The following is a 144,179-nucleotide window of genomic DNA, read 5'->3' on the forward strand; positions in this document are numbered from 1 at the left end:
AGGGCGGAGCTGGAATATAAAAGTAGATGGTCACGTGACCGCAAAACACAAGATGGAAAAACAAACAGGAGGGTTCTAACAGTTGGCACTGCAGAATACAGCCAGGTCCTTTTCATATTACAGTGCTAAAAATCCAGCTATTTAAAACTGTGGTTTGTCCGTCACACAGATCACATATACGTTTTCAGAAAATACTGTCATTTCTCGCCTCAATTAAAAATTTGTGTCATTGTGTCAGTGAAGCAATTGACACCGGTTTGCTGTTCAAAATAGTTACCTACAGGCCAGCTATTTAAAACTGTGGTTTGTCCGTCACACGGATCACATATACGTTTTTTAGAAAATATTGCCATTTCTGGCCTCCATGAAATTTTTTTTTCAGTGTGTCAGCGAAGTTTATTGACATCGGTTTGCTGTTCAAAATAGTTACCTACAGGCCAGGTATTTAAAACTGTGGTTTCTCTGTCACACGGATTACATATAACTTCGCTCCAAATTCAGCCATTTGTAGTGAGCGTGGAAGATATTGTCCTCCATTTAAAATGGGCAAGGCGCGCGGCAAGGGACGGGAAGTGGACGTGATAGTGATGGTGCATGCAAAGGCCGAGGACAAGGCTGTGGGTAAGCTGAAATTGTGCCACAACAAACACCCACATCTTCTCGCCCGACCTTCCTGTCCCAACTCCTAGGGGACCGCAGCACACGACTATTGAACCCAGAGCAGTGTCAAAAGGTTGTTGGTTGGATAGCGGATAATGCTTCCAGTCACTTTATCACCACCCTGTCTTCTACTTGGTCAAGTCTCAGTAGCCATGAGTCTGGACTGCATATTCATCACCCTGATCCTCCTTCCTCCCACCATGCCGAGTGCCCGGAGACAACTGATCCCACACTTGGACACTCCGAAGAGCTGTTCACTTTTCCATTTATAGATTCGGGCCTCTTGCCCGGTCCACTTGAAGCGGGGCAAGAGGAGATCGCATGTAGCACAAGAGGTGGACGATGATGAGACACAATTGCCAGAAAGTCAGGAGGAGGACCAGGGTGCGGAAGTGGAAGACGAGGTGGTGGATGATATAGCAACTGACCCAACCTGGCAGGAGGACATGTGTGGCACCCCTGCGGGTCCAGTCGCCATGGAGGTACTGCATCTCAGCAATAGGTGTGGTACCCCACTCTTGGGTAAGGAGGGAGCACTGCCCGGGACCCACACACTCACAATCCAACACCACATCACTCCAGTAGGGAAGGACAAGATTGCTCCTGAGGGAGAGCACAGTCCCTGTCTCTGTCTGGAGGATGGAACTAAGTAGAGAAGGTGGGTGGAGGAAGTAGTTTAGGGGAGCACTGAAGGAAGGACTGAAGGTAGAGGAGATCACGTAGAGTGACAGGTAGTGACGTAGGTCACATGACAGCTAGTATAAAAAGATGGGTAGAAAGATCTAGAAGGGTCCTAGTAGCAAGAGCGCAGTGAGAGAGGACTGTTGTGGAGTTAGTTAGTCAGTCAGAGCAGTTGGTGACAGGAGTCTGTCACAGGGAGTAAAGAGAGAAGACCGGAGCAGTGTGAGAGGCTCCAGAGACAGAGAAGGGATCTTAGGGGCACGGGAAGTGCGGAGTCCACCCGTGCGCCCGAGTTCAGGCCGACCGTGAAGAGATCAGGTCGCAGTAGGGGACCCTCCTGGACATAGTGACCAGTGCCCCAGATTAGTGGAGGACTACTGCAAGAGGTTGCGGTATCTCTAAGTGCCGTAGCAAAAAAACCACACACATTCGCTGAAAAGGTGGCCATATAAGACCAAGGGGACAGAGAGGACGTCACCCGACAAGGCCCGGGGCCACTGGCTCGGGACACTGTGTGTGAGGCGTAGGGCAGGAGGGCGAGAGCCAGCGCAGAGAGACGACCCGGGAAGGTACACCAGAAGGGGGTCCCAATCAAGTGCACCCAAGTTATCTGAGAGTTGGCTGGATCACTTCCCCGGAGTACACAGGACTCGGTGGGCTGTTATAATCTGGCTAGCCGTTGTAACCTGGAACACCGTAAAAATTGTGAGTAAACACTTGAAGACTGTACCCAGCTGTGTCCTTGACTTATTTGCTGCGTCACCTGCCTTGCACTACACCAACAACATCCAAAAATTACCTATTTAACTGCCCTGGGGCCTAGCTCTACCCGTGGAGATCTGAACCATGTCTGCTGCGTCACCAACGGCTCCAGTGGATCTGAACAGCAGCGGCGGCCACCTATAGCCGCATACCACAGGTGGCGACAAAACTTTTTCCTCAAAACTTTATTTCCCTCTTTTTTTTATCTATTGACCGCCCTGGGCCACGGACCGGGTCACTGCCACCGTGACTACCCAAAATAGAACCGACCCGCCCGGCTTCCGAGTACCCCACGACCCCAGGGGGCGCGTCAACTTGGCGTCATGAACAGGATGTACCGACCCGTTACACCGGGTCTGGTGCGCCCAGAGACTGTGTTTGAGACTGAGTAGTGGCGCCCGCCCAGAAGGAGCAGGCGCCATGTGTCCAAGGAAGTTAAGCAGCCTCCCATCGTGGGCTGGGCTACAGAATGGCGCGAAGAGCCATGTCTGCCCTGTGCAACAACGGCCATATCAATAGACTTGTCTATCAGCCAGGGGGACCCGCCTCCTGGTGTGGTCGACAGCGAAACGAAACTGATCCGCCCACGAAAGGGGAGAGGGAGGAAGAAGCCCTGGGAGAAGGGCAGATACACTGGCGGCTGTGGAGAAGTCACAATAAACCCGGTATGTGTGATGGCGAAAGAAAGTGGAAAGGCTCCGGTGCGAGGAGTGGACATGGAGAACTTCCCCAGCCGCCCGGAGGGAGCTTTGGAGCAGATGCCCCAAGGAGTCCCGAAGTTTCTGCAGGCTGAAATACAAGAATTGGGTCAGCAGATGATGCAGGCCCAGATGGACGCGGTAGAAAGATGGAAGGACACGCTGCTGGAGAAGATCTCCCGGCAGTGGACGGAGTTACAGCCTGCTTTTTCAACTCCAGCCCCAGAGGGAGACTAGAAGGGGACGAGCAGCACCGGAGAGGCAGCTGCAGCAGGTAACACCCCTGCCCCGGTGGCTGAAGATACGCTTATTGGGCCCCTGGATCCCCCAACAGTCCCTACACCCGGCTGTGTGAAATGCAACTTTGAATGGGACTGGTCGGCGCAAGAAGAGGGTAGGCTGGTGATTCCATTGATACCTGCGCCAACGCCCAAGGCCGTCTGCACAGGCAGAGTAGAGTGCAGATGGGAGAACCCGGGAGGGGACCTGATGGGATTCCCTGGGGAGGCCCAAGTAGGAGAGACCCGGGAGGAAACTCTGAAAAGGGAGGAGTTCTGCCGGCAGCAAATTCAGAAGTGGGAGGCGGAGGAAAGGGAGCGGCAGACCCGATGGCAGGCCATGGAGGAGCAGAACATGAGAGCCAAGGCCCAGGCCCGCTATGCCAAACCTGCAGACCGGGGTCGGAGAGTGCTGGGCATGGTTGTAAAGTTCAACCTGGACAAGGGCTGGGGTTTCATCCGGGAGCCCAATAGAGCCCAGGACGTATTTGTGACCAGGAGGGATGTAGAGTCGCACCTCCAGCAAGGTAATCCCGACCGCGACCTATATCCCGGTGACCTAGTCACTTATGACACGCCCCCTGGGCCATGGGGTACTCGGTGCCGGGCCGGTCGTTGCTAGGGGAGATGTCACAGTGGCGGTGACCCGGTCTGTGACCCAGGGTGGTCAATCAAAAAGGGGGGGGCTATTTACAGGGGAATTAAAGTTCTTATATACAGTTCGTGACGCCACCTGTGGTATGTGGCTAAAGGGAGCCGCCGCTGCGGAGCAAATCCTCTGGAGCGGTTGTTAATGCAGCAGAGTTGGTTTAGCTCTCCACAAGTAGAGCTTAGCTCCAGGGCTGTGCCGAGATGTTATAGATGTTGCTATTGCAGTTGTGGTGCAGTGTAGTGCAGGGGGTGATGGCGCAGCAATAATTTCGCAGAGACAGTGGAGGTGCAGTCTTCAGGGTTTACTTACAGTTGTTAAGTTCCTCAGGTTGCACTTTCCGGATTACGACCTCCGACATCACGATGCGTTCACCATGCTGCGGTTCGGCAAACTCCCAGGTGTTTGAAGAGTGCCTGACAGGACCCCGTTCTATATGCCCTTCTCAGCCGTCTTCCTGCGCTGGCCCTCACCCTTCTTGCCCTGCGCCTCGCCAAACGATGTCCCAAGCCGGTATCCTCAGATCTTTTTGGGCAACCTGGAGTTCCCTGGATCCTATGTGGTTACCTTTTTGGCGACTTGAGTGCGGATGTGGCAACTGCACCCTGAAAGTACAGAAGCCTCCGGTTTCTAGTTGAATTTTGTAATTCTCACTAATTAGGGGCCGGTCCCCTCTGCGGCTCAATCCCTCCACCGCCTGGCAGATTCGGGCGTACAGGTGGCCTCCATCACTGCCCGTACCCCTGGGATTCCTTCCATGTTCCTGGAGCCTTTCTCCTGCTCCTCTCTCTCTTCAGTCTTGGGCCTCTCTGGCTAGGCCCTCCTCCTGAGCAGAGCTCATACAGAGCTCCTGCTCCTCTCACTGTCCTCCTCTGACTGAACTCTCAAGAAAGCTTACCTCTTTATACTATTCCTAACAAGTGCTCCCCTGATTTACTTCCTCCACCCATACCCACTACATGGTTCTCCCTACTTTGGTTCCCCCTACTCCAGCCAGGGACAGGGCTCAGCAGGGAAGCGACGCATCTTGCCCCTCCTTCTGGAGTAGTGTAGTGTTGGATGCAGGTGTTAGGGTCACGGGCAGTACTCCTCTGACTGAACTCTCAAGAAAGCTTACCTCTTTATACTATTCCTAACAAGTGCTCCCCTGATTTACTTCCTCCACCCACACCCACTACATGGTTCCCCCTACTTTGGTTCCCCCTACTCCAGCCAGGGACAGGGCTCAGCAGGGAAGCGACGCATCTTGCCCCTCCTGCTGGAGTAGTGTAGTGTTGGATGCAGGTGTTAGGGTCACGGGCAGTACTCCTTCCTTACCTGAGAGTGAGATACCACACCTCTGGGTGAGATGCAGTACCTCTGTGGGGACTGAACCCGCAGGGGCGCCAAACTTACACCCGGCATCGAGGAGAGAGGGGGTGGTACGCGCTTGATGTGCGGAAGGCGAGTGCGGAGGACATGCCCCTGACTTCTGGTGTCACTGACCCTGGCGGTCCACAAGCAGCTTCTGCTCCGGCTGCAGCTAAGTACCCGGTTCTGCTGTCTAGTGGTAGACGAACAGATGAACTCCCCAGACAGGGAGAAAGAGCTCACCCTCAGATTTTTCCGGGGAAGCAGCCACAAGCTCCACCCCGGAAGCGGCAGGAGCCATAAGCTGATGAGTCACAGAGCGAACTAATATAAAATAGTTGGAAAATCATCCAGATAGGTGTTTTAAGAGAAATAAATTAGTACCCGGTTAAGTAAGAAAGACGCTATGCTTGTGGACGTTGAACAGCCAGAACTTCTATTGTACAAAGTTGGCACTTCTTAATGTGCTTCTTGTTGGTTTTATAGGCCATTGAACAAAAACCCGTTTGGCGTAGCTGAACACGTGGTCCAACGAGTGGATAAGCTATGCAGCCACGCCCAGGGCCTACGTTGGGGGTTTTAGGACGGGTCCCCCATATTGCACTTGAAACAGTGAGATGGACACCCTGAGAGGGATCTCACTGGAGCCTACTGAACTTGCTTGGAAAAGTCTTGCTTGAAAAAGTGTTATTTAAAGTGATATAGTGTTTTATATTTGAAAGAATGTTATTTAAAGTGATGTTATATTTTATATACCCGGTAGTTATATGTAACGTTTAAGAAAAACTGCCTCCCATAAAGGGAAGAAAAGTTATTTATTTACTGTTTTTGATGCGCCCCCTGGGGCCGTGGAGTACTCAGTAGCCGGGCCGGTCCATTTTGAGGTAGTCACGGTGGCAGTGACCCGGTCCGTGGCCCAGGGCGGTCAATAATGAAGAGTCAATTGGGAAATAAAGTTTTTGGGGATAAAGTTTGTGACGCCAACCAGTGGTATGTGGCTATATGTGGCCGCCGCTGCTATTCAGATCCACTGGGGCTGATGGTGACGCAGCAGAGATAGTGCAGCTCTCCAAGGGCAGAGCTAAGCCCCAGGGCAGTATATAGGACTTGATGAGGTAGATGTTGTCAGCAGGGACAGTGTAGTGCAGGGCCGGTGACGCAGCAATAAATCAAGGACACAGTGGGTTGCAGTCTTCAGGATTTACTCACAGTTCTTAGGCAGTTCCAGGTACCGCTGCAGCAGGTTATAACCGCCCACGTCGTCCTGTGTCCTCCGGGGAAGTGATCCAGCCAACTCTCAGATAACTTAGGTGCACTTGAACGGGACCCCTTTCTTGTGTACCTTTCAAGGTCGTTGTAACGGGTCCGGGAGGCGGACTGTAACGGGTCCGGGAGGCGGAACCTCTGAGCTACTATACAAGGGGGCGGCCCTTGTAAGGGAGCGGGTGGCAGTCTCTGGGTGAACGGTCAGGGAGTTACGGCAAGTGATCAGGGCAGTCTCTGGGTAAGGGGTAGGTACGACCTGTGATGGCAGAGCCTCCGGGTAGGCTAGCAGGCAGGTGGTAGATGTGTGCTCCCAGGTGAGCAAGCGAGAGTCTCTGGAATAGCAGGTGGTCACGGCACGTGACGGCGGAACCTCCGGGCTGGCAGGCAGGTAGGTAACGGAGAAGCGCTCCCAGGTGAGCGGGCAAGAGTCTCTGGAATAGCTGATGGTCACCGCACGTGACAACGGGACCTCCGGGCTGGCAAGCAGGCAGGTAACGAAGATGCGCTCCCAGGTGAGCGGGCAAGAGTCTGGAGTAGCTGGTGGTCACAGCACGTGACAACGGAGCCTCCGAGCTGGCAAGCAGGCAGATAACGGAGAAGCGCTCCCAGGTGAGCGGGCAAGCTGGTCCATAGACAGACTGACCGGAGTAGTAAGGCAGACCGTCGGACCTCAGGCAAGCAGGCAGGTAGCTGATATGCGCTCCCAGGTGAGCGGGCAGGCTGGTCCTTTAGACAGACTGACAGGAGTAGTAAGGCAGACCGTCGGACCTCAGACTGGCAGACAGGTAACAAGTATTCAGGCAGGAATCAGGCAGGTAACTGGCTAGTACTGGCAGGTAACTAGCAGGAAACTGGCAGGAAACTGGCAGGTAACTGGCAGGTAACTGGCAGGTAACTGGCAACGGGACCTGAGGGCTGAAGCACAGGTGAGACACAGGTGCAAACAACATTGCTCGGGCACCTCCATTTTGGAGGAGGTGCCTTATATATGATGAAGTCCTCCGGCCATTGGCCGGGGACTCTTTAGGGCGGCGCGCGCGGCCCCTTTAAGAGGAGGGGAGCGCGCGCGCGCGCGCCCTAAGCACAGGGGCCGGGAAGGAGCGCGCGCTGAGAGCAGAGCAGGAGGAGGACGCCGGGACGGAGCGCGCGCTGACAGCAGAGCGGGGGGAGGAAGCCGGGCACGGAGCAGAGCGGTGAGAGGAGCAGCGTCCCTGCCTAGCAGAGGGCAGGGACGCCGGCACTACAGTACCCCCCCCTTTAGGCCCCCCCTTTTTTAGGCCAGACAGAAATTTAGCTAGGATGAGAGGGGCATGGATGTTCTCCCGGGGCTCCCACGTTCTCTCCTCAGGACCAAACCCCTTCCAATCTACCAGGAAAAAGGTCTTTCCTCTTACCCTTTTGGTGGCAAGAATGTTCTCTACCTCAAACTCGTCCTCAGCAGAAACCGGAGCAGGAGGCGTACCTGTAGACTTGGAAAAAGAGTTAAGTACCACAGGTTTGAGGAGAGACACATGGAAGGAGTTAGGGATCCGTAAGTTGGCCGGGAGTTTCAATTTAAAGGCCACCGGGTTGATCTGACTGATGACCTCCAGTGGGCCGATGAACCGAGGCCCTAACTTATAGGAAGGGATCTTGAGCCGGACATATTTGGACGAGAGCCAGACTTTATCCCCAGGGCGGAATTGAGGAGGGTCCAGACGTTTTTTGTCAGCGTGTCTTTTCATACGCTCGGATGACAGAAGGAGTGCGGACCGGGTACTCTCCCATATGGAGGAAAATTTGTTAACAAGAGATTCCGCAGCCGGATTGTCCGCCGAGGTGGAGACGGGAAACGGGATCCGAGGATGCTGACCGTAGACTACAAAAAACGGGGATTTGGAGGCAGACTCGCTCTCGTGATTGTTGTACGAGAATTCGGCCCATGGCAGGAGATCCACCCAGTCAGAATGGTGGGCATTAACGAAGTGCCGAAGGTAACTGGTCAGGTTCTGATTGATCCGCTCCACTTGACCATTAGACTGTGGGTGGTAAGCGGAGGAGAAGTCCAGGGTGACGTCCAGCAATTTACAAGTGGCTCTCCAGAAACGGGAAGTGAACTGTACCCCACGATCCGACACGATGTGACGGGGCAGGCCATGAAGACGGAAGATGTGGCGGATAAAGTCTTTAGCCAGCTCGGGTGCAGACGGAAGACCTGGCAGTGGAATGAAGTGAGCCATCTTGGAGAAGCGGTCAGCGACCACCCAAATGACCGTACAACCGGCAGAGACGGGCAGATCAGTAATGAAGTCCATCGCTATATGCTGCCAGGGGGCAGCAGGTACTGGCAGAGGTAGGAGGCGGCCGGCCGGCAGGTGTCTCGGAACTTTGTTGCGGGCGCAGGACACACAGGCAGAAACAAAGTCTATTACATCCTTGTGCAGGTTAGGCCACCAGTAGTGCCGGGTAATAAGCTGGAGGGTCTTTTTCTGACCGGCGTGGCCAGCTAGTTTAGACGAATGACCCCAGTGTAGAATCTTCTCCCGATCAGGTACTGGTACGAACGTCTTACCAGGAGGAAGACGATTTAGACTCACGGGAGCCACCTGCATTACTCTGGCGGGATCGATGATATGTTTCGGATCCTCCTCGAGATCAGACACCAGAAAGGATCGAGACAAGGCATCCGCCTTGACGTTTTTGTCAGCCGGGCGAAAATGAAGGACAAAATCAAAACGAGCAAAAAACAAGGACCACCGGGCTTGGCGCGGGTTAAGTCTCTGGGCATGCTGGAGGTAAGCCAAGTTCTTGTGGTCAGTGTAAATTATTACCGGGTGAAGAGCCCCCTCGAGCAGGTAACGCCACTCCTCCAATGCCAGTTTGATGGCCAATAACTCTCGGTCTCCTATGGAATAGTTGCGCTCAGAGGAGGAGAAGAGTTTAGAGAAGAAGCCACAAGTTACCATCCTCCCGGAAGATGATTTTTGAGTAAGTACCGCTCCGGCTCCAGAGGAGGAGGCGTCAACTTCCAGGAAGAACTGCTTGTTGCCATCTGGGCGATGCAGCACCGGGGCGGAAGAGAAGGCCTGTTTAAGGGAAAGAAAGGCCTCCTCTGCTTCGGGTGGCCACTCTTTGGGATTAGTACCTTTACGGGTGAGCGCAGAAATTGGGGCCGTCCGGGAAGAGAAGTGTGGTATGAAGAGGCGGTAGTAGTTGGCGAAGCCCAGGAAACGCTGAATGGCCTTCAACCCCTCCGGTCGGGGCCATTTCTCGATGGCAGACAGTTTCTCAGGATCCATTTGAAGGCCGGTCTGAGAGATAATGTAGCCCAGAAACGGAAGCGAGGTCTGCTCAAAGAGGCACTTCTCAAATTTAGCGTAGAGATGGTTCTGCCTTAGCCTGAGCAGGACCTGACGAACGTCCCTCCGGTGAGTCTGGAGATCCGGAGAGAAGACCAAGATGTCGTCCAGGTACACCACTACGCAGGAGTAGAGAAGGTCCCGGAAGATGTCATTGACCAACTCTTGAAAGACGGCAGGAGCGTTACAGAGACCAAAGGGCATTACCAGGTATTCATAGTGGCCGTCCCGGGTGTTGAATGCCGTCTTCCATTCATCCCCCTGACGAATACGAACCAGGTTGTACGCCCCACGAAGGTCCAGTTTGGTGAAGATCCTAGCCCCCCTCAGACGATCAAATAATTCTGGTATGAGCGAAAGGGGGTACTTATTCTTCACCGTGATCAGGTTTAGGCCTCTATAGTCTATACAGGGACGGAGAGAGCCGTCCTTCTTTTTGACGAAAAAGAAGCCTGCTCCCGCCGGGGAGGTAGATTTCCGGATGAATCCTCTGGCCAGATTCTCCTCAATATATTCGGACATTGACCGGGTCTCAGCAGCGGATAAAGGATAGATACGCCCACGGGGAGGAGTAGTACCGGGTAGCAGATCGATGGGACAGTCGTATGGTCTATGTGGTGGTAATGTCTCTGCCTCCTTCTTATTAAAGACATCTGCATAAGACCAATAAGGAATCGGAAGTCCAGGTAGATTAGCTGGGGTAGGAGAGGGACGGACGGGATGGACGGGAACCAGGCAGGTTTTATGACAGTCTTGTCCCCAGCGAAGGACCTCTCCGGTTTGCCAGTCTAGCACGGGTGCATGTCTCTGGAGCCAGGGCAGACCTAGCAAGAGGGCGTGAGAGAGTCCAGGCAGAACATGAAAGGAGATACTTTCAGAATGCAGCATTCCCACCTGCAGGGTAATGGATTCGGTGATGAGTTGAATGGGGCGAGGTAAGAGGCCCCCATCCACGGCAGCGACAGACAAGGGTACAGCCAGAGGTTTGGTGGGGATGCGGTATCTCTCAACCAGGGACTGTGAAATAAGGTTCCCGGCTGCTCCAGAGTCAAGTTGGGCTAGTTCGAAATAACGGTTCTCCCCGTAGATGATCGAAACTGACAACAGCAGGGATGGAGAGGATTTATTCTTGTCTAGGTGGACCTCTCTGAGCGAACCTAGACACAGGCGTTTCCCGACCTCTCCGGGCAGGCACGGATCCGGTGCTCCTTACTGCCACAGTAGAAGCAGCTCCCCTCGGCACGGCGTGAGTCCTGACGGGTTTTGACCATCTTGGTCTGGTCGACCTGCATAGGCTCAGGAGAGTGTACCTGGGGAGAGATGGAGGGAATGACGGGTTTCTGGAAAGTAGGAGCTAAACGTGGAATCCTTCTCTCACGGGTGACCTCTTTGGCACGCTCCTGAAACCGTAGGTCAATTCGGGTGGCAAGAGTTATTAAGTCATCGAGAGTGGTAGGAATGTCCCGACCGGCAAGTTCATCTTTAATACGGCCGGACAGACCCTCCCAGAAGACGGAAACCAGAGCGTCGTTATCCCAGGCCAGCTCCGAGGCAAGGGTACGGAACCGTATGGCATATTGGCCCACGGTGAGACTCCCCTGACGGAGGCGTAGCAACGATGATGCAGATGAGGTCTTCCGTCCGGGTTCGTCGAAGACTTTCCGGAAAGCCGTGAGAAAAGCAGGCAAGTTGGACACCAGGGGGTCTCCTCTCTCCCATAGAGGATTCAGCCAGGCCAGGGCCTCCCCGGTGAGATGGGACATGATGAAGGCAATTTTGGCCCGGTCGGAGTTAAACTGGTAAGACAAAAGTTCAAAATGCAGGGTGCACTGATTCAAGAAGCCCCGAGCCTGGACGGGGTCGCCTCCGAAGCGAGGAGGTGCAGAAAGCCGGGGTCCGGGGTAGGATACCATAGTATTAGTGAGCAGCGGAGCCGCCGGATTGCAAGATATGGCACTGGCGGAGGTTGTTGGTGGATCAGACAGAGTGTTCAGGCGAGTATTAACATTCCGCAGGTGACCCAGGATGGCCTCCTGTTGGGACCTCTGACGGGACAGTTCAAGACCGAGGTCCGAGAGCGAGGGAGCTTGGGTGCCACCGGGTTCCATGGCCCGAGCAAACTGTAACGGGTCCGGGAGGCGGACTGTAACGGGTCCGGGAGGCGGAACCTCTGAGCTACTATACAAGGGGGCGGCCCTTGTAAGGGAGCGGGTGGCAGTCTCTGGGTGAACGGTCAGGGAGTTACGGCAAGTGATCAGGGCAGTCTCTGGGTAAGGGGTAGGTACGACCTGTGATGGCAGAGCCTCCGGGTAGGCTAGCAGGCAGGTGGTAGATGTGTGCTCCCAGGTGAGCAAGCGAGAGTCTCTGGAATAGCAGGTGGTCACGGCACGTGACGGCGGAACCTCCGGGCTGGCAGGCAGGTAGGTAACGGAGAAGCGCTCCCAGGTGAGCGGGCAAGAGTCTCTGGAATAGCTGATGGTCACCGCACGTGACAACGGGACCTCCGGGCTGGCAAGCAGGCAGGTAACGAAGATGCGCTCCCAGGTGAGCGGGCAAGAGTCTGGAGTAGCTGGTGGTCACAGCACGTGACAACGGAGCCTCCGAGCTGGCAAGCAGGCAGATAACGGAGAAGCGCTCCCAGGTGAGCGGGCAAGCTGGTCCATAGACAGACTGACCGGAGTAGTAAGGCAGACCGTCGGACCTCAGGCAAGCAGGCAGGTAGCTGATATGCGCTCCCAGGTGAGCGGGCAGGCTGGTCCTTTAGACAGACTGACAGGAGTAGTAAGGCAGACCGTCGGACCTCAGACTGGCAGACAGGTAACAAGTATTCAGGCAGGAATCAGGCAGGTAACTGGCTAGTACTGGCAGGTAACTAGCAGGAAACTGGCAGGAAACTGGCAGGTAACTGGCAGGTAACTGGCAGGTAACTGGCAACGGGACCTGAGGGCTGAAGCACAGGTGAGACACAGGTGCAAACAACATTGCTCGGGCACCTCCATTTTGGAGGAGGTGCCTTATATATGATGAAGTCCTCCGGCCATTGGCCGGGGACTCTTTAGGGCGGCGCGCGCGGCCCCTTTAAGAGGAGGGGAGCGCGCGCGCGCGCGCCCTAAGCACAGGGGCCGGGAAGGAGCGCGCGCTGAGAGCAGAGCAGGAGGAGGACGCCGGGACGGAGCGCGCGCTGACAGCAGAGCGGGGGGAGGAAGCCGGGCACGGAGCAGAGCGGTGAGAGGAGCAGCGTCCCTGCCTAGCAGAGGGCAGGGACGCCGGCACTACAGTCGTCTCTCTCTGTGCTGGCTCTCGCCCTCCTGCCCTGCGCCTCACACACCGTGTCCTGAGCCAGTGGCCGCGGGCCTTGTTGGGCGATGTCCTGTCTGTCCCCTTTGCTCTATATGGCCACCTTTTCAGCGAATGTGTGTGGATTGTGGCTACAGCACATGAAGATACTGCAACCTCCGGTTTGCTAGCTGAGCCTTGAAGTACTAGTCTGGGGCCGGTCCCCTACTGCGGCCTGATCCCTCCAGCGATCAGCATGAACTCGGGCGCACAGGTGGCATCCCGCACTTGCCGTGCCCCTAGGATCCCTTCTATCTCTGGTGCCCCTCTTGCTTCGGTGTTCTCTTCTCACTCTCCTCCGGGGCCCCTTTTACTGGGCCCTATCGCCATCTGAACCTTACTCCTCACGGTCCTCCCTTCTTCCACTAACTCCTCAGAACCCGACTGTTTCTAGATGTTTCTACCCTGCTTTTATACTCTTCCTTCAGTGCTCCCCTAAACTACTTCCTCCACCCACCTCCTCTACTTAGTTCCACCCTCCTGACAGGGACCAGGCCTGTGCTCTCCCTTAGGAGCTATCTGGACCTTCCCTTATGGAGTGGTGTAGTGTTGGATGTGAGTGGTTGGGTCCCGGGTAGTGCTCCCTCCTTACCTGAGAGTGGGGTACCACACCTCTGGCTGAGATGCAGTACCTCTGTGGCAACTGGATCCGCAGGGGCGCCACATCCCCCTCCCCGTTAAACACAGCACATCCACGGGCTGGAACAGAGGAATTTAAGACACGCAAATTTTTAAATGCTTTTCCGAATAAAACAGTAAATAGATAACATTTTCTTCCCTATAAGGGAGGAACTTTTTTTTAACATTACATATAACTTCCAGGTATTTAAAACAATATAAGATCACTTTAAATAACATTCTTTCAGATATAAAACATTTTATCACTTTTTCTAGTAAGTTCAGCAGACTGTAGTGAGATCCTTATCAAGGTGTCCATCTCACTGGTGTAAGTGCAATGTGGGGGACCCGTCCACAACAAACCCCCAATGTAGGCCCTGGGCGTGGCTGCAGGGCATAGCTGATTCACTCGTTGGACCACGTGTTCGGCCACACCAAACGGGTTTTTGTTCAATGGCCTATAAAACCAACAAGAAGCACATTAAGAATTGCTAACTTTTTACAATAGAAGTTTTTGTGTTAATCACCATCCTTAACCGCAGTGTCTCTTTTCTTAACCGGGTACTAAAAAAACCCTTTTATTTAGACATTTTCGCACAGGACTTACACTAATGCCCTTCCGGGTAACTATGTACATTTTTATAGTTTTTTTTCTGACTATTAGTTCAGTAGTGGAGCCCCCTCCGGGGTAGCATGTTGTCACCACTAGATGGCCCTGCCGGGTCATCAGCCTCTGATGTAAGGGGTACGTCCTCCTCCTCCTCCACTCTGCACACATTCAGGGCGTACCACCCACGTTCTCCACGGTGACGGGTGTAGGTCACTGTTTCTCCGGGGTACAGATCCCGTCCCGGGTGTCCCTGTTGCAGGTGGGACTCCACGTCACGCCGGTTAACAAATAGGTCCGTGGCTACCTGAGGCTCCCGGATAAAGCCCCAACCTCCTTCTAAATCAAAATTTACCACGGTACCTTCCGCGCGGATATCCTGCTTGGCGGACTTGGCTTTGCGGGCCGGGTCTTGGCCTGCAGATTTCAGGACTCCATTGCTTCCCACTGCACCCGTCGTTCCCGCCGCTCCGCCACCAGCTTCCGGAGATGTCGCCGGCAGTACTCCTCTCTCCCCAGGGCCTTCACCTGGATCTCCCTGGGGAACCCCATGAGGTCGCCTTCCGGGTTGTCCCACCTGTAATCCTCTCCTCCTTCGCTGGCAACCTGGGGCGCTGGCGTGGGCACTAAGGGGGCTCTTTGTTGGTCTTCGACCCATGCGAACCAGTCCCACTTTGCGCTCCCGTACACCCAGCCAGGTGCAGGGGCAGATGGTTCCTCTAGGGGGCCTAGGGGGGTGTCGTCGGCGCCTGGGGCAGGGGCGCTGCTGTTACCTGGCTTGCCGTTGCTCCGATGCCGCGAGTCTCCTGTGGGCTCAGGACAGGCCCCGCCGGGGCTGGGGTGCTGGTGGCAGGACTGGGCATTGACCGCTGCCGGGATAGCTTTTCCAGCAGCTCGTCCTTCCTGTTAGAACCCTCCTGTTAGTTTTTTCTATCTTGTGTTTTGGGGTCACGTGACCATCTGCCTATATCTTCCAGCTCCACCCTTCTGGCTGTGCTGGACTTCAGTGTTGTTTGACTGTCTTGCTAGCCTGGTGCTTCGGTGCCTATCTCTGGCAGTTCGCTTGGTCCTCTGGGACCTCTAGTACTTTTTGTCAGTTTGTCTTTTGTGTTCTACAAGAACTTCTGTTTAGGAGGTGTCCCATTTTTGTTCCAGTCCTTAGTTCTTTTAGGGACCCCTCCCTTAACTCTATAGGTCTTCGTTCAGACTAGCCGAGGACGAAGGCGGGTCTGTTCACTAGGAACAGGCAGCCCGCTACATCGTAGGGATTCAGCTTAGTCTTACTGTAGGGACAGCTTTCCCCTATCTTTCCTTAGTTCTTGTTGCAGATCATAACAGTAAGCCCAGCCCAAAAAAAAAAAAAACTTAAAGGAAAGAAATTCGGGGATCAGTATGGTTTCCGTCCAGGAGTTGGCTCAACGCTTGCAGGGATTGTCTCTGGAGGTGGCCGAGCTCCAGCAACACGTGAGTAGCTGTTCTGGAGCACATTTTGTCGAACCCAAGGTAGGACTGCCTGATGTTTTTTGTGGTAAACAGCAAGATTTTTTTTCCTTTAAAAATGCTTGTTTGTTATATTTTAGTTTGAGACCAAGATCCTCTGGGAATGAATCACAGCGCATTGGTTTTATTATGTCACTTTTGCGCAAGGAACCACAGGGGTGGGCTTTTTCTCTCCAACCTAATGATCCGTGTTTGGGGTCTGTTGAGGAATTTTTTTTCTGCTATGGGGCTATTATATGACGATCCTGATCGAATCTCATCTGCTGAAGCAGAACTTAGACGTTTGATTCAGGGGTCAGATGATGTTGAAAATTATTGCACACACTTCAGGAGATGGGCCTCAGAAGTTAAATGGAATGATTCTGCGCTGAGATGTTTATTTCTTGCTGGTCTGAGTGAAAGGGTTAAGGATTTACTGCACCTGAGACACTGCAGGAGGCTATGCAGTTAGCTGTTCGTGTGGACAGAAGACTGAGGTCCAGGGTGAATGATGTAAAAACTGTAGCGCCGGCGTCCCTGCCCTCTGCTAGGCAGGGACGCTGTTCCCCTCACCCCTCTGCTCCGAGCCCGGCGTCCTCCTCCCGCTCTGCTGGCAGCGCGCGCTCCTACCCGGCCACTGTGCTTAGGGCGCGCGCGCGCGCGCTCCCTCCCTCTTAAAGGGGCCGCGCTCGCCGTCCTAAGGAGTCCCCGGCCAATGGTCAGAGGACTTCACCATATATAAGGCACCTCCTCCAAAATGGAGGTGCCCGAGCAATGTTGTTGCACTGTTCACTACTCTGCTTCAGCCCTCAGGTCCCGTTGCCAGTTACCTGCCAGAAACCTGCCAGTTTGCTGTCTGTTTCCTGCCTGACATTCCTCCTACCTGTTTGCTAGCCTGAGGTCCGACGGTCTGCCTTCCTACTCCTGTCAGTCTGTCTATGGACCAGCCTGCCCGCACACCTGGGAGCGCACATCTGCTACCTGCCTGCTAGCCTACCTGGAGGCTCCGCCGTCACGTGCTGTGACCACCTGCCATTCCAGAGACTCCTGCCCGCTCACCTGGGAGCGCACATCTGCTACCTGCCTGCTAGCCTACCTGGAGGCTCCGCCGTCACGTGCTGTGACCACCTGCCATTCCAGAGACTCCTGCCCGCTCACCTGGGAGTGCTCATCTGCTGCCTGTCTGTTGGCCTACCTGGAGGCTCCGCCGTCACGTGCTGTGACCACCTGCCATTCCAGAGACTCCTGCCCGCTCACCTGGGAGCGCCCATCTGCTGCCTGTCTGTTGGCCTACCTGGAGGCTCCGCCGTCACATGCTGTGACCACCCGTTTATCCAGAGACTCTCGCTTGCTCACCTGGGAGCACACATCTACCATCTGCCTGCTAGCCTACCTGGAGGCTCAGCCATCACAGGTCGTACCTACCCTTTACCCAGAGACTGCCCCGGTCACTTGCCGTGACCTCCTGCCCGTTCATCCAGAGACTGCCCCGGTCACTTGCCGTGACCTCCTGCCTGTTCATCCAGAGACTGCCCCGGTCACTTGCCGTGACCTCCTGCCCGTTCATCCAGAGACTACACTGGTCACTTGCCGTGACCTCCAGCCCGTTCACCCAGAGACTGTCCCGGTCACCTGCTGTGACTGCCTGCCCGTCTTCCCTGGTCGCCACCCGCTCCCTTACAAGGACCGCCCCCTTGTATAGTAGCTCAGAGGTTCCGCCTCCCAGACCCGTTACAGTTTGCTCGGGCCATGGAACCCGGTGGCACCCAAGCTCCCTCACTCTCGGACCTGTGTCATGAACTGTCCCGTCAGAGGTCCCAACAGGAGTCCATCCTGGGTCACCTGCGGAATGTCAATTCTCGCCTGGACACTCTGACTGCTCCACCAGCAACCACCGCCAGTGCCATGACTCGCAATCCGGCAGCTCCGCTGCCCACCAATACTATGGTATCCTACCCCGGACCCCGGCTTTCTGCACCTCCTCGCTTCGGAGGCGACTCCGCTCAGGCTCGGGGCTTTATAAATCAGTGCACCCTGCACTTTGAACTCCTGTCCCACCAGTTTAACTCCGACCGGGCCAAAATTGCCTTCATCATGTCCCATCTCACCGGGGAGGCCCTGGCCTGGCTAAATCCTCTATGGGAGAGAGGAGACCCCCTGGTGTCCGACTTGCCTGCCTTTCTCACGGCTTTCCGGAAAGTCTTCGACGAACCCGGACGGAAGACCTCATCCGCATCATCTCTGCTACGCCTCCGTCAGGGAAGTCTCACCGTGGGCCAATATGCCATACGGTTCCGTACCCTTGCCTCGGAGCTGGCCTGGGATAACGACGCTCTGGTATCTGTCTTCTGGGAGGGTCTGTCCGGCCGTATTAAAGATGAACTCGCCGGTCGAGACATTCCTACCACTCTCGATGACTTAATAACTGTAACATACCTGGCGGCGTCCTTGCATAGTGGTCCATCTCCCACTGTGCAAGAGCGCGTACTTGATCTCCAGTCCAGGGTGTCTCTCTGGCTTCCCTCCATGCTGTCTGTTTGCTTCTGTGTCTGCTGCTTAAGGGCGGCGCCCGATCACTTCCTGCTTTTTGTACCTGCTGCAGGCACACCCCTTGTGCATCCTCAGCCTATTGCTGTCTATCACCTGGTATTTAAATCAGCTGCCCCAATTAACTGAGGCCTGAGCATCTTGCCCTGTCAGTTGGCTTTTGCCTCTGACATGCCAGGTCCTGTCTATGTTACCTGCCTTGCGGTATCAGTTCCCGTGTCTGAACTGAGTCCTGTCTATGTCTCCTGCCTTGCGGTATCAGTTCCCGTGTCTGAACTGAGTCCTGTCTATGTCTCCTGCCTTGCGGTATCAGTTCCCGTGTCTGAACTGAGTCCTGTCTTTGTCTCCTGCCTTGCGGTATCAGTTCCCGTGTCTGAACTGAGTCCTGTCTATGTCTCCTGCCTTGCGGTATCAGTTCCCGTGTCTGAACTGAGTCCTGTCTGTGTTCTCTTGTCTGTCTATCCTGGAGGCTGTATTTCCAGGCCTGTCTGAACACGCTCCTAGCCTGTTCCTCCAGCCTTCTAGGGGCCGATTACCTAGATCCGTTCCTGTATCTTGTCTGTCCTGTCTGAACACGCTCCTAGCCTGTTCCTCCCGCCTTCTGGGGGCTGTATTCCCAGACCCGCTCCTGTATTCCGCTGCAGTGTCGGTCTCCTCCGTACACTCAGTTCCAGTCTGAACTCTCTCCTATCCTTTACCTGTTTTGCCTCTATGTCCGTTCCCTTCCTTTTTCTGCAGAGTCTGAACTCGTACCTAACTCCTGCTCGATGTCACTGTACTTCCGTTTGTGAGTTTGTGGTCCACTCGCTACTTCTCTGCAAGTACCCTGTGGGTATCTGGTTCTGCCTTTCCCTTCTAGTCTGTTCCGTGTGAACAGAGCCCTGTTCCCACCGCGTCTGCGGTTTTCGCTTTGCTCAGCTCTGTCCGCCGCGTCTGCGGTTTTCGCTTTGCTCAGCTCTGTCCGCCGCGTCTGCGGTTTTCGCTTTGCTCAGCTCTGTCCGCCGCGTCTGCGGTTTTCGCTTTGCTCAGCTCTGTCCGCCGCGTCTGCGGTTTTCGCTTTGCTCAGCTCTGTCCGCCGCGTCTGCGGTTTTCGCTTTCCTCAGCTCTGTCCGCCGCGTCTGCGGTTTTCGCTTTGTTCAGCTCTGTCCGTCGCGTCTGCGGTTTTCGCTTTGCTCAGCTCTGTCCGCCGCGTCTGCGGTTTTCGCTTTGCTCAGCTCTGTCCGCCGCGTCTGCGGTTTTCGCTTTGCTCAGCTCTGTCCGCCGCGTCTGCGGTTTTCGCTTTGCTCAGCTCTGTCCGCCGCGTCTGCGGTTTTCGCTTTGCTCAGCTCTGTCCGCCGCGTCTGCGGTTTTCGCTTTGCTCAGCTCTGTCCGCCGCATCTGCGGTTTTCGCTTTGCTCAGCTCTGTCCGCCGCGTCTGCGGTTTTCGCTTTGCTCAGCTCTGTCCGCCGCGTCTGCGGTTTTCGCTTTGCTCGACCCTGTCCACCGCGTCTGCGGTTTCGAATTTGTCTCCCAGTCTGTACTGGACCCTACCCAGCCTGCGCTCTAGTCTGCCTGTTCCAGTATTCCCCGGTGTGGGTCAACAGCCGTGTCCGGAGTCTGACCTGGAGTAGACCCTGGTTCCTCTGCTCGGTTCCTCCCTGGTGCACTGGCGTCGTATGCCGTCGTGCGACCTTGTCGGATCGGGCAGATACTTAGTTACGCCCCTCCAGGCACTCTCCGGTTCATGGCACAGTGGAATCACTACATAAACACGCACACGCCAGTCAGTCCGGGCGTGTGCATTACAGCATGCTCAGGCCATGGTTCCCGTTGAGCCCCACAGCCTTCGCTCTCTGAGAAATTTTCCAGCGAATACATGCATTAAAATAAATAAATAATTATTTTTTTTTTTTTTCCTTTAGCTGAGTTCCAGGCGAATTACGCACCCGTCCAGATGGATCTATCTGCTCTCGTTCCTGCGGATCCGCTACGTTATTATGGGGATCCAAGACAAAGTCGTGCATTTGTGGAGCAATGCATGCTACACTTCAACTTCTACCCTCTATGTTTTCCCACCGATCGGGTTAAGGTGGCATTCATTATGTCTTACCTGGCGGGTGATGCCTTGGAATGGATCAACCCCCTATATGAAACACAGGATCCGATCCTCCTGGACCTAATGGCCTTCCTGGTGGCCTTTCTAATGGTCTTCGATGATCCTAACCCGGAGGCTCCTGCTGAAGCTTCACTTCCCAATATCCCGGAGCAGCCCCAATGGGTAATGTGTGTGGGTAGCGCAATAGTCCTCCAGCCCAATGAGACTACTGCCCACCCAGAATCCTCACAGGGTGACTATGCTTTCCGGAATACTTCTCCCAACCTCAAGAGGCAGTCCAGACGTGCTAGACGTAGAGGCAAGCCATCACGCCAGGGTCTGTCCTCCCTGAGACCTCCTGACCCCAACCTTGAAGTCCCTACTGAAGCTTCATCTCCCTGTATCCCGGAGAGGCCCCAACGGGTAATGTGCGTGGGTAGTGCACCAGTTCTCCTGCCCGAAGAGACTTCTGCCCATCCAGACTCCACACAGGAGAACTTCCTGCACCCGGCATCAGATGCTTCACCCACTTTAACCGGTGTGCATGTCCAAGGATGCTCCAAAGCTGTGGTTACCTCAGAGTCTGTGCACCTCTACTACCTGGCGGAGGACCCCCAGTTGCCTCCTGAATCCTCCGGGATACCACTCGATGACAAATGGAGAGAGACTTCTCTACACCCGGTACTCGATACTTTGTCCGCTTCGTCCTGTGAGCCTGACAATGGGTACCCCAAAGTGGTAGTTACCCCCGAGTCGCTACACCCCTCCGACCAGGCGGAGGACCTCCAGTTGTCTCCTGAACCCTTCGGGGTGCTACCTGGTAGCGAAAGGACAGAGACTCTCCTATACTCTGTACCTTATACCTCGCTCGCTTCGTCCACTGAGTCCAACCTAGTGTACTCCGAAGCAGTGGTTACTCCTGAGTCTCTACACCCCTCTGACCAGGCGGAGGACCTCCAGTTGTCTCCAGAACCCTTCGGGGTGCCACCTGGTGGTGAATGGACAGAGACTTTCCTATATCCTGGATCTGATACCTCGCTTGCTTCGTCCAGTGAGTCCGACCTAGTGTACTCTGAAGCAGAGGTTACCCGTGAGTCTCTACGCCCCTCTGACCAGGCGGAGGACCGCCAGTTGTCTCCAGAACCCTTCGGGGTGCTACCTGATAGCGAATGGACAGAGACTCTCTTATACTAGGTACCTGATACCTCGCCCGCTTCTTCCAGTGAGTCCGACCTAGTGTACTCCAAAGCAGAGGTTAACCCCGAGTCTCTACACCCCTCCGACCAGGCGGAGGACCTCCAGTTGTTTGCTGAACCCTTCGGGGTGCTACCTGATAACGAATGGACAGGTACTCTCATATACTCAGTACCTGATACCTCGCCCGCTTCATCCAGCGAGTCCGACCTAGTGTACTCTGAAGCAGAGGTTACCCCCGAGTCTCTACACCCCTCCGACCAGGCGGAGGACCTCCAGTTGTCTCTTCAACCCTTCGGGGTGCTACCTGATAACGAATGGACAGGTACTCTTCTATATTCAGTACCTGATACCTCGCCCGCTTCATCCAGCGAGTCTGACCTAGTGTACTCCGAAGCAGAGGTTACCCCCGAGTCTCTGCACTATTCCGACCCGGCGGAGGACCCCCAGTTGTTTTCTGAATCCTCCTGGGTACCACCAGATAACAAGGTAACAGGGACTTTTCTACACCTTGTACCTGATACCTCGCCCATTTCATCCTGTGAGTTTGACAAGATGTACCCCGAAGCAGAGGTTACCCCCGAGTCTCTGCACTCCTCCAACCCGGCGGAGGACTTCCAGTTGTCTCCTGAACCCTCTGGGGTGCTACCTGATAATAAGTGGAGAGAGACTTCCTTGTGTGCTGTTCCTGGTACTCCACCCGTTTCGTCTGTTGCTGAGGATGGCTGGATAGGAGGTAGCATCCTAGCTAACCAGATGAGACCAGTTTCTCCAGTGGACAGTGGAAGTGATCTCCTTGAAGTAAAGGATTGGCCCTCGAATTCCCTGCGGAACATTCTGGCAGGCCTGAAGAAGAGGGGGCATAAGGGGGGGGGGTACTGTAACATACCTGGCGGCGTCCTTGCATAGTGGTCCATCTCCCACTGTGCAAGAGCGCGTACTTGATCTCCAGTCCAGGGTGTCTCTCTGGCTTCCCTCCATGCTGTCTGTTTGCTTCTGTGTCTGCTGCTTAAGGGCGGCGCCCGATCACTTCCTGCTTTTTGTACCTGCTGCAGGCACACCCCTTGTGCGTCCTCAGCCTATTGCTGTCTATCACCTGGTATTTAAATCAGCTGCCCCAATTAACTGAGGCCTGAGCATCTTGCCCTGTCAGTTGGCTTTTGTCTCTGACATGCCAGGTCCTGTCTATGTTACCTGCCTTGCGGTATCAGTTCCCGTGTCTGAACTGAGTCCTGTCTATGTCTCCTGCCTTGCGGTATCAGTTCCCGTGTCTGAACTGAGTCCTGTCTATGTCTCCTGCCTTGCGGTATCAGTTCCCGTGTCTGAACTGAGTCCTGTCTTTGTCTCCTGCCTTGCGGTATCAGTTCCCGTGTCTGAACTGAGTCCTGTCTATGTCTCCTGCCTTGCGGTATCAGTTCCCGTGTCTGAACTGAGTCCTGTCTGTGTTCTCTTGTCTGTCTATCCTGGAGGCTGTATTTCCAGGCCTGTCTGAACACGCTCCTAGCCTGTTCCTCCCGCCTTCTAGGGGCCGATTACCTAGATCCGTTCCTGTATCTTGTCTGTCCTGTCTGAACACGCTCCTAGCCTGTTCCTCCCGCCTTCTGGGGGCCGTATTCCCAGACCCGCTCCTGTATTCCGCTGCAGTGTCGGTCTCCTCCGTACACTCAGTTCCAGTCTGAACTCTCTCCTATCCTTTACCTGTTTTGCCTCTATGTCCGTTCCCTTCCTTTTTCTGCAGAGTCTGAACTCGTACCTAACTCCTGCTCGTTGTCACTGTACTTCCGTTTGTGAGTTTGTGGTCCACTCGCTACTTCTCTGCAAGTACCCTGTGGGTATCTGGTTCTGCCTTTCCCTTCTAGTCTGTTCCGTGTGAACAGAGCCCTGTTCCCACCGCGTCTGCGGTTTTCGCTTTGCTCAGCTCTGTCTGCCGCGTCTGCGGTTTTCGCTTTGCTCAGCTCTGTCCGCCGCGTCTGCGGTTTTCGCTTTGCTCAGCTCTGTCCGCCGCGTCTGCGGTTTTCGCTTTGCTCAGCTCTGTCCGCCGCGTCTGCGGTTTTCGCTTTGCTCAGCTCTGTCCGCCGCGTCTGCGGTTTTCGCTTTGCTCAGCTCTGTCCGCCGCGTCTGTGGTTTTCGCTTTGCTCGGCCCTGTCCACCGCGTCTGCGGTTTCGAATTTGTCTCCCAGTCTGTACTGGACCCTACCCAGCCTGCGCTCTAGTCTGCCTGTTCCAGTATTCCCCGGTGTGGGTCAACAGCCGTGTCCGGAGTCTGACCTGGAGTAGACCCTGGTTCCTCTGCTCGGTTCCTCCCTGGTGCACTGGCGTCGTATGCCGTCATGCGACCTTGGTCGGATCGGACAGATACTTAGTTACGCCCCTCCAGGCACTCTCCGGTTCATGGCACAGTGGAATCACTACATAAACACGCACACGCCAGTCAGTCCGGGCGTGTGCATTACAATAACTCTTGCCACCCGGATTGACCTACGGTTCCAGGAGCGTGCCAAAGAAGTCACCCGTGAGAGGAGGTTTCCACGTCTAGCTCCTACTTTTCAGAAACCCGTCACTCCCTCCGTTTCTCCCCAGGTACACTCTCCTGAGCCTATGCAGGTCGACCAGACCAAGATGGTCAAAACCCGTCAGGACTTACGCCGTGCCGAGGGGAGCTGCTTCTACTGTGGCAGTAAGGAGCACCGGATCCGTACCTGCCCGGAGAGGTCGGGAAACGCCTGTGTCTAGGTTCGCTCAGAGAGGTCGACCTAGACAAGAATAAATCCTCTCCATCTCTGCTGCTGTCAGTCTCAATTATCTGCGGGGAGAATCGTTATTTCGAACTAGCCCAACTTGACTCTGGAGCGGCCGGGAATCTTATTTCACAGGCCCTGGTAGAAAAATACCGCATTCCCACCAAACCTCTGGCTATACCATTATCTGTCGCTGCTGTGGATGGGGGCCTCTTACCACGTCCCATCCAACTCATCACCGAATCCATAACTCTGCAGGTGGGAATGCTGCATTCTGAGAGCATCTCTTTTCATGTTCTGCCTGGACACATGGTCAAAAAAAAAAAGCTGTCAAACTTCTAATAGTGTGAACACGTACCTGCTGCAATGCTCCAGAGACATGCACCCGTGCTTGACTGGCAGACCGGAGAAGTCCTTCGCTGGGGACAGGACTGTCATAAGACTTGTTTGCTTCCTGTTCATCCCGCCCGTCCTTCTCCTACCCCAACTAATCTACCTGGACTTCCGATTCCCTATTGGTCATTTGCTGATGTCTTTAATAAAAAGGAGGCAGAGACATTACCCCCTCATAGACCATACGACTGTCCTATCGACATGTTACCCGGTACTACGCCTCCCCGTGGGCGTATTTACCCATTGTCCGCTGCTGAGACCCGGTCGATGTCCGAATATATTGAGGAGAATTTGGCCAGGGGATTCATCCGGAAATCTACCTCCCCGGCGGAAGCAGGCTTCTTTTTCGTAAAAAAGAAGGACGGCTCTCTCCGTCCCTGTATAGACTATAGAGGCCTTAACCAGATCACGGTGAAGAATAAGTACCCCCTTCCGCTCATTCCAGAATTATTTGATCGTCTGAGGGGGGCTAGAATCTTCACCAAACTGGACCTCCGTGGGGCGTACAACCTGGTCCGTATCCGTCAAGGGGATGAATGGAAGACTGCATTCAACACCCGGGACGGCCACTATGAATATCTGGTAATGCCCTTTGGTCTCTGTAACGCTCCTGCCGTCTTTCAAGAGTTGGTCAATGACATCTTCCGGGACCTTCTCTACTCCTGCGTAGTGGTGTACCTGGACGACATCTTGGTCTTCTCTCCGGATCTCCAGACTCACCGGAGAGACGTTCGTCAGGTCCTGCTCAGGCTCAGGCAGAATCACCTCTTCGCTAAATATGAGAAGTGCCTCTTTGAGCAGACCTCGCTTCCGTTTTTGGGCTACATTATTTCTCAGACCGGCCTACGAATGGATCCAGAGAAACTGTCTGCCATCGAGAAATGGCCCCGACCGGAGGGGTTGAAGGCCATTCAGCGGTTCCTGGGCTTCGCCAACTACTACCGCCTCTTCATACCGCACTTCTCTTCCCGGACTGCCCCAATTTCCGCGCTCACCTGTAAGGGCACTAATCCCAGAGAGTGGCCGCCCGAAGCAGAGGAGGCCTTTCTTTCCTTAAAACAGGCCTTCTCTTCCGCCCCGGTGCTGCATCGCCCAGATGGCAACAAGCAGTTCTTCCTGGAGGTTGACGCCTCCTCCTCTGGAGCCGGAGCGGTACTTACTCAAAAATCATCTTCCGGGAGAATGGTAACTTGTGGCTTCTTCTCCAAACTCTTCTCCTCTTCTGAGCGCAACTATTCCATAGGAGATCGAGAGTTATTGGCCATCAAGCTGGCATTGAAGGAGTGGCGTTACCTGCTCGAAGGGGCTCTTCACCCGGTAATAATTTACACTGACCACAAGAACTTGGCTTACCTCCAGCATGCCCAGAGACTTAACCCGCGCCAAGCTCGGTGGTCCTTGTTTTTTGCTCGCTTTGATTTTATTCTTCATTTTCGCCCGGCTGACAAAAACATCAAGGCGGACGCCTTGTCCCGATCCTTTCTGGTGTCTGATCTCGAGGAAGAACCGAAACACATCATCGATCCTGCCAGAGTAATGCAGGTGGCTCCCGTGAGTCTAAATCGTCTCCCTCCCGGTAAGACGTTCGTATCAGTACCTGATCGGGAGAAGATCCTACACTGGGGTCACTCGTCTAAACTAGCTGGCCACGCCGGTCAGAAAAAGACCCTCCAGCTTATTACCCGGCACTACTGGTGGCCTACCCTGCACAAGGACGTAATAGACTTTGTTTCTGCCTGTGTGTCCTGCGCCCGCAACAAGGTTCCGAGACATCTGCCAGCCGGTCGCCTCCTTCCGCTCCCAGTACCTGCTGCCCCCTGGCAGCATATAGCAATGGACTTTATAACTGATCTCCCCGTCTCTGCCGGTTGTACGGTCATTTGGGTGGTCGCTGACCGCTTTTCCAAGATGGCTTATTTCGTTCCCCTGCCAGGCCTCCCGTCTGCACCCGAGCTGGCTAAAGACTTTATCCGCCACATCTTCCGTCTTCATGGACTGCCCCTCCACATAGTGTCGGATCGTGGGGTACAGTTCACCTCACGCTTCTGGAGAGCCACTTGTAAACTGCTAGACGTCACCCTGGACTTCTCCTCCGCTTACCACCCACAGTCTAATGGTCAAGTGGAGCGGATCAATCAGAACCTGACCAGTTACCTCCGGCACTTCGTTAATGCCCACCATTCAGACTGGGTGGATCTCCTACCATGGGCCGAATTTTCTTACAACAATCACGAGAGCGAATCTTCCTCCAAATCCCCGTTTTTTGTTGTCTTCGGTCAGCATCCTCGGATCCCATTTCCCGTCTCGGTGGACAATCCGGCTGCGGAATCTCTTGTTAACAAATTTTCCTCCATATGGGAGAGTACCCGGTCCGCACTCCTTCTGTCTTCCGAACGTATGAAAAGACATGCTGGCAAAAAACGTCTGGATCCTCCTCAATTCCGTCCAGGGATAAAGGTCTGGCTCTCGTCCAAGTATGTCCGGCTCAAGATTCCTTCCTATAAGTTAGTGCCTCGGTTCATCGGTCCTCTGGAGGTCATCAGTCAGATCAACCCGGTGGCCTATAAATTGAAACTCCCGGCCAACTTGCGGATCCCTAACTCCTTCCATGTATCTCTCCTCAAACCTGTGGTACTTAACTCTTTTTCCAAGTCTACAGGTACGCCTCCTGCTCCGGTTTCCGCTGAAAACGAATTTGAGGTAGAGAACATTCTGGCCACCAAAAGGGTAAGAGGGAAGACCTTTTTTCTAATAGATTGTAAGGGGTTTGGTCCTGAAGAGAGAACGTGGGAGCCCCGGGAGAACATCCATGCCCCTCTCATCCTAGCTAAATTTCTCTCTGGCCTAAAAAAGGGGGGGCCTAAAGGGGGGGTACTGTAGCGCCGGCGTCCCTGCCCTCTGCTAGGCAGGGACGCTGTTCCCCTCACCCCTCTGCTCCGAGCCCGGCGTCCTCCTCCCGCTCTGCTGGCAGCGCGCGCTCCTTCCCGGCCACTGTGCTTAGGGCGCGCGCGCGCGCTCCCTCCCTCTTAAAGGGGCCGCGCGCGCCATCCTAAGGAGTCCCCGGCCAATGGCCGGAGGACTTCACCATATATAAGGCACCTCCTCCAAAATGGAGGTGCCCGAGCAATGTTGTTGCACTGTTCACTACTCTGCTTCAGCCCTCAGGTCCCGTGGCCAGTTACCTGCCAGAAACCTGCCAGTTTGCTGTCTGTTTCCTGCCTGACTTTCCTCCTACCTGCTTGCTAGCCTGAGGTCCGACGGTCTGCCTTCCTACTCCTGTCAGTCTGTCTATGGACCAGCCTGCCCGCTCACCTGGGAGCGCACATCTGCTACCTGCCTGCTAGCCTACCTGGAGGCTCCGCCGTCACGTGCTGTGACCACCTGCCATTCCAGAGACTCCTGCCCGCTCACCTGGGAGCGCACATCTGCTACCTGCCTGCTAGCCTACCTGGAGGCTCCGCCGTCACGTGCTGTGACCACCTTCCATTCCAGAGACTCCTGCCCGCTCACCTGGGAGCGCTCATCTGCTGCCTGTCTGTTGGCCTACCTGGAGGCTCCGCCGTCACGTGCTGTGACCACCTGCCATTCCAGAGACTCCTGCCCGCTCACCTGGGAGTGCTCATCTGCTGCCTGTCTGTTGGCCTACCTGGAGGCTCCGCCGTCACATGCTGTGACCACCCGTTTATCCAGAGACTCTCGCTTGCTCACCTGGGAGCACACATCTACCATCTGCCTGCTAGCCTACCTGGAGGCTCAGCCATCACAGGTCGTACCTACCCTTTACCCAGAGACTGCCCCGGTCACTTGCCGCGACCTCCTGCCCGTTCATCCAGAGACTGCCCCGGTCACTTGCCGTGACCTCCTGCCCGTTCATCCAGAGACTGCCCCGGTCACTTGCCGTGACCTCCTGCCCGTTCATCCAGAGACTACCCCGGTAACTTGCCGTTACCTCCAGCCCGTTCACCCAGAGACTGTCCCGGTCACCTGCTGTGACTGCCTGCCCGTCTTCCCTGGTCGCCACCCGCTCCCTTACAAGGACCGCCCCCTTGTATAGTAGCTCAGAGGTTAAGCCTCCCAGACCCGTTACAAAAACTCCTGTAACGTCAGATCCTAGTTCCCAGAAAATCTGCTCTGACAGCGGAGAACCAATGGAGGTGGGGGCAATGTCACTCCGCTCTCAGGAAAGAGACCGGAGATTCGCCGAAGGTTTGTGTCTTTTTTGTGGTAAAGCTGACCATTTGATTAAGTATTGTGAGCGTCGTTTAAGTAAAGGAAAAAAAAAGGTCAGTTACACCCGTATAGCTGGTTTACTCTCTGCAGGAGTATTTCTTTCTGGGAGTACCACTCTGCAGGGAGAATTGATTGAATTTCAGGTATTTGTGGATTGTGGTTCAACACTTAATGTGATTGAGTAGTGTTGAGCCACCCCCGTAGTGTTCGAGTTCGGTTCGTCGAACACTCGTTTGTTCGCCGAACTGTTCGTCGAACTGTTCGTCGAACACCTTCGAACACCGTTAAAACCAATGGCAGGCAAACAAAAACACATAGAAACACATAGAAAACACATAGAAAACACTTCAAAGGTGTCCAAAAGCTGACAAACTTCTCAGAAGACACAACTAACACATGGAAAAGTGACAAGTACATATAGTCATGCGAAAAGAAAAGAGGTGGAGGAGTAAAAGGAGGGGGAGACACAGATATAGGCATGTCATGCCCTTCTAAAATCAAGAAAGGCTGGAGTAAAAATCTAAAATCAGCCTACCAACACGCAGATGTCGTGACAAGAAAATTAAAAAAAGAAATATCTTTAGGTAGAATGGTGGTTCCATTCAGAACACTTTCCTTACAAAACGTAGTGGTATCCCCGTTGTGAGTTGTGCCAAAAACGGAACCCAATACATTCGGACTAATCCACCATTTGTCATATCCAAGGGGCAGGTCAGTAAACGACAACATAACTGGCTTAGTGATCGGACTCAAAGGGTGGTTGTAAATGGCTTCACATCCAGCTGGATGAATGTCTCAAGTGGGGTACCACAGGGCTCCGTCCTGGGACCTGTATTGTTCAACATCTTTATCAATGATTTAGATGAAGGAATTGAGGGTAAACTGATTAAATTTGCTGATGACACAAAGCTAGGAGGGATAGCTAATACTAGAGAAGAGAGAGAGAGGATTCAAAAAGACCTAAATAAACTGGAGCAGTGGGCAGCAACCAACAGAATGGTTTTTAACAGGGAAAAATGCAAAGTACTACATCTGGGCAATAAAAATGAAAAAAGCATATACAGAATGGGAGGAATAGAGCTAAGCAACAGTACATGTGAAAAAGACTTAGGTATACTAATAGATCATAGACTGAACATGAGTCAACAGTGTGATGCAGCAGCAAAAAAGGCAAATACAATTCTGGGATGTATTAACAGAAGCATACAGTCTAGATCACGTGAAGTCATTATTGGTCTTTACTCCTCTTTGGTCAGACCTCATCTGGAATACTGTGTACAGTTTTGGGCACCACATTTTAAAAAAGACATAGACAAACTGGAGCAAGTTCAGAGAAGAGCGACCAGAATGGTGACTGGTCTGCAAACCATGTCCTATGAGGAACGGTTGCAGGATTTGGGAATGTTTAGCTTGCAAAAAAGAAGACTGAGAGGAGACTTAATAGCTGTCTACAAATATGTCAAGGGCTGTCACATTGTAGAAGGATCATCTTTATTCTCATTTGCACAAGGAAAGACTAGAAGCAATGGGATGAAACTAAATGGGAGGAGACACAGATTAGATATTAGAAAAAACTTTTTGACAGTTAGGGTGATTAATGAGTGGAACAGGCTGCTACGAGAGGTGGTGAGTTCCCCTTCAATGGACGTCTTCAAACAGAGGCTGGACAGACATCTGTCTGAGATGATCTAGTGAATCCTGCTTTGAGCAGGGGGTTGGACCAGATGACCCAGGAGGTCCCTTCCAACTCTACCATTCTATGATTCTATGATTCTATGAACATCGACGCGGAACCAAGTACAGTAGTATATACTGTACATCCTTTGACAAGGCAATCAGGCGGATCAAGAAGTTGGGAAGGGTCACCCTAATGGCCAAAACAGACATTGATGCGGCGTTCCGGTTACTTACTACCTATGCCTCCGAATAGTGTCCACCTATTGGGCTGCTTCTGGGAAGCAGCATACTATATAGATCGCTGTTTGCCCATGGGGTGGTCCAGATCCTGCTCACTATTTGAGGTGTTTAGTTGCTTCCTCAAATGGGTTGTAATGGACGTTTCTAAGGGGGCACATATTATCCATTACCTCGACAACTTCTTATGCCTGGGCCCAAAAGATTCGCCACAGTGTGAATACACGCGGTAGTCCACCTGTGAGAAGGAGAGAGCTGGAGGGAGAGCGGACACCACAGAGCCGAGGGGTTAGATGGAGAACGGAAGAAGGAAAGAGGGCGAGGGAGGTAAGGGAGTACAGTGGAAGGCCGACCTGAGCTCCCCCACATTCCTGCTGGGCGGGGAACAGCCCTGGGAAGAAAAGCCGCTTGCGCATCCCTTTGATGTTACGGGCGCGAGCGGGCAGAGGGACTACGCTGGAGTGCGAAGCCGACACGGCCAGTCCGTTCCTGCCCTTGCGACCTCCGTGTCGCCGGGTTTGTGCCAGAGCCGCGGTGGACCCTGACGACCAGCCCCCCTCTCCCAATACTGGTGCCTGTCCGCTGGTGGGTCGAGCCCCCCCGTGGTGGGGGGGGGGTAACATCTGCAGAAGAAAGACCATCTTACAGCCAAACTAAGATGTCTACTTCTTTTCGTGGACAATGTGATACGATCCCTTTCTTACGGACACGCCCATCGCTACAAATTCCAGATGAGGCACAAAAACAGCAGGTGGTTCAACGGATATCAAGTGCTCCTTCAAGTGGGCTCTCCTCCACCTCAACTTCAACGTTACAAATACTCCAGTCCTCAGAGGTGTCACCCCAATCGCACTTGCTTCCTCACAGCTCCCAAGTCTCCAGCTGCCTGTCTGAGTATGGGGTAACACAGATGGTTGAGTCTGCACAGCTGTTTAGTCATACTATAGCCTGGGAAACGGAGGTCTGCTCCAGAGCTTCTGTTAATCCAGACGAGGAAATTATCTGCACTGATGTCCAGAATCTTTATGAGTCGGATCCAGGACCAGATGAAGAAGGTTCTGAGCATAATGTAGACCCTCGTTCCCAAACTGTAACTACTGTTGGTGGAGACAATGATGAAGACGATGATGAGACTCAAATACCTGATTGGAGCGACAACTTGACTTTTCGGTCAGGGCAGGAAGAGGTTGGCTCTGAGGACGACGGGTGTGAGAACACACAGGGTGATGATGACGAGGTTGGAGAACCCACTTACTGTCAACCCATAGTCAGCCAGTCGATGAGGTCAGCAGAGGAGGTGGAGGAGGATGTGACTAGCCCAGGGGATGGGGATGACTCGGTACCCAGGCCTTTGCCTGGCCTTGGGGATGTCGCGGTGGTCGGCTCCCGGGCCCGTACCCTGGGGTCACTCTTTAAAAGGGTGGATAATTGCTAGTTTGTGACGCCACCTGTGGTATCTGGTGAGAAGCACCAGCTCTGCAGCAGTCCACTGAGGCCGGTGATAAGACAGATCGATGCTATAGCTCCCCACTGGTGGAGCTAGGCCTCAGGGCAGCGTATGCAGGGGGAATGCAGGACAGGCGAGAACCAGCTGGGTCAGAGCAAGAACGGGAACAGACACGGTAGTCACTTCAGTACCTTTTACTGGTGGAAATTCAGGCACATCCCGGAGCACTGTAGGGTGAAGGGTGCATATCAGGATCCTCCCCAATGAGCAGGTGTAGGGCCTCCTGTTTCTTGCCTCTGCGTAGTAAGTTTCTGACCTGCCTGGAGCTAGGCCTAACTTTGTCTCTGTCCTGCGCTGCCTGACCTTGTGGTAGGGCCTTGTCTTGGAGTTCACGCTCCCAGTATGCGAGGCCTAAGCGTCTCCTGGCTCTGTTACGTATCAGCACCTTAGCGATCCTGGGACTTGTAGTTCTCCAGGGATTCCGGTTATGCCTTACTGGGTCATAGAGATCCCGGTAACCTCGGCTCCAGTGTCCGGTAAATGCTTCGGGGTGAGCTGGTTAAGCTCCTCTGCCCCCTATGTACTAACTCTCCACTCGCTTTCGGCCTACTCGGGCCCTCACTAGGCTATACACACTAACGGCAGCTTGCCGCGCTTCACCGATCTTATGGCGCCGGCACACCTTAAGCTCTAACTGGGCTCACTGAATCTAGCTAGCAGGAGCTTCGTGCTCCACTGCTGAACTATTAACTGAGTTCTCTAGACTAGACTGAGCTCCACTGCAGACTGACCTCTCTTAGGCTTCTCTACTGCAGGAACTCTTCAGAGGAACTGAACTGCCTAGCTCCACCTTCCCTATTTATATCCCTAACAGGCTCCCTCTTCTGGTCTGAGGTGGAAGGTGGAGATGTGTGAATGTTTATGGGGGCCTCTTGTGGAGGATTCCATCAATGCACTCTCCTAGGATCTGTGATACCAAGCGCAGCTGGGCGTCACAGATGCTATTGACGACGAGGTTAGGTTGCGCCTTCCTGGACAGAGATGGAGTACTGGAAACACGTCAACAACTGCATCCTCAACCACAACTCTGCCTCTGACCACAAGTCGTGGTGGCTCTTCAGGTCGCATGGGCTCTAAGCCTTGCCTGGGCATTTTTTCAGATCGATAAGGATGACCCAACTCGTGTTATCTGTAATATTTGTCACCAAAAGCTAAGTAGAGGCCAAAAAATCCATAGTTTGAGTACCGTCACATGGATATGAAGCATAAGTTGCAGTGGGAAGCTCACTGTGCTACAATGCGGCCTAGCGGGCCGGGCCAACCACCGTCTGCCCCATCTTGTGCATCCGCGGCCTCTTCATCCTCTGTGACTGGGGGGACAGCAGTCACACATGTTTTTGGACACAGACCTGCCACCTCTTTACCCGCAACAGCCAGTGTGATTGTCAGGTCATCATTTCATTTGGAAGTGGAAACACCAGCTGGTGTTGAGCGCTCTCCGACATCGAGAGCACCACCTTTGGATCAAGGCAACCTAACTTTTCCGCCTGCATCTTCCTCACAGACCGGCAGTTTGCCGGGGACACCCTACTTAACCCCGTCTAAGCACAACAGCCAGCCCTCGGTCCCTCAGATGTGGACAAGTAAAAGACCATTTCCTCCTAGCCATGAGAAAGCTAAGAGGTTGAATTTCACCATCTGCAAGCTGTTGGCTACAGAAATGCTGCCTTTCTGCCTGGTGGACACAGAGGATTTTCGAGACCTTATGTCCGTCGCAGTGCCCCAGTACCAGATGCCCAGTCGGCACTACTTCTCAAAGAAAGGTGTGCCTGCGCTACACCAGCATGTCGCACACAACATCACTGCTTCTTTGAGAAACTCTGTGTGTGACAGGGTGCATTTCACCACAGACACTTGGACGAGTAGGCATGGACAGGGGCGTTACATGTCGCTAACTGGGCACTGGGTAACTATGGTGACAGCAGGACAAGGGGCTGCTGTCCAAGTCTTGCCGTCCCCACGAGTTGTGCGTCAATCCTCTTTATCTAGAAGTTCCTCCACTGCTTCTGCCTCCTCAACCTCCTCTCGGTCCTCCACCTGCACCCAAAGCCTGTCTGGTAATGCCACCCGCGTTCTAACTGCGCAGAAGGAATCCTGCACACCTCCTTACTATGCTGGCAGCAGGGCTCAATGGCATCAGGCGGTGTTTACTTTGAAATGTCTGGGAAATGTGAGTCACACAGCTGAGGAGTTGTGGTCAGCTCTGGAGACCCAGTTTCATGAATGGTTGTCTCCACTGGACCTGCAACCAGGGAACACCGTGTTCGACAATGCTGCAAACCTGGGCGCGGCCCTTCGCCGGGGCAATGTCACACACGTGCCTTGTATGGCTCACGTGTTGAACCTGGTTGTCCAGCAATTTTTAGCCCACTATACCGGACTAGATGGCCTTCTGCAGAGGGCACGGTCGCTGTGTGCTCACTTCCTCCATTCGCATCCTGCAGCTCAACGACTTACATCTCTACAGAAGTCGTTGGGCCTGCCAGTTCACCGGCTGAAATGCGATGTGCCGACACGGTGGAATTCAACTCTGCACATGTTGCAGCGACTGTGGCAGCACCGACAAGCCCTGGTGCAATACGTTCTGACTTATAGCCTGGGCCAACGAGATCCAGAGGTGGGGCAAATCACGCTGCAGGAGTGGTCTCAGATCAGGGACCTATGAAGTTGACGCGCCCCCTGGGCCGTGGGGTACCCGGAGCCGGGCCGGTAGACGCTGGGGGTTGTAGTCACTGTGGCGGCGACCCGGTCCGTGACCCAGGGCGGTCAATCCAAGGGTAATTTGTATATATGGGTTTTATAATGTCCGACTACGCCACCTGTGGAGTGCGGCCAAAGGGGCCGCCGCTGCGGAACAGTGTTCTGAAGCTGGTGGTTTTGCAGCAATGGTATTATTATTCTCCACAGGAAGAGTGTAGCTTCAGGGCAGTGTGGGTGGATGATTACATAGTTACATAGTTTATAAGGCCGAAAAAAGACAAGCGTCCATCCAGTTCAGCCTATTTCTTGTGCACTGCAGCTATTCCGCAGCGTTGATCCACGGGAAGGCAAAAAAAAAACCATGCGGTATAGGCCAATTTACATCATTGAGGAAAAATTCACTTCCCGACTGCAATCTGGCAGTCAGATTAAATCCCTGGATTAATTAACTAAGCATAAGATGTAATTTTATTGTTCTCAAGAAAGGCGTCCAGGCCTCTCTTGAACTCATTAAGTGAGTTGGACATCACCACTTCCTCTCCCAGAGAGTTCCAGAGTCTCACAGCTCTGACCGTAAAGAATCCCCTTCTATGCTGGTGCAGGAACCTCCTTTCCTCCAGACGTATAGTGTGCCCCCTCGTCTTTGTCACCATCCTTGGTATAAACAGGTCATGGGAGAGATCTCTGTACTGCCCCATGATGTATTTATACATGTTTATGAGGTCTCCCCTAAGCCTTCTCTTTTCCAACGTAAATAGGCCTAATTTTGACAACCTCTCTGGGTATTCTAGTCCCTCCATTCCCTTTATTACCTTAGTCGCCCTCCTTTGTACCCTCTCTAGCTCCAATATGTCTTTTCTGAGCACCGGAGCCCAGAACTGTGCACAATATTCTAAGTGCGGCCTTACCAGCGCTTTATCAGGAGGATGATGGTGGTTGTAGTGCAGGGAGTCAGTAATGAACACAGAGTCCGTGTGATGCAGTCTCAAGATCTTTACTCACAGTTGTTGCAGTCCAGATTACAGGTACCAGAGCAATGTCCCCCGTCGTGCTGTGCGTACTCAGTGAGGGGCTCAGTCCACCCCCAGATAGCTCCGGAGTACGTAGCAGGACCCCCTTCTGTGTGTCCTTTCTCTGGCCTTCTCCCTGCACCTCACACCCAGTGACACTTCTAACCGGTATCCTCGGGCCTTGGCGGGCGACGTGTGTTCCGTCCCCTGGGTCCTATGTGGCTACCTTCTTAGTGAGACTGGTGTGGACTTTGGCCTGCAGTACATGAAATGCTGCAGCCTCCGGTTTCTAGTTGAGTCTTGCTGTTTCTCCGCTAGTTGAGGGACCGGTTCCCCTTATCTGGCCTGACCCATCTACCTCCTGGTAGCAGCGGGTGTACGGGTGGCCTTCTGCACGGCCCGTACCCCTAGGGTCCCTTCAGTTCCTGGAGCCTTCCTGCTCCCACTCCTCTCTTCTCTCCTTCAGTCCTGGGCCTCCCAGGCTAGGCCCGCCTCCGGAGCAGAGCTCATGCAGAGCCTCTGCTTCTGTCACTTCTCCTCCTCTGACTGGCTTGCTCTTTCTAAGATGGCTTCCTATTTATACTTTCCCTGTTATGTACTCCCCTAACCTGCTTTCTCCATCCACACCCACTACATAGGACCCTCCCGCCAGCTAGGGACCTGGGACTGTGCTCTCCCTTAGGAGCAATCTCGCCCTACCCCCACTGCGGGTATGTGTTGGATGCAGGTGTTAGGGTCCTGAGCCATACTCCTTCCTTACCTGAGGGTGAGATACCACACCTCTGGGTGAGATGCAGTACCTCTGTGGTGACTGAACACTCAGGGGCGCCACACACCCTTCTGCACAGTTTTGAAATGGCGACGAAGATGTTTAGTGCTGACGATGCCATTATCAGCATGACTATTCTGGTGATTTACATGCTGGAGCACACGCTAAACAGAATTCAGAGTCAGGTGGTGGGACAAGAGGAGGTGGAGGAAGTAGAGGAGGAGTCGTATGTGGAAGGGATAACATCTCCAAGGTCCAGACGGTCGGCAGCACCAAGGCGGCAGGCATGGGAGGGAGGGGGAGAGGGATTAACCAGGGTGCATGGTAGCAGCCAAACTGTTGAGGAAGGTGCAGGATCCGAGGAAGAAGTGGAGCACGAACTGGCGATGGGCATGAAAGACTCATCAGATGAGGGAGACCTTGATCACATTTCTGTTGTGCGAGGTTGGGGGGAGAGGGCAGAGGAAGGAAGCATGATTCTTTCCTCGCTACCAACACAACAAGGACTTGGTCCTCCTGGATGCGCAAGACACATGAGTGCCTTCTTGCTGCACTACCTGCAACATGACCCTCGGATTGTTAGAATTCGAAGTAATCCCGAATACTGGGTTGCCACACTCTTAGATCCCCGGTACAAAAGTAAATTTGCCAAAATACTTCCTGCCATAGAAAGGGATTCACGCATGCAGGAGTATCAGGAGAGACTGTTGCAGAATCTTACATGTGCTTTCCACAAAACACCAGTGGTGCACGTAGTGAATCTCACAGTTCTAACCAACCGTGGGACTGTCGAGTCTTCATCACTCAAACCGTAACAGTAACACAGCATCTGCTGATAACAGCAATTTTGTGGAATCGTTTCACCACTTTTTTAGACCATCCTTTGCAAGGCCACAGGAGACAAGAAGTCTGACACATAGTCAACGCCTAGAGAGTCACTGGACCCTTGCTCATTTTGGGATTCAATCTGGAAAAATGTCCGGAGCTCGCCACTCACGCCTTGGAGATCTTGTCATGCCCTGCAGCCAGCGTTCTCTCTGAACGTGTGTTCAGCGCTGCTGGTGGTGTGCTGACAGATAAGCGCACGCGGCTGTCCACTGAGAATGTAGACAGACTCACGTTCATAAAGATGAACAAATCATGAATCTGCAAGGACTTTTCTACCCGTGTCATCCTGGGGAGACTAAAAGCTTCAGGATTTGGTAAAATCACCTCACCAACCGTTTTAAGCAACTCTGGGGCAATTGATGCCACTTAAGTGGTGTCTGTGCCACAATTTTTGGAAAAAATGGAGACTCTTTTTGGAGTCCCCTTGCTGTGTTTTACGTGACGTTGGCATCGTCAATTCCAGGTGGGTTGGGTCGCCCCCCCCTTTTAACCGTAAGAAACTACATACAATATGGCTTGGGGTAACACAGATGGTTGAGTCTGAAGAGCTGTTTACTCAGAGGTCTGCTCCAAAGGTTCAGTGTCTGCTAGTCAGCGTAGAATTTTTAACTGCATCTAGCCTAGGCAATACTTTGGGCGTAGTAGCCCAGCTGTGAAGCAAGCTGCACCGCCTGTGTATCTAATAAGAATTTTTAACTGCATTTAGCCCAGGCAATACTTTGGGCGTAGTAGCCCAGCTGCGAAGCAACCTGCACTGCCTGTGTATCTAATAAGAATTTTTAACTGCATCTAGCCTAGGCAGACTGTGGGGACCCCCAACCAAACCCAGACGCTCAGCCCCCCTACCGCCCCCCTTTCCTTGACAATATAATAATGTAACTCTTACAACTGGATGGGTGAGGATCGGTCACAGCTTTATTAACGCTTTATACTCATTCCATTAGAAAGGCATTTTATTTCTAAAATAATTCAGCTTGTTGCAGCATGCCCTGGGTCTCCACACCGGCAAGTTGGTCAACAAGTGTAACTCTCCAACATGTCCTTTCTATTTCCAGGCCACAGAGGATCCTGCGTACTCGTATGCAGGACTCTGACACCCATCCATCACTCTTAACGCTTGTTCCACTCCGTCCTGGAGTCCTGACAGGAATACTGTATGTCCAGTCCAATATCCATTAAGTGAACACCATCGGGCCGTATGAGGCCTGCTTTATCTCCTTCCAGTTGTCGGTGTTGTATCACTACACCGCCTCTGTCTCTTCTAAATTTTGCCATCCGCTCACCTTGCCATACCGCTATCGGCACAATCTCTGACCATACTATAGTTAGTTTTGTGAAAAATTCTCTGAAGCGCTCAGTGTCTAGTTTCATTATTGCCATTAGTTATGCGCTCTTGTGATGACCTAGGTTGTTTCCCCCGGCCTGTATAACTAAGATGACCGGACCTCTTGCCTCTCTCCCTACCTTGATTACCTCCATTAGTACCTGTGGCCATAGCAGGCCTCTAATACCTCTCCAGTTCAAATATGTGTTATGAAACTCTAATTTCCTCCCGCCCGGGCGGACTTTCGCCCCTTTTTCTGCCCAATATATATACGAGTGGCCTATCACCCACACTGTTGGCTTAGAGTCACCTGTAAAAGAAACAAACCACGTTAGGATAACAAGTCCGGTGTTATGTATCTCGCCAAACACGTGGATCGCCATCTCCCTATCCTCTGAACTTCCGTTTCTGACAGTCCTGCTCTTGCTGCTTCCGTGGCCGTGCCTATGCGGAATGAGTGTGTCCCATAATCTTTGGGGTGGTTCCCTGCCGATGTTATGCATTTATTAAATATAGCTTGGAACTGGTATCTTGATAATGGCGTTCCATCAATGTGTGATAGGAAGAAATTACTTTGTGATCTGATGGTTATATATGTTTTTACTATTGTTACCCGACTCAGTGTACCGTTTGTGGGTTGTAGAAGTACCCAAGTGCCCCTGCCCGCTGGAACCGTTTTCGATTGGCGTATGCATAGACGTATTGCATTATTGGCTATGACTACGTCCTGGTGTAATAAGCCTCCACTGGTGGTAATTTTGGATTGAGGGACTAATTCGCTTATGCATAGCGCCACGAAGAAGGCGATCGCAAATGCAGTAGACAGTAGTGTTGCTTCGAATTGTGAGTGTCATGTTACTGGTGTTAGGAATATGATGTGAGAAATCAGTTTTAGTGACACGGGACGGGACGTCTACACTCCTGACTTGGCTGACCCCTTTTCCACCCTTTTATGGATTTTCTGATGATGAATTCAGTAGTTGGAAGTGAAATGCTACTCCGGTCAGCCACTGCTGCGCTGACGAACCTGATATGTCCCTCATCATTAGCTGGTGGAGAAATTCTATGGTGACTTGTAATCTGGCTTGTTCACATTGGTGAACCCGTCTGCCTGCCACTAGTCGTGTCCACTGTTCCCATGCCTTACCATATGCTTGCCACGTTGACGGGGCAACTGACGCTCTGATTAATGGCATCAACTATTCTCCACTAGATCCCATTGGGAGGGTGGGCAACTGTTGCCCGATGGGTGGGCGTTGGGGAGGAGCTCTGTGAAAATCTGCCAATTGAATTGTGATAAAGCGTTAGCAGCAGCGTTAGACCCCTCAGCATCGTGGCTAGCGCGGACCCATACATTGTGTTTTAGGCACAGGAATGCTAGCCGGCGTAGTAGGCCTAGCACTGGGAGAGACGATGATGCCATCTTATTAATGCAGTGCGCTAGGCTGGTGTTTTTTGTTATGAAGCGTATATTTTTGTTAGCCAGGCACGTGCCCCATATTTCTATTGCTACCACTATTGGGAAGAAAAATTATTTTCCGGGCTAGATGCAGCTAAAAATTATTATTAATTTCAAAGCTTGTGGAGCTTAGTATAGATGGCCTAATAGAGAGAGTACCACACACTGCTAATATGCCCAAAATTATTTTACAGGCAAGATGCAGCTAAAAATTATTAGTAATTTCAAAGCTGGTGGAGCTTATTATAGATGGCCTAATAGAGTGAGTACCACACACTGCTAATATGCCCAAAAGGTTTTACTTGGCTAGGTGCAGTAAAAAATTTGTATTACATACACAGGTGGTGTAGCTTGCAACACAGATAGGCTACTCCACTGACTAACACACACTGCAAGAGGCCCAAAAGGATTTGCTTAGCTAGATTTAGCCAAATGCTGTGAAAAACACTTGCACAGCACTAAAACAGACCTGCCTGGCAAAAAGTGATAGGAACTGTTGTAACCTAGCCCTCAAAAGGACTGCAATTACAACTAGTCACTACTCCCAACCTATCTGTCGATTTAAGAGCACAGACCTGCCTGCTAAAAGTGCTAGGAACTGCTGTAACCTAGCCCTCAAAAGGGCTGCAATTACAAACTAGTCCCTACTCCCTAAACCTTTCTGTCTATTTAAGAGAAAATTCGCTTGCAATTCAGTTACACAATATAGCGCTAACAGCAGCAGCAGTGCCGTCTAACACTCAGCTGCAGCAATGAGAAAATGGTGGCGACGGGGAAAATCGCTGGGTCTTATAGGGCAAGGACATGTGACATACACAGCCAATGACACATGCCCTTGCTTGTGTGAAAAAAAGCACTTCGCTCCGTGTGTGCGCTGCTGATAGGCTGACAGATTGCACCTCCCCACTGTAAATGCGGGAAAGAGAAAAAAAAATGGAGATCTTCATTATTCCTGCAGAGATCCATCCCCTGCCCCTCCCCCCGCCCCGCTGTACACTCACACTGCGTATTAACATTGATTATCAGCATTACTGTGAAAAAATCCAGTTACGATTTTGGTGCACGAACAGTTATTGAACATAACCTCGAACAGCCGAATTTTTTTCAAATTGTTCGAGTTCGTCGAACGGCTCGAACACCGCCCAAAACAGCTCGAATTTGAAATTGGCGAACAGTTCGATTTGAACACGGCTCATCTCTATGATTGATAAAGGGTTTTTGGAAAAACTTAAATTGAAATCCAAACCTTTGTCATCACCTATTTCTGTGATTGCAATTGATAACACTCCCTTGAAATGTATTACTCACAAGGTTGCTGCATTTCCTCTCACTATCAATGGACTTCACCAAGAAATTTTGGACTTGGTTGTATTAGATAATTTACCCTCTCCGGTCGTTCTAGGATTGCCTTGGTTAAAACTGCACAATCCTTTACTGGACTGGTCTACTAATGTGATTAAGTCTTGGAGTCCTAAGTGCTATGATAAATGTTGTAATGGTCGCATTGCAGCTGTGGAAAAGGGGGAATTACCTGTACCTATTCAAGATTTTTGGAGGGTTTTTTCGGAGGAGGAGTCGCAAGTTTTACCTTCTCATAGGGATTATGATTGCACCATTGAGTTTGTTCCTGGAGCTACTGTTCCCAAGAGTCGCTTGTTTAATCTGACTATCCCTGAAAGAAAGGCCTTGGAGGAGTACATACAGACTAGCCTGGCTGCTGGTCACATTAGACCTTCTAGGTCGCCTGTGGCAGTTGGATTCTTCTTTGTTAAAATAAAGGACGGGGGTTTACGTCCATGTCTGGATTTTCGTGAAATTAATAAGATTACCGTATGCAATTCCTATCCATTGCCGTTAATTCCTTACATGTTTAACCAGTTAGTGGGAGCCTAGTGGTTCTCCAAAATTGATCTCCGGGGGGCATACAATTTGTTACGCGTGAAGGAGGGTGATGAATGGAAGACTGCTTTTAACACTCCGGTAGGTCATTTTGAGAATCTGGTGATACCTTTTGGTCTTACCAATGCACCTGCATTTTTTCAGAACCTTATTAATGACATCATGAGACCTTTGCTTGGTAAGAATGTGGTTGCGTATTTGGATGACATTTTGATTTATTCACCAGATCTGGAGTCTCATTGGCGGAGCGTACGTGAAGTTTTGCAGTTATTGAGTGATAATTCACTCTTTGCTAAGCTGGAGAAATGTGAGTTCGCTGTGCAGAGAATTAGTTTTTTGGGCTACATTGTCTCCAGCGAGGGCTTTGAGATGGACCCGGTGAAGGTTCAGGCTGTGCAGGAATGGCCTAGGCCTATTGGTTTGAAATCTATACAGAGATTTTGGGGTTTTGCCAATTATTACAGGAAATTCATTAAGAATTTTTCTGTAATTGTTAAGCCTCTAACCGATCTCACCAGGAAAGGTGCAAATACGGTCCAGTGGACTACTGAGGCCATTGAAGCATTTGAGTATCTCAAGGAGACGTTCAGTTCTGCCCCTATCCTTATGCAGCCTGATGAGACCAAGCCTTTTTTGGTTGAGGTCGATGCTTCTTCGGTGGGGGTCGGAGCAGTTTTGTCTCAGGAGAACAGGGATGGAGTACATCCTTGTGCCTTCTTTTCGAGTAAATTTTCAGAAACCGAACTGAATTATGATGTTGGAAATCGGGAGTTGCTGGCTATTAAACTTGCGTTTGAACATTGGCGTCATTTTTTGGAAGTCGCTAGATTTCCTATTCAGGTTTTCACAGATCATAAGAATTTGATCTATCTGGATGCTGCCAAGCGCTTGAATGCCCGTCAAGCTAGGTAGGCACTTTTTTTTTCTCGGTTTCATTTTTCTGTTACCTATATCCCTGGTACTAAGAATGTTAAAGCCGATGCTTTATCTCGCAGTTTCTCTCCTACGGTCGGTGCCGAGGAGGAGGAGAGCATTTTACAGAAATGAGTTGTGGTGGTGGCATTGGACTCCGTTTTGGAGAATGGGATTCTGAAAGCTCAAGATGATGCTCCATCTAACACTCCCCATGGGAGGTTGTTCGTGCCTAGAGCCTTTAGGAGAGATTTGTTTGTGGAGTGTCATGAGTCTCAGTTGGCAGGTCATCCAGGAATTTCGGAAACTAAGAGACTTATCAGTCGCAGTTTTTGGTGGCCTGGATGGCAGAAGGAAGTCATCAAGTGGGTGCGTCAGTGTACTGTGTGTGCTAGGTCAAAGGCTTCACATACTCCTGCTGCGGGGTTGCTTTGCCCTCTGGAGGTTCCTAGTGCGCCTTGGACGCATCTCACAATGGATTTTATTACTGATCTTCCTGTGTCTGAGGGTTTTACTGTCATCTGGGTGGTCGTGGACCGTTTTAGTAAGATGTGTCACTTGGTTCCATTCATTAAGTTGCCCTGCGCCAAGACACTCGCTAAGGCGTTTGTTAAGGAGATTGTCAAAATCCATGGCGATCCCACAGATATAGTGTCTGATAGGGACGCCACTGTCACAGTTCCTCCTGTGGTGGAAGACGGCGAATTTGACATTTCGCGTATCTTGAATTCTAGATGGCATAGAGGGAGATTACAGTATCTTGTCTCCTGGAAGGGTTTCGGTCCCAAAGACAACTCCTGGGTAAGGACGGATGATGTCTCTACTCCTAGGCTTGTTAAAGCTTTCCACAGGAGGTTTCCGGATAGGCCTGGGCCTGGAGGATCCGGAGGATCCTCATAAAAGAGGGGGTACTGTTAGAACCCTCCTGTTAGCTTTTTCCATCTTGTGTTTTGCGGTCACGTGACCATCTGCCTATATATTCCAGCTCCACCCTTCTGGCTTTGCTGGACTTCAGTGTTGTTTGACTGTCTTGCTAGCCTGGTGCTTCGGTGCCTATCTCTGTCAGTTCGCTTGGTCCTCTGGGACCTCTAGTACATCTTGTCAGTTTGTCTTTTGTGTTCTACAACAACTTCTGTTTAGGAGGTGTCCCATTTTTGTTCCAGTCCTTAGTTTTTTTGGGACCCCTCCCTTAACTCTATAGGTCTTCGTTCAGACTAGCCGAGGACGAAGGCGGGTCTGTTCACTAGGAACAGGCAGCCCGCTACATCGTAGGGATTCAGCTTAGTCTTACTGTAGGGACAGCTTTCCCCTATCTTTCCTTAGTTCTTGTTGCAGATCATAACACTTTCACCGTGATACTGTGACCTTCTGGGCCTCCTCCATCCGCTGGCCCAGCTCCTGCACCTCGGTGTGCAGGAACCCCATGTCCTCCGAGGGTAATTGGCTTAGTACCCCCTCCAGGTTAAGAGGGGAGTCATCTGTCTGCAGGCCACTGGCGAGAGTCTAGTTATTGCTTACTTCCATGGCGCCGGCCGGGTGAATTCTGACTCTTTCGCTTGTGGCCACGCCCTGTCTCCAAGGTTTTTCTTCTCCTCTCCCCTTTTGGGGGTGGTTCCACTCCAGCTTGCTGTCAGCCACACCAGGGGGCGGCTCCCCCAGACTGATGGACAGGTCTAAGTATATGGCCGCAGGTGCATGGGGTGGGCTCTGTCTTTAGCGCCATTCCGGAACCCCGCCCACGATGGGAGGCTTCTTTTCATCCTTTGTTCTGGGGCGGGAACCACTATTCGGTAGCAAGCATAGTCTTATAGGCGCACGGGACCCGTTGTAACGGGTCGCTTCACCCTGTTCGTGACGCCAAAGTTGACGCGCCCCCTGGGGCCGTGGGGTACTCGGTAGCCGGGCCCATCCTGTTTGGGGTAGTCACGGTGGCAGTGACCCGGTCCGTGGCCCAGGGCGGTCAATAAAGAAAAGTTAATTGGGGAAATAAAGTGTTTGGGGATAAAGTTTGTGACGCCACCCGTGGAATGCAGCTATAGGGGGCCGCCGCTGCGGTGCAGATCCACTGGGGCTGATGGTGACACAGTAGAGATAGTGCAGCTCTCCACGCGCAGAGCTAAGCCCCAGGACAGTATACAGAACTTGACGAGGTAGATGTTGGCAGGGACAGTGTAGTGCAGGGCCGGTGACCCAGCAATTAAGTCAAGGACACAGCGGGGTGCAGTCTTCAAGTATTTACTGACAGTTATTAAGATGCTCCAGGTTACAACTGCCAGATTATAACCGCCCGCTGCGTCCTGTGTCATCCGGGGAAGTGATCCAGCCAACTCTCACATAACTTGGGTGCACTTGAACGGGACCCCTTTTGTGTACCTTTCCAGGTCGTCTCTCTGCGCTGGCTCTCTCTCTCCTGCCCTGCGCCTCACAAACAGTGTTCCGAGCCAGTGGTGGCGGGCCTTGTTGGGTGACGTCCGGTCTGTCCACTTTGTCCTATATGGCAACGTTTTCAGTGAATGTGTGTGGATTGTGGCTACGGCACATGAAGATACAGCAACTTCCGGTTTGCTAGCTGAGTCTTGCAGTCCTCCACTAGTCTGGGGCCAGTCCCCTTCTGCGGCCTGATCCCTCCACGGTCAGCGTGAACTCGGGCGCACGGGTGGACTCCGCACTTCCCGTGCCCCTAGGATCTGTTCTATCTCTGGAACCTTTCCCACTGCTCCGGTGTTCTCTCCTACTGGGCCCCTTTTACTGGGCCCCCTCGCCGTCTGGACCTTACTCCTCCCTTGCTTCCCTGAGGAGAACTCCTAGATGTTTCTACCCTTCTTTTTATACTCTTCCTTCAGTGCTCCCCTAAACTACTTCCTCCACCCACCTCCTCTACTTAGTTCCACCCTCCTGACAGGGACCAGGCCTGTGCTCTCCCTTAGGAGCTATCTGGACCTTCCCTTATGGAGTGGAGTAGTGTTGGATGTGAGTGGTTGGGTCCTGGGTAGTGCTCCCTCCTTACCTGAGAGTGGGGTACCACACCTCTGGCTGAGATGCAGTATCTCTGTGGCAACTGGACCTGCAGGGGCGCCACATAAACACTTGAAGACTGCACCCTGCTCTGTCCTTGACTTAATTGCTGCGTAACCTACCTTGCACTACACCAACAACATCCAAAAATTACCTATTTAACTGCCCTGGGGCCTAGCTCTACCCGTGGAGAGCTGAACTATCTCTGCTGTGTCACCAACGGCCCCAGTGGATCTGAACAGCAGCAGCGGCCCCCTATAGCTGCATACCATGGGTGGCGTCACAAAACTTTTTCCCCAAAACTATATTTCCCTCTTTTCTTTATCTATTGACTGCCCTGGGCCATGGACCAGGTCACTGCCACCGTGACTACCCCAAATAGAATCGACTGGCCTGGCTTCCGAGTACCCCACGGCCCCAGGGGGCACGTCACATGCAGAGCGAGTACAGCAGCACACAGGGGGAGGGAGGCAGAGCACCCAAACAGGCAGGAAGAAGCAGTGTGGTGGCCGCAGACAGAAGGCAGGCAACCGTTCCCCGTAACACCAACCGAGTCTGGTTGTTTTTTAAAGACTCTGCCGATAACCCCAAAAGGGCCATTTGCACCACCTGCCAGGCCAGCATCAGCAGGGGTGGCAAAACAACCAGCCTGACCACCACCAGCATGATCAGGGCCGAACCCCAGGGTCCAGGAACAGTGTCTGCGGGTGGCACCACTGCTTCTTCCGCTGTTGTGCATGCAAGCCAATCCCTTGTCCATGGTGCATGCGAAGATGCCTCCTGCCCTGCATCTGTCATTCCACACTCTCAAGTAGCAGCATCAGGAAGCACTTCCACATCCTTGTCCCAGCGCAGCGTTCAGTTGTCCATACCCCAGTCCTTGGAACGCAAGCGCAAATACGCAGCCAACGCCTCACAGGCCACAATACTAAATTCCCACAATTCACGTAAGCTTGCACTCGAAATGTTGCCTTTTAGACTCGTGGAGACAGAAGCATTCCGCAACCTGATGGAGGCGGCCGTCCCTCGGTACTTGGTCCCCATCCGCCACTATTTCTCATGGTGTGCCGTCCCCGCATTACACAAGCACGTGTCCCAAAACATTAGCCGTGCCCTCAACAATGCAGTTACCGGGAAAGTCCACCTAATCACAGACAAGTGGACAAGTGCTTGTGGGCAGGGATGGTACATCTCGCTGACGGCACACTGGGTTAACATAGTGGAAGCCGGGACCCAGAGAACATTGTTCTTCCTCTGTATAAAGCGCTGGTAAGGCCTCACTTAGAATATTGTGCACAGTTCTGGGCTCCGGTGCTCAGGAAAGACATATTGGAGCTAGAGAGGGTACAAAGGAGGGCGACTAAGGTAATAAAGGGAATGGAGGGACTAGAATACCCAGAGAGGTTGTCAAAATTAGGCCTATTTACGTTGGAAAAGAGAAGGCTTAGGGGAGACCTCATAAACATGTATAAATACATCAGGGGGCAGTACAGAGATCTCTCCCATGACCTGTTTATACCAAGGATGGTGACAAAGACGAGGGGGCACACTATGTGTCTGGAGGAAAGGAGGTTCCTGCACCAGCATAGAAGGGGATTCTGTACGGTCAGAGCCGTGAGACTCTGGAACTCTCTGGGAGAGGAAGTGGTGATGTCCAACTCACTTAATGAGTTCAAGAGAGGCCTGGACGCCTTTCTTGGGAACAATAAAATTACATCTTATGCTTAGTTATAGTTAATTAATCCAGGGATTTAATCTGACTGCCAGATTGGAGTCGGGAAGTGAATTTTTCCTCAATGATGTAAATTGGCCTATACCGCATGTTTTTTTTTTGCCTTCCCCTGGATCAACGCTGCGGAATAGCTGCAGTGCACAAGAAATAGGCTGAGCTGGATGGACACTTGTCTTTTTTCGGCCTTATAAACTATGTAACTATGTAATGTCCTCCCGACGCCAAGGATTGCGGGCCCTAGGTCAATCAGGGCTGCCCCCACAGTCTACAGCTCCTGCACCTCATTCTCCTCAGCCTTCTCCTCCTCTTCAGCCTCCATCTCCGAAATGACCACATCAGTCACAAGCTGGAAGCACTGTAGCACTGCCTCGGCCATGCGGCAACAGGCTGTGCTGAAGCTAATATGCTTAGGTGACAAACCGCACAATGCTGAAGAGTTGTGGACAGCTCTAAAAGAGCAGGCAGATCTGTGGCTCACACCGCTGAACTTTCAGCCAGGCATGGTCGTGTGTGACAATGGCCAGAACCTCGTGGCGGCTCTGAGGCGAGGCGAGCTCACACACGTACCATGCTTGGCCCATGTGCTTAACCTCGTGGTTCAGCGGTTTCTCAAATCCTACCTGGAGCTGCCGGATCTGCTTGTTAAAGTACGCTGCCTGTGTGCCCATTTTATAAAGTCACCTACAGCTTCCGCCGCCCTTGCAGTGTTTCAGCAGCGTTTGCAGCTTCCGGCTCACAGACTGGTGTGTGATGTCCCCACGTGTTGGAACTCTACACTGCAGATGTTGGGAAGGATTTGTGGGCAGTAGAGGGCAGTTGTTGAGTACCAGCATCAACAAGGCTGTCAGTATTCAGTTCAGACGCCACACATAAGACATCAGGAGTGGACATGGATGTCAGACATATGTACCATCCTCCAAAACTTTGAAGACTCCACCAAGATGGTGAGCGGCGATGATGCCATAATTAGCATCACCATCCCACTTCTCTGTCTTCTGAAATGCTCTCTGCTCACAATCAAAGAGGATGCATTGCAGGCGGAGCGTGATGAGATGGAGCAAGGAACCATACAGGGTGATTACACACAGCCCAGCCTCATCTCATCCCAACGTGGATTGGGTGACAATGAGGAAGAGGAGGAGGAGGAGGAAGAACAGGAGCTAGTTTCATGCGCTATAGACGGTACTACCTGCACAACTGTCATACCGTCTGTGCGTGGATGGCCTGATGACAGAGAGGAGGAGGAGAGCATGGTCACTCGTCCTCCTGGTGAGGACACGGAAGTCTTGCCTGTTAGCTGTCTGGCACGCATGGCTGAGTTTATGTTACACTGTCTTTCCCATGACCCTCGCATTCTCAAAATTTTGGGTGACAGTCATTACTGGTTGGTGACACTTCTAGACCCCCGCTACAAGGAGAACTTTATATCTCTCATTCTTGAAGCGGACAGGTCTACAAAAATGGGGCAGTACCAGAAGGCCCTTGTTGCGGAACTATTAAAAAATTCCCATCTGAAAACGCTGGCGGCAGAGGTCATAGTTCGTTGGACAACAAAGTACTACAGGCAAGAGAGACACAACTCCAATCCAGCAGAGGCAGGGGAACACTGTCAAAGTTCTGGGAGAATTTTCTCAGCCCCTCCCATCGCACAAGCCCTGAAGCGCGGGGTACTCTCACAAGGAGTGCAAAGTTTGGGAAGGTGCTGAGGGAGTACCTTGCTGACTGTACCAACATCCTCCATGTTTCCTCTGTGCCTTAAAATTATTGGGTATCCAAGGTGGATACGTGGAATGAACTGGTTCTCTACGCCTTGGAGGTCCTGACCTGCCCTGCCGTTAGCGTTTTATCAGAGCGGGATTTTAGTGTCGCAGGTGGAATTATAACTGATAAGCGCATCCGCCTGTCAACTGAAAATGCTGACAGGCTGACTCTTATAAAAATGAACAAGGGCTGGATTGGGCCAGACTTCTCAACACCACCGAATGATAGCAGCGTAACAAACTCCAATCCAGTGTCTTTTCTTGGGAGGTGTATTCCCATGCACCGTTTCACACCCACACATGGGTATACGCTTCCTGATTTTGGCTATTTGCACTTGACCTTCTCATTCTCCTCATGCTCATCCTCCACCACCATATCACCAGGGTGACCGTGGTCCGTGATGCAACACCCACATAATTGTTTTAAAGGGTGTTTATGATGCCTGTAAAAAAAGTTTTTATGCAGTATGTTCATGTATAACCCCCAGGGGTAAATGTTTGTCAGCCCATACACTTAGTGCATGGACATTACACGTATAGGAGGCCCGCTCCTTTCTAATGGGAACATTTTTTATGAGGCCCTCTAAGTCTCTTCCAAGGGGCATTGGAGTGCCTTCCAATTTTTGGCAGCCCTTGCATTCACTGCATAGGCCAACACTATTGGAGACCCTCTCCTGTCTAATGGGAATTTGTCATTACTGTGGCCCTGCTCCATGTGTCTTAAAATTCTTAGTGGGGTTTTTCCTAAATTTGGTCAGCCGTTGGACTCACTGCATAACCTATAACTGTATAGGAGACCCTCTCCTTTCTAATGTGAACATGTCGTACTCGTTACCATGGCCCTACTCTATGTGTCTTTAAATTCTTAGTGGGGTTTTTCCTAAATTTAATCAGCCGATGGACTCACTGCATACCTATAACAATATAGCACACCCTCTCCTTCCTAATGTGAACATGTCGTACTCGTTACTGTGGCCCTACTCTATGTGTCTTTAAATTCTTAGTGGGCTTTTTCCTAAATTTAATCAGCCGATGGACTCACTGCATACCTATAACAATATAGCACACCCTCTCCTTCCTAATGTGAACATGTCGTACTCGTTACTGTGGCCCTACTCTATGTGTCTTTAAATTCTTAGTGGGCTTTTTCCTAAATTTAATCAGTCGATGGACTCACTGCAAACCCTATAACTGTATAGCAGACCCTCTCCTTTCTAATGCGAACATGTCGTACCTTGTTACTGTGGCCCTGCTCCATGTGTCTTTAAATTCTTAGTGGGGTTTTTTACAAATTTTGGCAGCCCTTGAAGTCACAGCATACGCAATAACAGTATAGGAGACCCATTCTTTAATAATGGGAACAATAAGCTTTAGTATAAAAAACAGAGTTGCCAATGTAACCTCAATGTAATCACATTGTTCAGCTCCTGCACCTCCTCCTCCATCTCAGAAATGACCACATCAGTCACAAGCTGAAAGCACTGCAGCACTGCCTTGGCCTAGCGGCAACAGGCTGTGCTGAAGATAACATGCTTAATTCTTAGGTGGCAAACCGCCCAGCGCTGCAGAGTTGTTGAAAGCTGTAACACAGCAGCCTGATCTGTGGCTCTCACCGCTGAACATACAGCCAGGCATGGTCGTGTGTGACAATGGGCGGAACCTGGTGACGGAGAAATGACAGCCGGAGTAGATATGGTTTCCCTCTATGCCAGTCCTTTCATCGAGCTAAAGAATATGGCTGTGGTGAAATACAACTCCCACTGAGAAGCTGTTTCAGATTGAAAACATTGGGCCCACCAGAGGATTTGATTCTGAGGGCCCACCTTTCTCACCCGCTCAAGAGCCCCAAAGCAGCTGCAAAGTTAGCGCTATCATGAACTCTCCTGAGGTAGAAGCCAGGGCACACCAGAGGAGTCTCTGGTGGGACCGTCCAACCCTGCCGAGAAGCAGTCCTGGCTAAGAAAAGTGTGTGGAAACCCACGCAAACACGGGAAGAACATACAAAATCCTTGCAGATGTTGTCCTTGCTGGGATTTGAACCCATGATCCCAGTGCTGCAAGGCTTCAGTGCTAACCACTGAGCCAATGTGCTGCCGTTCACCCTCTGATATCTAACAGGCTGGAGAAACATGCACCTACTGCCACTCTATTTTTAGCTCCTTTGTGAGAAACTAATGTATTTGGGCAGCCACTCAGTCTACCAAATAATATTCCTGAGAAGGAAATTGGGGATGGCTTTGCTACTGGTACTGGAGGCAGTGCTAATACCATGGCGTCGTATCATAGTTTACTGGAAATATTCCAGGCTGGTAGGAGGCAAACAGATTCCCACAGAAAAGTACCAACAGTAATATTCAGGGACCCGCACTTGTAGAAGGAGGACTCAATACCGGGAGAAATAGTGGCGGCTGGAGAACGAGTATGGACACTTGGCCACCGCCGCCATGAGGTTGTGGACAGCTTCCACCTCCACGAGTCTAAAAGGTCACATTTCAGGTGCAAGCAGCTACCCAGAAATCTGGCAGTTTAGTATTGCGGCCTGTGGGTGGGTGGCTGGCTGGCTTGCATACCAAGTAACAGAAAACTGAGCAGATGGTGGCCTCTATCATCATCATGGCCTCACCTCAGCACTATGAACTCTCCTGAAGGAGAAGCCAGGGCCCACCGGAGGAGTCTCCGGTTCTCTGGTGGGCCCGTCCAACCCTGCCGAGAAGCAGCACTGGCGAAGAAAAGTGTGTGAGAAGGTTCCCAGACACTCTATGGCTGCTTTTTTAATGTGTGCTTATGCATGTTATTTCTGAAACCGCATTGCAGATCAGGCCATTGCCAAACTCTGTAGTCATGAAATTAAAGGCGCAAAGAAAGATGTTTGTGTGTCGGAGCACCACCGACAAGTGCGAGCTGATGTTGGACGGGTTGCCATTGCTTCTGCAACAAGTTGCATTAGAGGACTTCCTGGGAAAAATGACACCCAGAGTAGATACGGTCCCTCTATGCCAGTCCTTTCACCGAGCATTTCATCGAGAATATGGCTGCGGTGAAATACAACTCTCAGCAAGAAAAGCTGTAGACTGGCTCCGTACTGTCCCTGGCCACATTCACTTGACCACGTGTTTGTGGTTAGGCAGCCCTTCCCAGTAAGTTCAAGCATGACTATTGCCAGTATTACTCAGGTGGACAGTAAGTGTGGAGAGATGGACATTGATATGAGTACTAGTGATGGGCGAGCACTAAAATGCTCGGGTGCTCGATGCTCGGGTCGAGCACATTGGAATACTCGGGTGTTCAACCCGAGCAATAAGCCCAATGTAAGTCTATGGGAAACTCGAGCATTTTTTTGGTGACCCACTCGGAGGTCTGCAGGGGACCTAAAAATTGCCCAAATCGATGGGAACAGTGCTCAGATGGCAAGGGGACAGCATGGGGAAGACCCCTGAAAGCATTTCTGACTCCCAGATCACTGCTGTCAACAATGTTTCCAGAGGTATTACGCCACTTTTATGGACTCACAATAAAACATACAAAAAAGAAACCCCAATACCAATTTAAACACGCATAGAGGGCCTGATTTAAAAAAAAAAATTCCCATTATTAAGGAGCGGGTCTCCTATAATGTTATAGCATATGCAGTAACTGTAAGGGCTGCAAAAAATTAGGATGGAATCCAATACCTCCTTGAAGACACATAGAGGAGGGCCTCAGTAAAAAAAATGTTTTCATTATAAAGGAGTGGGTCTTTTTAAGTGGTAATGCCCATGCAGTGACTGCAAGGGCTGCCAAAAATTTGGACGCACTCCAATATCCCTTTGAAGAGACGTACACAGGAGGTCCTCATTAAATTTTTTTTACCATTGTTAAGGAATGGGCCTCTTATACTGGTAATGCCCATGCACTAAGTGCATAGGCTGAAAAACATTTACCCCTGGGGGTATGCATGAACAGAATATACTGAATAACATACATAATGTTAGAAGTAGGCCTCTAAAAAAATGTACTACAAGCATCATAAACACCCTTACAAAAAAATTATGTGGGTGTTGCATCACGGTCACCCTGGTGATATGGTGGTGGAGGATGAGAAGAAGGAGAAGGAGGAGGACAACAGAAAATAGAAAAAGTCAGTGACGCGCCCCCTGGCACGTGGGGTACTCGGTAGCCGGGCCGGTCGTTGCTAGGGGAGATGTCACAGTGGCGGTGACCCGGTCCGTGACCCAGGGCGGTCAATAAAAGGGGATTTATAGTTTTTATATCTAATGTTCGTGATGCCACCTGTGGTATGCGGCTATGTGGAGCCGCCGCTGCGGAGCAGATCCTCTGGAGCTGTTGGTAATGCAGCAGAGTTGGTTCAGCTCTCCACAGGTAGAGCTAAGCTCCAGGGCAGTGCTATGATGGTTAATGATGAGGTAGCTGTTGTTGTGCAGTGTAGTGCAGGGCTGGTGATGACGCAACAATAATTCACAGAGACAGTGGGGTGCAGTCTTCAAGGTTTACTCACAATTATCACGTTGCTCCTGGTTACAACGGCCAAATTATCACCACCCGCGGCGTTCTGCGTTCACCAAGGGAGGGGTTCAGCAATCCCTCAGGTAATTCAGGAGCACTTAACGGGACCCCGTTCTGTGTGCCTTTCTCGGTCGTCTTCCTGCGCTGGCTCTCACCCTCCTGCCCTGCGCCTCGCAAACAGTGTTCCAAGCAGGTAACCTCAGATCTTGGCTGGCAACCGGGAGTTCCCTGGATCCTGTGCGGCTACCTTTTTGGCGATTAATTGCGGCTGTGGGCAACTACACCCTGAAAATGTAGAAGCCTCCGGTTTCTAGCTGAATATTGTAATTCCCACTAGTTAGGGGCCGGTCCCCTTTACGGTCTGATCCCTCCACTTCCTGGTAGATTCGGACGTACGGGTGGCCTCCAGCACTTCCCGTACCCCTAGGATCCTCTCTTTCTTGTGGAGCCTTCCTGCCTGCTCCTCTCCTCTCTTCAGTCTGACCTCCTGGGCCTCTCTCACTCAGGCCCGTTCCTCCTGAGCAGAGCTCCTGCTCCCACTACTTCTCCTCTCACTGTCCTCCTCTGACTGAACTCTGTCTTTCAAGATGGTTCCCTCTTTTATATCCTCCTTCTCAAGTGCTCCCCTGTTTTCTTCCTCCACCCACACCCACTACATGGTTCCGCCCTCCAGCCAGGGACCAGGGACTGTGCTCTCCCTTAGGAGCAAGCTCGCCCTGCCCTCTGAAGTGGAGTGTGTTGGATGCAAGTGGGTGGGTCCCGGGCAGTACTCCATCCTTACCTGAGAGTGAGATACCACACCTCTGGGTGTGATTCAGTACCTCTGTGGCGACTGAACCAGGGGCGCCACATATACCCATGTCTGGCTGTGCGGAGGTGCAGGGGAATAGACCCCTGCCCCCAAAAAAGCCACTAGACTTGACTTTATGTTCCGCTGCTATCATCCGGTGGTGTTGAGAAGTCTGGTCTAGTGATGAATGAGTATGTTCTGTTAACCCTTTCGGCGAGTATGCTCGGGCCGAGCTCCGAGTATTTACAGCTGCTCGGTGACATGGTTGAATCGCTCCCGTGTGCATGATTTGCGACTGTTTGACAGCTCTAGTACATGTGAGGAATGTCTATTTCTTACACATTCCTCACATGTAATAAAGCTGCCAAACAGTCGCAAATCATGCACAGGGGAGCGATTCAACCATATCACCGAGCAGCTGTAACTACTCGGTGCTCGGCCCGAGCATACTCGCCGAAAGGGTTAACAGAACATACTCGCTCAACACTAGTCTGGTCCAATCCAGCCCTTGTTCATTTTTATAAGAGTCAGCCTGTCAGCATTTTCAGTTGATAGACCGGTGCGCCTATCAGTTATAATGCCCCCGGCAGCACTAAAAACCTGCTCTGATAAAACGCTAGCCGCAGGGCAGGCCAGGATCTACAAGGCGTAGAGAGCCAGTTCTTGCCACGTGTCCAGCTTGGATACCCAATAATTATAAGGCACAGAGGAATCATCTTCCAAAACTTTTCCTTCCTTGTCAGAGTACCCTGCGCATCAGGGCCTGGGCGCTAGTAGGGTCTGAGAAAACTGTCCCATACCTTTGACAGTGATCCCCTGCGTCTGCTGCGTCTTATTTGTGTCTCCCTCACCTCTACTCCTTGGTTGTCCAAGGAACTGTGACCTCTTCCGCCAACGTTTTGAGATGGGAATTATTTTTAATAATTCCGCAACAAGGGTCTTTGGGTAGTGCAACATTTTACTAGACCTCTCCGCCACAGAAAGGAGCAATAGAAAGTTCTCCTTGTAGTGTAGGTCTAGAAGTGTCACCAACCAGTAATTACTGATGGCCAAAATGCATACAACACGAGGGTCACAGGAAAGGCAGAGGAACATAAAGTCAGCCATGTGCGCCAGACTACCACCAGCCAAGTCTTCCCTGTCCTGACCAAGAGGACGACTGTATATGCTCTCCTCCTCATTCTCCCTTTCCTCAGGCCATCCACTCTGAAAAGATGATATGAATATGGTGAGGGTAGTACCGTCTGTAGCCTAGGAAACCAACTCCTGTTCCTCCTCCTCCTCCTCCTCCTGCTCATTAGCACCCAATTTACATTGGGATGAGATGAGACTGGGCTGTCTGGCATCACCCTGTATGGTTCCTTGCTCCTTCTCATTGTGCTGCGCCTGCAATGCCTCCTCTTTAATTGTGAGCAACGAGTGCTTCAGAAGACAGAGAAGTGGGAGGGTGACTTAATTATGGTGTCATCGCCGCTCACCATTTTGATGGAATCCTCAAAGTTTTAGAGGACGACACAGATGTCTGACATCCATGCCCACTCCTCAGTCCTTATGTGCGGAGGATGACCTGAATGCTGACGGGCATGTTGAAGCTGGTACTCAACAACTGCCCTCTTCTGCTCACAAATCCTTCCCAACATCTGCAACATTGAGTTCCAATGCGTGGTGACATCGCACACCAGTCTGTGAGCTGTAAATTCTGCAAATTCTGCTGAAGCACGGCGAGGCCGGTGGAAGCTGTAGGTGACTTTCGAAAATGGGCACACACGTAGCGTACTTTGACAATAAACTCAGGCAGATCCGGGTAGGTGTTGAGAAATCGCTGAACCACTAAGTTGAGCACATGGGCCAGGCATGGAACGTGTGTGAGGTTACCTAGCTTCAGAGCAGCCACCAGGTTCTGGCCATTGTCACAAACGACCATGCCTGGCTGTAGGTTCAGCGGTGGCAGCCACAGATCTGCCTGCTCTTTTACAGCTGTCAACAACTCTTCAGAGGTGTCAGGTTTTTCCCCTAAGCATATTAGCTTCAGCAGTGCCTGTTGCCGCTTGGCCGAGGCAGTGCTGCAGTGCTTCCAGCTTCCGACTGATGTGGTCATTTCGGAGATGGAGGCTGAGGAGGAGGTGTCACCCAAGGTGTGGGAAAGTGTGAGATGCAGAAGTAGTGCTGTTGCTTCAAAAGCATCCAGCAACTGTTACAAATAACACGAGCACAGGAGACAGGGAGTGTTTTAGCAGAGCCCCAGGGGGATTGTGGGAAACTTGTTATTGTAGTCTGGTTGAAGCCGAAGAGAAAGGTGGTGTGTTATCTGTATCTGACAGAAGGCAACTGAACAGGATTCAGATCAAGAGAGAAACTAAACCCAAGGTCAGATAAACTCCCTGAACTAACAGTGCAGAGTATTATCTGGCAGGACGATAAGGACTGGAAGGAATTGTGTCACAGGGATTATCTCCCTCATCAAACCCCCCCTCCATCTCCATGCAGGATAAAGAATGCTGTGTACTATTGTGTCCTTGTGAAGGAAAAGCCTGTGGTTGTGTATGCAAAGAAGTGTGCTGCTAAAAGATCTTATCTATGCTGAATTATGCTGCTGAAGAGACTGTAATACTGTGCCTTGTAAAGAAACTACTGCATTGTTACTGGAGCCGGTTGCTCAAGAAACTCAGACTGTACTGTAATGAACATTGTTGCTGTAATATCCCTGAATTGCACTGCCTGTGCTTCAGATTAAATTCCACTGTTAAATTGTTGAAAAAGACTCTTGTCAGATGTGTCTGGTTAGCATTTGAATCTATTGTGTGCCTGAGAGAAGCTGCAGCCTATGGTCACCCTGAGTAACGGTTCCCCCAGGATTCCAAAGAATTCATGAATCGCGTCTCGCCCTATCTGAACCTAGCAGCGTGCGTGTAACATTGGTGGCCCGTACAGGGAATCCTGGGAATTAGCGTGTAGACAAAAAGTGTCTGGAAAAACACCGCAGCACAGCACCTCAATTCAACTCTGCTACACCAGTTAAAGGGGACCAGCCCTAAAGAAAATTCACTAGCAGCAATGGATGTGGAAACACAAATGGAGAGAATTAGTGAGCTGATTCTTCAGTTAACCTGTGAAGAATTGAGAACAGTAGCAGAACATGTAAAGATGTCAGAAGAACAGATTTCTAAAGCACACAACTGCAGGCAACTGTTAGCTGCCATTAATGCAAAAATGGATGAGCTGGGGGAGAAAGAAGCTGAAGACGTCATGGGGACGTTCCTCCAGGAGCTAACACAGTTTCTAACCAGGTTGAAGTTGGAGGATGGAGGGGCGGCACCAATTACCAAAAGCGGGAATCTCCATCCACAGACTGAACTACAGGAATTGAAAGAACAATTCAAAGCCCTAACAACAGCCCTGCAGGAATCGACGAAAACCTCTGAACGGTAGATAAATCAGGAAGACAGTCCTCTCTAACACCACAAATCACCATAATGAAAGAATTCAAGATCCTGGGACAGATTGGAGAGTGTGAACAGAAAGAGAAACTGTCTTATATGAATTTGTTGCACCAGATCGATGCAGGCTTACAGAAAGGCTACCAACCAGATGAGATCGTTGAGGGGGTGGTGAAAGCGATCAGCCCAGGACTGAACCACCGTAGTATGCTAGAAATGAAGAGTCAATTGACCTTGCAACAGCTGAAGATGATTTTAAAAGGGCACTATAAAGAAGAGAGTACTTCAGAATTGTTCCACTGACTCAAGTACTGTCTGTGTGCTCCCCTCCTCCCCTACCCTCTGATACAATACAGTCTGTGTGATTTCTCCCTCTCTGCACACTCTGACCTGCACGCTTTCCTCCCGCTCCACACTCTGATACAGTACAGTCTGTGTGCTCCCCTCCTCCCCTACCCTATGATACAATACAGTCTGTGTGATTTCTCCCTCTCTGCACACTCTGACCTGTACGCTTTCCTCCCTCTCCATGTTGTGATACAGTACAGTCTGTGTGCTCCCCTCCTCCCCTACCCTATGATACAATACAGTCTGTGTGATTTCTCCATCTCTGCACACTCTGACCTATACACTTTCCTCCCTCTCCACACTCTGATATAGTAGCCTGTGTGCTCCCCTCCTCCCCTACCCTCTGATACAATACAATCTGTCATTTCTCCCTCTCTGCACACTCTGACCTGTATGCTTTCCTCCCTCTCCACACTCTGATACAGTACAGTCTGTGTGCTCTTATTCTCCCCTACCCTCTGATACAATACAATCTGTGTGATTTCTCCATCTCTGCACACTCTGACCTATATGCTTTCCTCCCTCTCCACACTCTGATATAGTAGTCTGTGTGCTCTCCTCCTCCCTACCCTCTGATACAATACAATCTGTGTGATTTTTCCTCTGCACACTCTGACCTCTACACTTTCCTCCCTCTCCACACTGATATAGTACAGTCTGTGTGCTCTCCTCCTCCCCTACCCTCCCCTATATGACCTAAGAGATCACACATTTTTGGACAGAACGCTATTGAAAAGTTCTCTGGAATAAATAATGAATTCTGATTGAATGCTAATAACGTTTTTTTATTCACAACATGAGCATGACTACACAATGACAGGCAGACATAATACCGCCACGTAGACGGAGCTCACATGCCCTCCACCACTTCTACATGTGATGAGATTATAACCATGGTCTGATGACACCAGACACAATGTATACTGATAGGAGCAGTGTCTCTATACGTGGCTGGATGACGCCTGGATCCCGGACAGACACACGTTTAGCTGTAACTTATCTTGCAGCATCGGACTGATGTCCAGTCGATGTTACTACACTGACAATGGCAGGTGTTCTGATTTCTGATGTCCCATGAGCCACAGCCCATCCCGCAGGAGCAAGAGAAAGGGACGAAATCTACAGGAGAAGGAAAGAGTATTATAGGAGTAATTCATTATGTGCAGGGCAGTCATCTGTGGACTGAAGAGCCACCAGCCTGTGGGTCAACTGGGAGTTTCCTGTTGCTCATGTCTAGCTCTGTGTGATGTCACTGAGGAGTTTCCTCTTGCTCATGTCTAGCTCTGTGTGATGTCACTGAGGAGTTTCCTGTTGCTCATGTCTACCTCTGTGTGATGTCACTGGGGAGTTTCCTGTTGCTCATGTCTACCTCTGTGTGATGTCACTGAGGAGTTTCCTGTTGTTCATGTCTACCTCTGTGTGATGTCACCAGGGAGTTTCCTGTTGCTCATGTCTACCTCTGTGTGATGTCACTGAGGAGTTTCCTGTTGTTCATGTCTACCTCTGTGTGATGTCACTGAGGAGTTTCCTGTTGCTCATGTCTAGCTCTGTGTGATGTCACCAGGGAGTTTCCTGTTGCTCATGTCTAGCTCTGTGTGATGTCACTGAGGAGTTTCCTGTTGTTCATGTCTAGCTCAGTGAGATGTCACTGAGGAGTTTCCTGTTGCTCATGTCTAGCTCTGTGTGAGGTCACTGAGGAGTGTCCTCTTGCTCATGTCTACCTCTGTGTGATGTCACTGAGGAGTTTCCTGTTGCTCATGTCTAGCACTGTGTGATGTTACTGAGGAGTTTCCTCTTGCTCATGTCTAGCTCTGTGTGATGTCACTGAGGAGTTTACTGTTGCTCATGTCTAGCTCAGTGTGATGTCACTGAGGACTTTCCTGTTGTTCATGTCTAGCTCAGTGTGATGTCACTGAGGAGTTTCCTGTTGCTCATGTCTACCTCTGAGTGATGTCACTGGGGAGTTTCCTGTTGCTCATGTCTACCTCTGAGTGATGTCACTGGGGAGTTTCCTGTTGCTCATGTCTACCTCTGTGTGATGTCACTGGGGAGTTTCCTGTTGTTCATGTCTAGCTCTGTGTGATGTCACTGAGGAGTTTCCTGTTGCTCATTTCTAGCTCTGTGTGATGTTACTGGGGAGTTTCCTGTTGCTCATGTCTAGCTCTGTGTGATGTCACTGAGGAGTTCCCTGTTGCTCATGTCTAGCTCTGTGTGATGTCACTGAGGAGTTTCCTGTTGCTCATGTCTAGCTCAATGTGATGTCACTGAGGAGTTTCCTGTCGCTCATGTCTACCTCTGTGTGATGTCACTGAGGAGTTCCCTGTTGCTCATGTCTACCTCTGTGTGATGTCACTGAGGAGTTCCCTGTTGCTCATGTCCACCTCTGTGTGATGTCACTGAGGAGTTTCCTGTTGCTCATGTCTAGCTCAGTGTGATGTCCCTGGGGAGTTTCCTGTTGCTCATGTCTAGCTCTGTGTGATGTCACTGAGGAGTTTCCTGTTGCTCATGTCTAGCTCAGTGTGATGTCCCTGGGTGTTTCCTGTTGCTCATGTCTAGCACTGTGTGATGTCACTGAGGAGTTTCCTGTTGCTCATGTCTAGCTCAGTGTGATGTCCCTGGGGAGTTTCCTGTTGCTCATGTCTAGCTCTGTGTGATGTCACTGAGGAGTTTCCTGTTGCTCATGTCTAGCTCAGTGTGATGTCACTGGGGAGTTTCCTTTTGCTCATGTCTAGCACTGTGTGATGTCACTGAGGAGTTTCCTGTTGCTCATGTCTAGCTCTGTGTGAGGTCACTGAGGAGTTTCCTGTTGCTCATGTCTAGCTCTGTGTGATGTCACTGAGGAGTTTCCTGTCGCTCATGTCTACCTCTGTGTGATGTCACTGAGGAGTTCCCTGTTGCTCATGTCTACCTCTGTGTGATGTCACTGAGGAGTTCCCTGTTGCTCATGTCTACCTCTGTGTGATGTCACTGAGGAGTTTCCTGTTGCTCATGTCTAGCTCAGTGTGATGTCCCTGGGTGTTTCCTGTTGCTCATGTCTAGCACTGTGTGATGTCACTGAGGAGTTTCCTGTTGCTCATGTCTAGCTCAGTGTGATGTCCCTGGGGAGTTTCCTGTTGCTCATGTCTAGCTCTGTGTGATGTCACTGAGGAGTTTCCTGTTGCTCATGTCTAGCTCAGTGTGATGTCACTGGGGAGTTTCCTTTTGCTCATGTCTAGCACTGTGTGATGTCACTGAGGAGTTTCCTGTTGCTCATGTCTAGCTCTGTGTGAGGTCACTGAGGAGTTTCCTGTTGCTCATGTCTAGCTCTGTGTGATGTCACTGAGGAGTTTCCTGTTGCTCATGTCTAGCTCAGTGTGATGTCACTGGGGAGTTTTCTGTTGCTCATGTCTACCTCTGTGTGATGTCACTGAGGAGTTTCCTCTTGCTCATGTCTAGCTCTGTCTGTGATGTCACTGAGGAGTTCCCTGTTATTCATGTCTACCTCTGTGTGATGTCACTGAGGAGTTTCCTGTTGCTCATGTCTAGCTCTGTGTGATGTCACTGAGAAGTTTCCTGTTGCTCATGTCTAGCACTGTGTGATGTCACTGATGAGTTTCCTGTTGCTCGTGTCTAGCTCAGTGTGATGTCACTGGGGAGTTTCCTGTTGCTCATGTCTAGCTCTGTGTGATGTCACTGAGGAGTTTCCTGTTGCACATGTCTAGCTCTGTTTGATGTCACTGTGGAGTTTCCTCTTGCTCATGTCTAGCTCTGTGTGATGTCACTGAGGAGTTTCCTCTTGCTCATGTCTACCTCTGTGTGATGTCACTGAGGAGTCTCCTGTTGCTCATGTCTAGCTCTGTGTGATGTCACTGAGGAGTCTCCTGTTGCTCATGTCTAGCTCTGTGTGATGTCACTGGGGAGTTTCCTGTTGCTCATGTCTAGCTCTGTGTGATGTCACTGGGGAGTTTCCTGTTGCTCATGTCTAGCTCTGTGTGATGTCACTGAGAAGTTTCCTGTTGCTCATGTCTAGCACTGTGTGATGTCACTGATGAGTTTCCTGTTGCTCATGTCTAGCTCTGTGTGATGTCACTGAGGAGTCTCCTGTTGCTCATGTCTAGCTCTGTGTGATGTCACTGGGGAGTTTCCTGTTGCTCATGTCTAGCTCTGTGTGATGTCACTGAGAAGTTTCCTGTTGCTCATGTCTAGCACTGTGTGATGTCACTGATGAGTTTCCTGTTGCTCGTGTCTAGCTCAGTGTGATGTCACTGGGGAGTTTCCTGTTGCTCATGTCTAGCTCTGTGTGATGTCACTGAAGAGTTTCCTGTTGCACATGTCTAGCTCTGTGTGATGTCACTGAGGAGTTTACTGTTGCTCATGTCTAGCTCAGTGTGATGTCACTGAGGAGTTTCCTGTTGTTCATGTCTACCTCTGAGTGATGTCACTGGGGAGTTTCCTGTTGCTCATGTCTAGCACTGTGTGATGTCACTGAGGAGTTTCCTGTTGCTCATGTCTACCTCTGTGTGATGTCACTGGGGAGTTTCCTGTTGTTCATGTCTAGCTCTGTGTGATGTCACTGAGGAGTTTCCTGTTGCTCATTTCTAGCTGTGTGTGATGTTACTGGGGAGTTTCCTGTTGCTCATGTCTACCTCTGTGTGATGTCACTGAGGAGTTCCCTGTTGCTCATGTCTAGCTCTGTGTGATGTCACTGAGGAGTTTCCTCTTGCTCATGTCTACCTCTGTGTGATGTCACTGAGGAGTTTCCTGTTGCTCATGTCTAGCTCAGTGTGATGTCACTGAGGAGTTTCCTGTTGCTCATGTCTACCTCTGTGTGATGTCACTGAGGAGTTCCCTGTTGCTCATGTCTACCTCTGTGTGATGTCACTGAGGAGTTTCCTGTTGCTCATGTCTAGCTCTGTGTGAGGTCACTGAGGAGTTTCCTGTTGCTCATGTCTAGCTGTGTGTGATGTCACTGGGGAGTTTCCTGTTTCTCATGTCTAGCTCTGTGTGATGTCACTGAGGAGTTTCCTGTTGCTCATTTCTAGCTCTGTGTGATGTCACTGAGGAGTTTCCTGTTGCTCATGTCTAGCTCTGTGTGATGTCACTGAGGAGTGTCCTCTTGCTCATGTCTACCTCTGTGTGAGGTCACTGAGGAGTTTCCTGTTGTTTACGTCTAGCTCTGTGTGATGTCACTGAGGAGTTCCCTGTTGCTCATGTCTAGCTCTGTGTGATGTCACTGAGGAGTGTCCTCTTGCTCATGTCTACCTCTGTGTGATGTCACTGAGGAGTTCCCTGTTGCTCATGTCTATCACTGTGTGATGTCACTGAGGAGTTTCCTCTTGCTCATGTCTAGCTCTGTCTGTGATGTCACTGAGGAGTTCCCTGTTGTTCATGTCTCAATGGCTCAGTGATTAGAACTGTAATATATATATATATATATATATAAGGCAGCATGGTGGCTCAGTAGTTAGAACTGTAATATATTTAAGGCAGCATGTTGGCTCAGTGGTTAGTGCTGTACTATACATAGGGCAGCATGGTGGCTCAGTGATTAGCACTGCAGCCTTGCACTGCTGGGGTACTGGGTTCAAATCCCACGAAGGACAACATCTGCAACAAGTTTGTATGTTCTCCGCATGGTTGGGTTTTCTCATTCAGATTGCAGCCTCACTGGGGACAGTGATGATAATTTTTGTAAAGTGCTGTGGAATTATAAGCATAATACATAAAATGGCTTCTGTATTGTACCTGGTGGGCAGAAGGCCAGGGCTCCGCGTTCGACAACGTCTGTGCACACAATCTTACAATTCTTTAAGATGGTCGTAGCTAAAAGAACAAAAACAATATAAAGAGGTTAAAGAGGTTGTCCACTACTATAGAGAATGTCCCTGTCGATTTAAAAGGTGGAAATTAGATTTTTTGTAAATACCTTGTGTGGTCTTTATTGCCTGTGAGCGGCGCTGTTGCTTACAGCGCACCAGGCATGATGGGACCCTCGGCTGCAGCCGGCTCTGGCATCCGCTGATGTCACGTCAAGTTCCGGTTGCAGCAGGGGGTGACCCAGTGACGTGCTCCCTGCTGATTGATGGGTAGTGGGCGGGGTTTCCCCGTGCGTCACAGACCAGCACCCATCGCGCGATTTCCCTCTCCTGCATTCATTGGGAAAGCGCGCAGTGGATGCTGGGTTGTGACGTGTGGGGAAACCCCACCCACTACCCAGCAATCAGGGGGGTGGGCATCACTGTGTCACGCCCGGCTGCAGCCGGAACTTGACGTGACATCAGCGGATGCCAGAGCCGGCTGCAGCAGGGGGTCACATGATGTCTGGTGTGCAGTTAGCGATAGCGCCGCTCACAGGCAAGAATTACAACACAAGGTACTTACAAAAAATCTGATTTCCACCTTTTAAATCGACAGGGGCATTCTCTATAGTAGTGGACAACCTCTTTAAAAAGCAGCAAATCAACCCTTGTTCTTCAATAAATACGGTCACATGACAGGGACCAAATGCTGAATATCATGAAGACCTCAGTGATGCGAAGGGCGACATCATCGAATGGGATAGAAGTATGTAGCAAACATCTCACAGTTTCAGACAGTTCATAACAATGGAGGATATCAATTTACTGACCCACTGATTTTATAAGATTAGTGAGCAAGATGACTTCAGAGATATCACGTTCTCCTGGATGATTATCACTGTAGACAGTGATGGCCATGATGGACAGGATGACGAGGGTCAGACACACCTTCATCCTCAATGTTAGACAGAATCCTAGGCTCTGGAGGCGCAGACTCTGCTTGTGTTGACTCCTGTGAATGATACATTTTAGAACATGAGCCCTAGTGTGACATGCTGAAGTAGTGCTGTTGCTTCCAAAGCATCCAGCAACTGTTACAAATAACACAAGGAGACAGGAAGTGTTGTGCTTCAGAAGCATCCAGCAACTAGAGGGGTTAACACAGTCACAGGAGACAGGGAGTGTTTTAGCAGAGCCCCAGGGGGATTGTGGGGAACTTGTTATTGTAGTTTGGCTGAAGTCAAAGAGAAAGGTGGTGTTATCTGTATCTAACAGAAGGCAACTGAGCAGGATTCAGATCAGGAGAGAAAGTAAACACAGGTCAGATAAACTCCCTAAACTAACAGTGGCAGAGTATTATCAGGCAGGAAGATAAGGACTGGAAGAAATTGTGTCACAGGGATGATCTCCCTCATCAAACCCTCCACCCCTCCATCTCCATGCAGGATAAAGAATTGTTTCCTTGTGAAGGAAAAGCCTATGATCGTGTATGAAAAGAAGTGTGCTGCTAGGAGATCTAATCTGTGCTGAATTATGCTACTGAAGAGACTGTAATACTGTGCCTTGTTAAGAAACTACTGTATTGTTACTGGAGCCGGTTGCTCAAGAAACTCAGACTGTACTGTAATGAAGATTGTTGCTGTAATATCCTTGAATTGCACTGCCTGTGCTTCAGATTAAATTCCACTGTTAAATTGTTGAAAAAGACTCTTGTCAGATGTGTTGGTCAGCAATTGAATCTTATCGTGTGCATGAAAGAAGCTGCAGCCTATGATTGTATGGAAGCCACCCCCTCCCCAGTCAGCTTGTATGGGAACCGCTCTCCCCAGCTTTATGTGTATGGGAGCCACCACCCCATCCGGCATGCATGGTAGCTGCCCCCCACCCTGCCAGTGTTCACGGGAGCTGGCCGCCTCTGATGATCTGCCTTTGGCCCCCTCTCCAGCCAGTGTGCACGAGAGCCCCTTACAGCCAGTTTTCACATGTGCCGGCATTCCCCAAATAGCATGCATTGGAGTCCCCTGCCAACAGATAAGTGCCCCCGTGCCCAGCCGACATGCATGAGAACCTCCAGACAATGTGAATCCAAACACCAAAACTGGAATGAAAGTCTAGGAAATGTATATGCAAACCTCCATCAGATATATATGGTAACCCAGCCAATGTGTATGTTAGTCAGAATATATTTAAACTAAGGTATATGTCAGTCTACAGTCAATGTGTATGGAAGCCCACCCAATACAACTGTGAATTCAGGCAACATGTATTTACAAACCTCTTGCCCACATGTATGTGGACATTAAGCTATGGAAGCCCAGTAAATGTGTCCGTCAGGACAATTTAGCCCTATCCCCTCAGAGCTGCTCAGAGTAACCCTCTTCCCTCCTGCCATTCATCAAGCTCACTTTTTACCTTTGAACAGGTCATAGAAGAAAAAGTGACCAAGCTCCTTGTTTCTTCTCGCCCTACAACCTGCACCAGTTACCCTATTCCGTTTTATCTAAGTAAAATATTTCATCTCTCTTTTTCTTCTGGTATCTTCATTCTTCATTCAACATTCCAGCATACATCCATTACTAAATAAACCATCCCTCGACCAGAACTGCGCTGCTGACTGCAGACCTGTCTCCAATCTTTCCTTCATCTCTAAACTCCAGAAATGCTTGGTCCATTCTCGGCTAATCCACTTTCTCTCACATAATTCTCTTTTTGATCCTTTACAATCTAGTTTAAGCTCTTTACACTCTACTCAAACTGCCCTTATTAAAGTCTGTAATGATCTACTAACAGCTAAATCTAATTGCCACTACTCCATGCCGAGTCTCCTGGATCTCTCTGCAGGTTTTGACATCGCAGATCACCAGCTCCTTATCACTATGCTCCACTCTATTGGCATGAAGGACTCCGCGCTCTCCTGGTTCTCCTACCTCTCTGATCATTCCTTCACTGTATCATTTCCTGGCTCTTCTTCCTCTCTTCTTTCCCTTACTGTAGGGGTTCTGCAGGGCTCAGTCGCAGGTTCCCTCCTCTTATTGTTGGGGTTCTTCAGGGGTCAGTCCTAGGCCCCCTCCATTTCTCTCTTTACATAGCCCCTATTGGACAAACCATCAGCAGATTTGGTTTCCAGTCCCATCTCTATGCTGATGACACCCAATTATATACATCATCTCCTGACATCACCCCGGCATTACTACATATACCAGTGAAGATCTCTCCACATCATATCCTCCCTCTACCTAAAAGTGAATCTATCAATAATTATTATTATTATTATAGCGCCATTCATTCCATGGCGCTTTACATGTGAAAGAGATATACATAGCACAAACAATTACAATAAATTTTGAACAATACAAGTCGGTGACTGGTAAAGGAGGAGCGAGGACCCTGCCCGTGATTGTGGGAAGAGGAGAAAGAGGAGAGTAGAGAAGGAGATCTTGTGAGGATCGGAGGCTGCGTGCAGGTAAGTGCCGGGAGACTAGGTCACAGATGTATGGAGGAGACAGGTTGTGAATGGCTTTGTATGCCATGGTTAGGGTTTTGAACTGGAGTCTCTGGGCAATGGGGAGCCAGTGAAGAGATTGACAGAGAGGAGAGGCCGGGGAATAGCGGGGGGACAGGTGGATAAATCGAGCAGCAGAGTTTAGGATAGATTGGAGGAATGTGAGAGTGTTAGAAGGGAGGCCACGGAGCATGAGGTTGCAGTAGTCGAGGCAGGAGATGATGAGGGCGTGCACTAGTGTTTTTGCAGATTCGTGGTTGAGGAACGTGCGGATCCGGGTTAGAGATATTCTTAAGTTAGAGTCAGCAGGAAGTGGAAAGGGCTTGGATATGTGGTTTAAAGGAGAGGTTAGAGTCCAAGGTTACCCCAAGGCAGCGGGCTTGCAGGACTGGAGAGAGTGGGCAGCCATTGACTTTGATGGATAGGTCAGTTGGGGGGGTTGAGGGAGATGGTGGAAAGATTATGAATTCAGTTTTGTCCATGTTAAATTTTAGTAATGCGGTCGGAAGCCAGATTGGAGGCTGTCAAAGAGGGAGCAGGAGGAGAGGTGGGAGGACTGTTCAGAATGGATGTGTTGTTCCAGTAGTTTTGAGGCATAAGGAAGAAGTGATATATGGGGCGATAGATAGACAGAGATGATGGGTCAAGGGTTGGCTTTTTGAGGACGGGTGTGATCGAGGCATGTTTGAAGCATGAGGGGAAGACATCAGTTGTTAGTAACAGGTTGAAAAGGTGGGTTAGGGTTGGGATGAAGACTGTGGTGAGGTTATGGATGAGATGGGACGGAATTGGGTCAAGTTCGCAGGTAGTGAGGTGTGATTTGGAGAGTAAAGAGGAGAGGTGATCATCCGTAATGGTGGAGAAGCTGGTTTTGGAGGAGGATGGTTGAGTAGCTATGAGGAGGGGTTGTGGGGACTTTAGGCAAAAGCTTTGTCTGATGGTGTCAATCTTCTGCTTGAAGAATGAGGCAAAGTCTTCGGCTGAGATGAGAGGAGAGGGAGGAGGCGCTGGGGGACGGAGGAGAGAATTGAAAGTTTTGAATAGCTGTTTAGGGTTGTGAGACAGGGAGGATATGAGAGATGAGAAGTATGTTTGTTTTGCTGTAGTGAGTGTGGACTTGAAGGTAGTGGGGGACTCTTTGAATGCAATGAAGTGATCGTTGGATTGGGACCTTTTCCATTTCCGCTCAGCAACCCTGCAGGCCCTTAGCAGTTCTTTAGTCAGGTTGGTGTGCCAGGGTTGCCGGTTGAGTGGGCGAGCTGTGGTATGTGTGAGGGGGGCAACCAAATTGATAGCTGCAGCTGTTGTGGTGTTATATAAAGTGGCAGCAGCATTTGCATCGTGTAATGAACTTATGCCTGTGAGAAGGAGAAGGGTTTCAGAGAGTGAGTGTAGGTCAAGGTGTTTGAGATTTCTGCGAGGGTGGGCAAGTTTGTGGAGTGGGGCTTGTGCACCTGGAGAGTAGAGGGGAAGAGAATGTGAGTAGGTTGTGGTCAGAAAGAGGGAGAGGTGAGCTAGAGAGGTTAGATAGGGAACAGAGCCGAGTGAAGATGACTGAACTTCTTGTGTTTCCTCCCTCTACTAATCTACCTGTGAAGACATGGGGTTTTCCGTGGGCGTAATACTACTCAGACAAAACAGTGTGGCAATACTTTATTGAACCACCAAATGGACAAAAAACACATAGAAGAGTCCCAGCAAATACCCAAGATGGTACAATATTACACAGTCTCACCCTTCTGCTGGCCCACCTGGAATAGAACAGCTGCGACTTTGGGACTTCCAGGGCCAACTACCTCAACCAGTGGCCCCCCGCTTTTGGTTGGCCTCCAGAGAGAGAAGCTAGCGAGAAGCTTAGGCAGCTGATAGTCCATCAAGGTACAATGCCAGGAGACCCGACGGTCCCATCCTAGCCTTTCCATGAGACCAGATGACCGGCTGGTCCAAATCTGGCTTCTCCGAATGTCTCCATGGGATCCAGGCAACCGGAGGGTCCCACCTGGCAACCCCAAACAACATATCCATAGGGCCAGGTGACTTTATCGTCCCAACCTGGACTCCTCAAATGTATACATGGGCTCTCTGATGGTCAGTGGAGCAGATCCGTATCTTTCCAGTCAGGGCCATATACCCTTAGGCTGAAATCATGTAGAATCCAAATCTGTATCTCTTTGAATAAAGCCATGCTACCAAGCTGATGGTCTGAAGAGAGTCTGATCTTTGATTCTCCTTGAAAAATCTCTGTTTCAAATCTTCCTGCTACAGAGGCACATGTTCCTTAAATAGTTCACATTTGTTCTTTCAAGTACACATCCACAGGGCAAGGGTTAGGGAGGGTATTATTACACAGGGCTCAGGTCTCATTGTTTGAGCTTTTAATCAATTTACATAGTTGGTATAGCAGGGGGCTCTTGTAAATTAACATCTAGCTGGCTTTAGTATAATATGCAATTAGCATGGTAACAAACATCATTATTTCAGAACCAAGAGAAGACAACATTTAGGGTTATGCAAATACTGGTCTGTCCTTCTTGACCCACCAAAGAAACACACACAATTTCTAAAGTCAACACAAACACAATAGTGCATCTCTCTTGTCTTAACAAGTCTAGACGTCTGGCTGATTAAGATTAGAAGCTGTTTTGACACAATATCCCATCAGACCTCTACTATGGGCCATACAGGTAGGTATAGAGTTACATTTCTATCACCTGTATGCCCATAGTAGAGGTCAGATATCGCCCAGGGGGGACAGATTCCCATCAGACCTCTACTATGGCCATACAGGTAGATATAGAGTTACATTTCTATCACCTGTATGCCCATAGTAGAGGTCAGATATCTCCCAGGGGGACAGATTCCCATCAGACCTCTACTATGAGCCATACAGGTAAGTATAGAGTTACATTTCTATCACCCGTATGCCCATAGTAGAGGTCAGATATCTCCCAGGGGGGGCAGATTCCCATCAGACCTCTACTATGGCCATACAGGTAGGTATAGAGTTACATTTCTATCACCTGTATGCCCATAGTAGAGGTCAGATATCTCCCAGGGGGGACAGATTCCCATCAGACCTCTACTATGGGCCATACAGGTAGGTATAGAGTTACATTTCTATCACCTGTATGCCCATAGTAGAGGTCAGATATCTCCCAGGGGGGACAGATTCCCATCAGACCTCTACTATGGCCATACAGATAGGTATAGAGTTACATTTCTATCACCTGTATGGCCATAGTAGAGGTCAGATATCTCCCAGGGGGGACAGATTCCCATCAGACCTCTACTATGGCCATACAGGTAGGTATAGAGTTACATTTCTATCACCTGTATGCCCATCGTAGAGGTCAGATATCTTCCAGGGGGGACAGATTCCCATCAGACCTCTACTATGGCCATACAGGTAGGTATAGAGTTACATTTCTATCACCTGTATGCCCATAGTAGAGGTCAGATATCTCCCAGGGGGGACAGACTCCCATCAGACCTCTACTATGGCCATACAGGTAGGTATAGAGTTACATTTCTATCACCTGTATGCCCATAGTAGAGGTCAGATATCTCCCAGGGAGGACAGATTCCCATCAGACCTCTACTATGAGCCATACAGGTAGGTATAGAGTTACATTTCTATAACCTGTATGCCCATAGTAGAGGTCAGATATCTCCCAGGGGGGACAGATTCCCATCAGACCTCTACTATGGCCATACAGGTAGGTATAGAGTTACATTTCTATCACCTGTATGTCCATAGTAGAGGTCAGATATCTCCCAGGGGGGACAGATTCCCATCAGACCACTACTATGGCCATACAGGTAGGTATAGAGTTACATTTCTATCACCTGTATGTCCATAGTAGAGGTCAGATATCTCCCAGGGGGGGCAGATTCCCATCAGACCTCTACTATGGCCATACAGGTAGGTATAGAGTTACATTTCTATCACCTGTATGCCCATAGTAGAGGTCAGATATCTCCCAGGGGGGACAGATTCCCATCAGACCTCTACTATGAGCCATACAGGTAGGTATAGAGTTACATTTCTATCACCTGTATGCCCATAGTAGAGGTCAGATATCTCCCAGGGGGGACAGACTCCCATCAGACCTCTACTATGGCCATACAGGTAGGTATAGAGTTACATTTCTATCACCTGTATGCCCATAGTAGAGGTCCGATATCTCCCAGGGGGGGCAGATTCCCATCAGACCTCTACTATGGCCATACAGGTAGGTATAGAGTTACATTTCTATCACCTGTATGCCCATAGTAGAGGTCAGATATCTCCCAGGGGGGACAGATTCCCATCAGACCTCTACTATGAGCCATACAGGTAGGTATAGAGTTACATTTCTATCACCTGTATGCCCATAGTAGAGGTCAGATATCTCCCAGGGGGGGCAGATTCCCATCAGACCTCTACTATGGCCATACAGGTAGGTATAGAGTTACATTTCTATCACCTGTATGCCCATAGTAGAGGTCAGATATCTCCCAGGGGGGACAGATTCCCATCAGACCTCTACTATGAGCCATACAGGTAGGTATAGAGTTACATTTCTATCACCTGTATGCCCATAGTAGAGGTCAGATATCTCCCAGGGGGGACAGATTCCCATCAGACCTCTACTATGGCCATACAGGTAGGTATAGAGTTACATTTCTATCACCTGTATACCCATAGTAGAGGTCAGATATCTCCCAGGGGGGACAGACTCCCATCAGACCTCTACTATGGCCATACAGGTAGGTATAGAGTTACATTTCTATCACCTGTATGCCCATAGTAGAGGTCAGATATCTCCCAGGGAGGACAGATTCCCATCAGACCTCTACTATGAGCCATACAGGTAGGTATAGAGTTACATTTCTATAACCTGTATGCCCATAGTAGAGGTCAGATATCTCCCAGGGGGGACAGATTCCCATCAGACCACTACTATGGCCATACAGGTAGGTATAGAGTTACATTTCTATCACCTGTATGTCCATAGTAGAGGTCAGATATCTCCCAGGGGGGGCAGATTCCCATCAGACCTCTACTATGGCCATACAGGTAGGTATAGAGTTACATTTCTATCACCTGTATGCCCATAGTAGAGGTCAGATATCTCCCAGGGGGGACAGATTCCCATCAGACCTCTACTATGAGCCATACAGGTAGGTATAGAGTTACATTTCTATCACCTGTATGCCCATAGTAGAGGTCAGATATCTCCCAGGGGGGACAAACTCCCATCAGACCTCTACTATGGCCATACAGGTAGGTATAGAGTTACATTTCTATCACCTGTATGCCCATAGTAGAGGTCAGATATCTCCCAGGGAGGACAGATTCCCATCAGACCTCTACTATGAGCCATACAGGTAGGTATAGAGTTACATTTCTATAACCTGTATGCCCATAGTAGAGGTCAGATATCTCCCAGGGGGGACAGATTCCCATCAGACCTCTACTATGGCCATACAGGTAGGTATAGAGTTACATTTCTATCACCTGTATGTCCATAGTAGAGGTCAGATATCTCCCAGGGGGGACAGATTCCCATCAGACCACTACTATGGCCATACAGGTAGGTATAGAGTTACATTTCTATCACCTGTATGTCCATAGTAGAGGTCAGATATCTCCCAGGGGGGGCAGATTCCCATCAGACCTCTACTATGGCCATACAGGTAGGTATAGAGTTACATTTCTATCACCTGTATGCCCATAGTAGAGGTCAGATATCTCCCAGGGGGGACAGATTCCCATCAGACCTCTACTATGAGCCATACAGGTAGGTATAGAGTTACATTTCTATCACCTGTATGCCCATAGTAGAGGTCAGATATCTCCCAGGGGGGACAGACTCCCATCAGACCTCTACTATGGCCATACAGGTAGGTATAGAGTTACATTTCTATCACCTGTATACCCATAGTAGAGGTCAGATATCTCCCAGGGGGGACAGACTCCCATCAGACCTCTACTATGGCCATACAGGTAGGTATAGAGTTACATTTCTATCACCTGTATGCCCATAGTAGAGGTCAGATATCTCCCAGGGAGGACAGATTCCCATCAGACCTCTACTATGAGCCATACAGGTAGGTATAGAGTTACATTTCTATAACCTGTATGCCCATAGTAGAGGTCAGATATCTCCCAGGGGGGACAGATTCCCATCAGACCACTACTATGGCCATACAGGTAGGTATAGAGTTACATTTCTATCACCTGTATGTCCATAGTAGAGGTCAGATATCTCCCAGGGGGGGCAGATTCCCATCAGACCTCTACTATGGCCATACAGGTAGGTATAGAGTTACATTTCTATCACCTGTATGCCCATAGTAGAGGTCAGATATCTCCCAGGGGGGACAGATTCCCATCAGACCTCTACTATGAGCCATACAGGTAGGTATAGAGTTACATTTCTATCACCTGTATGCCCATAGTAGAGGTCAGATATCTCCCAGGGGGGACAAACTCCCATCAGACCTCTACTATGGCCATACAGGTAGGTATAGAGTTACATTTCTATCACCTGTATGCCCATAGTAGAGGTCAGATATCTCCCAGGGAGGACAGATTCCCATCAGACCTCTACTATGAGCCATACAGGTAGGTATAGAGTTACATTTCTATAACCTGTATGCCCATAGTAGAGGTCAGATATCTCCCAGGGGGGACAGATTCCCATCAGACCTCTACTATGGCCATACAGGTAGGTATAGAGTTACATTTCTATCACCTGTATGTCCATAGTAGAGGTCAGATATCTCCCAGGGGGGACAGATTCCCATCAGACCACTACTATGGCCATACAGGTAGGTATAGAGTTACATTTCTATCACCTGTATGTCCATAGTAGAGGTCAGATATCTCCCAGGGGGGGCAGATTCCCATCAGACCTCTACTATGGCCATACAGGTAGGTATAGAGTTACATTTCTATCACCTGTATGCCCATAGTAGAGGTCAGATATCTCCCAGGGGGGACAGATTCCCATCAGACCTCTACTATGAGCCATACAGGTAGGTATAGAGTTACATTTCTATCACCTGTATGCCCATAGTAGAGGTCAGATATCTCCCAGGGGGGACAGACTCCCATCAGACCTCTACTATGGCCATACAGGTAGGTATAGAGTTACATTTCTATCACCTGTATACCCATAGTAGAGGTCAGATATCTCCCAGGGGGGACAGACTCCCATCAGACCTCTACTATGGCCATACAGGTAGGTATAGAGTTACATTTCTATCACCTGTATGCCCATAGTAGAGGTCAGATATCTCCCAGGGAGGACAGATTCCCATCAGACCTCTACTATGAGCCATACAGGTAGGTATAGAGTTACATTTCTATAACCTGTATGCCCATAGTAGAGGTCAGATATCTCCCAGGGGGGACAGATTCCCATCAGACCACTACTATGGCCATACAGGTAGGTATAGAGTTACATTTCTATCACCTGTATGTCCATAGTAGAGGTCAGATATCTCCCAGGGGGGGCAGATTCCCATCAGACCTCTACTATGGCCATACAGGTAGGTATAGAGTTACATTTCTATCACCTGTATGCCCATAGTAGAGGTCAGATATCTCCCAGGGGGGACAGATTCCCATCAGACCTCTACTATGAGCCATACAGGTAGGTATAGAGTTACATTTCTATCACCTGTATGCCCATAGTAGAGGTCAGATATCTCCCAGGGGGGACAAACTCCCATCAGACCTCTACTATGAGCCATACAGGTAGGTATAGAGTTAAATTTCTATCACCTGTATGCCCATAGTAGAGGTCAGATATCTCCCAGGGGGGACAGACTCCCATCAGACCTCTACTATGGCCATACAGGTAGGTATAGAGTTACATTTCTATCACCTGTATGCCCATAGTAGAGGTCAGGTATCTCCCAAGGGGGACAAACTCCCATCAGACCTCTACTATGAGCCATACAGGTAGGTATAGAGTTACATTTCTATCACCAGTATGCCCATAGTAGAGGTCAGATATCTCCCAGGGGGGACAGACTCCCATCAGACCTCTACTATGGCCATACAGGTAGGTATAGAGTTACATTTCTATCACCTGTATGCCCATAGTAGAGGTCAGATATCTCCCAGGGGGGACAGACTCCCATCAGACCTCTACTATGGCCATACAGGTAGGTATAGAGTTACATTTCTATCACCTGTATGCCCATAGTAGAGGTCAGATATCTCCCAAAGACAGATTCCCATCAGACCTCTACTATGGCCATACAGGTAGGTATAGAGTTACATTTCTATCACCTGTATGCCCATAGTAGAGGTCAGATATCTCCCAGGGGGGGCAGATTCCCATCAGACCTCTACTATGGCCATACAGGTAGGTATAGAGTTACATTTCTATCACCTGTATGCCCATAGTAGAGGTCAGATATCCCCCAGGGGGGACAGACTTCCATCAGACCTCTACTATGGGCCATATAGGTAGGTATAGAGTTACATTTCTATCACCTGTATGTCCATAGTAGAGGTCAGAAATCTCCCAGGGGGGGCAGATTCCCATCAGACCTCTACTATGGCCATACAGGTAGGTATAGAGTTACATTTCTATCACCTGTATGCCCATAGTAGAGGTCAGATATCTCCCAGGGGGGGCAGATTCCCATCAGACCTCTACTATGGGCCATATAGGTAGGTATAGAGTTACATTTCTATCACCTCTATGTCCATAGTAGAGGTCAGATATCTCCCAGGGGGGGCAGATTCCCATCAGACCTCTACTATGGCCATACAGGTAGGTATAGAGTTACATTTCTATCACCTGTATGCCCATAGTAGAGGTCAGATATCTCCCAGGGGGGACAGATTCCCATCAGACCTCTACTATGGCCATACAGGTAGGTATAGAGTTACATTTCTATCACCTGTATGCCCATAGTAGAGGTCAGATATCTCCCAGGGGGGACAGATTCCCATCAGACCTCTACTATGGCCATACAGGTAGGTATAGAGTTACATTTCTATCACCTGTATGCCCATAGTAGAGGTCAGATATCTCCCAGGGGGGACAGATTCCCATCAGACCTCTACTATGGCCATACAGGTAGGTATAGAGTTACATTTCTATCACCTGTATGCCCATAGTAGAGGTCAGATATCTCCCAGGAGGGACAGATTCCCATCAGACCTCTACTATGGCCATACAGGTAGGTATAGAGTTACATTTCTATCACCTGTATGCCCATAGTAGAGGTCAGATATCTCCCAGGGGGGGCAGATTCCCATCAGACCTCTACTATGGCCATACAGGTAGGTATAGAGTTACATTTCTATCACCTGTATGCCCATAGTAGAGGTCAGATATCCCCCAGGGGGGACAGACTTCCATCAGACCTCTACTATGGGCCATATAGGTAGGTATAGAGTTACATTTCTATCACCTGTATGTCCATAGTAGAGGTCAGATATCTCCCAGGGGGGGCAGATTCCCATCAGACCTCTACTATGGCCATACAGGTAGGTATAGAGTTACATTTCTATCACCTGTATGCCCATAGTAGAGGTCAGATATCTCCCAGGGGGGACAGATTCCCATCAGACCTCTACTATGGCCATACAGGTAGGTATAGAGTTACATTTCTATCACCTGTATGCCCATAGTAGAGGTCAGATATCTCCCAGGGGGGACAGATTCCCATCAGACCTCTACTATGGCCATACAGGGAGGTATAGAGTTACATTTCTATCACCTGTATGACCATAGTAGAGGTCAGATATCTCCCAGGGGGGGCAGATTCCCATCAGACCTCTACTATGGCCATACAGGTAGGTATAGAGTTACATTTCTATCACCTGTATGTCCATAGTAGAGGTCAGATATCTCCCAGGGGGGACAAACTCCCATCAGACCTCTACTATGGCCATACAGGTAGGTATAGAGTTACATTTCTATCACCTGTATGCCCATAGTAGAGGTCAGATATCTCCCAGGGGGGACAGATTCCCATCAGACCTCTACTATGGCCATACTGGTAGGTATAGAGTTACATTTCTATCACCTGTATGTCCATAGTAGAGGTCAGATGTCTCCCAGGGGGGACAGATTCCCATCAGACCTCTACTATGGCCATACAGGTAGGTTTAGAGTTACATTTCTATCACCTGTATGTCCATAGTAGAGGTCAGATATCTCCCAGGGGGGACAGACTCCCATCAGACCTCTACTATGGCCATACAGGTAGGTATAGAGTTACATTTCTATTACCTGTATGCCCATAGTAGAGGTCAGATATCTCCCAGGGGGGACAGATTCCCATCAGACCTCTACTATGGCCATACAGGTAGGTATAGAGTTACATTTCTATCACCTGTATGTCCATAGTAGAGGTCAGATATCTCCCAGGGGGGGCAGATTCCCATCAGACCTCTACTATGGGCCATATAGGTAGGTATAGAGTTACATTTCTGTCACCTGTATGTCCATAGTAGAGGTCAGATATCTCCCAGGGGGGGCAGATTCCCATCAGACCTCTACTATGGGCATACAGGTGATAGAAATGTAACTCTATACCTACCTATATGGCCCATAGTAGAGGTCTGATGGGAATCTGCCCCCCCTGGGAGATATCTGACCTCTACTATGGACATACAGGTGATAGAAATGTAACTCTATACCTGCCTGTATGGCCATAGTAGAGGTCTGATGGGAGTCTGTCCCCCCTGGAAGATATCTGACCTCTACTATGGGCATACAGGTGATAGAAATGTAACTCTATACCTACCTGTATGGCCATAGTAGAGGTCTGATGGAAGTCTGTCCCCCCTAGGAGATATCTGACCTCTACTATGGACATACAGGTGATAGAAATGTAACTCTATACCTACCTGTATGGCCATAGTAGAGGTCTGATGGGAATCTGTCCCCCCTAGGAGATATCTGACCTCTACTATGGACATACAGGTAGGTATAGAGTTACATTTCTATCACCTGTATGTCCATAGTAGAGGTCAGATATCTCCTAGGGGGGACAGACTTCCATCAGACCTCTACTATGGCCATACAGGTAGGTATAGAGTTACATTTCTATCACCTGTATGCCCATAGTAGAGGTCAGATATCTTCCAGGGGGGACAGACTCCCATCAGACCTCTACTATGGCCATACAGGCAGGTATAGAGTTACATTTCTATCACCTGTATGTCCATAGTAGAGGTCAGATATCTCCCAGGGGGGGCAGATTCCCATCAGACCTCTACTATGGGCCATATAGGTAGGTATAGAGTTACATTTCTATCACCTGTATGCCCATAGTAGAGGTCAGATATCTCCCAGGAGGGACAGATTCCCACCAGACCTCTACTATGGCCATACAGGTAGGTATAGAGTTACATTTCTATCACCTGTATGCCCATAGTAGAGGTCAGATATCTCCCAGGGGGGACAGAATCCCATCTGACCTCTACTATGGGCATACAGGTGATAGAAATGTAACTCTATACCTACCTGTATGGCCATAGTAGAGGTCTGATGGGAGTCTGTCCCTCCTGGGAGATATCTGACCTCTACTATGGACATACAGGTGATAGAAATGTAACTCTATACCTACCTGTATGGCCCATAGTAGAGGTCTGATGGGAATCTGTCCCCCCTGGAAGATATCTGACCTCTACTATGGGCATACAGGTGATAGAAATGTAACTCTATACCTACCTGTATGTCCCATAGTAGAGGTCTGATGGGAATCTGTCCCCCCTGGAAGATATCTGACCTCTACTATGGGCATACAGGTGATAGAAATGTAACTCTATACCTACCTGTATGGCCATAGTAGAGGTCAGATATCTTCCAGGGGGGACAGATTCCCATCAGACCTCTACTATGGGACATACAGGTAGGTATAGAGTTACATTTCTATCACCTGTATGCCCATAGTAGAGGTCAGATATCTTCCAGGGGGGACAGATTCCCATCAGACCTCTACTATGGGACATACAGGTAGGTATAGAGTTACATTTCTATCACCTGTATGCCCATAGTAGAGGTCAGATATCTTCCAGGGGGGACAGATTCCCATCAGACCTCTACTATGGGCCATACAGGTAGGTATAGAGTTACATTTCTATCACCTGTATGTCCATAGTAGAGGTCAGATATCTCCCAGGAGGCACAGACTCCCATCAGACCTCTACTATGGCCATACAGGTAGGTATAGAGTTACATTTCTATCACCTGTATGCCCATAGTAGAGGTCAGATGGGATTCTGTCCCCCCTGGGAGATATCTGACCTCTACTATGGGCATACAGGTGATAGAAATGTAACTCTATACCTACCTGTATGGCCATAGTAGAGGTCTGGTGGGAATCTGTCCCTCCTGGGAGATATCTGACCTCTACTATGGGCATACAGGTGATAGAAATGTAACTCTATACCTACCTGTATGGCCATAGTAGAGGTCTGATGGGAATCTGTCACCCCTGGGAGATATCTGACCTCTACTGTGGGCATACAGGTGATAGAAATGTAACTCTATACCTACCTGTATGGCCATAGTAGAAGTCTGATGGGAATCTGTCCCCCCTGGGAGATATCTGACCTCTACTATGGGCATACAGGTGATAGAAATGTAACTCTATACCTACCTGTATGGCCATAGTAGAGGTCTGATGGGAGTCTGTCCCCTCTGGGAGATACCTGACCTCTACTATGGGCATACAGGTGATAGAAATGTAACTCTATACCTACCTGTATGTCCCATAGTAGAGGTCTGATGGGAATCTGTCCCCCCTGGAAGATATCTGACCTCTACTATGGGCATACAGGTGATAGAAATGTAACTCTATACCTACCTGTATGGCTATAGTAGAGGTCTGATGGGAATCTGTCGCCCCTGGGAGATATCTGACCTCTACTATGGACATACAGGTGATAGAAATGTAACTCTATACCTACCTGTATGGCCATAGTAGAGGTCTGATGGGAATCTGTCCCCCCTGGGAGATATCTGACCTCTACTATGGACATACAGGTGATAGAAATGTAACTCTATACCTACCTGTATGGCCATAGTAGAGGTCTGATGGGAATCTGTCCCTCCTGGGAGATATGTGACCTCTACTATGGACATACAGGTGATAGAAATGTAACTCTATACCTACCTGTATGGCTATAGTAGAGGTCTGATGGGAATCTGTCCCCCCTGGGAGATATCTGACCTCTACTATGTGCATACAGGTGATAGAAATGTAACTCTATACCTACCTGTATGGCCATAGTAGAGGTCTGATGGAAGTCTGTCCCCCCTGGGAGATATCTGACCTCTACTATGGACATACAGGTGATAGAAATGTAACTCTATACCTACCTGTATGGCCCATAGTAGAGGTCTGATGGGAATCTGTCCCCCCTGGGAGATATCTGACCTCTACTATGGACATACAGGTGATAGAAATGTAACTCTATACCTACCTGTATGGCCATAGTAGAGGTCTGATGGGAATCTGTCCCTCCTGGGAGATATCTGACCTCTACTATGGACATACAGGTGATAGAAATGTAACTCTATACCTACCTGTATGGCTATAGTAGAGGTCTGATGGGAATCTGTCCCCCCTGGGAGATATCTGACCTCTACTATGGACATACAGGTGATAGAAATGTAACTCTATACCTACCTGTATGGCCCATATTAGAGGTCTGATGGGAATCTGTCCCCCCTGGGAGATATCTGACCTCTACTATGGGCATACAGGTGATAGAAATGTAACTCTATACCTACATGTGTGGCCATAGTAGAGGTCTAATGGGAATCTGTCCCCCCTGGGAGATATCTGACCTCTACTATGGGCATAAAGGTGATAGAAATGTAACTCTATACCTACCTGTATGGCCATAGTAGAGGTCTGATGGGAGTCTGTCCCCCCCTGGGAGATATCTGACCTCTACTATGGGCATACAGGTGATAGAAATGTAACTCTATACTTACCTGTATGGTCCATAGTAGAGGTCTCATGGGAATCTGTCCCCCCTGGGAGATATCGGACCTCTACTATGGGCATACAAGTGATAGAAATGTAACTCTATACCTACCTGTATGCCCATAGTAGAGGTCTGATGGGAATCTGTCCCCCCTGGGGGATATCTGACCTCTACTATGGGCATACAGTAATAGAAATGTAACTCTATACCTACCTGTATGGCCATAGTAGAGGTCTGATGGGAGTCTGTCCCCCCCTGGGAGATATCTGACCTCTACTATGGGCATACAGGTGATAGAAATGTAACTCTATACTTACCTGTATGGTCCATAGTAGAGGTCTGATGGGAATCTGTCCCCCCTGGGAGATATCGGACCTCTACTATGGGCATACAGGTGATAGAAATGTAACTCTATACCTACCTGTATGGCTCATAGTAGAGGTCTGATGGGAGTTTGTCCCCCTTGGGAGATACCTGACCTCTACTATGGACATACAGATGATAAAAATGTAACTCTATACCTACCTGTATGGCCATAGTAGAGGTCTGATGGGAATCTGTCCCCCCTGAGAGATATCTGACCTCTACTATGGACATACAGGTGGTAGAAATGTAACTCTATACCTACCTGTATGGCCATAGTAGAGGTCTGATGGGAATCTGTCCCTCCTGGGAGATATCTGACCTCTACTATGGGCATACAGGGTATAGAAATATAACTCTATACCTACCTGTATGGCCATAGTAGAGGTCAGATATCTCCCAGGGGGGACAGATTCCCATCAGACCTCTACTATGAGCCATACAGGTAGGTATAGAGTTACATTTCTATAACCTGTATGCCCATAGTAGAGGTCTGATATCTCCCAGGGGGACAGATTCCCATCAGACCTCTACTATGGGCCATACAGGTAGGTATAAAGTTACATTTCTATAACCTGTATGCCTACAGTAGAGGTCAGATATCTCCCAGGGGGGACAGATTCCCATCAGACCTCTACTATGGCCATACAGGTAGGTATAGAGTTACATTTCTATAACCTGTATGCCCACAGTAGAGGTCAGATATCTCCCAGGGGGGACAGATTCCCATCAGACCTCTACTATGGCCACACAGGTAGGTATAGAGTTACATTTCTATCACCTGTATGCCCATAGTAGAGGTCAGATATCTCCCAGGGGGGACAGATTCCCATCAGACCTCTACTATGGCCATACAGGTAGGTATAGAGTTACATTTCTATCACCGGTATGCCCATAGTAGAGGTCAGATATCTCCCAGGGGGGACAAACTCCCATCAGACCTCTACTATGAGCCATACAGGTAGGTATAGAGTTACATTTCTATCACCTGTATGTCCATAGTAGAGGTCAGCTATCTCCCAGGGGGGACAGATTCCCATCAGACCTCTACTATGGCCATACAGGTAGGTATAGAGTTACATTTCTATCACCTGCATGCCCATAGTAGAGGTCAGATATCTCCCAGGGGGGACAGACTCCCATCAGACCTCTACTATGGCCATACAGGTAGGTATAGAGTTACATTTCTATCACCTGTATGCCCATAGTAGAGGTCAGATATCTCCCAGGGGGGACAGATTCCCATCAGACCTCTACTATGAGCCATACAGGTAGGTATAGAGTTACATTTCTATCACCTGTATGTCCATAGTAGAGGTCAGATATCTCCCAGGGGGGACAGATTCCCATCAGACCTCTACTATGGCCATACAGGTAGGTATAGAGTTACATTTCTATCACCTGTATGCCCATAGTAGAGGTCTGATATCTCCCAGGGGGACAGATTCCCGTCAGACCTCTACTATGGCCATACAGGTAGGTATAGAGTTACATTTCTATAACCTGTATGCCCATAGTAGAGGTCTGATATCTCCCAGGGGGACAGATTCCCATCAGACCTCTACTATGGGCCATACAGGTAGGTATAGAGTTACATTTCTATAACCTGTATGCCCACAGTAGAGGTCAGATATCTCCCACGGGGGACAGATTCCCATCAGACCTCTACTATGGCCATACAGGTAGGTATAGAGTTACATTTCTATCACCTGTATGTCCATAGTAGAGGTCAGATATCTCCCAGGGAGGACAGACTCCCATCAGACCTCTACTATGGGCCATACAGGTAGGTATAGAGTTACATTTCTATCACCTGTATGTCCATAGTAGAGGTCAGATATCTCCCAGGGGGACAGACTCCCATCAGACCTCTACTATGGCCATACAGGTAGGTATAGAGTTACATTTCTATCACCTGTATGTCCATAGTAGAGGTCAGATATCTCCCAGGGGGGACAGACTCCCATCAGACCTCTACTATGGCCATACAGGTAGGTATAGAGTTACATTTCTATCACCTGTATGCCCATAGTAGAGGTCAGATATCTCCCAGGAGGGACAGATTCCCATCAGACCTCTACTATGGCCATACAGGTAGGTATTGAGTTACATTTCTATCACCTGTATGCCCATAGTAGAGGTCAGATATCTCCCAGGGGGGACAGACTCCCATCAGACCTCTACTGTGGCCATACAGGTAGGTATAGAGTTACATTTCTATCACCTGTATGTCCATAGTAGAGGTCAGATATTCCCCAGGGGGGACAGACTCCCATCAGACCTCTACTATGGCCATACAGGTAGGTATAGAGTTACATTTCTATCACCTGTATGCCCATAGTAGAGGTCAGATATCTCCCAGGGGGGACAGATTCCCATCAGACGTCTACTATGGCCATACAGGTAGGTATAGAGTTACATTTCTATCACCTGTATGTCCATAGTAGAGGTCAGATATCTCCTAGGGGGGACAGACTTCCATCAGACCTCTACTATGGCCATACAGGTAGGTATAGAGTTACATTTCTATCACCTGTATGCCCATAGTAGAGGTCAGATATCTCCCAGGGGGGACAGATTCCCATCAGACATCTACTATGGCCATACAGGTAGGTATAGAGTTACATTTCTATCACCTGTATGTCCATAGTAGAGGTCAGATATCTCCTAGGGGGGACAGACTTCCATCAGACCTCTACTATGGCCATACAGGTAGGTATAGAGTTACATTTCTATCACCTGTATGTCCATAGTAGAGGTCAGATATCTCCTAGGGGGGGCAGATTCCCATCAGACCTCTACTATAGCCATACAGGTAGGTATAGAGTTACATTTCTATCACCTGTATGCCCATAGTAGAGGTCAGATATCTCCCAGGGGGGACAGATTCCCATCAGACCTCTACTATGGCCATACAGGCAGGTATAGAGTTACATTTCTATCACCTGTATGGCCATAGTAGAGGTCAGATATCTCCCACGGGGGACAGACTCCCATCAGACCTCTACTATGGCCATACAGGTAGGTATAGAGTTACATTTCTATCACCTGTATGCCCATAGTAGAGGTCAGATATCTCCCAGGGGGGACAGATTCCCATCAGACCTCTACTATGGGCCATACAGGTAGGTATAGAGTTACATTTCTATCACCTGTATGGCCATAGTAGAGGTCAGATATCTCCCAGGGGGGACAGATTCCCATCAGACCTCTACTATGGGCATACAGGTAGGTATAGAGTTACATTTCTATCACCTGTATGCACATAGTAGAGGTCAGATATCTCCCAGGGGGGACAGATTCCCATCAGACCTCTACTATGGCCATACAGGTAGGTATAGAGTTACATTTCTATCACCTGTATGTCCATAGTAGAGGTCAGATATCTCCTAGGGGGGACAGACTTCCATCAGACCTCTACTATGGCCATACAGGTAGGTATAGAGTTACATTTCTATCACCTGTATGCACATAGTAGAGGTCAGATATCTCCCAGGGGGGACAGATTCCCATCAGACCTCTACTATGGCCATACAGGTAGGTATAGAGTTACATTTCTATCACCTGTATGTCCATAGTAGAGGTCAGATATCTCCCAGGGGGGACAGACTCCCATCAGACCTCTACTATGGCCATACAGGTAGGTATAGAGTTACATTTCTATCACCTGTATGCCCATAGTAGAGATCAGATATCTCCCAGGGGGGACAGACTCCCATCAGACCTCTACTATGGGCCATACAGGTAGGTATAGAGTTACATTTCTATCACCTGTATGCCCATAGTAGAGGTCAGATATCTCCCAGGGGGGACAGACTCCCATCAGACCTCTACTATGACCATACAGGTAGGTATAGAGTTACATTTCTATCACCTGTATGTCCATAGTAGAGGTCAGATATCTCACAGGGGGGACAGATTCCCATCAGACCTCTACTATGGCCATACAGGTAGGTATAGAGTTACATTTCTATCACCTGTATGTCCATAGTAGAGGTCAGATATCTCCCAGGGGGGACAGATTCCCATCAGACCTCTACTATGGCCATACAGGTAGGTATAGAGTTACATTTCTATCACCTGTATGTCCATAGTAGAGGTCAGATATCTCCCAGGAGGGACAGATTCCCATCAGACCTCTACTATGGCCATACAGGTAGGTATAGAGTTACATTTCTATCACCTGTATGCCCATAGTAGAGGTCAGATATCTCCCAGGGGGGACAGACTCCCATCAGACCTCTACTATGGCCATACAGGTAGGTATAGAGTTACATTTCTATCACCTGTATGTCCATAGTAGAGGTCAGATATCTCCCAGGGGGGACAGACTTCCATCAGACCTCTACTATGGGCCATACAGGTAGGTATAGAGTTACATTTCTATCACCTGTATGCCCATAGTAGAGGTCAGATATCTCCCAGGGGGGACAGACTCCCATCAGACCTCTACTATGGCCATACAGGTAGGTATAGAGTTACATTTCTATAACCTGTATGCCCATAGTAGAGGTCAGATATCTCCCAGGGGGGACAGACTCCCATCAGACCTCTACTATGGCCATACAGGTAGGTATAGAGTTACATTTCTATCACCTGTATGCCCATAGTAGAGGTCAGATATCTCCCAGGGGGACAGATTCCCATCAGACCTCTACTATGGCCATACAGGTAGGTATAGAGTTACATTTCTATCACCTGTATGTCCATAGTAGAGGTCAGATATCTCCAGGGGGGACAGACTCCCATCAGACCTCTACTATGGGCCATACAGGTAGGTATAGAGTTACATTTCTATCACCTGTATGCTCATAGTAGAGGTCAGATATCTCCCAGGGGGACAGATTCCCATCAGACCTCTACTATGGCCATACAGGCAGGTATAGAGTTACATTTCTATCACCTGTATGCCCATAGTAGAGGTCAGATATCTCCCAGGGGGACAGATTCCCGTCAGACCTCTACTATGGCCATACAGGTAGGTATAGAGTTACATTTCTATAACCTGTATGCCCATAGTAGAGGTCAGATATCTCCCAGGGGGACAGATTCCCATCAGACCTCTACTATGGCCATACAGGCAGGTATAGAGTTACATTTCTATCACCTGTATGGGCATAGTAGAGGTCAGATATCTCCCAGGGGGACAGATTCCCATCAGACCTCTACTATGGCCATACAGGTAGGTATAGAGTTACATTTCTATCACCTGTATGCCCATAGTAGAGGTCAGATATCTCCCAGGGGGACAGATTCCCATCAGACCTCTACTATGGCCATACAGGCAGGTATAGAGTTACATTTCTATCACCTGTATGGCCATAGTAGAGGTCAGATATCTCCCAGGGGGACAGACTCCCATCAGACCTCTACTATGGGCCATACAGGTAGGTATAGAGTTACACTTCTATCACCTGTATGCCCATAGTAGAGGTCAGATATCTCCTAGGGGGGACAGATTCCCATCAGACCTCTACTATGGCCATACAGGTAAGTATAGAGTTACATTTCTATCACCTGTATGCCCATAGTAGAGGTCAGATATCTCCCAGGGGGGACAGATTCCCATCAGACCTCTACTATGGCCATACAGGCAGGTATAGAGTTACATTTCTATCACCTGTATGGCCATAGTAGAGGTCAGATATCTCCCAGGGGGGACAGACTCCCATCAGACCTCTACTATGGCCATACAGGTAGGTATAGAGTTACATTTCTATAACCTGTATGCCCATAGTAGAGGTCAGATATCTCCCAGGGGGGACAGACTCCCATCAGACCTCTACTATGGCCATACAGGTAGGTATAGAGTTACATTTCTATCACCTGTATGTCCATAGTAGAGGTCAGATATCTCCCAGGGGGGACAGACTCCCATCAGACCTCTACTATGGGCCATATAGGTAGGTATAGAGTTACATTTCTATCACCTGTATGCCCATAGTAGAGGTCAGATATCTCCCAGGGGGGACAGATTCCCATCAGACCTCTACTATGGCCATACAGGTAGGTATAGAGTTACATTTCTATCACCTGTATGTCCATAGTAGAGGTCAGATATCTCCCAGGGGGGACAGATTCCCATCAGACCTCTACTATGGCCATACAGGTAGGTATAGAGTTACATTTCTATCACCTGTATGCCCATAGTAGAGGTCAGATATCTCCCAGGGGGGACAGACTCCCATCAGACCTCTACTATGGGCCATACAGGTAGGTATAGAGTTACATTTCTATCACCTGTATGCCCATAGTAGAGGTCAGATATCTCCCAGGGGGACAGATTCCCATCAGACCTCTACTATGGCCATACAGGTAGGTAGAGAGTTACATTTCTATCACCTGTATGCCCATAGTAGAGGTCAGATATCTCCCAGGGGGGACAGACTCCCATTAGACCTCTACTATGGGCCATACAGGTAGGTATAGAGTTACATTTCTATCACCTGTATGCCCATAGTAGAGGTGAGATATCTCCCAGGGGGGACAGACTCCCATCAGACCTCTACTATGGGCCATACAGGTAGGTATAGAGTTACATTTCTATCACCTGTATGCCCATAGTAGAGGTCAGATATCTCCCAGGGGGACAGATTCCCATCAGACCTCTACTATGGCCATACAGGTAGGTAGAGAGTTACATTTCTATCACCTGTATGTCCATAGTAGAGGTCAGATATCTCCCAGGGGGGACAGATTCCCATCAGACCTCTACTATGGCCATACAGGTAGGTATAGAGTTACATTTCTATCACCTGTATGGCCCATAGTAGATGTCAGATATCTCCCAGGGGGGACAGACTCCCTTTAAAGAGATTGTCTGGGCAAATGTGTCTAGATTTTGTACACAACAGAATAAATCCTATTCACCTTCTGCCACCCTCCTGGATTCAGGACAGATTGATCTGTGGTCTGCGCCAGCATCAATGTTGTCACCGTTCTACCAGACACAAGACCACTGCAGTTTGTGATAGGCGGCAGCGGTCAGGTGATTTGAACTGTATGCATCACAAGCTGCAGCTTTCATGTGTCTGGTATAGCGTTGGCATCATTGATGCTAGTGCAAACCACAGGGCAGCCTGCAATGGATCCGGGAGGGGGACAGCAGGTAAGTATAATTTATTTGGTTATTTGTACAGAATCTGGTCTCTAGGTAATGAGCACCTTGTGTCCGGACAGCCCTGTTAATAAACCTATGAATACACCTCTTTCCAGCTCCTGGCATCTCTTGCATGGCATTCCCTGATGCTTCTGTGTACAATGGCTGCAGATCACTGGCCTCATGGTCTACAGCTGAACACCACCGACAAGCTGCAAAAAATGCATCTCCATCTGCGGCCCATGTGAAGAGAAGCATCGGAGACATGGCACAGGAGCTGCCGCCAGCTACAAGGTGGAGGATAGGGCGCTGCCTCTGTGCATCATTTTCATTATTTTGAACAACCCCATTAAAGGTTTTTTTTCTGTATCATATATTTTTAGGGTAATAGGACACAATTTTTAGCAAGAAAAAAATATTGTTTAAAAGTCTGGGTCTTATGGTTCCTGATCAAGGGGACCCAGCATTGTCAACCCCCCTTGTTCATTTCCTTAATGATTGGGCAGAGCTCATGAAGCGTTCTGCCTGATTATTTAGAGGACTTTCCAAATGTTAATATTTGCACAATTCTCTTCTGCCTGGCACTGATCTGTATGATCTGTATGGGGCTGCAGGAGAAGCTGAACTCCATATGTACAACGTACCTACCTTTCCATCATGGAGGAGCTTATAGCTGCAAATGCCTCTTCTATTTCCTGCCCCATAATCATCTGTATGATCAGAAGTGGCAGCTTAAAGCCATGTGTACTTTGGGTCTCATATTGTGTGGATGTATTTACTTGTGGGGACATCATACTGTTATGGGGACACTGGGGTCATCATACTGTGTGTGTATGGAGGGGTATCACACAATGTGTTAGATGCATTTTTGGAAGCATCATATTCTGTGGGGCCATAAAAGGGATATTGTAGTGAGTGAGAACAGTAAGGGGCTTCAATAGGAGCAAAATTACTCTGTATGTCCCTCTCCGTTTTTTTAATTTATGAGGTATGCCATTCTGTGACTCCTCCTATGCGCCGTGACCCGTCTATTCCACCAAGAGGGAAGGGGGGGCCAATTAGGACTTTTGCTATGGGGCCCCATGGTTTCTATGTACCTGCTGGATCGCCCTACATCTCCTCCTCATCTCGGTCTACTACCTACCCATTCTCTCCATAGTGCTGAACTGCCCTACATCTCCTTTCATCTCTGTCTACCACCCTACTCACGCCCTCCATTTTGCAACTGATACAAGACTAGCATCCTCCATAATCTGATCCTCACTCCTCCATCTCCAAAACTTCTCCAATCCTACGCCAGTGTTCAGGAATGCACTGCCCCAAATGATCCAACTAATACCTAGTCCCCGGATTTTTAACCATGATTTACAAAGACATCTATTTAGGCAGGACTATCGCCTCAACTCATTAACCCAATGTGACATGCGGAAGTAGTGCTGTTTCTTTAAAAGCATTCAGCAACTATTAGAGGTAACACAAGCACAGGAGACAGGAAGTTTAGTGCTCCAGAAGCATCCAGCAACTAGAGTGGTAAACACAGTCACAGGAGAAGGGGAGTGTTTTAGCAGAGCCCCAGGGGGATTATGGGGAAGTTAATTACTGTTTGGCTGGAGCTGAAGAGAAAGGTGATATGCGTGTTCTGTATCTCACAAACGCCCCTGCAAGTGAAAAGGATTCAAGTCAGGAGTGAAGCTAAGCACAGGTCAAGAAGAGTTCCTGAACTAACAGTAGAGAGTATTGTCAGTCAGAAAGATAAGGACTGAAAGAAATGGTGTCACAGGGATCATTTCCCTCAGCAAACCCCCCCCTCCTCCATCTCACTGTGCTGTAAAGAATGCTGTGTTCATTAATGTGACTTTGCATTAGAACTGTGCCGTCCTGTACTACAATGAAGACTGTGAACTGCTGTGCCGCTAAGGAAACTGTACTGTTTGTCACTTGGGCCTGTTGCTCATAAGACTTAACTTGCACTGGCTGTGCGGCTTCTTGCTAAATGCTACTGTTCTACGGTTTGAGGAATCTTGTCAAGTCTGTCTGGTCAGCAAGTGAAACAACCTACGTGTCTGTGCCTGAGGGTCAATACCCCTGTGTGTCTGAGAGAAGCTGCAGCACATGGTCTATGGTCAACCTGAGTAACAGTTCCCCCAGGATTCCAAAGAATTCATGTAACCTGTCTCGCGCCTATCCGAACCTAGCGGCGTGCGTGTAACACTAACTCTCTATTGTTCCTTTTTTCTAAATTTTACTCAGACTCTGCTCACTACAACTCATGTGTCTCCACATCCTCCATGCACTCAGTAGCACCTGTTAATGGTATTTATACTGGCTGATCACTAGATCATGCAGCTTTATACTGTATCATATACCTTATTTATTATAATGATGGCCATTCTTCATCTAGTTTCACCCCTATTGCCACAGATTGCAGAATGTGAGCAGCCGGACCCTCACTGCTCCTGTAACTGGTGGTCTATGTGTTACTGTGTGATGTCTTTATTCTCTGTACATGACGGCACGTTCTACCTATTGTGTCCTCCATCTCCTCATAGATTGTAGCCTGTGATCAGGACCCTCACTGCTCCTGTAACTGGTGGTCTATGTGTTACTGTGTGATGTCTTTATTCTCTGTACATGACGGCACGTTCTACCTATTGTGTCCTCCATCTCCTCATAGATTGTAGCTTGTGATCAGGACCCTCACTGCTCCTGTAACTGGTGATCTATGTGTTACTGTGTGATGTCTTTATTCTCTGTACATGACGGCACGTTCTACCTATTGTGTCCCCCATCTCCTCATAGATTGTAGCCTGTGATCAGGACCCTCACTGCCCCTGTAACTGGTGATCTATGTGTTACTGTGTGATGTCTTTATTCTCTGTACATGACGGCACGTTCTACCTATTGTGTCCTCCATCTCCTCATAGATTGTAGCCTGTGATCAGGACCCTCACTGCTCCTGTAACTGGTGGTCTATGTGTTACTGTGTGATGTCTTTATTCTCTGCACATGACGGCACGTTCTACCTATTGTGTCCCCCATCTCCTCATAGATTGTAGCTTGTGATCAGGACCCTCACTGCTCCTGTAACTGGTGGTCTATGTGTTACTGTGTGATGTCTTTATTCTCTGTACATGACGGCACGTTCTACCTATTGTGTCCCCCATCTCCTCATAGATTGTAGCCTGTGATCAGGACCCTCACTGCTCCTGTACCTGGTGGTCTATGTGTTACTGTGTGATGTCTTTATTCTCTGTACATGACGGCACGTTCTACCTATTGTGTCCTCCATCTCCTCATAGATTGTAGCCTGTGATCAGGACCCTCACTGCTCCTGTAACTGGTGGTCTATGTGTTACTGTGTGATGTCTTTATTCTCTGTACATGACGGCACGTTCTACCTATTGTGTCCTCCATCTCCTCATAGATTGTAGCCTGTGATCAGGACCCTCACTGCTCCTGTAACTGGTGGTCTATGTGTTACTGTGTGATGTCTTTATTCTCTGTACATGACGGCACGTTCTACCTATTGTGTCCTCCATCGCCTCATAGATTGTAGCCTGTGATCAGGACCCTCACTGCTCCTGTAACTGGTGGTCTGTATTACTGTGTGATGTCTTTATTCTCTGTACATGGCGGCACGTTCTACCTATTGTGTCCTCCATCTCCTCATAGATTGTAGCTTGTGATCAGGACCCTCATTGCCCCTGTAACTGGTGATCTATGTGTTACTGTGTGATGTCTTTATTCTCTGTACATGACGGCACGTTCTACCTATTGTGTCCTCCATCTCCTCATAGATTGTAGCCTGTGATCAGGACCCTCACTGCTCCTGTAACTGGTGGTCTATGTGTTACTGTGTGATGTCTTTATTCTCTGTACATGACGGCACGTTCTACCTATTGTGTCCATCTCCTCATAGATTGTAGCCTGTGATCAGGACCCTCACTGCTCCTGTAACTGGTGGTCTATGTGTTACTGTGTGATGTCTTTATTCTCTGTACATGACGGCACGTTCTACCTATTGTGTCCTCCATCTCCTCATAGATTGTAGCTTGTGATCAGGACCCTCACTGCCCCTGTAACTGGTGGTCTATGTGTTACTGTGTGATGTCTTTATTCTCTGTACATGACGGCACGTTCTACCTATTGTGTCCCCCATCTCCTCATAGATTGTAGCCTGTGATCAGGACCCTCACTGCTCCTGTAACTGGTGGTCTATGTGTTACTGTGTGATGTCTTTATTCTCTGTACATGACGGCACGTTCTACCTATTGTGTCCTCCATCTCCTCATAGATTGTAGCCTGTGATCAGGACCCTCACTGCTCCTGTAACTGGTGGTCTATGTGTTACTGTGTGATGTCTTTATTCTCTGTACATGACGGCACGTTCTACCTATTGTGTCCCCCATCTCCTCATAGATTGTAGCCTGTGATCAGGACCCTCACTGCCCCTGTAACTGGTGGTCTATGTGTTACTGTGTGATATCTTTATTCTCTGTACATGACGGCACGTTCTACCTATTGTGTCCTCCATCTCCTCATAGATTGTAGCTTGTGATCAGGACCCTCACTGCTCCTGTAACTGGTGGTCTATGTGTTACTGTGTGATGTCTTTATTCTCTGTACATGACGGCACGTTCTACCTATTGTGTCCTCCATCTCCTCATAGATTGTAGCTTGTGATCAGGACCCTCACTGCTCCTGTAACTGGTGATCTATGTGTTACTGTGTGATGTCTTTATTCTCTGTACATGATGGTGTAGCACCCCGAGGGCTCGGCTGCTACAGGGGTATTGCACCTCAAACCAGAGGTGTGGTATTCCACTCCCGGGTAAGGATGGAGTGTGGACTAGAACTCAGTTAGCTGCATGCACCACATACATCCCATTTCCGGGGGACAGATCAACGGTACTCCCACCAGATAGATGTGCAGGTACGACAGCGTCTGTCCCTGGCTGGAGTGGGAGGGGGGGAGGAATATCCCAGTGGTGCAGGAGCAGAGAGGGGAGGGACTCTGGGCATAGGAAGGAGCCCATTGGTGGCTAGTCACCTGGGCTCGGGTGTCAGAGGGAGTATAAAAGGTGGGCACCATGTTAGGAGTCAGTTCAGTCAGACAGAAGAAGAGGAGAAGAGTAGTGACAGGGAGCAGCAGCCCTGTCTGGGTGCTGCTCCTGAAGGGAGCAAGAGAGAGAAAGACAAGAGGAAAGGAACAAGGAAGGAATGGAACCTGGAGAAAGGCCCAGAGACATGAAGGAAGAGGGAACCCGAACACGCTAGGAGTCAGCGGGTGAAGGGTTGGCAGACCAGGGTACCGGATCCCAAACTGGTGGAGGCCACTTATCCTCAGCCAGGAACCGGAGGTCGTGGCCACGTCTTGGCGCGACCACTCACTACACTCACCACGAAGGCACGCCACATAGGGTCAGGGAAACCGGAGATAGGTTTCGCCACCAGAAGGCCCGAGGAAGCTGGACATGGGTGGGTCCCTAGTGGGGACGGCCAGAGAAAGGAACGGAGAAAGGAGTTCAAGGTCACACTCTGGAACTGCCTGGGGGTTGGTCGAGCCCCGTACCTGGTGGACGCAGCACGGCTCGGGTCGTCATCACCTGCAGGACTGACACTGATAACATCTGTGAGTAAAGCATTGAAAACTGCAATCAGTCTCTGTGTTCCATCGCACTACCAGCACTAAAGGTACCGGGACGCCCTTTCTATCACTCCCTTCACCCGCACCAGCTGCCCTGAGGCCATACCTCTCCCGTTGGGGGTTATACCACCATTGCTGCACACATACCACCGGCCTCAGCGGACTGTTCTGCAGCGGCGGCCTTGCGACCGCAAATCAACGGGTGGCGTAGTCGACACTTAAATAACATCTACAAAGACTGCCACACACTTAGTTTGACCACCCTGGGCACGGACCGGGTCCCCGCCACTCGGAGACTACTACCCCCATCGGATCCGGCTCCGGGTATTACCCCGCGCACACGTGCGCCGCACTACAGCACTGGCCCAGGGGGCGCGTCAATGGCACGTTCTACCTATTGTGTCCTCCATCTCCTCATAGATTGTATCCTGTGATCAGGACCCTCACTGCTTCTGTAACTGGTGGTCTTTGGGTTACTGTGTGATGTCTTTTTTCTCTGTACATGACGGCACGTTCTACCTATTGTGTCCCCTCCATCTCCTCATAGATTGTAGCCTGTGATCAGGACCCTCAGTGCTCCTGTAACTGGTGGTCTATGTGTTACTGTGTGATGTCTTTTTTCTCTGTACATGATGGCACGTTCTACCTATTGTGTCCCCCATCTCCTCATAGATTGTAGCCTGTGATCAGGACCCTCACTGCTCCTGTAACTGGTGGTCTATGTGTTACTGTGTGATGTCTTTATTCTCTGTACATGACGGCACGTTCTACCTTAGGGAACAAAACAAAATCGTGTAAACTGCGTGCTAGCAAATGCCAGAAGCCTGACAAACAAGATGGATGAACTGGAAGCAGAAATATCTACAGGTAACTATGACATAGTGGGAATAACCGAGACATGGTTAGATGAAAGCTATGACTGGGCAGTTAACTTACAGGGTTACAGTCTGTTTAGAAGGGATCGAAGAAGTCGGAAAGGGGGTGGAGTCTGTCTATATGTAAAGACGTGTCTAAAGCCTACAATACGGGAGGATGTATGGGAGGGACATGAGGAGGTCGAGTCCTTATGGGTGGAGATACATGGGGCAAAAAACAATAATAAAATTATCATAGGAGTCTGTTATAAACCACCAAATATAGCAGAAGCCACGGAAAGTCTATTAATGAGACAAATAGACGAAGTAGCAAAATATAACGAGGTGATTATTATGGGGGACTTCAACTACCCCGATATAGACTGGGAAACCGAAAGCTGTAGATCTCAGAAAGGAAACAGGTTTCTGTCAATTATCAAAGACAATTATTTGTCACAACTTGTGCAGGAACCAACTAGAGGGACGGCCCTTTTATACTTAATATTAACTAACAGGCCAGACAGAATAACTGAGGTGCAGGTCGGGGGGCACCTGGGAAATAGTGACCCCAACATTATACAATTCCACATGTGCTTCAGTAGGTGCCCAGCAAGGGAGTCACAAAAACACTGAACTTCAGCTAAGAGATGCCCTTCACCTTATAGACTGGGATAGTATCTTCAGTAATAGGAGCACGGATAGAAAATGGGCAATTTTCAAAACAGTCCTACATAGTCACTGTAGAAGGTCCATACCTTATGGGAATAAAAGGGCTAGGAATAGGAGGAAGCCAATGTGGCTAAATAAGGAAGTCAAGAGGGCAATGAAAAACAAAAAAAGGGCTTTCGGTAAACTTAAACAAGAAGGCAGCGAGGAAGCGCTAATATCTTATAGGGAAAAAAACAAAATCTGTAAGAAACAAATAAGAATAGCAAAAGAGGAGACAGAGAGACTAATTGCCAAGGAAAGTAAAACCAATCCCAAACTGTTCTGTAACTATATAAACAGTAAAAGGATTAAAACTGATGGAGTTGGCCCATTGAAAAATAACCTGGGTAAAATCATAGAGTGCGATGAGGGTAAAGCGAACCTACTCAATAGCTTCTTCTCCACTGTTCTCACAAAAGAAAACAATTTATCGGAGGAAATGCAGAGTGATAAAGTAAACCCTCCGCTAAATATCACCCACCTAACCCAGGAGGAAGTTCAGAAACGCCTAAATAATATCAAAATAGACAAGTCACCAGGCCCAGATGACATACACCCCCGGGTACTAAAAGAATTAAGTAATGTGATAGACAGGCCGCTGTATCTTATATTCAAGCACTCTTTATGGACAGGGACTGTCCCACTAGACTGGCGCCAAGCAAATGTGGTACCAATATTCAAGAAGGGGTCTAAAAGTGACCCTGGGAACTATAGAGCAGTCAGCTTAACGTCTGCTGTGGGTAAATTGTTTGAAGGATTTCTTAGAGATGCTATTGTAGAATATCTTAATGATAATAACTGTCTAACTCCATATCAACATGGATTCATGAGAGATCGCTCCTGATGGCCTTCTACGAGGAGGTGAGCTCACAGCTGGACCGGGGAGAGTCAGTGGATGTTGTAGACCTTGACTTCTCCAAAGCGTTTGATACCGTGCCACACAAAAGGTTGGTATATAAAATGAGAATGCTTGGTCTGGGGGATAATGTGTGCAAGTGGGTAAATAGCTGGCTGAGTGATAGAAAGCAGAGGGTGGTTATCAATGGAGTAAGCTCAGGGGGTGTCAGGGTTACTAGCGGGGTGCCTCAAGGGTCTGTCTTGGGCCCTATATTATTTAATATATTTATTAATGATCTAGTGGAAGGGTTGCATAGTAAAATAGCAATATTTGCAGATGATACTAAACTTTGTAAAGTAGTTAATACAGATGAGGATAGGGCACAGCTACAGGAGGATTTAGATAAATTGGGGAGTTGGGCCAAAAAATGGCAAATGGGGTTCAATGCCGATAAATGTAAGGTCATGCACATGGGAAAGAAAAACAGCAGTCACCCATACATATTAAATGGGAAACCGTTGGGGAAATCTGACATGGAGAAGGACCTGGGCGTCTTGGTTAATAGCAAATTAAATTGGAGTGCCCAGTGTCAGGCAGCAGCTGCGAAGGCAAATAGAGTCATGGCATGCATCAGAAGAGGAATAGGGGCATATGATGAGAACATTGTTCTTCCTCTGTATAAAGCGCTGGTAAGGCCGCACTTAGAATATTGTGCACAGTTCTGGGCTCCGGTGCTCAGGAAAGACATATTGGAGCTAGAGAGGGTACAAAGGAGGGCGACTAAGGTAATAAAGGGAATGGAGGGACTAGAATACCCAGAGAGGTTGTCAAAATTAGGCCTATTTACGTTGGAAAAGAGAAGGCTTAGGGGAGACCTCATAAACATGTATAAATACATCAGGGGGCAGTACAGAGATCTCTCCCATGACCTGTTTATACCAAGGATGGTGACAAAGACGAGGGGGCACACTATGCGTCTGGAGGAAAGGAGGTTCCTGCACCAGCATAGAAGGGGATTCTTTACGGTCAGAGCCGTGAGACTTTGGAACTCTCTGGGAGAGGAAGTGGTGATGTCCAACTCACTTAATGAGTTCAAGAGAGGCCTGGACTCCTTTCTTGAGAACAATAAAATTACATCTTATGCTTAGTGATAGTTAATTAATCCAGGGATTTAATCTGACTGCCAGATTGGTGTTGGGAAGTGAATTTTTCGGCAATGATGTAAATTGGCCTATACCGCATGGTTTTTTTTTGCCTTCCCCTGGATCAACGCTGCGGAATAGCTGCAGTGCACAAGAAATAGGCTGAACTGGATGGACGCTTGTCTTTTTTCAGCCTTATGAACTATGTAACTGTAACATACCTGGCGGCGTCCTTGCATGGTGGTCCATCTCCCACTGTGCAAGAGGGCGCACTTGATCTCCTGTCCAGAATGTCTCTCTGGCTTCCCTCCATGCTGTCTGTTTGTGTCTGTTTCTGCTGCTTGAGGGCGGCGCCCGATCACTTCCTGCCTTTTGTACCTGCTGTGGGTCACGCCCCTTGTGCGTCCTCAGCCTATTGCTGTCTGTCACCTGGTATATAGCTCAGCAGCTCCCTTCTATCCCTGCCTGAGCATAGTGTTTCCTTCAGTGTGTGCTTGCACTCTGAAGGTGCCAGGTCCCGTCTCTTGTCTCCTGCTTTTTGTATCAGTTCCCGTGTCTGAACTGAGTCCTGTATGTCTCCTGCTTTGCGGTATCAGCTCCCGTGTCTGAACTGAGTCCTGTATGTCTCCTGCTTTGCGGTATCAGCTCCCGTGTCTGAACTGAGTCCTGTATGTCTCCTGCTTTGCGGTATCAGCTCCCGTGTCTGAACTGAGTCCTTTCTGTGCTCTCTTGTCTGTCCTGTCTGAACACGCTCCTAGCCTGTTCCTCTCGCCTTCTAGTGGCCGATTTCCTAGACCCGCTCCTGTGTCTGGTCTGTCCTGTCTGAACACGCTCCTTGCCTGTTCGTTCCGCCTTCTAGTGGCCGATTACCTAGACCCGCTCCTGTGTCTGGTCTGTCCTGTCTGAACACGCTCCTTGCCTGTTCGTTCCGCCTCTCTGGGGGCCGTATTCCCAGACCCGCTCCTGTATCCCTCTGCAGTGTCGGTCTTCTCCGTACACTCAGTTCCAGTCTGAACTCTCTCCTGTCCTTTACCTGTTTTGCCTCTATGTCCGTTCCCTTCCTTTTTCTGCAGAGTCTGAACTCGTACCTAACTCCTGCTTGTTGTCTCTGCAAGTACTGTGTGAGTATCTGGCTCTGTCTTTCCCTTCCTGTCTGTTCCGTGTGAACAGAGCCCTGTCCTCCCTGCTCAGCCTTGTCTGCACTCTAGCTGTGCTTGCCTGTAACCCTCTGCCTGTATTGTTCCTGAGTCCCGGTGTGTACTGGGTCCTATCCCGCCTGTGTTCCTACCTGCTAGTGCCTCCCTGTCTGCACTCTAGCTGTGCTTGTCTTTACCCCCCTGCCTGCATACCCGCCTGCCTGCATACCAGTCGTGCCTGCCTATACCCACCAGTCTGTGTGCCAGCCTACCAGCCTGTTCCTGTATTCCCCTGTGTGGGTCAACAGCCGTGTCCGGGGTCTGTCCTGGAGTAGCACCTGGTCCCTCTGCTCGGTTCCTCCTTGGTGCACTGGCGTCGTATGCCGTCGTGCGACCCTGGTCGGATCGGGTGAATACCTAGTCACGCCCCTCCAGGCATTCACTCTCCGGCACGGTCCAGTGGAATCACTACCAATCACACGCACACGCCGCTTAGCCCGGGCGTGTGCATAACAGCATGCTCAGGCCATGGTTCCCGTTGAGCCCCACGGCCTTCGCTCTTTGAGAAGTTTTTCCAGCGAATACATGCATTAAAATAAAATAAATAAATTTTTTCCCCCCTTTAGCTGAGTTCCAGGCGAGTTACGCACCCGTCCAGATGGATCTATCAGCCCTCGTTCCTGCGGATCCGCCACGTTACTATGGGGATCCAAGACAGTGTCGTGCATTTGTGGAGCAATGCATGCTACACTTTAAGGCCTACCCTCTCTATTTTCCTTCCGATTGGGCTAAAGTGGCCTTTATGATTGACTACCTAGCGGGTGATGCCTTGAAATGGGTCACCCCCCTATGGGAAGCATGGGATCCTGTCATCCTTGACCTGCAGGCCTTCCTGGTGGCCTTTCGTATGGTCTTCGAGGACCCTAACTCTGAAGCCCCTGCTGAAGCTTCACTTCCCAATATCCCGGAGCAGCCCCGACGGGTAATGTGTGTGGGTAGCGCAATAGTCCTCCAGCCCAATGAGACTACTGCCCACCCAGAATCCTCACAGGGTGACTACGCTTTCCGGAATACTTCTCTCAACCTCAAGAGGCAGTCCAGACGTGCTAGACTTAGAGGCAAGCCGTCACGCCAGGGTCTGTCCTCCCTGAGACCTCCTGACCCCAACCTTGAAGTCCCTACTGAAGCTTCATCTCCCTGTATCCCGGAGAAACCCCAATGGGTAATGTGCGTGGGTAGTGCACCAGTTCTCCTGGCCGAAGAGACTTCTGCCCATCCAGACTCCACACAGGAGAACTTCCTGCACCCGGCATCAGATGCTTCTTTCTCTTTAACCGGTGTGCATGTCCAAGGATGCTCCGAAGCTGTGGTTACCTCAGAGTCTGTGCACCTCTACTACCTGGCGGAGGATCCCCTGTTGCCTCCTGAACCCTCCGGGATACCACTCGATGACAAATGGAGAGAGACTTCTCTACACCCGGTACTCAATACTTTGTCCGCTTCGTCCTGTGAGCCTGACAATGGGTACCCCAAAGTGGTAGTTACCTCCGAGTCTCTACACCCCTCCGACCAGGCGGAGGATCTCCAGTTGTCTCCTGAACCCTTCGGGGTGCTACCTGGTAGCGAAAGGACAGAGACTCTCCTATACTCTGTACCTGATACCTCGCTCGCTTCGTCCAGTGAGTCCAACCTAGTGTACTCCGAAGCAGAGGTTACTCCTGAGTCTCTACACCCCTCCGACCAGGCGGAGGACCTCCAGTTGTGTTCAGAATCCTTCGGGGTGCCACCTGGTGGTGAATGGACAGAGACTTTCCTATATCCTGGATCTGATACCTCGCTTGCTTCGTCCAGTGAGTCCGACCTAGTGTACTCTGAAGCAGAGGTTACCCGTGAGTCTCTACACCCCTCTGACCAGGCGGAGGACCGCCAGCTGTCTCCAGAACCCTTCGGGGTGCCACCTGGTGGTGAATGGACAGAGACTTTCCTATACTCGGTACCCGATACCTCGCCTGCTTCCTCCAGTGAGTCCGACCTAGTGTACTCTGAAGCAGTTGTTTTCTCTGAGCCTCTGCACTCTTCTGACCCGGCGGAGGACCTCCAGTTGTTTCCTGAATCCTCCGGGATACCACCAGATAACAAAGAGACAGTGACTTTTCCTCATTATGTACCTGATAACCCGTCTATTTCTTCCTGTGAGCTTGACAAGATGTACCTCGAAGCAGAGATTACCCTTAAGTCTCTGTCCCCCTCCAACCCAGTGAACGACTGGTCCTCGAATTCCCTGCGGAAGATTCTGGCAGGCCTGAAGAAGAGGGGGCGTAAGGGGGGAGGTACTGTAACATACCTGGCGGCGTCCTTGCATGGTGGTCCATCTCCCACTGTGCAAGAGGGCGCACTTGATCTCCTGTCCAGAATGTCTCTCTGGCTTCCCTCCATGCTGTCTGTTTGTGTCTGTTTCTGCTGCTTGAGGGCGGCGCCCGATCACTTCCTGCCTTTTGTACCTGCTGTGGGTCACGCCCCTTGTGCGTCCTCAGCCTATTGCTGTCTGTCACCTGGTATATAGCTCAGCAGCTCCCTTCTATCCCTGCCTGAGCATAGTGTTTCCTTCAGTGTGTGCTTGCACTCTGAAGGTGCCAGGTCCCGTCTCTTGTCTCCTGCTTTTTGTATCAGTTCCCGTGTCTGAACTGAGTCCTGTATGTCTCCTGCTTTGCGGTATCAGCTCCCGTGTCTGAACTGAGTCCTGTATGTCTCCTGCTTTGCGGTATCAGCTCCCGTGTCTGAACTGAGTCCTGTATGTCTCCTGCTTTGCGGTATCAGCTCCCGTGTCTGAACTGAGTCCTTTCTGTGCTCTCTTGTCTGTCCTGTCTGAACACGCTCCTAGCCTGTTCCTCTCGCCTTCTAGTGGCCGATTTCCTAGACCCGCTCCTGTGTCTGGTCTGTCCTGTCTGAACACGCTCCTTGCCTGTTCGTTCCGCCTTCTAGTGGCCGATTACCTAGACCCGCTCCTGTGTCTGGTCTGTCCTGTCTGAACACGCTCCTTGCCTGTTCGTTCCGCCTCTCTGGGGGCCGTATTCCCAGACCCGCTCCTGTATCCCTCTGCAGTGTCGGTCTTCTCCGTACACTCAGTTCCAGTCTGAACTCTCTCCTGTCCTTTACCTGTTTTGCCTCTATGTCCGTTCCCTTCCTTTTTCTGCAGAGTCTGAACTCGTACCTAACTCCTGCTTGTTGTCTCTGCAAGTACTGTGTGAGTATCTGGCTCTGTCTTTCCCTTCCTGTCTGTTCCGTGTGAACAGAGCCCTGTCCTCCCTGCTCAGCCTTGTCTGCACACTAGCTGTGCTTGCCTGTAACCCTCTGCCTGTATTGTTCCTGAGTCCCGGTGTGTACTGGGTCCTATCCCGCCTGTGTTCCTACCTGCTAGTGCCTCCCTGTCTGCACTCTAGCTGTGCTTGTCTTTACCCCCCTGCCTGCATACCCGCCTGCCTGCATACCAGTCGTGCCTGCCTATACCCACCAGTCTGTGTGCCAGCCTACCAGCCTGTTCCTGTATTCCCCTGTGTGGGTCAACAGCCGTGTCCGGGGTCTGTCCTGGAGTAGCACCTGGTCCCTCTGCTCGGTTCCTCCTTGGTGCACTGGCGTCGTATGCCGTCGTGCGACCCTGGTCGGATCGGGTGAATACCTAGTCACGCCCCTCCAGGCATTCACTCTCCGGCACGGTCCAGTGGAATCACTACCAATCACACGCACACGCCGCTTAGCCCGGGCGTGTGCATAACAGTAACTATGTAACCTATTGTGTCCTCCATCTCCTCATAGATTGTAGCTTGTGATCAGGACCCTCACTGCTCCTGTAACTGGTGGTCTATGTGTTACTGTGTGATGTCTTTATTCTCTGTACATGACGGCACGTTCTACCTATTGTGTCCTCCATCTCCTCATAGATTGTAGCTTGTGATCAGGACCCTCACTGCTCCTGTAACTGGTGGTCTATGTGTTACTGTGTGATGTCTTTATTCTCTGTACATGACGGCACGTTCTACCTATTGTGTCCTCCATCTCCTCATAGATTGTACCTGTGATCAGGACCCTCACTGCCCCTGTAACTGGAGTGTCTATGTGTTACTGTGTGATGTCTTTATTCTCTGTACATGACGGCACGTTCTACCTATTGTGTCCCCCATCTCTTCATAGATTGTAGCCTGTGATCAGGACCCTCACTGCTCCTGTAACTGGTGGTCTATGTGTTACTGTGTGATGTCTTTATTCTCTGTACATGACGGCACGTTCTACCTATTGTGTCCCCTCCATCTCCTCATAGATTGTAGCTTGTGATGAGGACCCTCACTGCCCCTGTAACTGGTGGTCTATGTGTTACTGTGTGATGTCTTTATTCTCTGTACACGACGGCACGTTCTACCTATTGTGTCCCCCATCTCCTCATAGATTGTAGCCTGTGATCAGGACCCTCACTGCTCCTGTAACTGGTGGTCTATGTGTTACTGTGTGATGTCTTTATTCTCTGTGCATGACGGCACGTTCTACCTATTGTGTCCTCCATCTCCTCATAGATTGTAGCCTGTGATCAGGACCCTCACTGCTCCTATAACTGGTGATCTATGTGTTAGTCGGTGGTGTTTTATTGTCTGTATTATATGTCAACAACTAATTTTATTTCTATAGTGCCAATTTATTCCGCAGCTCGTTACAATTATTATTATGGGATGCAAACCCCTAACTCATGTGGTGGAAGCGCAGCCCAACCCCCAGAAAAAAATGTTTGGTTCCCCAGTTATGTGTATGTGAACTCATCCAACATGTATGGGAACCAAGCCAATGTGTACATGAACCCAGCCAGTATGTATGGAAGCCCCCAGCCAACAGATATGGGGACCTAGCCGCCATCATGTATGGAAGCCCCGAGCCAATAGATAAGGGAACCTAGCCATCATGTATGGAAGACTCCAGCCAACAGATATGGGGACCTAGCCATAATGTATGCAAGCTCCCAGCCAACAGAAATGGTGACCTAGCCATCATGTATGGAAGCCCCCAGCCAACAGATAAGGGAACCTAGCCATCATGTATGGAAGACTCCAGCCAACAGAAATGGTGACCTAGCCATCATGTATGGAAGCCCCCAGCCAATAGATGAGGGGACCTAGCCAGCATGTATGCAAGCTCCCAGCCAACAGAAATGGTGACCTAGCCTTCATGTATGGAAGCCCCCAGCCAACAGAAATGGTGACCTAGCCATCATGTATGGAAGCCCTAAGCCAACAGATAAGGGGACCTAGCCATCATGTATGGAAGCTCCCAGCCAACAGATAAAGGGACCTAGCCATCATGTATGGAAGACTCCAGCCAACAGATAAGGGGACTTAGCCATCATGTATGGAAGTCCCCAGCCAACAGATAAAGGGACCTAGCCATCATGTATGGAAGACTCCAGCCAACAGATAAGGGGACCTATCCATCATGTATGGAAGCCCCCAGCCAACAGATAAGGGGACCTATCCATCATGTATGGAAGCCCCCAGCCAACAGATAAGGGGACCTAGCCATCATGTATGGAAGCTCCCAGCCAACAGATAAAGGGACCTAGCCATCATGTATGGAAGACTCCAGCCAACAGATAAGGGGCATAGCCATCATGTATGGAAGCTCCCAGCCAACAGATATTGGGACCTAGCCATAATGTATGGAAGCTCTCAGCCAAAAGATAAGGAGACCTAGACATAATGTATGGAAGCCCCCAGCCAACAGAAATGGGGACCTAGGCATCATGTATGGAAGACTCCAACCAACAGAAAAGGGGAACTAGCCATCATGTATGGAAGCTCCCAGCCAACAGATAAAGAAACCAAGCCATCGAGTATGGAAGCCCCATCTCAAAATGTATGCGAACCCCAGGAAAACATGTATGGGAGCCCAGCCAATGTGTATAGGAAACAAGCCATTGTGTATAGGAGCCCAGCTAACAGGTGTGAGCCCAGCCATCATGTTACGTCTCAGAGGGCAGGTTCCCCTGCTGTCTCCTGTACAGTGAATGGAGTAGTTCTGTCCGCAGTAGATTCATCTGAACGTTCCCTGCTGTTCTCTGACATCTGTGCATTGATTAACATGACATTTACCTAAATGCGGAGGAAACATGACCCTATGAAAGTTCTTCTGGGCTGATTGCAGAACACCAAGGTGTGATCTCAGGTGTAATAATGTCCTGTGTAATGGATGTGACTGATCACTCACCTGCTGTTTCTGGAGTAAGAGGAGAATGATCTCCTCCTGGAGGTGACAGCCTTATATACCAGTGATCTGTAGGTGGTGACAATTACACTCCCAGGAAGACGTGCGATTCTCTGCACTCCCAGAAATAGGAGTAATGCTCTGCACCCAGTCTACACTGATACAAGAGCTATGTACTTCCTTGTGATCTAGGGATGAATGCTCTGCACTGGCAGTAATAGGAGTAATGCTCTGCACTGGCAGTAATAGGAGTAATGCTCTGCACTGACAGTAATGGGAGTAATGCTCTGCACTGGTAGTAATAAGAGCGATGCTCTGCACTGGCAGTAATAGGAGTAACGCTCTGCACTGGTAGTAATAACAGAGATGCTCTGTACTGGCAGTATTAGGAGTAATGCTCTGCACTGGCAGTAATAGGAGTAATGCTCTGCACTGGCAGTAATAGGAGTAATGCTCTGCACTGGCAGTAATGGGAGTAATGCTCTGCACTGGCAGTAATGGGAGTAATACTCTGCACTGGCAGTAATAAGAGCGATGCTCTGCACTGGCAGTAATAGGAGCGATGCTCTGCACTCCCAGAAATAGGAGTAATGCTCTGCACCCAGTCTACACTGTGATACAAGAGCTGCAGTATGTGCTTCTGTGGCGCCCCTGAGGGTTCAGTCGCCACAGAGGTATTGCACCTCACCCAGAGGTGTGGCATCTCCTTCTCTCAGGTAAGGATGGGGTACTGCCCGGGACCCCAACACCTGCATCCAACACTACACTGCTCCAGGCCGGCTGGAAGGGCATTTGTAGCACCCCAAGGGTTTGGCCGCTACAGGGGTATTGCACCTCAACCAGAGGTGTGGTATTCCACTCCCAGGTAAGGATGGAGTATGGACCAGGGCTCAGTTAGCTGCATATGACTCGCCCCCTGGGCCGTGGGGCACGCGGATCCGGGCGATAGGGAGACGGTGGGGGTAGTAGTGGTGGCAGCCCGGTCCCGCGGCTCAGGGTGGTCAGGCCATTGGTAGTCTGCTACGTACTTCAGATAATGTCCGACTACGCCACCCGTGGATTGCTGTTATTAGGAACCGCCGCTGCGAGGCAGTCCGCTGGGGCTGATGACGTGTGCAGCTGAGATGGTGTGACTCCCCACGGGAAGAGTGCGGCCCCAGGGCAGTGCAGTGGATGGTGGGAGTGATGGTAGTGAGAGTCCCAGTGCTGATAGTGCTGGAGGCGCGAAAGAGCACACAGACAACGTACTGCAGTCCAACGTCTTTTACTCACAGTTCAGGTAGTCCAGGTCACTTGTGCACAGATAGTGACCGCCCGAGCCGTGCTGCGTCCACCAGGTGTGGGGCTCGGTCAACTCCCAAGCAGTTCAGGAGCATGGCACAGGACCCCCTTTAATCCTTTCTCTGGCCTGCCTCACCAGTGGCCCACTTTTGTCCAGCTGCCGCGGACTTGTGCGGTTAAACGTGGGCCCCGTCCTCCGCTGTCCTATATGGTGCCTTCCTAGCAGGTTTGATGAGTTGTCGCACCAATAGATGATCACGACGACCGGTCTTTGGCTGAGGGTTGTTTCTCCTCCACCAACTTGGGATCCGGTACCCTTAATCTGCCTGACCCGGCACCCTGGATTCTCGTGGGTTCTTAGGGTCCCTTCCACCTTCTTGTTCCTGAGCCCTTCTGTTTCTCTGTCTTTCCTCCTTTGCAGTTCCTGTTCTGTTTCTGTTCCTTTCTGTTCCTTTCTCTTGGAGCTGAGATGAGCCAGAATCTCAGCTCCCCTTCACCTCCTCCTCGGCCTCTCCCTAGGCCCTCCTGGAGTAGAGCTCCTACAGAGCCTCTACTCCCTGTCTTCTCCTCTGGCTGAACAGACCCAGAACTAAGATGGTGCCCACCTTTTATACCTCCTTCTAGCCATGAGCCCAGGTGACCAGCAACCAATGGGCTCCTACCTACGCTCAGAAACCGCCCCCTATCTGCCCCTACAGCACTGGGTGTTCCACCCCTCCCTCCCCACTCCAGCAGGGACATGGTCGGTCGTGCCTGCACTTATGTCTAGTGGGAGCACCGTTGAGCTGTCCCTGAGAAATGGGGTGTGTGTGCTGCATGCAGCTAACTGAGGCCTGGTCCATACTCCATCCTTACCCGGGAGTGGAATATCACACCTCTGGCAGAGGTGCAATACCCCTGTAGCGGCCGAGCCCTCGGGGCGCTACACATACACCACACACACCCCATTTCTGGGGGACAGCTCTACGGTGCTCCCATTTATATATATATATATATATGCAGGCGCATCTGACCATGTCACTGGCTGGAGTGGGGAGAGAACCCAGTGATGTAGGAGCAGAAGGGGATGGTTTCTGGAGCATAGGAAGGAGCTCATTGGTTACAGGTCACCTGAGCTCACACTCAGAGGGGAGGTATAAAAGGTGGGCACCATCTTAGTTCCAGGAGAGAGAAAAGAGGTTCAGTGGAGAAGTGGCAGGGAGCAGAGGCTCTGTAGAAGCTCTGCTCAGAGGCAGGCCTAGAGAAAAGGCCGGGGCCAGAGAGGAGGAAGGAAGGAGAAGTAGGCCTAGAGAAGAGGCCGAAGAAGGGGGAGAAGAAGGAACAGGAAAGGAGGAGAAGAGACAGAGAAGCAGAAGGGCTCAGAAACAAGAAGGAAGAAGGGACCCTAAGAACCCACGAGATAACGGGTGAAGGGTCAGGCAGAATAAGGGTACCGGATCCCAAGTTGGTGGAGGTAAATCATCCCTCAGCCAAGAACCGGAGGTCGTGATCATTTATTGGTGCAACCCCCCGCCAAACCTGCTAGGAAGGCACCATATAGGATAGCGGGAAACGGGGCCCACGTTTGCCCGCATAGATCCACGGCAGCCGGACAGAAGTTTGGTCACTGGTGGGGCATGAGCCAGCGAAAGGACAGAAGGGAGTCCTGTGCCATACTCTTGAATTGCCTGGGGGTTGACCGAGCCCCTCACCTGGTGGACGCAGCACAACTTGGGCAGTCATTACCTGTACAGAAGTAGCTTGGAATATACGAACTGTGAGTAAAAGACCCTGGACTGCAACACGTTGTCTTTGTGTTTCTTACCGCGACAGCACTAACGGTATTGGGACGCCCCGCACCACAACCCCCACCATCTACGCTCACTGCCCTGAGGCTACACTCCTCCCGTGGGGAGTTATACTATTCTCTGCTGCACCCACAATACCAGCCTCAGCGGTCTGCCCTGCAGCGGCGGTTCACCCTGACCACAATCCACGGGTGGCGTAGTCGGACATTGCAAACCATATAAAAAGACTTCCACAATTTGGTCTGACCACCCTGAGCCACGGGACCGGGTCGCCACTACTACTCCCAGCATTGCCCTGAAGCCCGGTCCCGAGTGCCCCAAGGCCCAGGGGGCGAGTCACATTATGTACTGCTTTCTGCTGGCCCCGTTCCTGGCTGGAGTGGGGAGAACCAAAGTGAGGGGGAACCATGTAGTGGGTGTGGGTGGAGGACGCAGCCCAGGGGAGCACTTGAAGAGACATATATATATATATATATATATATATTATAGGGAAGCCATCTTTTTAGGGAGTTGAGCGGAGAGAGAGAGTGTGAGGACGTAGGGAGCGGAGACTCTTCAGGAGCTCTGCTCTGGAGGCAGGCTCGGCCTGTCATGCCCAAGATTGAGAGAGGAGAGGGAGCAAGGGAGGAAGGCTCCAGGAAGGGATCCCAGGGGGTACGGTGAGTGCAGGACGGCACCCGTACGCCCCGAATCTGCCAGGCGGTAGAGGGATCAGGCCGCAAGAAGGGAACCGGTCCCTGGACTAGCCGAGTTACTTTAAGTCTCAGCTAGAAAACCGGAGGCTTCTGCACTTTCAGGGTGCAGTTGCCACATCCGCACCTAAGCCGCCGAGAAAGGGCACCAAGTAGATCCGGGAACTTCAAGTTGCCCAGAGGAATCTCAGGGTACCCGACCGGGACTTTGTATGGCGAGGGGCAGGAGGGAAAGACCCAGCGCGGGAAGTCAGATAAGAAAGGAACATACAGAGAGGGGTCCCGTTAAGTGCTCTTGAGATACTTGAGGGAGTGCTGAACCCCTGCCTGGTAAACGCAGCGCGACGTACCTGTACAGGCAACCTGAGGAACTTGATAACTGTGAGTAAACTCAGATGACTGCACCCCACTGTTTCTGTCAGTTATTGCTGCTACGTTATCGCTCCTGCACTACGACGCCCAGCATCACCATCTGCACCTACACTGCCCTGGAGCTGTGCTCTGTCTGTGGAGAGCCGCACCAACCCAGCTGCCCTAACATCTGCTCCAGAGGTCTGCAGCAGCGCCGGTACCCATTACCGGTAACCACAGGTGGCGTCACGAGACAAAAACTATTATTCGTCCTTCAAGCAACAAACCACTTTTAAAGAGTGACCCCAGGGTACGGGCCCGGGAGCCGACTGCCGTGACATCCCAAGAAGGTAAAGGCCCGGGTACCGAGTTTCCCCCATATCCCACGGGGCGAGTCACTTCCTTGTTTACTGAGCTCGGCACTGGCAGCAATAGGTGCGATCAGGGCCGGCTCCAGGTTTTAATGGACCCTGGGCGAGAAAGTCTCAGTGGCCCCTTTAACACATACACGATTCATGATGCATGGATACCGCAGAGAAATATAGCTATAAAAACAGAAAAAACTGATGGCACTTCCAATACAAGAAATAGGTGTGAACAGGTGCTTATTAGGAGCAGCTACCTCCATATATGACTAACAAACAAAGCAGCACACTGTAACGCTTAGTATATAATTATGAAGTATGAGATATGAATAGCATTACTGCTGTGGAAAATAGAAATAAATGAGAAATCTTAGCGCATAGGCAGACGGATGCCCCTTAGAGAGGAGTTCACATTGGTAGGGTCTTGACATCGAGAAACGCATTATCGCGGCTATCAGGTACACATGAATTGGCCAATTTATGCGCTAAGATTTCTCATTTATTTCTATATTCTTCAGCAGTAATGCTATTCATATTTCATAATTATATACCAAGCGTTACAGAGAAATATAGCTATAGTCAGAGTCGGACTGGCCTGGCGGGGTACCAGTAATATGCCCGGTGGGCCCCGGCACCCGCCGCCCCAGATACGAAGGGTAAAAAAACAAAAATAAATTTTTTTTAGGGACATTGGCCATTTATAAGCGCGGGAGGCATGCACGCCGACCTGTCCCACCAGGATGCCCATTGTCACTACCCGGCGCACCCAGGTAAGTGCTGGGGCCCCAGGGGAAAGGCACGCTATTGAGTCGGGGGAGGGAGAGCCCCCTTCTGGGAGGGATAGCCCCCACCCCTCCTCCTTAAGTACATACCTCTCCTCGTTCCCCGCAGCTCCAGTGACATCACCTTCTTCTGGTTCTGACTTCTCAGGGCAGAGGGCGAGGTGACGTCACTACAGCCCTCTGTTCTGAGCACTGCAGAGTCAGAAGACGCTGAGTACACCGGACCTACAGGGAACGGGAGAGGTGAGTATTGGATTTTTTTTTAATGTATACAGCTGCATGGGGGCCCATATACTGTATGGAACAGGTGGTTTTAAATGCATCAGGATCTGTCTTTCCCACACATAAGCAGACGGAGGTCTCTTAGAGAGGTATTCACATTGGTAGATCCTGACATCGAGAAACGCCTTACCGCGGCTGTCAGGTACACATGAATTGGCCAATTTATGCGCTAAGATTTCTCATGCTATTCATATTTCATACATCTATATACTCAGTGTTACAGTGTGCTACTTTATTTGTTCATTATATATGGAGGTAGCTGCTCTTAGTAAGCACCTGTTCACACCTAGTTTTTGTAGTGGAAGTGCCGTCATTTTCTTTGTTACTAGATTTAGCGTTGACAGAGCACTCCACCCCCACCCCCATGCCGCAGGTGGTTTTAAATGCATCAGGATCTGTCTTTCCCACACATAAGCAGACGGAGGTCTCTTAGAGAGGTATTCACATTGGTAGGTCCTGACATCGAGAAACGCCTTACCGCGGCTGTCAGGTACACATGAATTGGCCAATTTATGCGCTAAGATTTCTCATTTATTTACAGCAGTAATGCTATTCATTTTCCATACTTCATATTTCATGCGCTAAAAAAATTGTTCAAAAAATTTTTCATTTATTTCTATTTTTTACAGCAGTTATGCTATTCATATTTCACATCTATATACTCAGTGTTACAGTGTGCTACTTTATTTGTTCATTCTTCATATATTGTATGGAGCATCATGGGGGCCCATATACTGTATGGAGCATCATGGGGGCCAATATACTGTATGGAGCATCATGGGGGCCAATATAATGTATGGAGCATCATGGGGGCCAATATACTGTATGGAGCAGCATTGGGTCAATATACTGTATGGAGCAGCATGGGACCAATATACTGCATGGGGCCAATATACTGCATGGAGCAGCATGGGGCCAATATACTGCATGGAGCAGCATGGGGCCAATATACTGCATGGAGCAGCATGGGGCCAATATACTGCATGGAGCAGCATGGGGCCAATATACTGCATGGAGCAGCATGGGGCCAATATACTGCATGGAGCAGCATGGGGCCAATATACTGCATGGAGCAGCATGGGGCCAATATACTGCATGGAGCAGCATGGGGCCAATATACTGCATGGAGCAGCATGGGGCCAATATACTGCATGGAGCAGCATGGGGCCAATATACTGCATGGAGCAGCATGGGGCCAATATACTGCATGGAGCAGCATGGGGCCAATATACTGCATGGAGCAGCATGGGGCCCCATATACTGTATGGAGCATCATGGGGGCCAATATACTGTATGGAGCATCATGGGGGCCAATATACTGTATGGAGCATCATGGGGGCCAATATACTGTATGGAGCATCATGGGGGCCAATATACTGTATGGAGCAGCATGGGGGCCAATATACTGTATGGAGCATCATGGGGGTCAATATACTGTAGGGAGCATCATGGGGGCCAATATACTGTATGGAGCATCATGGGGCCAATATACTGTATGGAACAGCATGGGGCCAATATACTGTATGGAACAGCATGGGGCCAATATACTGTATGAAGCAGCATGGGGCCAATAGACTGTATGGAGCAGCATTACAAGGAGCCAATATACTATGTGGAGCAGCATTACATGGGGCCAATATACTATGTGGAGCAGCATAGGGCCAATACACTGTATGGAGCAGCATGGGTCCCATATACTGTATGGAGTATCATGGGGGCCAATATACTGTATGGAGCAGCATGGGGGCCTATATACTGTATGGAGCAGCATGGGGCCAATATACTGTATGGAGCAGAATAGGGCCAATATACTGTATGGAGCAGCATGGGACCAATATACTGTATGAAGCATCATGGGGGCCAATATACTGTATGGAGCAGCATGGGGTCAATATACTGTATGGAGCAGCATGGGGCCAATATACTGTCTGGAGCAGCATGGGGCCAATATACTGTATGGAGCAGAATAGGGCCAATATACTGTATGGAGCAGAATAGGGCCAATATACTGTATGGAGCAGCATGGGGCCAATATACTGTATGGCACAGCATTATATGGGGCCAACATCCTGTATGGAGCAGCATGGGGCCAATATACTGTATGGAGCAGCATGGGGCCAATTTACTGTATGGAGCAGCATGGGGCCAATATGCTGTATGGAGCAGCATGGGGCCAATATACTGTATGAAACAGCAAGGGACCAATTATTATTATTATTATTATTTATTATTATAGCGCCATTTATTCCATGGCGCTTTACATGTGATAGGGATATACATAACAAAAGCATTTACATAATCTTAACAAAACGAGTCAGTGACTGGTACAGGAGGAGCGAGGACCCTGCCCGTGAGGGCTCACAGTCTACAAGGGATGGGTGAGGATACAGTAGGTGAGGGTAGAGCTGGTCGTGCAGTGGTGTTTACTGCAGGTTGTAGGCTTGTCGGAAGAGGTGGGTCTTCAGGTTCCTTTTGAAGGTTTCCACGGTCGGCGAGAGTCTGATATGTTGGGGTAGAGAGTTCCAGAGTAGGGGGGAAGCACGGGAGAAATCTTGTATACGATTGTGGGAGGAGGAGATAAGAGGGGAGTAGAGCAGGAGATCTTGTGAGGATCGGAGGTTGCGTGCAGGTAAGTAGCGGGAGACTAGGTCACAGATGTATGGGGGAGACAGGTTGTGGATGGCTTTGTATGCCATGGTTAGAGTTTTGAACTGAATTCTCTGGGCAATGGGGAGCCAGTGAAGGGATTGACAGAGAGGAGAGGCCGGGGAATAGCGGGGGGACAGGTGGATTAGTCGAGCAGCAGAGTTTTGGATAGATTGGAGAGGTGCAAGAGTGTTGGAAGGGATGCCACGGAGCAGGAGGTTGCAGTAGTCAAGGCGGGATATGATGAGGGCATGCACTAGTGTTTTTGCAGAGTCTTTGCTGAGGAATGCACGGATCCGGGAGATGTTTTTGAGTTGGAGTCGGCAGGAGGTGGAAAGGGCTTGGATATGTGGCTTGAAGGAGAGATCAGAGTCCAGGGTTACCCCAAGGCAGCGAGCTTGTGGGACTGGGGAGAGTGAACAGCCATTGACGTTGATGGATAGGTCGGATGGGGGATGTGAATGAGAGGGTGGAAAGATGATGAACTCTGTTTTATCCATGTTGAGTTTTAGAAACCTGTCGGAGAATATACTGTATGGAGCAGCATAGGGCCAATAAACTGTATGGAGCAGCATTACAAGGGGCCAATATACTGTATGGAGCAGCTTGGGGCCAGTATTCCGTATGAAGCAGCATGGGGCCAATATACTGTATGGAGCAGCATGGGGCCAATATACTGTATGAATCAGCATGGGGCCAATATACTGTATGGATCAGCATGGGGCCAATATACTGTGGAGCAGCATGGGGCCAATATACTGTATGGAGCAGCACAGAGCCAGTATACTGTATGGAGCAGCATTACAAAGGGCCTATATACTGTATGGAGCAGCATGGGGCCAATATGTTAAATATTAATTATGGATATTCATTTTATTCTTAATTCTGAGTTCTGTACCATACATAAGATTACATCAGCCATCGTTTCTAGATGACATGCGCTATTTTTGTGTGTATTTTTAGTTCACTACCATATGCGGAATAACAGGTGCAATAAAAGCCCATGTTGGAGACGAGGATGACTAGCCCAGGGGATGGGGATGACTCGGTACCCGGGCCTTTGCCTTTAGGGATGTCGTGGTGGTCGGCTCCCGGGCCCGTACCCTGGGGTCACTCTTTAAAAGGGTGGATATTATACTGGGGTAATAGGTCTGTTATTTTTATGAAAGTTCGTGACACCACCTGTGGTTTCTGGTGAGAATCACCAGCGCTGCGCAGTCTACTGAGGCCGATGATAAGGCAGCTGGTTGGTATAGCTCCCCACAGGTGGAGCTAGGCCTCAGGGCAGTGTATGGAGGGGGGATGCAGGACAGGCGAGACCCAGCCGGGTCAGAGCAAGAACATGGACAGACACGATAGTCACTTCTGTACCTTTTACTGATGGAAATTCAGGCACATCCCGGAGCACTGTAGGGTGAAGGGTGCATATCAGGATCCTTCCCAATGAGCGGGTGTAGGGCCTCCTGCTTCTTGCCTCTGCGTAGTAAGTTTCTGACCTGCCTGGAGCTAGGCCTAACTTTGTCTCTGTCCTGCGCTGACTGACCTTGTGGTAGGGCCTTCTCTTGGAATACACGCTCCTCAGCTTGCGGGGCCTGTGTGTTTCCCGGCTCTGTTACGTATCAGCACTTTAGCGATCCTGGGACCTGTAGTTCTCCAGGGATTCCGGTTATGCCTTACTGGGTCGTAGAGATCCCGGTAAGCTTGGACCCGGTGATGCTTCGGGTGAGCTGGTTAGGCTCCTCTGCCCCCTACGTACTAACTCTCCACTCGCCTTCGGCCTACTCGGGCCCTCACTAGGCTATACACACTAACGGCAGCTTGTCGCGCTTCACCGATCTTATGGCGCCGGCACACCTTAAGCTCTAACTGAGCTACAACTGACCTGAGCTTGACTCTGTATTCAGACCTGACTTGCTGAACTCTCCAGAGGAACTGCTGAATCACTGAGCTCCACTGCAGACTGACCTCTCTTTGGCTCATCTTCTGCAGGAACCCTCTACGTAGGCCCTGGGGTGGCTGCAGGGCATGAAGATCCCGAGTTGGACCTCCAGTAGAGTCACTCCAGACAGGTTTTCCTTCTGAGGTCACCTAAAGGGGCACTCCAGGGAGTGCAATTATATACAAACAGCAGTTTTTGGGCTGCACACAGTCCTCAGCCACAAAGTTCTTAGGTAAACAATAAAGGAATTAATGAGGTAAAGTGTCCATATCACTTAAACTGTTCAGCAATAAAGCAAAGCACAAAACAATATACACACGAATGAAAATACACAATAATACAGTACAATAATACACAATACCCCAGGGGTAACTATCTACATTTGTCAGAGTTTAGCTATTTTACTGCTTATATCTGGCAGGGGGTTGGCCTCGCATGCTACGTGTTGATCTGCGTAGTGCGGTGGTCTGTGTGATAACAGAGTCTGCATTGTCAGTTACCCTACCAGTTCTACGTATGACTAAGTTGTAAAACTGCCTTAACCTCTCTCTGGGACTGGCAAGTTCACCATTGGCTGGGCCCTCTTGCTCTGCTCCTACCGGGGATACTTCTTGAGCTGGCTCTTCTGCAGCACTAGGCTCTTGTGCAGCACTTACAGGTTCAACTTGCTGTGGAGGGTTTTCTGGCTGTTCGAAGAATTGGAGTGTTGGAATGATTACTGCACCTCCTATTTGAGGCCAATCTGCCGGGAAGTCTCCCAAATCAGTATGTATTACTGGTTCTTCAGGTTCCTCCGGTTTGGTGAGAGGCACTTCTTCTTGAGGTTTCAGTAAGTCTGGACACAACTTTAGGTGGTCCCTGGACACTGTTGTAGACATTCCTCCTCCATCTCGACTGATTATGCAGGTCTTCTTATTATCAAATCTTGACGGTAACACAGTGTAGGGTTCTTTTTCCCACTGGTCATCAAGTTTGTGGTTGCGTCTTTTCCTTTTCAATACTGTTTCACCAGGTGCGAAAGGTTCTGCGGGCGTGTTTTTGTTGTAATGAGCCTCCTGCTTTTCTCTCACCCGAGTGAGACTGTCCTCGACACAGGCTTGTACCCTCCTGTACTGCTCTTGTCTGGTCGTGTCCCAGTCCTCAGTGGTCATATCAGCTTCAGGTTCAACCACACCAAGTTGCAGATCCATGGGCAGCTTCCCCGGTCTTGCCCGCATGAGATATCCCAGAGTGCAATTGGTGGAACTTACTGGTTGTAATGCACACGCCCGGGCTGAGCGGCGTGTGCGTGTGATTCCACTGGACCGTGCCGGAGAGTGAATGCCTGGAGGGGCGTAACTAGGTATTCACCCGATCCGACCAGGGTCACACGACGGCATACGACGCCAGGCACCAAGGAGAAACCGAGCAGAGGGACCAGGTGCTACTCCAGGACAGACCCCGGACACGGCTGTTGACCCACACAGGGGAATACAGGAACAGACTGGTTAGGCTGGCACACAGACTGGTGGGTATAGGCAGGCACGACTGGTATGCAGGCAGGCGGGTATGCAGGCAGGGGGGTACAGGCAAGCACGGCTAGAGTGCAGACAGAGAGGCACTAGCAGGTAAGAACACAGGCGGGATAGGACCCAGTACACACTGGGACTCGGGAACAGAACCACAGATGTGGCGGACAAACACAGCAGAGTAAGGCCGCCCAGAGTGGTGAGCGAGAGCAGGGCAAGACGAGACCGCCTAGAGCGGTGAGCGAGAGTAGAGCAGGACGAGGCCGCCTAGAGCGGTGAGCGAGAGTAGAGCAGGACGAGGCCGCCTGGAGCGGTGAGCGAGAGTAGAGCAGGACGAGGCCGCCTGGAGCGGTGAGCGAGAGTAGAGCAGGACGAGGCCGCCTGGAGCGGTGAGCGAGAGTAGAGCAGGACGAGGCCGCCTGGAGCGGTGAGCGAGAGTAGAGCAGGACGAGGCCGCCTGGAGCGGTGAGCGAGAGTAGAGCAGGACGAGGCCGCCTGGAGCGGTGAGCGAGAGTAGAGCAGGACGAGGCCGCCTGGAGCGGTGAGCGAGAGTAGAGCAGGACGAGGCCGCCTGGAGCGGTGAGCGAGAGTAGAGCAGGACGAGGCCGTCTGGAGCGGTGAGCAAGAGTAGAGCAGGACGAGGCCTCCTGGAGCGGTGAGCAAGAGTAGAGCAGGACGAGGCCACCTGGAGCGGTGAGCAAGAGTAGAGCAGGACGAGGCCGCCTGGAGCGGTGAGCAAGAGTAGTCAGAGCGGAGCGAGACTGCCGGAGCAGTGAGCAAAGGGTCAGAGCGGAGCGAGACTGCTGGAGCAGTGAGCAAAGGGTCAGAGCGGAGCAAGACTGCTGGAGCAGTGAGCAAAGGGTCAGAGCAGGCCATAACCGCCGGAGCGGTGAGCAAAGGGTCAGAGCAGGCTAGAACCGCCGGAGCGGTGAGCAAGGCAGAGCAGGCTAGAACCGCCGGAGCAGTGAGCAAAGGGTCAGAGCGGAGCAAGACTGCCGGAGCAGTGAACAAAGGGTCAGAGCGGAGCAAGACTGCCGGAGCAGTGAGCAAAGGGTCAGAGCAGGCCATAACCGCCGGAGCGGTGAGCAAAGGGTCAGAGCAAGCTAGAACCGCCGGAGCGGTGAGCAAGGCAGAGCAGGCTAGAACCGCCAGAGTGGTGAGCAAAGCAGAGCAGGCTAGAACCGCCGGAGCGGTGAGCAAGTCAGAGCAGGCTAGAACCGCCGGAGCGGTGAGCAAGGCAGAGCAGGGGGGACAGGGCTCTGTACACACGGAACAGGCAGGAAGGGAAAGGCAGAACCAGATACCCACAGGGTACTTACAGTGAAGTAGCGAGTGGGCCACAAACTCACAAACGGAAGTACAGTGACAACGAGCAGGAGTTAGATACGAGTTCAGACTCTGCAGAAAAAGGAAAGGTACGGACATAGAGAAACACAGGAAACAGGCTAGAAGAGTATACAGACAAGAACAGAAACAGTAGCAAGATACAGGAGCGGGTCTAGGTATGCAGCCCCTAGAAGGCGGGAGGAACAGGCTAGGAGCGTGTTCAGACAGGACAGACAAGATACAGGAGCGGGTCTAGGTATGCGGCCCCTAGAAGGCGGGAGGAACAGGCAAGGAGCGTGTTCAGACAGGCCTGGAAATACAGCCTCCAGGAAGGGCAGGCAAGCAAACACAGAAGGGGACCTGGCACATTCAGAGTGAAAGAGCATACTGAATGAAACACAATGCTCAGGCAGGGATTCATTGGAGCAGCTGGGTTAAATGCCAGGTGACAGACAGCAATAGGCTGAGGACGCACAAGGGGTGTGCCCGCAGCAAGTACAAGAAACAGGAAGTGATCGGGCGCCGCCTTTAAGCAGCAGAAACAGAAGCAAACAGACAGCATGGAGGGAAGCCAGAGAGACATTCTGGATTGGAGATCAAGTGCGCGCTCTTGCACAGTGGGAGATGGACCACTATGCAAGGACGCCGCCAGGTATGTTACACTGGTATATGATTGTACAGATCCACTAGGTCAGGTAGTAGGTCTGGCCACTGATTTCTCTCAAGTGGTATGGTCTTTAGCAGGTCGATGATGTTGTTCATCTTTTCGCAGAGACCGTTGGTTTGTGGGTGGTACGGTGTAGTTCTTATCTTATTACAACCGTACAAATGGCAGAACTCCTTGAACAACTCAGCCTCAATGGCCGGGCCTTGGTCCGTCAGCACCTGCTCAGGGTAACCATGGGGTCTACAGAAATATGCTTGGAACGTCTTTGCTGCTGTCTCTGCCGTCAGGTCTTTGACGGGGGCGACCACCAGGAAACGCGATAGTGATCCACCATGGTCAGAGCATAGGAGTACCCTGACCTGCTGGGGGACAGCTTGACATGGTCCAGGGCCACGATCTCCAGGGGTCGAGTCGTCTTGATGGGTTGCAGGGGTGCCTTCTGGCTGCTGTAGTCTTTTCTTCTGAGGCCACAGGGTCCACAGTCCCGGCACCACCTCTCAATGGAGCTGCGCATTCCTACCCAGTAGAATCGACACTTCAGCAGGATCTCTAGCTTTTTCCAGCCAAAGTGCCCCGCCTGATCATGGTAAGCTTCTAATAGCATCTGGATGTCTGTCTTGGGGACCACTATCTGCCATACCATCTCATGGGTTTTTGGATTGACGTACCTCCGACACAGATTCTCACGGTAGATAAACAGCCAGCTTCTCTCATTCCACAGCTGCTTTACTTGCAGAGACGCTTCCTTCTCCAGGGAGGCACCTTCTTGGGTTATCAGCTCCTTAATGCGACTGACAACCGGGTCACTGTACTGGGTCTCTTTCCAGCTGTGGTGAGGCAGGGGGTTTAACGTCTTTCCACGCTGCCTCCTCGAGACTCGTTGCTCGTGTATCATCCCATTCCGGTGAAAGGCAGGTAGCTCAATCTCTTCCAGGTCATCCACTTCTTCTTCTGTGTCTGACTGATGAGGCATCCTGGACAGGGCATCGGCATTGGCGTTCTTGCGGCCCGCCCGGTATTTAATTGTAAATTGGTAATTTGACAGCCGAGCCATCCATCGTTGTTCCAGTGCTCCCAGTTTAGCTGTTTCAAGATGGGTCAAGGGGTTGTTATCAGTAAAGGAAGTGAACTTACTGGAGTCCAGGTAATGCTTAAACCTTTCAGTGATGGCCCAGACCAAGGCCAGGAACTCCAACTTAAAGCTGCTATAGTTCTCTGAGTTTCTCTCGGTCGGGCGGAGCTTCCTGCTTGCGTAGACGATCACTTTCTCTTGGCCATTCTGCTTCTGATTTAGAACCGTGCCCAGTCCTTCATTGCTGGCATCAGTATACAGCAGGAACGGTTGGCTGTAGTCAGGGTAGGCTAGGATCTCATCGCCTCTCAGGATCTCCTTCATCTCCTGAAAAGACTCGGCTTGCTCCTTACTCCAGTGGAATGGGGGATTTCTGCCTTTGGGGGACTGCCCTACCAGGAGGTCTTGCAGAGGAGCTGCTTTCTTGGTGTAATCTTTTACAAACCTCCGGTAGTATCCTACTAGTCCCAAGAACTGACGCACCTCCTTGAGGTTCTTTGGCTCCGGCCACTTCTGGATGACTGTGACTTTCTCCGGGTCTGGTGCTACCCCTTCTGGACTGACAATGTGCCCCAGGTACTGTACCTTTCTCTTGAGCAGGTGGCACCTTGAGGGCTTCAACTTCATCCCGTACCGGGACAGTGACTCAAATACCTCTGCCAGGTGCTTCAAGTGGTCTTCGAACATTCTGGAGTACACTATTACATCGTCCAGGTAAAGTAACAGTCTCGAAGTTGCGGTGTCCCAGGCAGCACTCCATCAATCTCTGGAACATTCGGGGGGCATTGCAGAGTCCAAACGGCACACTGTTGAGCTCGCAGAGTCCCATCGGGGTAGTGAAGGCCGTCTTTTCCCGATCTTCCTCAGCCACAGCTACTTGCCAGTACCCACTAGTGAGGTCAAGGGTAGAAAAGTAATTTGCAGACTTTAAGGCAGCTAGGGACTCCTCTATGCGTGGTAAAGGGTATGCATCCTTATGTGTAATGCGATTTACTTGACGGTAATCTACACACATTCTCATGCTCGCGTCCTTTTTCCTAACCAGCACTAGGGGAGCTGCCCAGGGACTACAACTATCCCTTATTACCCCCGCCTTTCTCATGTCGTGCAACATTTCCTTAGCCTTCTGGTAGTGAGCTGGTGGTATAGGCCTGTAACGTTCTTTGATGTGGGGATATGGCGTTGAACCCCCTTAACCCGCCCAAAGTCAAGTGGATGTTTACTGAACACCTGCACGTATTCTTGAACCACCCGGTGTACACCCTGTTTTTAATGGGCAGGAGTGGTGTCCGCCCCAACATGGAGCTGTTGACACCAATCCTCCACCTGGGTTGCAGGGTCATTATCCTCCACTTCATCTGGTGCGGTTAAGGACTCCGCCTTCTGAATGCAGTTGTTATTTACAGCATGTAGTTTGGCAACAGTGGCATAACGTGGCAATCTGACCTCATCTTCCCCAAAGTTGAGAAGACGGACGGGCACCCTCCCATTGCGTACATCTACCACTCCTCTGGCGGTTAAGAGCGTGGGTCTATGCTCGGAGCAAAGGGGTTCTACTACCGCCTGGTAGCTCTGTCCTCTAAGACCTATAGCAGCTCTACACCAGATGAGCATTTCACTCATTGGGGGGATGACAATGGGTATGGGGTCCGTTACCTACACATTACCGATTTCACCGTCTGTTAACCTTACTTGCTGTTGGTATATCAGGACTCGGATCTCCTTCTGCAGCACCCTCCTCTGTCTTGGTCTGGGAGTATCAGCTTGTTACGGGTCCGGGTGGTGGAACCTCTGTGCCGAGGTGCAAGGAGGGACCCAGAGGAGCGTGACTAAGTATCAACCCGAACCGACCCTGGTCTTACGGCGGCAAATGACACCGTGACCAGGGAGGATCCGGGCTGAGGGACCAGGTGCTACTCTGGGGACGACCTTGTAAGAGAGCAGGTGGCTCCCACGGGTCAGATGGCTGGGACTGACCGGTATGGCGGACGGACACGGCAAGCAGGCAGAAGTCTCTGGTGGCAGACAGGTGGTCACGGTACGTGACGGCTGAGCAGGAAGTAGTCTCTGGTTTTACCAGGCAGGTGGTCACAGCAAGTGACGGCAGAGCCTCCAGGCAGGCTGGCAGGAAACAGGCGGGCGCTCCCAGGTGAGCGGGCAGATCGACTAGGCAGGAAACAAGCAGGTAACAGGCGAGCGCTCCCAGGTGAGTGGACTGGCAGACAGGGCAGGTAACAGGCGGATGCTCCCAGGTGAGCGGACTGGCAGACAGGGCAGGTAACAGGCGGATGCTCCCAGGTGAGCGGACTGGCAGACAGGGCAGGTAACAGGCAGGTAACAGGTGAGCGCTCCAGGTGAGCAGGCTGGCAGGCTTGGCAGGTAACGGGCAGAAAACAGGCTGGCAGGCAGGACGAGGAGTGAGGCTAGCAGTGGGACCTGAGGGCTGAAGCAGAGATCAGACACTGTGCAACAACTTTGCTCGGGCACCTCCATTTTGGAGGAGGTGCCTTATATATGGGAGGTCCTCCGGCAATTGGCCGGGGACTCCTTAGGACGACGCACGCGGTCCCTTTAAGAGAGGGGGAGCACGCGCGCGCCCTAAGCACATTGCTGGGGAAGGAGCGCACGCCGGCAGCAGCGGGAGGAGAAGCGCTGGAGGACGCCGCGCCAGGAGCGGGAAGGTGAGAGGGACGGTGTCTCTGCCTAGCAAGGGGCAGAGACGCCGATGCTACAGTACCCCCCCCTTTAGGCCCCCTCTTTTTTTGGCCTGAAAGAAATTTTTCAAGGAGAAGCGGGGAGTGGATGTTCTCCCTGGGTTCCCAAGTTCTCTCCTCAGGACCAAACCCCTTCCAATCTACCAGAAAAAAGGTCTTTCCGCTTACCCTCTTGGTGGCCAGAATACTCTCTACCTCAAAGACGTCCTCAGCGGAAACTGGAGCAGGAGGAGTACCTGGATTGTTGGAAAAAGAGTTAAAGACAACGGGTTTGAGGAGAGATACGTGGAAGGAGTTGGGAATCCATAAGGTGGCCGGGACTTTTAACTTGTAGGCCACTGGATTAATTTGTTTGAGGATTTCGAAAGGGCCGATGAAGCGAGGACCTAACTTGTTGGAGGGTATCTTGAGCCGCACATGTTTGGAGGAGAGCCAAACCTTGTCTCCTGGACGGAATTGAGGTGGATCCAGACGTCTCTTATCAGCATATCTCTTCATCCACTCAGAGGACTGAAGAAGTGCGGACCTAGTACTCTCCCAAATGGTAGAAAACTCGCTGACAAGAGACTCCGCGGCAGGGTTGTCCACAGAAGCGGAGACGGGAAACGGAATCCGGGGGTGTTGGCCATAAACAATAAAGAACGGGGACTTGGAAGAGGATTCGCTCTCGTGGTTATTATAAGAGAATTCGGCCCAAGGAAGGAGGTCCACCCAATCAGAATGGTGGGCATTAACAAAGTGCCGGAGGTAGCTGGTAAGGATCTGATTGATCCGCTCCACTTGACCATTGGACTGAGGGTGGTAAGCGGAGGAGAAATCCAGGGTGACATCCAGCAGTTTACATGTGGCTCTCCAGAAGCGTGAGGTGAACTGAACCCCTCGATCCGACACGATGTGGAGGGGTAGGCCATGGAGACGGAAGATATGGCGGATAAAGTCCATAGCCAGCTCAGGTGGAGACGGGAGACCAGGCAGGGAATGAAGTGGGCCATTTTAGAAAAGCGGTCCGCGACCACCCAAATGACAGTACACCCAGCAGAAACAGGGAGATCGGTAATGAAGTCCATAGCGATGTGTTGCCACGGGGCAACAGGTATGGGAAGCGGCAGGAGATGACCGACTGGTAAGTGTCTGGGAACTTTGTTGCGGCCACAAGATGAACAGGCAGAGACGAAGTCTATCACATCCTTACGCAGGGTAGACCACAAGTAATGACGGGAAAAGAGCAGGAAGGTCTTCTTTTGGCTGGCATGGCCAGCTAGTTTAGAAGAATGACCCCAGCGAAGAACCTTCTCACGGTCAGGAACCGCCACGAACGTCTTGCCGGGTGGAAGACGAGTCAAATCCAAGGGGGCCACATTCATCACCTTGGAGGGGTCGATAATGTGCATAGGCTCCTCCTCTTGGTCGGAGGACAGGAAGGATCGGGACAAGGCATCAGCTTTGACATTCTTGTCCGCCGGGCGGAAATGAAGGATGAAATCAAAGCGGGAAAAAAACAAAGACCACCGGGCCTGATGTGGATTAAGTCTCTGGGCATTTTGGAGATATGCCAGATTTTTGTGATCCGTGTAGATGATCACTGGGTATAGAGCCCCTTCAAGCAGATAGCGCCACTCCTCCAGCGCCAATTTGACGGCTAGCAATTCTCGGTCTCCTATGGAGTAATTGCGCTCAGAGGAGGAGAAGATTTTGGAGAAAAAGCCGCAGGTTACCATTCTCCCGGATGAAGACTTTTGGGTGAGCACCTCTCCAGCTCCAGAGGAGGAAGCATCAACCTCCAGGTAGAACTGTTTGTTGCAGTCCGGACGGTGCAGCACAGGGGCAGAGGAGAAGGCTTGCTTCAGGGAAAGGAAGGCCTCCTCAGCTTCGGGTGGCCATACCTTGGGATTTGCTCCCTTACGGGTGAGCGCAGATATGGGAGCAGTCTGAGACGAGAAGTGTGGAATGAAGAGATGATAGTAATTAGCGAAGCCCAGGAATCGCTCTATTGCCTTCAACCCCTCCGGACGGGGCCACTTTAGGACAGCAGAGAGCTTCTCGGGATCCATTCGCAAGCCTGTCTGGGAGATAACATAGCCCAGGAATGGAAGAGAGGTCTGCTCGAAGAGGCACTTCTCGTATTTAGCATAGAGATGGTTCTGCCTGAGCCTAAGCAGGACCTGACGAACATGCCTCCGGTGTGTGGGAAGATCCGGAGAGAAGATTAAGATGTCGTCCAGGTATACCACCACACAGGAGTAAAGAAGGTCACGGAAGATGTCGTTGACCAGTTCTTGGAAGATGGCGGGAGCATTGCAGAGGCCAAAGGGCATCACACGGTACTCGTAGTGTCCGTCCCGGGTATTAAATGCCGTTTTCCACTCGTCTCCTTGACGGATACGGACCAGGTTATACGCTCCACGAAGATCTAGCTTGGAAAAGATCCTGGCGCCTTTAAGGCGATCAAATAACTCGGAGATGAGCGGCAGGGGGTATTTATTTTTAACCGTGATCTGATTGAGTCCTCTATAGTCAATACAGGGGCGTAGCGAGCCATCCTTTTTTTTGACAAAGAAGAATCCGGCTCCAGCCGGGGAAGTAGACTTCCGGATGAATCCCCTAGCCAGATTCTCCTCTATGTACTCAGACATGGCCCGGGTTTCAGCTGCAGACAACGGATAAATACGCCCATGGGGTGGAGTGGAGCCAGGTACCAGGTCGATCGGGCAATCTGTAACGGGTCTGGGAGGTGGAACCTCTGAGCAACTATACAAAGGAGCAGTCCTTGTAAGGAAGCGGGTGGCTCCCAGGGAAGGCGGGCAGGTAGTCACGGCAAGTGACAGGGACAGTCTCTGGGTAGAAGGGCAGGAAGTCACGGTAAGTGACGGGGACAGTCTCTTGACAGGCGGATGGTCACGGCAAGTGACAGCAGGGAAAGAGTCTCTAGATAGGCTAGCAGGCAGGTAGCAGGTGAGCGCTCCCAAGTGAGTGGGCAAGAGTCTCTAGACAGGCAGGTGGTCACGGCAAGTGACGGCTGAGCCTCCAGGTAGGCTAGCAGGCAGGTAGCAGGTGTGCACTCCCAGGTGAGCGGGCAAGAGTCTCTGGACAGGCAGGTGGTTACGGCAAGTGACGGCAGAGCCTCCAGGTAGGCTAGCAGGCAGGTAGCTTTTTGGAAGTGCATTGAGGTGAAGGGTACATTGCTGGAAAAGGAAAAAAAAAAAAAAAAACTCTTTAAATCTCTTAGTTTGCGAGTGTGTCCGGAGCGTAAGTGCGAACGAAAGTAAGTGTGTGACTTGTTTTTCAGTGACTTTGGATTCAGGGAGTTTGGAAGGGAGGACTTAGGACTGAATTGCTGACTGTATTTCATTCTTTCTTTACTTTACTTTTTACTTAATTAATCCACCTGACCTACTTAGCTGATTCCCCCGTCCATACTTGATACTTAACTGATCCGCCGCCGATATCTAATTGATACACTTGCACATCCCTAATTGATCCCCGTCCATACACCTATATATAAATAATTGTGTTTTGTACTTGTATATATATACTGACTGTATCCCCATATTTAGAATGATGTCCATGTTGGCCGGAGCCGTGCAGTGTACATCTTGCACAATGTATGCATTCCGTGAGCTCCCGCTCGAGGATCCATACTGCTGCGAGAGATGTGAGCATATCGTGCACTTGGAAGCCCAAATTCTGGATCTAAGTGCTCAGATAGCGGTACTGAGGAGCATCGACAACATGGAACGGAGTTTGCTGCTCACCGAGCAGACACTCAATGGGTCAATACTGGGGGTGGAGCATAGAGGGGAAGTGCAGGCTGAACAGGCAGGGAGCTGGATAACAGTTAGGAGGGATAGAGGGAAGAAGTATAGGAAGGCTGGTTCAGAACCGGCATTATTGGAGCACGACAGATCCTCTGACCGCCGGGGGAGTGTATGCTCCAGTAAGGAGGGGGAGGGGGGAAGTGTAGGGCAGGCAAGACATGTCCTGGTAGTGGGTGACTCTATTATTAGGGGGACAGACAGGGCAATCTGTCACAAAGACCGGGATCGCCGAACGGTGTGCTGCCTCCCTGGTGCTCGAGTCCGGCACATCGCGGATCGGGTTGACAGGTTACTGGGTGGGGCTGGCGAAGACCCAGCAGTCATGGTCCACATCGGCACCAATGACAAAGTGAGTGGTAGATGGAGGGTCCTTAAAAATGATTTCAGGGACATAGGTAGGAAGCTTAGGGCAAGGACCTCCAAGGTAGTTTTCTCAGAAATACTACCAATCCCGCGAGTCACACAGGAGCGCCAACGGGAAGTTAGGGAGGTGAATAAGTGGCTAAAGAGTTGGTGCAAGGCAGAAGGGTTTGGGTTCATGGAGAACTGGGCCGACTTCGCGGTCGGCAACAGGCTCTACCGTAGGGACGGGCTGCACCTCAATGGGGAGGGTGCAGCGGTGCTGGGGAAGAAGATGGCTAATAGGTTGGAGGAGTTTTTAAACTAGAGACGGGGGGGGGGGGAACCAAGGAAATAGGTGGGATGTGAGGCAAGCAAGGGGGAAGGGGAGAAGTGAATATAATGAGGGTGGAGAGGGGGGTGGGGATAGTACAGTTAGATCGTTAGAGAAGAATAGGATGCTAAATAACCCCAAAGTTTTATCTTGCATGCTGACCAACGCAAGAAGCCTGACCAATAAGGCGGATGAGCTGCGGGCGCTTATATCGGAGGAGAGGTATGACATCGTAGGTATAACAGAGACTTGGCTACGACTGGGCGGTAGATTTGTTAGATTATAGTTTATTTAGAAGAGACCGGAAACAGGGGAAAGGCGGAGGAGTCTGCTTATTTGTAAAGTCATGTCTAAAGCCCAGACTAAGGGAAGATATAGGAGAGGGAGAAGAGGGGGTCGAGTCCATGTGGGTAGAGATAGAGGGGGCAAAAAATAATAATAAAATATTACTGGGGGTCTGCTATAAGCCACCTAATATAACAGAGGAGAATGAGAAACTGCTATTAGGACAAATAGACAAAGTAGCAAAACATAATGAGGTGATTGTAATGGGGGACTTCAACTACCCGGATATTGACTGGGAAACAGAAACCTGTAGATCTCAGAAAGGAAAAAGGTTCTTGACAAATATCAAGGATAATTATCTCTCCCAACTAGTGCAGGAACCAACGAGAGGGACGGCCGTGTTGGACTTAATATTGACTAATAGGCCTGATAGAATAACTGAGGTACAGATAGGGGGGCACCTAGGTAATAGCGACCATAATATTATCGACTTCAAAATGCCCTTCAGTAGGGTTATCAATAAGGGAACAACAAAAACATTAAACTTTAGGAGGGCGAAGTTTGATCAGCTGATAGAAAACCTTCAACTTATTGACTGGGACAAAGTACTTAATCAAAGGAATACGAATAGTAAATGGGAAACCTTCAAAAGAATTCTGAATACTCAGTGCGAGAGGTATATACCGTATGGGAATAAAAGGGCCAGAAATAAGAGGAAACCAATATGGTTGAATAAGAACGTAAAAGGGGCGTTAAATAGCAAAAAAGAGGCATTCAAGAGATTAAAACAGGAAAACAGTAAGGAGGCACTAATGTGTTACAAGGAAAAAACGAGAACCTGCAAAAAACAAGTAAAAATAGCAAAGGAGGAAACAGAGAGACGTATTGCTAGGGAAAGTAGATCAAATCCCAAACTGTTCTTTACGTATATAAATAGTAAAAGGATTAAATTGGATAATATTGGACCGATAAAAAGTGAGGAAGGCAAAATCATAGAGAAAGATGAGGATAAAGCTAATCTATTAAATAATTTTTTTTTCGACAACTTTCACAAAGGAAATCGAACTAACAGGAGAAATGAGAAGTGACAAGCTTAATCCTCCACTAAGTATGACAAATCTAACCCAAGCTGGGGTACAGAAACGCCTCAGTAACATTAAAATAAACAAATCACCAGGACCTGAAGGCATACACCCACGGGTACTAAGGGAACTAAGTAATGTGATAGACAGACCGTTATATCTTATATTTAAGGACTCTGTTGAGACTGGGTCTGTACCACTTGATTGGCGACAGGCGAATGTAGTGCCAATATTCAAAAAGGGAGTGAAAAGTGACGCCGGAAACTATCGGCCGGTGAGTCTGACGTCCGTTGTGGGCAAAATTTTTGAAAGCTTCATTAAAGAGGCAATTACGGAGCATCTTGATGCTAATAATCTTTTAATCCCGAACCAACATGGATTCATGAGGAATCGTTCCTGCCAAACAAACCTGATTGACTTCTATGAGGAGGTTAGCTCTCGAGTAGATCAGGGGGAACCAGTGGATGTCGTGTATCTCGACTTCTCAAAAGCGTTCGATAGCGTGCCACATAATAGGTTGGTATACAAAATGAGAATGATGGGGCTGGGGGAAAATGTCTGCAAGTGGGTAGCTAACTGGCTAAAGGATAGAAGGCAGAGGGTGGTTATAAATGGAATATACTCAGATTGGGTAAGCGTCACTAGTGGGGTACCACAGGGGTCTGTACTAGGTCCAATGTTATTTAATATCTTTATTAACGACATAGTCAACGGGATAAATAGTAAAATATCAATATTTGCAGATGACACAAAGTTATGTAAAACAATTAATACAAAAGAGGACAGTGCAGACCTACAGAGGGATTTGGATAAGCTGGGTAGGTGGAGCATTAAATGGCAAATGAGGTTTAACGAGGAGAAATGTAAGGTCATACATATGGGAAGGAAAAATGGAAGTCACCAGTACTCACTGAATGGGAAATCATTGGGGAATTCAGAGATGGAGAAGGACTTGGGCATCTTGATTGATAGCAAACTAAATTGGAGTGCCCAAAGTCAGGCGGCTGCTGTAAGGGCAAACAGGGTAATGGGATGTATCAGAAGAGGTATAGCTGCAAAGGATGAGAACATTGTTCTTCCTGTAATGGGTCTGGGAGGCGGAACCTCTGAGCTACTATACAAGGAGGCGGTCCTTGTAAGGGAGCCGCTGGCGACCAGGGAAGACGGGCTGGAAGTCTCAGCAGGTGACCGGGACAGTCTCTGAGTGAACGGGCTGGAGGTCACGGCAAGTGACCGAGGCAGTCTCTGGATGAACGGGCTGGTGGTCACGGCAAGTGACCGGGGCAGTCTCTAGGTAAAGGGTTGGTACGACATGTGGCGGCTGATGATAGACGTGAGCTCCCAGGTGAGCAGGCGAGAGTCTCTGGATGAACGGGTGGTCACAGCATGTGACGGCGGAGCCTCCAGGAAGACCAACAGACAGGCGGCAGATGAGCGCTCCCAGGTGAGCGGGCAGAAGTCCCTGGACAGGCGGGTGGTCACAGCACGTGACGGCAGAGCCTCCGGGTAGGCTAGCAGATAGGTAGCAGATGAGCGCTCCCAGGTGAGCAGGCAGGAGTCACTGGACAGGCAGATGGTCACAGCACGTGACGGCGGAGCCTCCAGGTAGGCTAGCAGGCAGGTAGCAGATGTGCGCTCCCAGGTGAGCGGGCAAGCTGGTCCATAGACAGACTGACAGGAGTTGGAAGGCAGACCGTCGGATCTCAGGCAAGCAGGCAGGTAGCTGATGTGCGCTCCCAGGTGAGCGGGCAGGCTGGTCCTTAGACAGACTAACAGGAGTAGTAAGGCAGACCGTCGGACCTCAGACTAGCAGGCAGGTAGCAAGTAATCAGGCAGGATTCTGGCAGGTAACTGGCAGGTAACTAGCAACGGGACCTGAGGGCTGAAGCAGAGTAGTGAACAGTGCAACAACATTGCTCGGGCACCTCCATTTTGGAGGAGGTGCCTTATATATGGTGAAGTCCTCCGGCCATTGGCCGGGGACTCCTTAGGACGGCGCGCGCGGCCCCTTTAAGAGGGAGGGAGAGCGCGCGCCCTAAGCACAGTGGCCGGGAAGGAGCACGCGCTGCCAGCAGAGCGGGAGGAGGACGCCGGGCACGGAGCAGAGAGGTGAGGGGAACAGCGTCCCTGCCTAGCAGAGGGCAGGGACGCCGGCGCTACAGTACCCCCCCCTTTAGGCCCCCCCTTTTTTAGGCCAGACAGAAATTTAGCTAGGATGAGAGGGGCATGGATGTTCTCCCGGGGCTCCCACGTTCTCTCCTCAGGACCAAACCCCTTCCAATCTACTAGAAAAAAGGTCTTTCCTCTTACCCTTTTGGTGGCAAGAATGTTCTCTACCTCAAACTCGTCCTCAGCAGAAACCGGAGCAGGAGGCGTACCTGTAGACTTGGAAAAAGAGTTAAGTACCACAGGTTTGAGGAGAGATACATGGAAGGAGTTAGGGATCCGCAAGTTGGCCGGGAGTTTCAATTTATAGGCCACCGGGTTAATCTGACTGATGACCTCCAGAGGACCGATGAACCGGGGCCCTAACTTATAGGAAGGAATCTTGAGCCGGACATACTTGGACGAGAGCCAGACTTTATCCCCTGGACGGAATTGAGGAGGATCCAGACGTTTTTTGTCAGCATGTCTTTTCATACGCTCGGATGACAGAAGGAGTGCGGATCGGGTACTTTCCCAAATGGACTAAAATTTGCTAACGAGAGATTCCGCAGCCGGGTTGTCCACGGAGGTGGAGACAGGAAAAGGAATCCGAGGATGCTGACCGAAGACTACAAAAAACGGGGATTTGGAGGAGGATTCGCTCTCGTGATTGTTATAAGAGAACTCGGCCCATGGTAGGAGATCCACCCAGTCTGAATGATGGGCATTAACGAAGTGCCGGAGGTAACTGGTCAGGTTCTGATTGATCCGCTCCACTTGACCATTGGACTGTGGGTGGTAAGCGGAAGAGAAGTCCAGGGTGACGTCTAGCAGTTTACAAGTGGCTCTCCAGAAACGAGAGGTGAACTGTACCCCACGATCCGACACGATGTGGAGGGCAGGCCATGAAGACGGAAGATGTGGCGGATAAAGTCTTTAGCCAGCTCGGGTGCAGACGGGAGGCCTGGCAGGGGAATAAAGTGAGCCATCTTGGAAAAGCGGTCAGCGACCACCCAAATGACCGTACAACCGGCAGAGACGGGGAGATCAGTTATGAAGTCCATAGCAATATGCTGCCAGGGGGCAGCAGGCACAGGAAGCGGAAGAAGGCGACCGGCTGGCAGGTGTCTCGGGACTTTGTTGCGGGCGCAGGACACACAGGCAGAAACAAAGTCAATTACGTCCTTGTGCAGGCTAGGCCACCAGTAGTGCCGGGCAATAAGCTGGAGGGTCTTTTTCTGACCGGCGTGGCCAGCTAGTTTAGACGAGTGACCCCAGTGTAGGATCTTCTCCCGATCAGGTACTGATACGAACGTCTTACCGGGAGGGAGACGATTTAGACTCACGGGAGCCACCTGCATTACTCTGGCGGGATCGATGATATGTTTAGGTTCTTCCTCGAGATCGGACACCAGAAAGGATCGGGACAAGGCATCAGCTTTGATGTTTTTGTCAGCCGGGCGAAAATGAAGAACAAAATCAAAGCGAGCAAAAAACAAGGACCACCGGGCTTGACGCGGGTTAAGTCTCTGGGCATGCTGGAGGTAAGCCAAGTTCTTGTGGTCAGTGTAAATTATTACCGGGTGAAGAGCCCCCTCGAGTAGGTAACGCCACTCCTCCAATGCCAGTTTGATGGCCAATAACTCTCGGTCTCCTATGGAATAATTGCGCTCTGAGGAGGAGAAGAGTTTAGAGAAGAAGCCACAAGTTACCATTCTCCCGGAAGATGATTTTTGAGTAAGTACCGCTCCGGCTCCAGAGGAGGAGGCGTCAACTTCCAGGAAGAACTGCTTGTTGCCGTCCGGGCGATGCAGCACTGGGGCGGAAGAGAAGGCCTGTTTTAGGGAAAGAAAGGCCTCCTCTGCTTCGGGCGGCCACTCTTTGGGATTAGTATCCTTACGGGTGAGCGCGGAAATTGGGGCAGTCCGGGAAGAGAAGTGTGGTATGAAGAGGCGGTAGTAGTTGGCGAAGCCCAGGAATCGCTGAATGGCCTTCAACCCCTCCGGTCGAGGCCATTTCTCGATGGCAGACAGTTTCTCTGGATCCATTCGTAGGCCGGTCTGAGAAATAAAGTAGCCCAAAAACGGAAGCGAGGTCTGCTCAAAGAGGCACTTCTCGTATTTAGCGAAGAGGTGATTCTGCCTGAGCCTGAGCAGAACCTGACGAACGTCCCTCCGGTGAGTCTGGAGATCCGGAGAGAAGACCAAGATGTCGTCCAGGTACACCACTACGCAGGAGTAGAGAAGGTCCCGGAAGATGTCATTGACCAACTCTTGAAAGACGGCAGGAGCGTTACAGAGACCAAAGGGCATTACCAGATATTCATAGTGGCCGTCCCCGGTGTTGAATGCCGTCTTCCATTCATCCCCCTGACGGATACGAACCAGGTTGTACGCCCCACGGAGGTCCAGTTTGGTGAAGATTCTAGCCCCCCTCAGACGATCAAATAACTCCGGAATGAGCGGAAGGGGATACTTATTCTTCACCGTGATCTGGTTAAGGCCTCTATAGTCTATACAGGGACGGAGAGAGCCGTCCTTCTTTTTGACGAAAAATAAGCCTGCTCCCGCCGGGGAGGTAGATTTCCGGATGAATCCCCTGGCCAGATTCTCCTCAATATATTCGGACATCGACCGGGTCTCAGCAGCGGATAATGGATAAATACGCCCACGGGGAGGAGTAGTACCAGGTAACAGGTCGATAGGACAGTCGTATGGTCTATGAGGGGGTAGTGTCTCTGCTTCCTTTTTATTAAAGACATCAGCATAAGACCAATAAGGAATCGGAAGTCCAGGTAGATTAGCTGGGGTAGGAGAAGGACGGACGGGATGGACGGGAACCAGACAGGTCTTATGGCAGTCCTGTCCCCAGCGAAGGACTTCTCCGGTCTGCCAGTCAAGCACGGGTGCATGTCTCTGGAGCCAAGGTAGGCCTAGCAAGAGGGCGTGAGAGAGTCCAGGCAGAACATGAAAGGAGATACTCTCAGAATGCAGCATTCCCACCTGCAGAGTAATGGATTCGGTGATGAGTTGGATGGGGCGTGGTAAGAGATCCCCATCCACGGCAGCAACAGACAAGGGTACAGCCAGAAGTTTGGTGGGGATGCGGTATTTCTCTACCAGGGACTGTGAAATAAGATTCCCGGCTGCTCCAGAGTCAAGTTGGGCTAGTTCGAAATAACGGTTCTCCCCGCAGACGATTGAGACTGACAGCAGCAGAGATGGAGAGGATTTATTCTTGTCTAGGTCGACCTCTCTGAGCGAACCTAGACACAGGCGTTTCCCGACCTCTCCGGGCAGGCACGGATCCGGTGCTCCTTACTGCCACAGTAGAAGCAGCTCCTCTCGGCGCGGCTTAAGTCCTGACGGGTTTTGACCATCTTGGTCTGGTCGACCTGCATAGGCTCAGGAGAGTGTACCTGGGTAGAGACGGAGGGAGAGACGGGTTTCTGAAAAGTAGGAGCTAGACGTGGTAACCTCCTCTCACGGGTGACCTCTTTGGCACACTCCTGGAACCGTAGGTCAATCCGGGTGGCAAGAGTTATTAGGTCATCGAGAGTGGTAGGAATGTCCCGACCGGCAAGTTCATCTTTAATACGGCCGGACAGACCCTCCCAGAAGACGGATACCAGAGCATCGTTATCCCAGGCCAGCTCCGAGGCAAGGGTACAGAACCGTATGGCATATTGGCCCACGGTGAGACTTCCCTGACGGAGGCGTAGCAGAGACGATGCGGATGAGGTCTTCCGTCCGGGTTCGTCGAAGACTTTCCGGAAAGCCGAGAGAAAAGCAGGCAAGTTGGACACCAGGGGGTCTCCTCTCTCCCATAGAGGATTTAGCCAGGCCAGGGCCTACCCGGTGAGATGGGACATGATGAATGCAATTTTGGCCTGGTCAGAGTTAAACTGGTGGGACAATAGTTCAAAGTGCAGGGTGCACTGATTTATGAAGCCCCGTGCCTGGGCGGAGTCGCCTCCGAAGCGAGGAGGTGCAGAAAGCCGGGGTCCGGGGTAGGATACCATGGTATTAGTGGGCAGCGGAGCTGCCGGATTGCGAGACATGGCACTGGCGGAGGTTGCTGGTGGAGCAGTCAGAGTGTCCAGGCGAGTATTGACATTCCGCAGGTGACCCAGGATGGACTCCTGTTGGGACCTTTGACGGGATAGTTCATGACACAGGTCCGAGAGCGAGGGAGCTTGGGTGCCACCGGGTTCCATGGCCCGAGCAAACTGTAACGGGTCTGGGAGGCGGAACCTCTGAGCTACTATACAAGGAGGCGGTCCTTGTAAGGGAGCGGGTGGCGACCAGGGAAGACGGGCTGGAAGTCTCAGCAGGTGACCGGGACAGTCTCTGAGTGAACGGGCTGGAGGTCACGGCAAGTGACCGAGGCAGTCTCTGGATGAACGGGCTGGTGGTCACGGCAAGTGACCGGGGCAGTCTCTAGGTAAAGGGTTGGTACGACCTGTGGCGGCTGATGATAGACGTGAGCTCCCAGGTGAGCAGGCGAGAGCCTCTGGATGAACGGGTGGTCACAGCATGTGACGGCGGAGCCTCCAGGAAGACCAACAGACAGGCGGCAGATGAGCGCTCCCAGGTGAGCGGGCAGAAGTCCCTGGACAGGCGGGTGGTCACAGCACGTGACGGCAGAGCCTCCGGGTAGGCTAGCAGACAGGTAGCAGATGAGCGCTCCCAGGTGAGCAGGCAGGAGTCACTGGACAGGCAGATGGTCACAGCACGTGACGGCGGAGCCTCCAGGTAGGCTAGCAGGCAGGTAGCAGATGTGCGCTCCCAGGTGAGCGGGCAAGCTGGTCCATAGACAGACTGACAGGAGTTGGAAGGCAGACCGTCGGACCTCAGGCAAGCAGGCAGGTAGCTGATGTGCGCTCCCAGGTGAGCGGGCAGGCTGGTCCTTAGACAGACTGACAGGAGTAGTAAGGCAGACCGTCGGACCTCAGACTAGCAGGCAGGTAGCAAGTAATCAGGCAGGATTCTGGCAGGTAACTGGCAGGTAACTGGCAACGGGACCTGAGGGCTGAAGCAGAGTAGTGAACAGTGCAACAACATTGCTCGGGCACCTCCATTTTGGAGGAGGTGCCTTATATATGGTGAAGTCCTCCGGCCATTGGCCGGGGACTCCTTAGGACGGCGCGCGCGGCCCCTTTAAGAGGGAGGGAGAGCGCGCGCGCCCTAAGCACAGTGGCCGGGAAGGAGCGCGCGCTGCCAGCAGAGCGGGAGGAGGACGCCGGGCTCGGAGCAGAGAGGTGAGGGGAACAGCGTCCCTGCCTAGCAGAGGGCAGGGACGCCGGCGCTACACTTCCACTGTACAAAGCACTGGTCAGACCACACTTGGAATACTGTGCTCAGTTATGGGCCCCAATATATAGAAAGGATATAAATGAGTTTGAAAAGGTACAAAGGAGGGCAACAAAATTAATAAAGGGAATGGAGGGACTGCAATACCCAGAGAGGTTGGCAAAACTAGGACTATTCAGCCTGGAAAAGAGAAGGTTGAGGGGGGACATAATAAATGTGTACAAATATGTTAGGGGACAGTATAGAGACCTTGCCCGGGATTTGTTCAAAAGGAGGGATATTACGATAACAAGAGGGCACTCACTAAGACTGGAAGAGAAAAGGTTTCAGCACCAGCATAGGAAGGGATTCTTTACGGTAAGAGCAGTGAGAATATGGAATTCACTGAGTGAGGAGATGGTAATGTCGGATTCACTAAACCAGTTCAAGCGGGGACTGGATGCATTTCTAGATACCAGGCAGATTTCAGCATATACTTAAAAATAAAATAAAATAGTAGGTTGATACAGGGATTTATTCTGACTGCTGGTTTCAGAGTCGGGAGGGAATTTTTCCTCAGGTGAAGATTGGCCAAATCATTTGGGGTTTTTGCCCTCCTCTGGATCAACTTTAGCAATTACAGAACTAACAGGTCGAACTTGTTGGACGCAAGTCTTTATTCGGCTTTACAAACTATGTTACTATGTTACTATGTAGCAGGTGAGCGCTCCCAGGTGAGCGGGCAAGAGTCTCTGGACAGGCTGGCAGGTATCAGGCAGGTATCAGGCAGGTATCAGGCAGGAATCTGGCAGGTGACTGGCAGGTAACTGGTAACGGGACCTGAGGGCTGAAGCAGAGTTGAAAGGCTTTGCAACAACATTGCTTGGGCACCTCCATTTTGGAGGAGGCGCCTTATATATGGTGAGGTCCTCCGGCCATTGGCCGGGGACTCCTTAGGACGGCTCGCGCGGCCCCTTTAAGAGAGGGGGAGCGCGCGCGCACCCTAAGCACAGAGGCCGGGAAGCAGCGCGCGCTGCCATCAGAGCGGGAGGAAGACGCCGGGCACGGAGCGGAGAGGTGAGGGGAACAGCGTCCCTGCCTAGCAGGAGGCAGGGACGCCGACGCTACACAATCATATGGCCTATGAGGTGGCAATGTCTCTGCTTCCTTTTTACCGAAGATGTCAGCATAGGGCCAGTAAGGAGCCGGAAGACCGGGCAAATTAGCTGGGGTAGGTGGTGGACAAACCGGAACCAGGCAGGTCTTATGGCAGGCCGGCCCCCAACGGAGTACTTCACCGGAATGCCAGTTCAACACGGGTTCATGTGTCTGGAGCCAAGGTAGGCCTAGCAATAGGGAGTGGGAGAGTCCGGGTAGCACATGGAAGGAGATTACCTCAGAGTGCCGCATTCCCACCTGCAGGGTTATGGGTTCCGTGACTAGCAGGATGGTCACCAGAAGGAGTCCTCCATCCACGGAGGCGACTGACAATGGTTCAGCCAGAGACTTGGTGGGAATACGGTATTTCTCAACCAGGAACTGGGAGATGAGGTTTCCAGCGGATCCAGAATCCAGGTGGGCGAGTTCAAAGTGACGGTTCTCTCCCCAGGAGATAGAGACAGACAAAGTCAGGGATGGAGAGGACTTACTTTTGTCTAGGGCGACCTCTCCGAGCGGTCCTAGACACTGGAGTTTCCCGGCCTCTCCGGGCAGGAACGGATCAGGTGCTCCTTACTGCCACAATAGAAGCAGCTCCCCTCGGCTCGGCGTGACTCTTGGTGAGATTTGACCATCTTGGTCTGGTCGATCTGCATGGGCTCGGGAGAGTGCGCCCGGGGAGTGACAGAAGAGGAGACAGGTCTCTGGAAAGTAGGAGCGAGGCGGGGAAACCTTCTCTCACGGGTGGACTCTTTGGTGCGCTCTTGAAACCGGATGTCATCCAGGGTGGTAGGAATGTCCCGACCGGCGAGCTCATCTTTAATCCGACCGGAAAGACCCTCCCAGAAGACGGACACCAGGGCTTCGTTATCCCAGGCAAGCTCAGAAGCGAGGGTGCGGAACCGTATGGCATATTGGCCCACGGTGAGACTCCCTTGGTGGAGACGTAGCAGAGAGGAGGCTGATGAGGTCTTACGTCCCGGTTCATCGAAGACTCTCCGGAAAGCAGTGAGGACACCAGGGGGTCCCCTCTCTCCCACAGGGGGTTAAGCCATGCCAGTTCCTCCCCAGTGAGATGGGACATGATGAATGCCACTTTGGCCCGGTCGGAGATAAACTGATGAGCCAAGAGTTCAAAGTGCAGGGTGCACTGGTTTATGAAGCCCCGAAACGAGGAGGTGCAGAAAGCCGGGGTCCGGGGCAGGATGCCATGGTATTGGTGGGCAGCGGCGCTGCCGGGGTGCGAGTCGTGCGACTAGCGGTGGTTACTGGTGGAGCAGTCAGTGTGTCCAGGCGGGAGTTGACACTCCGCAGGTGGTTCAGGATGGACTCCTGTTGGAATCTCTGACGGGAGACTTCATGGTATAGGTCAGAGAGCGAGGGAGCTTGGGTGCCACCGGGTTCCATGGCCCGAGCAAACTGTTACGGGTCCGGGTGGTGGAACCTCTGTGCCGAGGTGCAAGGAGGGACCCAGAGGGGCGTGACTAAGTATCAACCCGAACCGACCCTGGTCGTACGGCGGCAAACGACACCGTGACCAGGGAGGATCCGGGCTGAGGGACCAGGTGCTACTCTGGGGACGACCTTGTAAGAGAGCAGGTGGCTCCCACGGGTCAGATGGCTGGGACTGACCGGTATGGCGGACGGACACGGCAAGCAGGCAGAAGTCTCTGGTGGCAGACAGGTGGTCACGGTACGTGACGGCAGAGCAGGAAGTAGTCTCTGGTTTTACCAGGCAGGTGGTCACAGCAAGTGACGGCAGAGCCTCCAGGCAGGCTGGCAGGAAACAGGCGGGCGCTCCCGGGTGAGCGGGCAGACCGACTAGGCAGGAAACAGGCATGTAACAGGTGAGCGCTCCCAGGTGAGTGGACTGGCAGACAGGGTAGGTAACAGGCGGATGCTCCCAGGTGAGCGGACTGGCAGACAGTGCAGGTAACAGGCAGGTAACAGGTGAGCGCTCCAGGTGAGCAGGCTGGCAGGCTCGGCAGGTAACGGGCAGAAAACAGGCTGGCAGGCAGGACGAGGAGTCAGGCTAGCAGCTTGACCTGAGGGCTGAAGCAGAGATCAGACACTGTGCAACAACTTTGTTCGGGCACCTCCATTTTGGAGGAGGTGCCTTATATATGGGAGGTCCTCCGGCAATTGGCCGGGGACTCCTTAGGACAACGCGTGCGGTCCCTTTAAGAGAGGGGGAGCGCGCGCCCTAAGCACATTGCCGGGGAAGGAGCGCGCGCCGGCAGCAGCGGGGGGAGAAGCGCTGGAGGACGCCGCGCCAGGAGCGGGAAGGTGAGAGGGACGGCGTCTCGGCCTAGCAAGGGGCAGAGACGCCGATGCTACACAGCTATCTGTTGGAGCAAGAACACAACTTCTCCAAAACAGTTACCAACAATGTTAGTGCCAAGTACCATATACGGATTGGTGTCATCAGGATTAGTCTCTACTACAATTAGCCCCTGGTCCTTCAGCTCCACTCTCCCCACCTTTACAGTCACATTCTTAATCCTGATTAGGTTAAGGGGGAGTCCGTTTGAGGCATAAACAGAAAGATTTGGAGCTGGCGGACGTAGGTCGTCCATGGACCAGAACCTCTTGTAGAGGATGTCAGGCATGATGGTTACCTGAGATCCTGTGTCCAGCAGAGCGTGCGTCGGGATCCCGTCCAACACAATGGACAGGAAAGGTCTTCCTCCGATGAACCTGTTGTACGAGTCTGATGGGCCTGGTGAGTTTACTCCTGGGTGTCGGCCCTCGGTCCCAGGGTTTTCTCGTTTAAAGGACAATTCTGGGCGGTGTATCCGGTCTTGCGGCAGCGGTAGCAGGTAGGGTCCTTTTGTGGACGGCGCTGGTCACTGGTCCTCATAGAGGGTGGTGTTGGCCTCCTCCTCTTTCGCATCCAGGGGACATCCTCAAGGCTATCGGCTAACAGGATTTTCCCTCCTTCCTCGGGCTCCGTCCGCAGCTGCAGGGCACTCAGTACAGTAGTCAGGGTTTTGCTCAACTGGCGCACTTCAGAGCGCAGACTGTCCAGCTCTCTAGGGGACGTTGCTGGAACCTTAGCTTCAGCAGCCACTGGGGAAAAGGTGGCAGTAGCAGGCACTGGGGTACCCCCACCCTGGTAACATTGGATGGCATTTGTTTCCAGGGGCTGCAGTCCTTTTATAGCCATGTCCTTAAGATTGTCAAAGGTGGCATCTGGATGATCCAGGGACTATCAACGCACTGTCCTGCTCTCCCCTGGAGACCTCAGTCCCCGGACAAACTGGTCCTTTAGCATTTTATTTTCATTTTCGATGCTGGTCGGACTAACCTGTTTCAGAGCCCGCAGGGCCCCCTGTAGACGCCAGGCATAGTCCCGAACATTGTGCTCCGGCTGTTGAGAACAGCTGTAGAACCTCATCCGGAGGTCCGCCTCAGTAAGATCCTCAAAAACAGCCTGTAGCTTTTGAAAGATTGCGGACACTGACTCCTGGTCTGCGGCCGACCATGTTTCCACTTCTCGTTTCACAGCTCCGGTCAGCTGTCCTAATACTACAGCGGCCCTTTGCTGGCTTGTCATAGAGTATATGTCCAAGATACCACATATCTTCCGTTTGAACCCAGACAGGGTATCTGGTTTGCCGTTGTACTGGGGAAGCCACTTTGCTCCAAGGATGTACGGTAAAGTCATGGGAATGACAGGAGTTACAGGCACTGCTGCTGAAGTGGCCGCTTCGGCCTGCCCGGCGTCGGGTGCAGGTTGAACATCAGGGACGTTGGCCGGTATTCCGGCGTTGTGCTGTTAGTCGGACATTCTGGCGCCCCCCTAGCTAACCGTGGCCTACCTTCTAGTTTTTCGTCCGGCAGGCCGCAGCTCCGCAGGTGACGGTCGTCTTCAGGACCTTGCGTCGCTTGCGTCCTACGTCAGAACGTTCAGCGACGCTCCTTACAGGACCTGGCGCTTCCCAGTTTGACGTCAAGGCGTGGGGCGTGTCCGGGGCTTCACGCTCTTTTACAGGTACGCCCCTCTGTTTCCCGCTGTTACGCCCTTCTTCTCGCTTGGCAGCCCAACAATAGCGGCAATCTTCACCACAGTCAATTATACAGTTCACTTCAATAAAGGCGCACAGTACCCGGTGGCAACGGGCACAACACTCCGTCGTTGCAGCGGGCACGCGGTCCTGTTCGTGACGCCAGGAAGAGGATGACTAGCCCAGGGGGATGGGGATAACTCGGTACCCGGGCCTTTGCCTTTAGGGATGTCGCGGTGGTCGGCTCCCGGAACCGTACCCTGGGGTCACTCTTTAAAAGGGTGGATATTATACTGGGGTAATAGGTCTGTTATTTTTATGAAAGTTTGTGACCCCACCTGTGGCTTCTGGTGAGAATCACCAGCGCTGCGCAGTCCACAAGAGATGTGTGAATGTTTATGGGGGCCTCTTGTGGAGGAATCCATCAATGCACACTTCTAGGATCTGTGATACCAAGCGCAGCTGGGCGTCACAGGGGGGTCTCTTGCCATTACACAGGACGAGGGTCTGTGTGTAAACCAGCTACTGATGTAGACCCAAGGAGAGACCCGGACACATGGTGATCATGACACACATGCTGGACACAGACAGATGCAATCTACCAGCCAGGATCTCAGGAAAAGATGGGTGAATCTCAACTATTAAGCTAATTATGGACAAATGGACAATCACTCTAACTATTTAATTATTTTATGTAATCATTCTTTTTAATGGACAATCCAAGAATAAATTGATACATTTTTTTCATAAGAATATAGTCTTTGATTAATCACATCTGATAAGAAGTCCTCGATAGAGAAAAATATACAGGAATAAGTATTTTTTTACAATGGAGCAGCATGGGGGCCAATATACTGTATGTAGCAGCATTACAAGGGGCCAATATACTGTATGGAGCAGCAAGGGGCAATATACTGTATGGAGCAGCAAGGGGCCAATATACTGTATGGCGCAGCATTACAAGGGCCAATATACTGTATGGAGCAGCAAGGGGCCAATATGCTGTATGGCGCAGCATTACAAGGGGCCAATATACTGTATGGCGCAGCATTACAAGGGGCCAATATACTGTATGGCGCAGCAAGGGGCCAATATACTGTATGGCGCAGCAAGGGGCCAATATACTGTATGGAGCAGCAAGGGGCCAATATACTGTATGGAGCAGCAAGGGGCCAATATACTGTATGGAGCAGCAAGGGGCCAATATACTGTATGGAGCAGCAAGGGGCCAATATACTGTATGGAGCAGCATGGGGCCAATATACTGTATGGAGCAGCATGGGGCCAATATACTGTATGGAGCAGCAAGGGGCCAATATACTGTATGGAGCAGCATGGGGCCAATATACTGTATGGAGCAGCATGGGGCCAATATACTGTATGGAAAAAAGAGAGGGGTCGCTCACTGGTCTATTCGGGTGCAATGAAGAAAGAAGTAATCTCAATTGCAAAAAGAACTTCGGCACTCCATACATGAATATATAAGAAATATTGTATCTAGACAAATGTCACTTTGAAAAATGAAGGTTTTTTTGCGCATAATTTGGCCAATTCATGTGTGCCCATCAACCATGACAAGGTCACCTTCGTATGATGGGAAACTACGCTACGCTACCACTGGATATGCCACTCTTGGGCTGTAAGCCTGTATGAACAATATGTCTCTGCTTGGGCTTTTAACCTACAATGTATGGGCTGGTAGAGCTAGTTAAAACCACCTGTGACTGAATTGGAGGGACACATGGTCAGAAAAAAGGCTGTCAAACTTCTAATAGTGTGAACACGTACCTGCTGCAATGTTCCAGGAGCGGGATCCCAAAAATGATTAACCCCTTTACCCCCGAGGGTGGTTTGCACGTTAATGACCAGGCCAATTTTTACAATTCTGACCACTGTCACTTTATGAGGTAATTACTCTGGAGCTTCAACGGATCCCCCTGATTCTGAGATTGTTTTTTCGTGACATATTATACTTCATGATTGTTGGTAAAATTTCTTCGATATCACTTGCGTTTATTTGTGAAAAAAATGGAAATTTGGTGAAAATTTTGCAATTTTCAAAATTTGAATTTTTATGGCCTTAAATCAGAGCGATATGTCACACAAATAGTTAATAAATAACATTTCCCACATGTCTACTTTACATCAGCACAATTTTGGAACCAACATTTTTTTTTGTT

General features: G+C 50.6%; 1 protein-coding gene across 1 annotated transcript; it reads right to left on the reverse strand.

Annotated features, from left to right (window-relative positions):
• Positions 1-59,629: 59,629 nt before the first annotated feature.
• On the reverse strand, positions 59,630-106,180 carry LOC141221118 (resistin-like beta). The gene is made up of 5 exons (XM_073666456.1): positions 106,135-106,180; positions 91,167-91,224; positions 65,473-65,654; positions 64,590-64,667; positions 59,630-59,984 (listed from the first exon to the last, which is right to left on the reverse strand). The coding sequence occupies exons 3-5, from the start codon at positions 65,594-65,596 to the stop codon at positions 59,851-59,853; spliced, it is 336 nt and encodes a 111-aa protein (XP_073522557.1). The 5' UTR covers positions 65,597-65,654; positions 91,167-91,224; positions 106,135-106,180; the 3' UTR covers positions 59,630-59,850.
• Between the last annotated feature and the right edge of the window lie 37,999 nt (positions 106,181-144,179).

The sequence above is a fragment of the Phyllobates terribilis genome, unplaced genomic scaffold (genome assembly GCF_046119375.1).
Source record: "Phyllobates terribilis strain yellow unplaced genomic scaffold, ASM4611937v1 Scaffold_318__1_contigs__length_2195899, whole genome shotgun sequence".
Lineage (NCBI taxonomy): Eukaryota > Metazoa > Chordata > Amphibia > Anura > Dendrobatidae > Phyllobates > Phyllobates terribilis.

Excerpts from the sequence above, each read along its gene's own strand:
- LOC141221118 (XM_073666456.1), bottom strand. The coding sequence starts at position 65,596 with ATGAAGGTGTGTCTGACCCTCGTCATCCTGTCCATCATGGCCATCACT. Across the intron at positions 64,668-65,472 it reads TAATCTTATAAAATCAGTGG|CTACGACCATCTTAAAGAAT; the intron begins GTCAGTAAATTG and ends TTGTTCTTTTAG. Across the intron at positions 59,985-64,589 it reads CCTGGCCTTCTGCCCACCAG|ATTTCGTCCCTTTCTCTTGC; the intron begins GTACAATACAGA and ends CTTCTCCTGTAG.